Here is a 144,179-nt window from a genome sequence, read left to right as displayed (position 1 = left end):
TGTCCCCACGCGTTGGAACTCTATACTGCAGATGTTGGGAAGTATTTGCGAGCAGAAGAGGGCAGTTGTTGAGTACCAGCATCAACAAGGCCGTCGGTATTCAGTTCAGACTCCACACATAAGACCTCAGGAGTGGACATGGATGTCAGACATATGTACCATCCTCCAAAACTTTGAAGACTCCACCAAGATGGTGAGCGGCGATGACGCCATAATTAGCATCACCATCCCGCTTCTCTGTCTTCTGAAATGCTCTCTGCTCACAATTAAAGAGGATGCATTGCAGGCGGAGCACGATGAGATGGAGCAAGGAACCATACAGGGTGACTACACACAGCCTAGCCTCATCTCATCCCAACGTGGATTGGGTGAAAATGAGGAAGAAGAGGAGGAGGAAGAACAGGAGCTAGTTTCATGCACTATAGATGGTGCTACCTGCACAGCTGTCATACCGTCTGTTCAACGTGGATGGCCAGAGGACAGAGAGGAGGAGGAGGAGGAGAGCATGGTCAGTCATCCTCTTGGTGAGGACACGGAAGTTTTGCCTGTTAGTAGTCTGGCACGCATGGCTGAGTTTATGTTACGCTGCCTTTCCCATGACCCTCGCGTTCTCAAAATTTTGGGTGACAGTCATTACTGGTTGGTGACACTTCTAGACCCACGCTACAAGGAGAACTTTATATCTCTTATTCCTGAGGCGGACAGGTCTACAAAAATGGGGCTGTCCCTGAAGCCCCTTGTTGCGGAACTATTAAAAAGATTCCCATCTGAAAACGCTGGCAGCAGAGGGCACACTTCGTTGGACAACCAAGGAGTACAGGCGAGAGAGACACAACTTCAATCCAGCAGAGGCAGGGGAGCACTGTCAAAGTTCTGGGAGAGTTTTCTCAGCCCCTCCCATCGCACAGGCCCTGAGGCGCGGGGTACTCTCACAAGGAGAGCAAAGTTTGGGAAGATGCTGAGGGAGTAGCTTGCCGACCGTACCAACGTCCTCCGTGATTCCTCTGTGCCTTATTGGGTATCCAAGCTGGATAATAGAATGAGCTGGCTCTCTATGCCTTGGAGGTCCTGGCCTGCCCTGACTCCAGCGTTTTATCAGAGCGGGTTTTTAGTGCCGCTGGTGGAATTATAACTGATAAGCGTATCCGCCTGTCAACTGAAAATGCTGACAGGCTGACTCTTATAAAAATGAACAAGGGCTGGATTGGGCCAGACTTCTCAACACCACCGAATGATAGCAGCGTAACATAAACTCAAATCCAGTGTCTTTTCTTGGGAGGTGTATTCCCATGCACCTTTTCACACCCAGACATGGGTATACGCTTCCTGATTTTGGTTATTTGCTCTTGTCCTCCTCCTTCTCCTCATCCTCCACCATATCACCAGGATGACCGTGGTTCGTGATGCAACACCCACATAATTTTTTTAAAGGGTGTTTATGATGCCCGTAAAAAAAAAAATGTATACAGTATGTTCATGTATACCCCCCAGGGGTAAATGTTTGTCAGCCCATACACTTAGTGCATGGGCATTACAAGTATAGGAGGCCCGCTTCTTTCTAATGGGAACATTTTTTTATGAGGCCCTCCTCCACGTCTCTTCCAAGGGGCATTGGAGTGCCTCCAAATTTTTGGCAACCCTTGCATTCACTGCATAGGCCAGTACTATGGGAGACCCACTTCCTAATAATGGGAACATTATTTTGAGGAGGCCCTCTGACCTTCAATGTCTTTTCCAAGGGGCATTGAAGTGCCTACAAATTTTTGGCAACCCTTGCATTCACTGCATAGGTCAACACTATCGGAGACCCACTTCCTAATAATGGGAACATTGTTTTGAGGAGGCCTTCTGACCTCCATGTCTCTTCCAAGGAGCATTGGAGTGCCTCCAAATTTTTGGCAACCCTTGCATTCACTGCATAGGCAAACACAATGGGAGACATACTTCCTAATAATGGGAACATTGTTTTCAGGAGGCCCTCCTCTAAGTCTCTTCAAAGGGGTATTGGGGTGCATCCAAATTTTCAAAGTAGTATTGGGGTGTGTTCAAATTTTGGGCAGCCCTGGCACTCACTGCATACGCAATAACAGTATAGGAGACCCACTCTTTAGTAATGGGAACAATAAAACATAGCCGGCTGATGGCTCTCTAAGAATAGTGAGGGCTGACTGCTGGTCCTTTAAGAATAGTAAAGGCTGCCTGATGGCCCTATAAAAATAGGTTTTGTGACTTTCAGAGTCCCTCCTTCATAAATGAAACACGATGTGTCTGATGATATCTCACACAGCACATGGCCAGATAAGGTTGTAAAATGTTAATATGATATTTCCTGGTGAATGCATTTGTCACGGTTGAAAGCAACGCAAAAGTGAAAAAATGCATCAAAAACGCTACGTGTGAACATAGCCCAAGGTGTGGAGGAGCATTTTTGTTTTTGGTTATTTATTTTGCTTTATATACAAGTCATTACCCTGGAAAGGATGTTCCTTAACATATTTCCCAGGAAAATCCATTTTGGTTTCGTTTTGGTATGTTTTATTGTGAGTCCGTAAAAGTGGCGTAATACTCTGACAACGTTGTTGACAGAAGTGACCTGGGAGTCAGAAATGCTTCCAGGGGTCTTCCCCATGCTGTTCCCATGTCATTTGAGCACTGTTCCCATCGATTTGGGCAATTTTTAGGTCCTCTGCAGACCGCCGGGGGGAGCCGCCTGAAAAATGCTCGAGTTTCTCATAGACTTACATTGGACTCGTTGCTCGGGTCGAGCACCCGAGTATTCCGATATGCTCGACCTGAGCAACGAGCACCCGAGCATTTTAGTGCTCGCTCATCACTAATAATTTCCTGTTTGCAGACATCTTGCTGCAATGGCTCCCATGATACAACAAAACGCATGATGCTACAGTTGTTAATTATCATTCAAAGACTGAATATGCTACAAACAGTAAGTATACATTAACCCCTTCACCACCTTTTTGTTTTTAATTGTTTACATTTTCATTTTTTTTCTCCCCTTCTCCCCAGAGCCATAATTTTTAGTTATGTGCATACAGTCAGGAGCCACCTGTGGCCCCAACACCATGGAATAGCCGCACGGATTACGCAAATGAGCAGAGCCATTTTTATTTGCTTTTTTTTTTATTTGTTTTTTTTCACATGCGGACTTTCCTCATAGTGGTTAGATCTATAGCTAAAGTTCACATGCGGACCCGCAAGAGAAATTGTTGCTGGGGGTCTGAAAGACGCACCGCATGTCAGTTTCTGAGGGTGATCTGCAGGTGCCCAGATACGCATAGTGGACATGGGTACCAGATATATCCGTGTCCCGTGTGTGTAACCTGTGTGCCGCATCAGGATGACACGGACCGGCGCTTGTGAATCAGTGTACAGTGTGACGGATACTGAACACTGGAGCCAGTCAGCGTCACACAGATGACATCTGTGTGTCATCTGTGTGACGCTGACTGTGTGATGTCATCTGTGTGTGTAAGGTAAGGATAACAAACAGGAACTATTTCCAGTGTAGCTGCCTGAAAAAGAGGAGACAATCCATTTTGTCTTCTCAGGGTCCCCTATCAGCAGCTCTGCCTCCTGTGTGCTCCATTGTGGCTGCTTGTGCTTTCTGAGTCCATGTGTGCCTGCTTCTTCAGTGCTGTGGCTGCTGCAGGCACACCTCAGAAAGCAGCCACACAACTGAGCACACACGAGGCAGAGCTGAAATTACCTCAGTCCAGGAGCCCGAAAAAGAGGAGACAGAGGGGGCGTAGCCAAGCCTGATACAAGTGGGGGGGGGGCGGTCGGCTGCTTCTCACCGCCCTGCGAGAGAAGTAGGGTCCCGGCCGGGACTGCGGGACGAAGTCTCAAAATCAGGACTGTCCCGCACCATGCAGGATGGTTGGGTGCTATGCACCCACCATGAGCCCATACAGTCTAGCATCTAACGTTTGTACTGCGCATGACAGCTTCTTTAGCGCATGCGCAGTACAAACTGCTGGAAAATTTAAAGAAATCACGTACAGTGTTTTTTACGGACTGAGGCCCCTCCTCACAGGCCCCATAAGCCAGTAAGTGCAGTAATGCCCTGATGGCGGCCCTGGACAGAGTCACAGATGAAGACATACATTTGTTCTCACACTCATGGCTCAATAACTGGGTTATGTATAAGGAACCAAGCCATGCCCAAGACCACAGCCGCTGACAGGTTGTCAAGAACAAAAAAAAAACAAACAATACAGACGCAGAACGTAAAGCATTAATAAGCAAGGACACCTTCTTAGTGATCCACTTCACCACTCCATGGGTGAGAGGTGTATCATTAGTGATTTTCATAGGAAAACATAATATTAGCAAAGGTAAACCAAGATCTTTTGCCACTTTGGCATCAATAAAATTTGCGGCTGAACTGCTGTCAACAAAAGCCTTAAGCCACACAGATTTTTCAAGGAATGATAAGCAGTGAGCAATAATTTTGCAGAATCATAGGGGAATATTTATGCATCTAAATAGGTATCTCCAGAACTACCTAGGCGCTAGCACTTTTCTGACAGCAACATCCTTGGGCAGGCATCTGTCATCCAGACTCTCCACAGTAGCTACATAAATCCTGCTTGTGTCGCTTGATCACTTGTTGAATGGACAGAGTCACCCTAATCTCCATGGCCTTCTCAGTAAGTGTAGCAGGTCCAGAAGTCGTAAGTAAAGGTACAGAGACAACAGTGCATTCCTGACTGCTCTCACACAGCAGCCTATCAAGATGGATTGCCAAGAACATGGCTGCGTCAAGGGAAACTGTTCTAACATTTCCTCGAGTTGGTCAGAAAATCCAGTACGAAACCAATGCCAATAGGCCCAGTCACTCCACTGGGAATCTATGGCCCAGTTGCCGAAACTCAGTAAAGTATCAGCACTACTTTGCCCCGGCAAATGCTACTAAGTCAGGGTTGTTATACAGGAGCCTAAAGGTCTTAAAGAAAGAGCCAGCTTTGGAGAGTTCTGGAGCATCAGGTGGTGGAGAATAAGGCCCAAGCCTGGAGGTCACCATGCAGCAGTGAAATAGGGTCTCACATGCTGGCTCTCAGAAGCAAATTAATGTGGGAGAAGCCTGAAATACAGATGACAAGTTTAACCATCTTGAGTTTGGGAGGGAATGGTCTAGGAAAGTATTATGCCGGCCACTTACACGCTTTCTAAGGGCTCTTTCACACGTCAGTATCTCCAAATGAATGGGTCTGTGCACATCTCAGTGTGTTTTCACGGACCGTGTTTTCCACACGGAGACATGTCAGTTTTTGGACGACAGCACATATCACATGGACTCATTCAAGTCAATGGGTCCGTGTAAACACGTACCGCACACAGATGCCATCCGTGTGACACCTACCGGCGCCTGGAAATCAGTGTACAGTTAGCGCTGCCCTGGCCCCGGAGCTGCGCTCAGTTAGTGACAGGACACCGCTCCTAAGCTTAGCAGAGGTCAGGGGGCCGCTCGCTGCAGCGGCTCATTCTCCCCGGCTCCTCTGCTGATCGGTCGCATGGATTACAGCAGGGGACACTTAGGACAGGTGAGTATAAGGATTTTTTATTTTATTCTTATTTTTACACAGGTAGACACTGTGGGAGCAGACACTACTACCCTCATCATTGTCCCTGCTTGTGTTGATTGCAGCGCCGACAGGGAACCATGATGAGGACAGCATTCAGCACCCGGCGCTTTGGAACAGCGCTAACTGTTCACTGATTCCCAGGCGCCGGACCGTGTAATCTTGATGCGGCACATGGATATCTCCAGTACCGGAGATATACGGACGTGTGAAACCGGCCTAAGCGCCGCCCTACTCACCGTGTGTTTCGCTCTGCTCAATCCAATACATGACCATCGCTCCGAGATGTCTTGTGCTTGTTTTGAGTCATAGGGGGACGGGGCCAAACTCTGCAGGAATTTGTATCCACCCTGTCCTGCAAAGATTTACTTCCCCAACCTATCACCTGCTAGCAGGTGATATATCAGACGACCTCACCCTCCATTCCTTGCCTGAATGTTGGTTCCTAGCCCCTTGTTTATGCATGCCGCCATATTCTATCTCCCGTTACTGACCTGCTTGTTTACCTTACCTGTCTGACCTCTCTGATCCTGAACTTGGCTATGTGTATCAAACCTGTGCTGCCTGCCAGACCTTGGATTGTCTAACCACATCTTTGTCTTTGCCATCCTGTACCTCGTACCTGTGTTTCTTACCCTTTGGTCAGCGGCTGCAGACCTGGGGTCTGTCCTGGATTGGTACCTGGTGTCTACCAGCAGCCTAGCCTATCCGCACTATCAGAAGCACTAGTGAAGACCCAATAGACACTTAGTTATGCCCCTCCAGGGTAAGCACAGCCCATGGGGCAGTGGGTCCACACCCACCAGTGCTACCGAAAGTGCTTTTGTGTCTTGGGCTTGAGCAGTTTCATGATGCTGAATTAGCGCTGCAAGATCCTGGATCTACTTGGCCAGGTCTTGCGACTCGCCCCCTGGGCCGTGGGGCACCCGGAACTGGGCTTCGGTGCAATGTTGGGGGTAGTAGTGGCAACCCGATCCCGTGGCTCAGGGTGGTCAGACCAAATGCTGTGGCAGTCTATTTGTAGGGTTTTGAATGTCCGACTACGCCACCCGTGGATTGCGGTCAGGATGAACCGCCGCTGCAGGGCAGACCACTGAGGCCGGTGTTGGTGTGCAGCAGAGGGATAAACTCCCCACGGGAAGAGTATAGCCTCAGGGCAGTGTAATGGGATGCTGGGGGTGATGGTGCAGGCGTGGCATAAATCACACAGAGTCAGTGATGCAGTCCAGGGTCTTTTACTCACAGTTGTTATCCGAGTCACTTCTGCCGGCAATGACTGCCCAAGCCGTGCTGCGTCCACCAGGTGAGGGGCTCGGTCAACCCCCAGGCAATTCAGGAGTATGGCACAGGACCCCCTTCTGTCCTTTCTCTGGCCTCTCGTGCCCCACCAGTGACCAAACTTCTGTCCAGCTGCCGCGGATCTATGCGGGCAAACGTGGGCCCCGTTTCCCGCTATCCTATATGGTGCCTTCCTAGCAGGTTTGGCGGGGGGTCGCACCAATAGATGATCACGACCTCCGGTCTTTGGCTGAGGGATGATTTACCTCCACCAACTTGGGAATCCGGTACCCTTATTCTGCCTGACCCTTCACCCGATATCTCGTGGGTTCTTAGGGTACCTTCTGCCTTCTTGTTTCTGGAGCCTTTCTACTCCTCTGGCTCTCCTCTTTCCTTCCTTCTCCTTCTTCTCTTCTCCTCTCTGGCTCTGGCCTTCACCCTAGGCCTGCCTCGTGGAGCTGAGCTCAGGCTGAGCCACAGCTCCCTGTCAGCTCTCTCTGGCTAAACTACTTCTCTGACCACTGACTAAAGATGGCGCCCACCTTTTATCTGCTTCTCTGTGTGAGCCCAGGTGACCAGCACCCAATGAGCTCCTTCCTATGCTCCAGAAACCGTCCCCTTCTGCTCCTACATCACTGGGTTCTCTCCCCCCTCCCCACTCCAGCCAGGGATATGGTCAGTTGTGCCTGCATATATATAAATGGGAGCACCGTCGAGCTGTCCCCTGGAAATGGGGTGAGTGTGTGTATGCAGCTAACTGAGCCGTGGTCCACACTCCATCCTTACCTGGGAGTGGAATATCACACCTCTGGTTAAGGTGCAATACCCCTGTAGCAACCGAACCCTCGGGGCGCTACACTTGCATTTCATTACCCATCATTTGGAGTTCATATAAAATTTGGGCCAGTTATGTGGCACCCGTGAGGGTTCAGTCGCCACAGAGGTACTGCACCTCACCCAGAGGTGTGGTGTCTCCTTCTCTCAGGTAAGGAGGGAGTGCTGCCCGGAACCTCAACACCCACATTCAACACTACACTACTCCAGGCCGGCTGGAAGGGCAAGATGCGCTGTGTTTCCTGCTGAGCCCTGTCCCTGGCTGGAGTGGGGGGAACCCAGAGGTAGGGGGAACCAGTGGTGGGTGTGGGTGGAGGAAGCAGAGTAGGGGAGCACCATAGAAGGAGGTATATAAAGGGAAGCCATCTTAGGGTGGCAGAGCAGTTCAGTAGGTCAGTCAGTGAAGACAGTCTGGGAGCAGAGTCTCCTTAGGAGCTCTGCCCCACAAGTGGGGCCTAGTGCTAGAGGCCCAGGAGGGGAGCAGAGGAGGAAGCTCCATTCTATTGAAGCGATCCCAGGGGGTACGGCGAGTGCAGGACGGCACCCGTACGCCCCGAATCTGTCAGAAGTCAGAGGGATCAGGCCGCAAGAAGGGGACCGGCCCCTGGACCAGCCGTGTTACTCCAGGTCTCGGCTGGAAAAAACGGAGGCTTCTGGCTTTTATAGTTCAGTTGCCAAAGCCCCATTCTAATCTCTGTGAGGGTCAAGCAGGTCCGGGAACTCCAGTTTGACAGGAGGGACTTCAGAGCACCCGAGCGGGACTGTGAGTGGGGAAGCGCAGGGCAGGAGGGAGAAGACCCAGCGTGAAGTCGGTCTAGAGAGGAACATAAGAAAGCGGGGTTCCGTCAGGTGCTCCTAATCTACCTGATGAAGAGCTGAATCCCCGGTCTGGTGAACGCAGCGCGACGTGGGAGGCTGGCACCAGCGCAGTGTATCAGTGGAACGTACATGAGAATTGTGAGTAAAGACTCGGATGACTGCACCGCACTGCCTCCGTCCATTATTTCAGCTGCGCCATCTTTCCCCCTGCACTACAATGCCCAGCACAACCAACAATATCTACACTGCCCTGGAGCTAGCTCTTCCTGTGGAGAGCCACACCATTCCTGCTGCAGTAACATCAGCTTCAGAGGACTGCTCCGCAGCGGCGGCTCCCTTTGGCCGCATTCCACAGGTGGCGTCACGAACTTTATAAATCCCCTATAAATAGAAAAACCAATTCCCCTTTTTATTGACCGCCCTGGGTCACGGACCGGGCCAGCCACCGTGATATCCCCCTCCAGCGTCCATAGGCCCGGCTGCCGAGTAACCCCACGGCCCAGGGGGCGCGTCAGTTATACTGTCACGATAGCACTGTATATGGTAAACTGATAGTTCTTAATAGGGCTTCGACTGACTCAATCTAACAGATTGCAGGAGTTACCCTGGCCTTCAGCCTCAATAGGAAGGAACGACAATTTTTTTATATTTTGTATTTATGTAAAAATGTTTAGTTTTAACTGTTCAAGATTAAAGGAGCTGTCTGGTCAAAAGGGATAAGTCTCCAGTCACTCTGTGTGCCTGCAGAATCTCAAATTGCACACATTGTTTCAGGGCATTACCCATCATCAGCACAAAGTATGAGAACTGATTTGGCTAGATGAGAGGCTCTGGACTAGGTCTAAGGGGTAACGTTTCTCCTTGTGGAGATTGACATATCGGCCTTGGCATGCCAAGGTAAGGAGGCTTATTCGCAGTGCAATGCTCCTCTGGGAAATTAAATATGCAAATTGCCTCTTCAGAGAGGAAGAGGACTAGAACTCTATAGCGCCAGCTGTTGGAAGCAGCGATCCTACAAGTCACTATCGACCCTTTAATGAGCCTTGCAAATCAGATAAAAGCCAAATCAGAATCTCAATTTGCAAACACAGTGTTTCGTCAGTGCAAAGTATGAGATCTGATTGCAAAGTATGAGATCTGATTTGGCTAAGTGGCGCTATAGAGTTCTAGTCCTCTTCCTCTCTGAAGAAGCAATTTGCATATTCAATTTCCCAGAGGAACATTGCATGGCGAATAAGCCTTCTTACCTTGGCGTGCCAGAGCCGGTATGTCACTCTCCACAAGGAGAAACGTTACCCCTTAGACCTCAGTCCAGAGCCCCTCATCTAGCCCACCCAGATGTCATACTTTACCCTGATGAGGAGCAGTGCTATAAGTGTCTGCAAACTCAGATTCTAAGTTGGCTTTTATCCCAAATCATAGTAATGTAGAGTTCTAGTCCTCTTCTTCTCTGAAGAAGCAATTTGTATATTACACTTTCTTCTAGAAACTCCAGATCTTTTTATGTTTTTCTTTCAAACATTTATTAAAATGACAAATATCTGCAAAAACAAGTATTGCCCATAGCAACCGAATCCAAACAGAGTAAGTGCAGTCATCTGATTGAGTGCTAAGGGTAACCAGTGAGCTTTTCACGACTGAAGTCTCTAACAGCAGGAGGCGCCATCACAGCTGAGGTTTCTGAGACTTGCTGCTTTTTGCCTTGTCCTACTACGCGCACTTCCTTTACGGCTTGCGTACTGGCAGCTGCACACAACAAAGATGGCCGCTGGGCAATGCTGCGCATGCGTTCTGATCATATATAAGGGAAGGAGGCGAGTGAAAGTAGAAGCAGCTGCTGAGTCCAGGAGCGGAGACAGTTCGGCAGTGCGCGGGGTGAACTAGACCTGTTCGGTAAGTGCTGGTCCATGTGCTCCGGTGATGATATCACTGTTTATATGGCCGTATGTACTGTCAGTGTAAGCTTGATGTGTTTACACGGAGCTGGACACAAGAGCTTACCATCTACTTGTAGCCATGATGGTCCAACGCTCTCCCTGTCACTCACATGTATGGGACATGCAGGTCTATGTACTGTACACCCCACAGCCCCTTCATTAATGAGGGCATGACTCGGATCTACTATAACTGAAGGTCCCGGGTCATGGCTGTGGCATGTAGGTGACCCTGGTACCCTGCACCCCTGGCTGTGCCCCTCTATAACTAGGCTGAGCACTTGTGATGTGACTGTAGGTGAAGGCGCTATCATTGATCACCTACTTTTACTAACTGTAAACTTGTGATGACTTCTGGACCTGTAAGAATGTATAGAAGGTGAGGGTGTTCTTTTACAAGATGTGTTGAGTGACCTTAAAGGAGGCGTCTTCCCTTGTGAACTTTCTTGTTTCTTAAATTCATGCACTTGGGTCTAAATCCCTTTTACAATTGGATTTCATTAGACTGGGCACTGTTTCCTCCTAAAGCCTCTGGGGTCACTGTACTTCTGCTTTCTCAGATTGCTCAGTCCTCCTGCTGGTGGAGGAGCATGGGACCAGTCCATCAGATTGCTCAGCTCTCCAGTCCTCCTGCTGGTGGAGGGGCATGGGACCAGTCCATCAGATTGCTCAGCTCTCCAGTCCTCCTGCTGGTGGAGGGGCATGGGACCAGTCCATCAGATTGCTCAGCTCTCCAGTCCTCCTGCTGGTGGAGGGGCATGGGACCAGTCCATCAGATTGCTCAGCTCTCCAGTCCTCCTGCTGGTGGAGGGGCATGGGACCAGTCCATCAGTCTCCTTCAATAGAAAAGCAGCTTTCCCATGTGATGTCTAAGGCTGTGTGCCCACTATGCCTTTTTTAAGTGTTTCCGCAGCGGCAATTCTGTTGCAGAAATGCTTAAACGCTTTGTAGAATGGTCTGCCATGTTCCCCAATGATAATCTGCATGTGCTGTGGATTATCATTGCGGAAAAATCCGCAGCACTACCAATTATTTTGCGGAAGCACGGCTTCTTCGCCGCCATTGACTTGCATTGGACAGCATGACATCCGCATCACTGGATCTGTACATGCGGATTCCATGTGTTTCAATGTGCGGATGGTACCCGGGTTTGGAGAAGAGGAGACTCTCCTCCGGACCCAGGTACCATAGAACATAGAAGAAAAAAAAACAACAAAAAAAAAAACTTACCTTCTGATAGCCCCCGGTGTCTTTTGTCCTGGCTTTCCGGCAGCTCGCGGTAGACGAAAGGACCTGCGGTGACGTCATTTAGTCATGTGACGGGTCACGCGACCGCTGACATCGGCAGGCCCTTTAGTCTACTGCGAGCTGCCGGCAAGCCGAGACAAGGACGCCGGGGGACATCAGAAGGTAAGTATAATATTATTTTTTTTATTTTTTACCATTCTTTCGGTCACACTATATAAATCCATCCCGGTTGCATGGATTTATATAGTGTGACCAAGTTGTCAAGCACTTTCCAAGTGATGCTAAAATCGCTTGGAAAACGCTTGAGAACCCGCATGTGGAAATGCAAGTGAAGAACGCTTCACTTCCGCATGTCCCTGGCAGGAAAAACACATGTACAATCCGCATGTGTTTTTTCTGCCAGGGAGATGCTGAAACAATCAGAAAAATCTGGAGCATTTCTGCATCGTGGGCACATAGCCTTACAGTTGGAGACTGATGACCAGGTCTGGTCCCATGCTCCTCCATCTGTTTTGTGGATGGGAGCTCTGTGCAGGAGAACCAGTCATACCTATAAAGTAAGTGTAGACAAAATCATGTCCTCAGCATATCTGATAAAGATGATGTGGCTGACCCCGTTATCTCATTCTGTAGCCAGCAATACAGTATAGCAGAGGCTATAGAAGGTGAATGGTGCAACATTTTTAATGAAACCCAAATGCTAAATGATTTTTTGCCCAAATTGTATGTAGGTAACAAATTGTTCACAAAAGTGGATAATCCCTCTAAGATCAATGTCACTTTGTTTTTAATCTCCAGCATGTTGATGGTTGGATTGTTTGCAGTTGGACATGTCGTTGGCTTCACTGACTTGTCTCTAGATGAGTCCTTCTCACTGCAGCTTGAGACTCATTTTCGGTTGAGATGTTTCTGCGATGGAATAAAGAACCTTTTTTCTACCAACTTGGGTGCTGTGATGTATATTTTACGTATCTTGCAAGCTTGGGGCTTTTAGGCCTAAGGGTTCTTTCACATTGCGTTTCGGCACCCATTCGGTGGCCCCGTCAGGGCTTATGTCTGACCCCCACCCCCACCCCACCCCTGCAAAACAGGATTTGGACATATAAGCCGACGTGCATCATTTTTGAGCGTATACGCCTACTGGAGTCCGGCACCATTATGGGGCCACAGACTATCGGTGCATAGATCCAAATCCCGTTTTGCACGGTGGTTCAGACATACAGTGCCTACAAGTAGTATTCAACCCCCTGCAGATTTAGCTGGTTTGATAAGATGCAAATAAGTTAGAGCCTTCAAACTGCAAACGAGAGTAGGTTTTATGAACAGAAGCATAAATCTTACAAACCAAAAAGTTATGTTGCTCAGTTGAATTTTATTAAATTTTAAACATAAAAGTGTGGGTCAATTATTATACAACCCCTATGTTTAATATTTTGTGGAATAACCCTTGTTTGCAATTACAGCTAATAATCGTCTTTTATAAGACCTGATCAGGCCGGCACAGGTCTGTGGAGTTATCTTGGCCCACTCCTCCATGCAGATCTTCTCCAAGTTATCTAGGTTCTTTGGGTGTCTCATGTGGACTTTATTCTTGAGCTCCTTCCACAAGTTTTCAATTGGGTTAAGGTCAGGAGACTGACTAGGCCACTCCAACACCTTGACTTTTTCCCTCTTGAACCAGGCCTTGGTTTTCTTGGCTGTGTGCTTTGGGTCGTTGTCTTGTTGGAAGATGAAATTACGACCCATCTTAAGATCCTTGATGGAGGAGCGGAGGTTCTTGGCCAAAATCTCCAGGTAGGCCGTGCTATCCATCTTCCCATGGATGCGGACCAGATGGCCAGGCCCCTTGGCTGAGAAACACCATGCTTGACTGTAGGGATGGTATTCTTGGGGTCGTATGCAGTGCCATCCAGTCTCCAAAGTCATGTGTGTGGTTGGCACCAAAGATCTCGATCTTGGTCTCATCAAACCATAGAACCTTGAACCAGTCTGTCTCAGAGTCCTCCAAGTGATCATGAGCAAACTGTAGACGAGCCTTGACATGACGCTTTGATAGTAAAGGTACCTTACGGGCTCGTCTGGAACGGAGACCATTGCGGTGGAGTACGTTACTTATGGTATTGACTGAAACCAATGTCCCCACTGCCATGAGATCTTCCCGGAGCTCCTTCCTTGTTGTCCTTGGGTTAGCCTTGACTCTTCGGACAAGCCTGGCCTCGGCACGGTAGGACACTTTCAAAGGCTGTCCTGGCCGTGGAAGGCTAACAGTAGTTCCATAAGCGTTCCACTTACGGATGATGCTCCCAACAGTGGAGACAGGTAGGCCCAACTCCTTGGAAAGGGTTTTGTACCCCTTGCCAGCCTTGTGACCCTCCACGATCTTGTCTCTGATGGCCTTGGAATGCTCCTTTGTCTTTCCCATGTTGACCATGTCTGAGTGCTGTTCACAAGTTTGGGGAGGGTCTTAAATAGTCAGAAAAGGCTGGCAAAAGAGATCTTTAATCCACACATGTGAAGCTCATTATTCTTGGTGCCTGAACTACTTCTTAATACTTTAGGGGGACCAAACAGAATTCTTGTGGTTTGAGGGGTTGAATAATAAATGACACTCTGAATTAACTTTTAACGTTTTAAAAAAACAAACAAAAAAAAAAAAAAATTTGCTGCAGTGCATTTCCCACTTCCAGGCTGATCTACAGTACAAATGTCACAATGCCAAGTTAATTCCGCATGTGTCAACCAGCTAAATCTGCAGGGGGTTGAATACTACTTGTAGGCACTGTAAGTCCTGTTGGGGCCACCGAATGGGTGCTGGAACACAAATGTGAAAGCACCTTAAGCCTGACCATTGCAAGTCGCCATTTTGGATTTTTGACTACCTGACTTGTTGGTGAGAGCGATGCGGATTTTGGCGTAAGAAAAAAAAAGTGTGTGTGGGGGTGTCATCAGCCTTATAGACTTTACTGGGTTCATCTTCTTCTGAAGATCCAGGATAGAACAAGTACATGAATAACGGATTTCTGAATGAGGCCAGACCAATACTACGAGCATCTGCTGCTCTGGAGAGCTCCTGCCGCCTGTGCTGTACATGGATCCTGGTGTCTTCCATTGGTGCTGTGTATATTTTTTACTTCTGTTATCTACAACAGTATATGCATTAGACATGCAGCAGGGCTATCAGTAATGGCTGGAGTATCTCTTTAAGAGGCCTATAAGTCTTTACCCTAAAAACCACTTGTAAAGTTCAGTGCAGATATGGGATCTGCTCACAGCCTTATATCTCTGACCATGACGTACTATGTGTGGCAGCCGTGGTATGTCAGGAGTATGTGATTAGCATTGCTTATTATTGAGGGTAATTATACATTCACTAAGTGGGAGGCTCAAAGTTCACATTCGCACGTCAGTACCCGGCTTCTTACTGCGGGTTTCCATAGTTACTGGATAATTGTTCTCGTGCTATCATTTCAATAGCAAGAAGTTGGCAAGCGAGTTTTTCCTGTCTTCTGCAATTAGCCTGCTAGTGTTAGTTCTGTGCAATGACTACTGCTTGGATGAGCCACACTGTATAGTAGTTGAGTGCAGGTGGGAGAAGCACTTGGCTTCATACTATCTCTTGAAGGGGTTATCCTGATCCTTTCACTTCAGCATCGATGGTGAGAGGTGCTGTCTGGTTGTGGGACTTGTACATGTGCTCCTGTCCTGTGAATGGGATGTGTGGCCCATAGTTGCTGACCAGGCCAGTGGCCAGTGTCGCAATATTGATGGCCTCTCACATCTTGTTGCAGAAGTGAGGTGCTGGATAACTCCTTCAGGGTGGTCTTAGAGTTAAGAGAGATGTTGGTAGAACACTGGTTTCATAACTATCCCCCTTGGATATATGCATTTAAGGCTCGATGGTTGGGGACACTATACTGACACTTATCTATTTTGTTTGGCCAATTTAAAGGGGTTTTCCACAACTGAACTACTCTCTATTAATGTTCACAGGGGGGTGTACACCTAAGCACTCAGAGCAATGACCTTAGCTGGTCTTCTGGTGGCTGCAGTGCTCATTCTTCGTCTGACTGGTTGACATGGTCAAGTGATTCCTGTTGCCAAATATTGATGTCAGGACTAATTGCTCCTGATTTGGGGAACAGTGCTGAGGGGTAGTATCTCTTATATACTATATAGTGTTGTAGGGGTTTTGTTTTCTTTTTAACACCCTATGGCTTCTCGTCTATTCTTGGACAACAACCCCTGGATTTACATCTTTGCCCGAATTGAAGCTAGCTATTATATTGGTTCTGCTGGTAATAAGAATCCATATAAGATCTTGACCATTGGTGACCTTTTTAGAGGATCCATGCTTTAAAACAATACTGTAGTTTAGAAAATTCAGATGTATGTATGAAATTGCAGAGCTTTAAAGTTCTATACTATACTTTTAATTCTATTGACAGATCAAGATGACTGCTTTTTTTGGCCATATCCATTGATATGAAGTATTTGTGGTTTCCAAGAGTTTTGTACACTTCTGATGGCATCAGAATCCATGCTCCCTGGACAACCAAAGCAACCGCAGACGAAGGGGAAAAGGAAGCTCCACCAGGACAAGTCCTTCACGAGTGACAGTGAGGGAGATGGCTCCTTTGTCTTTGAAGCTGATGAGGCTTGGAAGGAGTTTCACAGCTCACTTCTCCATTTCTATGAAGTGGGTGAGCTGTGTGACATCACACTTAAGGTACTGTTTTGTTTTTTTTTTCAACATAGAAAGGTAGAGTTGGAAGGGACCTCCAAGGTCATCTGGTCCAACCCCCTGCTCAATGCAGGATTCACTAAACAATCTGACATTTTCTCTTGTCTCTCCCAACCCACATTAATTTTGTAATTGAAGCACTGCCCTTTGAACACAGTATGCTTGTCATTATTCTAGTATTAACCCATGAAAATAGATCTTTTGAAGAGGAAGACATGTTCACCATTCACACTTGCGTATTTGATAATTAGAGGGCCTTTAGTTAGTGACTTATGAGAAGTAGAAACCTTCTGTATCGCACATGCTCAAGGACCACTCCATTTGTGATGGGTAAAGGGGTTATTATGAGGGTGATGCTGCATTTATACTTCATGGGTACGGACCTTGTTACCTGTGTAACATTCCTGCTCAGTGAACTGGTAAACCTGTAATAAAACAACTTGTCCTAACTTTAATTTGTAGATTATGGAAGCTGCTGTGTTTTAAACACTTGAGCAATTATTGGCTTAAAGGGGTGTTCCCATCTCAAGGATCCTATCCCAATATGTAGTAGGTGTAATAATAATAATATTAGCAAATACCTCCAATTAGAAACGTAGCATAGTATCTTTGATTTGCTATGCCACTTGCCTCATGTGCAGGCATTGCAGGACCTTAGGTATCCACGGTTACGTCCACTGGTACAGTGACAGTTAGCTAGTGGTCGTAACCATGGATACCTAAGGTCCTGTATTGCCTGCACATGAAGAAAGAGACATAGCGAATCAAAAATACTATACTACATTTCTAATTGGAGGTATATGATGATGATGATGATGCTGCGCCTACTACATATTGGGATAGGATCTTGGAGATGGGAATACCCCTTTAACACCATGAGAACCCAATGAGAGGATCAGTACATGCTAAATCGTCTGTCATGGGTGTTATGTTTGTTTTTTTTCCTTTTCCCTATTACATTGATCCAGAGTTGAGCAGAGTCCATTTGTACTCACAGAAGAAATCTTCTACACTTTTACATGTATGTGTTTTTTTTAATTAGGTTGGCTGTAAGCTGATCCCATGCCACAAGCTTGTGTTGGCCTGCGTGATACCATATTTCCGTGCCATGTTCCTGTCTGATATGGCAGAAGCCAAACAGACTCTCATTGAGATCCGTGACTTTGATGGTGATGCCATTGAAGACTTGGTAAGGTTTGCCTATTCGTCACAAGTCACCCTGACTGTTGACAACGTTCAGCCTCTCCTGTATGCCGCCTGTATCCTTCAGGTGGAACTGGTTGCCAAGGCTTGTTGTGAATATATGAAGTTACATTTTCACCCCTCTAACTGCCTGGCTGTCCGGGCTTTTGCCGAAAGCCACAATCGTGTGGACTTGATGGACATGGCGGATCGCTATGCTTGTGACCATTTCGCAGAAGTGGTGGAGTGTGAGGATTTTGTCAGTATGTCCCCTCAGCACCTCTACAAATTACTGTCTTCTGGAGATCTAAACATCGAGGACGAGCAGCAGGTCTACAATGCAGCTATAAAGTGGCTCCGAGCTAATCCGCAGCACCATGAAGTGTGGCTGAATGAAATCCTGTCTCAGGTAATGCTTTTAACTGACTTGTGTTGCATTTTTAGCTCCTATTTTTGGTCCCTATGTATAAAAGTTTATTTTAATCTTTGAGCTTTAAAGGGGTTGATATTGATGACCTACATCGGATCTGACATGGCACCAAGTCAATCAGCTGTTCACAGGTTCCAGATGTGTACAGAGCCGGAATACCACAGCGCCATACACTGTAGTGGTCACTTTATGGTACTACAGCGGTGCTCCTATTAACACCTTAACCTATGGCCTACATTTTCATCATGCTTCAATAAGGACAGTATGAAGCATTCTCAGCTCAGACTGCTTAATGCTAAACCGATGCTAGCTGTGCTAAATATCTCTAGTAGCTGGAGTTCGACAGCGGCATTGAAGTGGTTGAACTACTGCGGTTGACAGCAGCATTTAAATGATGCCCACACAGCTTCTATTGACTCCCTGCGACACTCATGGACAAACCCCTGTAATTGAGATGTGAAGCTCTGCTCCATAGAGCTACTATTTACCATATTTACCTAGAATATAAGACATATTTTCAGTTGTTTCACACTTTTTTGTTAAGTATATAATTCCACATGTGTTAATTCATAGTTTTGATGCCTTCAGTGTGAATGTACAATATTCATAGTCATGAAAATACAGAAAAATCTTTAAATGAGAAGGTGTGTCCGAACTTTTGGTCTGTAATGTGTATGTATGTAATATATATATATATATATATTATGTGTGTGTGTCCCTCTGTCCGAAGCTTCTATAGACTGAGCATGCTCAGTGTGGAGCAATAACGACATTATGTCCAGAATGAGAGAGAGAGAGAGAGAATTTTGTGAGTACACCCCCATATTATCAGTAAACAATATATATACAGCGCTCAGCATAAGTGAGTACACCCCCTGTATTCTCAGTACATTATGTGTGTGTGCTCAAAAGTTTACATACCCCGGCAGAATTTTTCCTTTCTTGGCCTTGTTTCAGTGAATATGAATGATAACAAACCTTTTTCTCCACTCATGGTTATTGGTTGGGTGAAGCCATTTATTGTCAAACTACTGTGTCTTCTCTTTTTAAATCTTAATGACAACCAAAAACATCCAAATGACCCTGATCAAAAGTTCACATACAGTGCATTGCCTCCTTTAACATCAATGACAGCTTGAAGTCTTTTGTGGTAGTTGTGGATGAGGTTCTTTATTTTCTCAGATGGTAAAGCTGCCCATTCTTCTTGGCAAAAAGCCTCCAGTTCCTGTAAATTCCTGGGCTGTCTAGCATGAACTGCGCGCTTGAGATCTCCCCAGAGTGGCTCAATGATATTGAGGTCAGGAGACTGAGATGGCCACTGCAGAACCTTCACTTTGTTTTGCTGTAGCCAATGACAGGTCGACTTGGCCTTGTGTTTTGGAACGTCCAAGTATTTCCCATGCGCAGCTTCTGGGCTGATGAGTGCAAATCTGCCTCCAGTATTTGCTGATTAACGTGCTTCGGGATGCATAGAAAAACCCACAAATAACATCAGCTGAAATTCAGGACTCTCTGAAAACTAGCGTTGTGGCTGTTTCAAGATGCACAATAAGGAGGCACTTGAAGAAAAATGGGCTGCATGGTCGAGTCGCCAGAAGAAAGCCATTACTGCGCAAATGGAACAAAGAATCTCTCCTACAAGACGCCAAACAGCACAGAGACAAGCCTCAAAACTTCTGGAACAAGGTAACTAGGAGTTATGAGACCAAAATTGAACTTTTTGGCCACAACCATAAATGTTCCAATTGGAGAGAGGTCAACAAGGCCTATGATGAAAGGAACACCATTCCCACAGTAAAGCACGGAGGTGGATCGGTGATGTTTTGGGATATGTGAGCTACAAAGGCACAGGAAACTTGGTAAGATTAATTCAGCACGTTATCCGCAAATACTGGAGGCAAATTTGCACTCATCCCGGAAGCTGCGCATGGGATGTACTTGGACATTCCAACATGACGATGATCCAAAACACAAGGCCAAGTCGACCTGTCATTGGCAAATGACAGTAGCCTGTCATTGGCTACAGCAGAACAAAGTGAAGGTTCTGCAGTGGCCATCTCAGTCTCCTGACCTCAATATCATTGAGCCACTCTGGGGAGATCTCAAGCGCGCAGTTCATGCTAGACAGCCCAGGAATTTACAGGAACTGGAGGCTTTTTGCCAAGAAGAATGGGCAGCTTTACCATCTGAGAAAATAAAGAACCTCATCCACAACTACCACAAAAGACTTCAAGCTGTCATTGATGTTAGAGGAGGCAATGCACGGTATTAAGAACTGGGGTATGTGAACTTTTGATCAGGGTCATTTGGATGTTTTTGGTTGTCATTAAGATTTAAAAAGAGAAGACACAGTAGTTTGACAATAAATGGCTTCACCCAACCAATAACCATGAGTGGAGAAAAAGGTTTGTTATCATTCATATTCACTGAAACAAGGCCAAGAAAAGAAAAATTCTGCCGGGGTATGTAAACTTTTGAGCACAACTGTATATGAATAATATATAGATATTATGTGAAATTATAAAATCTCTGGCTGGAATGACAGAGCCAGTGTCTGCATCATACTGCCCCAGTTATAGGCGGCACAGTTTAATCTAATGGCAGGTTCCCTTGAAGGTAGGGATACAGGCCCTGAATCCAGCGATGTACCCCTTAGTTTACTGGGTGCAATAGTTATCAGTTTTCTCTGCTGCAGAGTGCAGTTGAGCTTTCTATAACCCCACCCACACCACTGACTGGCAGCTTTCTGTCAGTCTGCAATCAGTGGTGGGGGTGTTAGTTTAGGATACATTAGACAGCTAGTCCTCTATTGATTTCCTGCTGATTAAACACTGTATTTTTTTTTTATTGAAACGGCAAAATACAACTTGAGTAACGCATCGCTGTAGTCAGGGTGTCTTCCCTCTACATCACGGTGCTCCAGATTATAAGGCAAAAACCTTCTGGAGGATTCCCTTTAAGTAGAGTTCTCGCTTTCTTTTACTTTCTAACTTTTTCTACAAAACACTGTTTTAGGTTCGACTGCCTCTCCTGCCCATTGAATTCCTCATGTCCATTGTGGCCAAGGAAGACATCATCCGACAAGACTTGAAATGCAGAGATCTACTAGACGAAGCAAAGAATTATTACCTGCACTTGAGCAGCCAGGCTGTGCCTGACTTTGAGTATACTATTCGCACAACTCCCAGGAAACAGACTGCTGGTAACTAAAATATCAATGTTTTCTTACAATTTTAAAAAAAATAACAGTGGCTGGCAGCCATTGCATTGCCATTCCTCTTTTAAATGCCACTGGGCTTTCGCCAAATTAAACATCATTCAGATGTCAGAGTCACAAACATGTATCCATTATAGTCTATGGGGCTAATTATTTTTTAAAAAAAATGTTTTTTTTTTTTTTTAATAAAGTTCCAATTCAAGTCCTATGGAAAATGACTGACATTGATAAAATTTCCAAAACTGACAGTGATTTTATAAGTAAAAAAAAAAAAAAAAAAAAGAGCCAATGTCTGTCTGATGCCTTGTGTTGTCTTGTACTTTAAATATTTAGTATTGAAATATTGGAGTATAGGAATCTGAGCTGTCGATTGGACAGGTGCTAGTAAGGGTTGGTTCACATGACTGTATTTTCAGTTCAAGTGCTGTCCATGAGAAATAAACAGCCACGCTCAGACCAATGTTATTCAATGAGGCAGTGCAGATGAATGTTTAATTTCCTGCCCCTTCTCTTCAGTAATTTTATGGAAAAGGCACGTTTTGCCATGTGGCAGTCATATCTTCAATGTCAATGTAACCTGCTGCAGAAAATTTTTCAATATGAGCAAGTGAAAGTTAAAAACGTGTATCAGCCTGAAGAAGGATCCTTATGGTGCAACCATATATTGATGAAAGGATTATTTTAATAAGATGTCTATGGCATAATTTGTATACCTACATACACACTATATCCTTTGTTTGTTTGTTTTTTTTCTTTCCCCCACTGTGACAATGCTCATTACAAATGTAAAAATAGTTACTCTAATGTATATTTACTCCTGGTTGTGCTCCCATCAGGTGTTCTGTTTTGTGTGGGAGGACGTGGGGGCTCGGGTGACCCGTTTCGCAGTATTGAATGCTACTCTGTTAGCAAGAACAGCTGGTTCTTTGGCCCTGAAATGAACAGTCGCAGAAGACATGTGGGTGTAATTTCTGTGGGTGGTAAGTAGAACGTCTCCTGTCCTTCTTACTAGGTCACTGTATGTTACAAATGTTAAAGGGAACTTGCAAGCTTACAACTGCATCTCCTAGTTATATCAGGTGTATGAGAACTGTCATGTCAGACATTTATAGCCTTTTCTGGTGTAGTTGTCACACTGCCATCCTGCTGATAAAGAGGTTATTGTATAAAGAACAATGAACGTTTCTTGTGCTCTATTTTTACAGTAATATCCACCCAGTGCATTTACACTAAAAGATTACTGTGAACAGGCGTATTTAAGAACACTCGTTCATGATCTTTCATTGTAGACTGCCAATCACCCGATGAAGGAGCATAATGCTCATTCATGGATGAAGTGATCTTCTGTGCAGCACAAGATTATTGTTCTTGGCGGTGACTCGCGCTTCTGAGAACCATAGCAGCCTATACGCTACGAGCGATCTACTTTTAGTCTGTATTCCAAAGACTTATCTATAAATTTTTAATTTTTCTAGGAAAGGTGTATGCAGTCGGTGGGCATGACGGAAATGAACATTTAAGCAGCATGGAGGTATTTGACCCTTTAACAAATAAGTGGATGATGAAGGCCTCAATGAATACAAAAAGGTAAAGGCATCAGTGCAAGATGAGTAATGCAATGATATGACATGATAACCTTTATTACGGGCCATAGATGTTGACCAGTCAGAAAATGTGGGGACAGGTCCATTCCTTATAGTGAAGCTAAAATCCTGTGATGCAGTGAGATCTGAAAGCTAGTCTGTGGGATTAGTTAAATGCCTTAAAGGCGCAGCCAAGTCTCATTTTTGCATTTTTAAAATTGTTTATTTTTTTTTCTTTTGGCCTACACTTTCAGAAGATAGAAATGAATCTTTTGCTGTAATTTGCATTAAATCCTAAGCATGGCATGAATGTTAGGAGGGAGGACACCAATTGTGCACGTTGGCAGTGTGTTAGATGGCTGAACAAAGGCTCTTTTGACTGTGCCCTTCTGAGACCTCATAGGGACAGTTTGACAAGTGGCAGAGCACAAGGGTTCTTGCTTGGTTCACAATCTACAAAGCATGCTCAGCACTTTTTATGGGAATCTCTGCCCCTGGCATTCCTGCCCAGGGCTAACTGTTCATCAAAGTTCACAGGAACTAGGTTTATTGCTTACAGTAGGATTTTTGGATTGGCTGTATACTGTGCACATGTGGGGCCAGAGTAGATTATATGTATCTGGTTGGGATATACATTACAGTTTTACAATGACTTTTGGAGTAAAAATGTAATGTGCATATAGCCATTAATGAAGGGAAAGATGATCATAAAGCCTATTAAGAATATGGAGCAGGTTTTTTCCCATTGCATGTGCTACTTTACAGAGGGCATACAAGTAGTGATAAACAAGCATGCTTGGATAAGGGGTTATCCAAGCACACTCGGGTGCTAACCGAGTGTCTTCTGCATGCTCGAAAAATAGGCTTGAGGCTAGTCTATTTAACGGCCGCACCACATGCGGGGATTACCTGTTTGTTAGGCAATCCCTGCATGTGTTGCGACTGTCGAACAGACACACGACATGCAGCTGCAGTGACTCTAACCTATTTTTCAAGCATGCTGAAGATACTCAGCACCCGAGCATGCTTGGATAACCCCTTATCTGAGCTCGCACCTCACTACATTAAAGCAGTAATGGGCCACTTGGATTTCCAGAGCATAATGGACTATGACCTCTAGGGAAGATAATCTCCTGGACTGCAATGTTGCTTGGCTCATGTGTGATGTGCCCTAAATGGAATGGGTCAGAGGTGAAAACAGAAGTGTTACCATGTAAGCTACCTGCACTAATACCTGAGATTTAAAGGGACCCTGTCATTACTCGTGCTGGCTGAACCACAGGTAGCATAAATCGGACACTAGATGTGCAATGGCCTGCGTCTCAGCTGACCAGTCATTCTCTCCCTGCCCCCACCCATGGGTGATGGGGAGAGAACTCAATCAACTTTTATAGTGAGAAGCTGCCTGGGAACTTGCGTCAGACTAGTCAGTCAAAAACAGTTCCTGTCTGGATTTTCGATATCTTGGCTCACTAGTCCAAGGCATGTTTCCCAGCTGCTCAACAGTCTAGTTGATTGACAGTTCTTGCTGTCAGTCATTGGTGGGGGCTGGGAGGGACTGTCAGCTGAAACAAAGGCACTAGTTGGATTTTCAGTGTAAATTTTGTATTTTTCTTTCTGCCACAACATTTTGAAATAAAACATGCCTGGCTGCAGTTGCGCAGCTAATGTCTGATTCCTGCTGCCAGCGGTTCAGACAGCATGATTGTAGCAGGGCACCCTTTAAAGTTGGAAATGAACACTTCTGGATATCATGTCAGTGCTGTATTTGCTCTTGTCTAAGTGCTGTTCAAGGTTTGCAGCTTATGAATGATTTCCTGATCACCCATAAGCCCCCATGTAACAAAGTCCAGTATGTTTTAGGTTTCCTATTGTGACAAAAATAGCTGCTCCTTTGGCTTCAATAAGTGAATGGGCCCATGGATATTTTTTGTAGAAATACACTGAAGTGTGAACAAGCCCTATCATGGTCATCTTGCAAGTTGCACATGTCATACAGAAGTTTGCTTATTGTGGTCTGCTAGCAATATACCCACTTCCAGTTATTAATGACCTTTTAATATTTGGTTTTCATAGGAGAGGCATTGCCCTGTCATCCCTTGGTGGCCCTATATATGCTATTGGTGGACTGGATGACAGCACGTGCTTCAATCATGTGGAGAGATATGATGTGGAATCTGACCACTGGACTGCTGTGGCTTCAATGAACACCCCTCGCGGAGGCGTAGGATCTGTCGCTCTAATGGTATGCTGCTACACTAAAGAAGTGTTAACACAAAAGGGAAAAATATTCGAGGCCATATTTATTGATATAAATGGCTCCATAAAGGTTTTTCAAAACCAATGTTTTGTTTTACATTGAGGTTTTTTTAGGCTAGGCAATCATTAGAAGAATAGTCCTAGAATATCAATGTGTTTTACTCATCATAGGCAGGTAGTAAATGATTTATCTGTAGCCCTTCACCGAAGCTTCCTTCAGCATTTTGTCATTCAAAGTACAATATGTGTGTAATATATATTATATTATATTAGCCCTTTCCAGTCTGGGCATAAACGCACAGAACTGGAGAGGCCATTAGCTTTACCATCACTTGGGCATATCTTAAGCTTTCCAGAGAATTTGGCCAGTGACCCTTCCACAATCTTAACTTTTTAACCCACCACAATCCTAGACTGTACCTATAAGGATCAGTATCATCAACATGACATGGAGTGCTGTACCCATGTCAGTTAAAAAAACATTCCTATTAAGTAGTTTTATCCATTTAATCTTTGGAGGATCCTGCAAACCACAATAAAAAAAAAATTAAGCCTTTCAAGAATCCTCATTTGCACCCAGGACTGTGGCCAATGTGTGTGCAGTCGTATTCATCCTGCTGTATTCCTAATCTGTAATGTCTGTGTACCTGGGCACTGACCGGTATCGCAGCACTTGATCAAACTGCAATATCCTCAGAACCAAAGCCCTTTACTACAGATTCCCATTGGGCAATCCGTTCTCCGAATGGAGCTGCTGTGCAGATCCGCGAACTATTGATGTAGCTCTTGTAATGTCTATAGTCGTCCCCCACCCTACTTCCCCCTGCATTAGCAGGTAGTATCATGACCACTCAAGCTGCCAGAATAGAAGCCACTTCCTTGTAATGGCTCTCCACCTTGGAACACCCCTCCATGGTATCTATGAATGTCCATATACCCTAATAGTGTTTTATTTATATGGTGTCGGTACTTTTTGAACCTGTAACTTGCCTTTTATTATAAGTAATGGTATACCTTGTACATTTGTATTTAGAATCATGTCTATGCCGTGGGAGGAAATGACGGCGTCTCTTCCCTCTCAAGTATGGAAAGGTATGACCCACATCTAGACAAATGGGTGGATGTGAAGGAGATGGGCCAGCGACGAGCTGGTAACGGCGTTAGTGAGCTTCATGGCTGCTTGTATGTTGTAGGTAAGTGTCTTGTGGTCTTCTTACTATGGGTATCCTTGTAAATGACATGCTTGCACAGCCCCTGTGATGGCCTTTGCATTGTGCTTGTGATCAGGATTTAAAACCAGTGTAATGAAAGTAGGACACTATTTTATGGAGTGGATAACAAAGGTTAGTCCATTTAATCATACAAAACATTGTTCACAGCAAGACACCATTTTGAAAATTGCATTTAACTCAATGGGTACGTTTATTATTCCTGTTGTACAATGTGACCATGTACAGGTTTTTTATGCCAAGGCCATGAGTGGATAATGCTGGATATGTTTAAGGGAAGACTTTTTGTTTCTGAATCAACTCTTGGGTCTGGAGTTGAATGGAAGCAGTCACCAGGTTTTTGCCACCTAATCTGAGCAACATAATGTAGAGACAGACCCTGATTTCAGCGATGTATCACTTACAGGGCTGCTTGATGTAGTTTTGATAAAACAATGATTTATCAGCAGATTATCACTACAGGATTAGTAAACCTGCTGCCATGTTATCCTCCATATTTACAAGCTCTATTTGTGTGGTGGGCTTATACATAACTCATGAATATGGCAGACTTACCCTCTAGTGGTGGTGGTCTCATGCTGATTAAAACTTTTATCAAAACTATAGCAAGCAGCCAAGTAGGTGACAGTGCAGGATATTGTAGAGACACTGTTTCCAGCATTCACATTAGGTGGGAGGGGAACCTGATGACCATTTCTTTTAACAAAAAAATATGTTGGCACTAGATTTGTGTTCTCATTAACTCTCTTGTGATATCAATCACCAGAAAAAGAGGCAGATCGCTGAATCTATACTGGGGCTATAAGAATTCTTCTTTGGCACCAGAAACCTGACTTTTATTTGTCTTGTATCCAAGTACCAGTACTGGGGTGGATAGTCTGTTCCTGAAGGAGTCAATTTTTGTTGTAATTTTACTTTGATCCCAAATCTTCTGTTTTACCCTTACAGGTGGATTTGACGACAACTCGCCCCTCAGTTCAGTAGAAAGATATGACCCACGCAGCAACAAGTGGGAATATGTTGCGGAGCTAACTACCCCAAGGGGTGGAGTGGGCATCGCATCTTTAATGGGCAAAATATATGCAGTTGGTGGTCATAATGGAAATGCCTATTTGAATACTGTGGAGTCCTTTGACCCAATTAGCAACAGGTAATAGTATATCATGGCACACCTTGCTTGTTTTTCAGTCCCAGAGATCAGTATTCCATAGTATGCTCCTACTATTTTAAGTGAGAAGATGACACCTCTTCCTGATTGCTTTTCTTATCCTTCAGTGCATCTTGTATATTCTGGTTTATAACATTCTTGCCTTTTTCCATCTTGTACTACAGATGGGAGCATGTTGGAACCGTGGCTCACTGCCGGGCTGGAGCGGGCGTTTCTGTCTGTGCTTGTCTGACTAGCCAGATCCGGGATATTGGCCATGGCTCAAGCAATGTGGTAGACTGCATGTGACCAACAAAACTGTATTCTTAACTCCTAAGCAAACTTGTTGGCATTACCTCCTAACATTTGACTTGCTGTACTAGGAACCTTGTTTGTGTGTGTATATAGTTATATGAAGGCTTCATTCGTACAACCTCCTATGCTGTGATGTTTAAAGGGAAGTGATCATCCACAAATTAACTATTGTTTAAAATCAGGTTTTGTTTGTTTTAATATAATTAAAAATAAAATCTTGTAAATTTTCATACTGGCCACTGGAGCTTTAGACTGTTTCAGGAAATCCATGTGAACAGACATTATATACACATACACCTGCATCAATACAAAATCAGGGGTCAAAGCTTAATCTGTGAGGTGGAGCATAGTGAGGATTCACAGATGGTGAGCTCATTATTCACTAATCCTACCTCTGATAAGAAGCCTGCTGAAAGCTCTTCCTGAAAGAAATGGCTTGGGTGCTTTCACATTGCGTATAGACACCCATTTAGTGGCCCTGTTGGGGCTTGAGTCCGAACCACCCGCAAAACAGGATTTAGATGTAAGTGCTGAAAGAGCAAACGTGCGCTCTGCCATGCATCATTTTTGGGTATGTACGCCTGCTTGAGGCGGACACCCAGACGTAATAGCCAACTGCTTATACTCTGGGATCTTTAAGGCTTATAGAACATTCTCTTGCTACATCTCAGACTGCTTGCAGTGTCTCATTTATTGGCTCTTCCTCTTCTGCTCATTCACACGACTACATTTTTGGTTTGAGTGCGGTCCATGGAAAAAAAAAAAAACGAAAGCACTCCGAGGCAGTGCAGATGACTGTTCTCCCCACCCCCTTCCCTTGCATAGACAGCACTTCCACCCATAGAGCAGAATGGATGTATTCACATGCCCATTCACAGCATGGATCTGAGAGAGATCTGTTTGACTGCATGTCCTTTTCTGATTTTGCAGATCAGATTCTGCCATTAAAGTCTATAGAGACCCATAAAGCACACTGAAGCCATGCTTTGTACTTCAGAGGTTTTTTTTTTTTTAACTGATCCATTGCTAATGTAAAAAAAAAAAAAAAAAAGTTGACACTACCTGATTGCACTGAAAATAAAGTACCGTAACTTTAAAACTTTTTCCTTTCTGACCTTGAGGCTGAAAAAAACTACTGTTGCTCTTACTCATTCTCACTTGGATATCTGCAATTTGTTATGAAACTCTCCTCCTCTCTCCAATCAATCCTGAGTGCAGCAGCCAGGCTGATATTTCTGTCCTGCTCCTACACTGATGCCTCCACCCTGTGCCAGTCATTGCACTGGTTGCACATCCACTATACACTTAAAATATAAAACTTATCATACGGATCCACAAAGCTCTTCAATTCTACACCACCATTGATCTCCTCCAATATCTCAGGCTTAGAACATTAGCAGCATTGAGAGGACAGATCGGGTGATGGACAAATATTCTTTATAATCTGAACCACTCATTCAAGTCTGTCTATTCTCATGCATCTCCAGTTTTGTCTAAAGGCCCCGTCACACATAACGAGATCGCTAGCGAGATCGTTATTACGTCACAGTTTTGTGATCGCTGGGGAGCTGTCAAACATCCAGAACTTCCCAACGATTTTGGCCGCCCCAGCGATCTAACTAACGATATCGGCGGTCGTTGGGACGCTTTCACACAGCAGCTATTTCAACGATCCACACCTTGATGGGGACTGTACTGTGTCACAAAGGCGTGCATAAAATTATGCAAAATTAGGACTCAGTCGAATGAATGGATATCAACAGCCCGGAGAATTCTGCTAGGATCTGCAATCCAGCACGAGGTCAGAAACAAAGGATGGAATCGCTATTCTGTTGCCTTCTTTATGCACGGCGGAAAATGAGAACGCTGTAGCGACCACCAATCGGGGACAAGGGGCGCGGAAAAGTCCAATTTATGCACGCCTACGTGTCTCAGTTCTGAATCGCTAACGAGGTCGTTGATAAGGTGTCAAATACAGCGATGTACACTTCCCAGCGGGAGCGCAACGACCCAGGAATGGTCCAGGAAGCTTTGTAACGATCAGCGATCTCACAGCAGGGGCCTGATCGTTGCTACCTGTCAGACATAATGAGATCACTAGCAAGATCGCTATTGCGTCACAAAAACCGTGATGTATCATCGATTTCGCTATGTGTGACTGGGCATTAATGCACTGTCCTAGACAATTCCCAGTGTCCATAGTTTCAGTGTACCCTAATAACATGATAGGCCTAGTTACAAAGATATGTTAACGGTCTAGTTCTTCCTTCATGCACTTGATTTATCTTGATCTAGACAAATACTGACTGGTGCTCTGTTATTTAATGATGGCTGGACCATACACAACAAGCAATTGTTATTGTTTGTCTATTTCCTTACAGATTGTGAGTAGGGTCCTCACTCTTCTTAAATTGGTAAACTAAGTTATTTTGTAGTATCTGATATTTGTTCATGAGCCCCTAACTTGTAAAGTGCTGCAGAATATACTGGAGCTATATAAAGATTTGTAAAACTGTGTGAAGATTACTATGAAAAGTTTTTTGTTTGTTTTTTTTCCAAAAATTCTTGTGCTACAGAAGCCTGATTTAAACTAATAGGTCATTTTCTGATGCCACATTCCCTTAAACCACTGATCAATACTACAAAAGTCTGTTTTTTCTTTCACATTTTTGTCACGGGTTTATTTTTCCCCATAGAGGATTCACTGTTTCTGCTGTTCCTGTATATAGTCTGTCTTGTTTTTTGACCGTGTGTGTAAATACATAGAAGTATATTTATTGAAAGTGTTTTTTTTTGTGGATTAATGTATGTTATTAATTCTGCAAATTGACATTAAAAGTGTTTCCAGATTGTTTGTTTGTTTCTAAATGTACATTGCGGAAAATCTGTAGTACATGTAAACCCAAGCAGAGTATGGATACTTGGCTGGAGTTTACAAGCTCAGTGCAGAGATCAAAGAAATCCTCAACTCTAATACTGGATTAAGCTAAAAAGCCCTCACCCTGCGCACATACAGCATTATGTGGCCGAGATGTTAATGTGCAGCCTTGTCTGTAGAATTGGATCCCTGCGACAGTGCAAGACAGCATATTTACCACTAGGCAACACAGTCGGTGACCGGCCACGTCAGAACATCAATCTTGTTGGCCTGGAACCATGATGTTGCCTACTTGCTGGTATGTTTTGGGGTCATTGTCCTGCTGAAACACCCATTTCATGAGCATTTCTTCTTCAGCATAAGACAACATGACCTCTTCCAGTAGTTTGATATATTCAAACTGGTCCATGATCTTTGGTACGAGATAAATGGACCCAATTCCTTCGTATGAGAAATATCACCCACCCCACCCACATCCCCAAACCATTGCTTGCACCTCCATGGTTTACAGTGTACTGTGGCTTGAATTCAGTGTTCAGCTCACAAACTGTCTGCGGCCTTTACACCCAATAAGTACAATCTTACTCTCATCAGGCCATAAAATGTGGTCACTTCTCTTTAGGCTAGTCAATGTGGTCTTTGGCAACCTGTAATATTTTCAACAATGGTACTGTTATAAAAGTTTCTTACAAATAGTTTTGCTTCACATAGGCATCGTCTGATGGTTGCAGGATGCACAGGTAACTGAAGATATTTGATCTCCCTGGAGCTGATTATTGGATGATGCTTTGCCATTCTCGTGATTTTATGATCTAAGTCATAGGTGTCATCTCAAGGCCTATGGGCCGAATCCAGCAGGGCTGTGAAGTCGGTAAGCCAAACCTCTGACTCCCTCATACATGGCTCATGTTTAAGTGATAAATTTACTGCAGCACAGATTCATCTCATCTAAAAGTCTAGACCCTCTGATCAGGAATAGGACAGACATTTATAGGACATTTCATAACTTTCCCAAATTCTTATGAAACAATATTCCCCACAAACTGCATTGAACTACTGTACCCAATTTATATATTGTCGGAGTTTTATACCGACTCCACCGCCCTGGAATCCAACCTGCCCTGTCATTCTATGTGGCCTGTGAGATCAAGACACCAACACTGCTGTGATCGGTTCTTTCGTCCGGGGAAAGTGGAGACCCGGTCGGAGCAGTGATGAAGCGTGCGCTGGAGCTCAAAATCTAAGATGGCAGCCGCCCACTGTGCTACGTCTGTGTTGACGTAGAATGCGGCCATTACTTAGTACAGGGGGCGAAGTTGGCACAGCTGATACGATCTTTTAATCTGAGCCGAGCAGCCAATAGAGGGGGCAGCACCATTTTAAAGCATTGGAAATCTTTTTAGCTGAGCAGCCAATTATTTTCTGCACTTTGTTTTCCACTCTGATCAGTTTTTTTTTTTTATTTCCTCCTTCGGGACAATGTCTGGAATCACCCATTTTACTCACTGAGCAAGGACTAAAACCAGCAGGAATAACATTTACTGCCCCCCTTTAAATAAGGGCCCTAATTAACATCTGTGTCTTCACAGAATGAATGACCTCACTAATTGAATTTCACATTGCTGTTAATTAGAACACCCATGAGTCAATTACACCCAATTAGCAGCAGGCATGTCATGACTGTTTAGGTGTAGGCGAGTAATGGGCAACCAGTAGAGTCATGTCCCCCCCCCCCCCCCCATATTGTATGATCTTTTTCTGCCGAAAACAATAGTTAAACACATTAGCGATATTAGACTGCTATTATTCTGCGCATGACGCCGGAGGCAGGCACGCACACTAAAGTATGAGATCTACCGCGAGTAAAGCCGGTATTGTGGCAAGCCTGAGACGCGACATGATTTCCCAATGCAAGGACTGGAGTGGCTAAAAGAGGAAGAGATGTGGCATTGTGATTTTTTTGGAGGGACTTGAGCAGACTGCTGAATACAGCAAGTGGTGATGAGCTAATGTGTCAAATGCTCCACGGCTATTTTTGCCACATCCACACGCGGCTAGTAAGGGACTAGGTGCAACAGGCTAAGGCTATGTTCACATGTTGCATTTTTTTTCCGCAGGCAAAACCTGCCCTCTTGGCAGAAAAGAATCCGCTTCAAAAATGCAGGTTTTGCACATTTGTCTCATGTGCATGCTCAAAGTTTAGTGCCCACAAAATGCTGCAACTTCCAGTAGAACCGCCCATATTTTTTCCTCAGTGATTTGGAACATGGAGCCCGGCCATCCCTTGCGACTTATTACTACTAACAATTATAAGCTATTAATAACAACTCACAGCGGTTTGCTTTTCCTTTACTGGTTAATTTATGGGAGGACAACCCCCCCCCCCCCCAAAAAAAAAGACATAGGGTCCCCCTATAATTTCTAACCAGCAAAGGCTAAACAGACAGCTGTGGGCTGATTTTAATAGCCAGGGAGAGGCCATGGATATCGGGCCCCCTCTCCCAGGCTAAGAACATCAGCCCTCAGCTGCCCCAGAAATGCCGCTTAGCCTTCATTCTTCCTACTTGCTCTGGTGCGGTGGCAAGTGAGGTAATAGCTGTGGGGTTGATAAAATAAAAAATAATAAAAACACCATATTCCTCACTTGTCCACCGATAATACATTTGTCCCTCGACGAGCCCAACTCTGCTACATCTGCATGCATAGCTGAGCGATGGCATGATGCAACCGCTCAGCTGTGCATCCAGGAGACACTGAGCTGAGCTTGGGACGCAGTGTCAGTGACGAGCGGTAACATCATTGAGGTTACTGCAGGTAACAAAAGGCTGCGTTCTCAGGCTCAGCTCAGTGTATCCTGAGCTGAGCCGGAGAACGCGGCTTCATGTGACAGACGGTCAGCTGTGAGCGGTTACTAATAGCCTGGGAACCTTTAGGGCTATTGGCCCCTTTCCCAGATTATGAACATCAGCCCCCAGTGGTCGGCTTTCGCTCAGCTGGTTATGAAAATTACGGGGGATCTCATGCAGTTGTTTTTTTATTTATTTAGAACAAAAAGTACAGAAAAAAAACACATAGCACACTGACATATTTCTATCTATATATTTTAAAATCTTTAATACTTAACACTCTAATTTCTCTGCCTGTTTCCTTTTCATGTGAGGTCACATACTGCTGTCCCTGAGTTTATTGCACCAAAAACGCAGCAAAACGCGATATCTGCATTTTTGTACTTACCCATTGCTTTCTATGGGTGAAAAAATGCTGAAAGAAGTGAAACGTGCAGTTTGAAAAAAAAATGCAGCAGTTTTCCAAATCAGTCAGGAAAAAAAAACAATGAGTGTGAATGAGATTTCTGAAATCTCATAGCTTTTGCTTTTACTAGAACATTATCTTAGCGAATTAAAGCTCCAGATTCAAACGAGTATTTTGTCCTTAAAATTAATCTTTATTTAGAATCAAAGAATATATAAAATGCATAAAAAAGAACAGAGTGCAACTAATAAGGCAGGGTCATGTAACAATTATTAAACATAAGATTAGATATTAATATAGTTAGTGGCAAAATATTTGTATTCATTTATATTCCTCTATTAATAAATATATGCACCATTGAACTCCTGACTTATTCAAGCAGACCAAGTTTAACAATGTTAGTACATATCTGCGTCCAGTCAGTGTGTTAGGAAATGATCACCACATGAGAATATAATATACTGTAGATTGGAATGTCATAAATATTTCCACCACAAGATGATGCTAAAGTGCTTTGTGTGCCAAAGATACGTGGTGTATACAAAATCAATCAAAACTTCATGTAAATATATGAGGAGATAAAGATTTGCCACTTACAAGTGTAGTCAGTATTCCGTTACCCTGCAACCCCAACGCGCGTTTCGCCCATAATCTTCATTGCCCCAAGTTATTGTTAAACTTGGCCTGCTTGAATATGTCAGAAGTTCATTGGTGCATATATTAATTATTAGAGGACTATAAATGAATACAAATATATTTTGCCACTAACTGTATTAATATCTAATCTTATGTCCAATAATTGTTACATGACCCTGCCTTATTAATTGAACTTGGTTCTTTTTTATGCATTTTATATATTCTTTGATTCTAAATAAAGATTAGTTTTAAGGACAAAATACTCGTTTGAATCTGGGGCTTTAATTAGCTAAGATTATGTTGTTCTAGTATCATTAATGAGTTTCCTACTATATTTGTGTAATGACTCCATGGGGAATATACTTGTAATTACTTTTGCTGATACTATTAAATGCAGCTTAAAATTTGCATAAAATCCCCCAGCAAAAACACATGTGAACATAGCCTAACAAACTCAGTATCTGCCTCTATACAGACCACAGTCCAAGTGATTATAAATATCTACCATCTACAACCGCTTTATAATTATAGGCAAGTGTGAAGATGTTTCTGCTCTATTTGATCATCAATTTAAGTCCGGCAATACTCTGCTTCCAAACCAAAAAATTGAGCTGGTCTATACGCTGGTATAAGTTCAAAGTGTAAGTGTACGTTCACACTGTGGCCATTTCACAGACAAAACCCCAAAAAAAACAGAAATTAGCATATACCCTGTAGTAAGTAAATACTAATAGTACATGTAAATACCATAGGGTACTTAGTTAACGCCATTTTGATCATAAAAGCCATCCCACCATAACATAACATTGGGACGGTCCTAACCTGTCTCTAGTATTAAAACCTCTGCTGCAACCTATTGGTGCCTGTAATACAATTTGGCACCATGAAAAATCTTAAGGGGTTCTCCGAGAATGTGATAAACATGGCACCTGTGACATAATTCAATCTGCAAACATCCCAGTCACGGGTCTGGACTTCTGCACACGGAAGAGAAAACCTGAGATGTATCTCAACTGTCAGAGGAGCTGCTACCATAAGCACACATACCTCTCTCAGCCAAGGACCACACTGACATGAGCCACAATAATGAGGGGTTTCTCCAACTTCAGTGCTTTTAAATACTTCAACACTAGAAGAAGCTATCTATACCAGACTGCTTAGGCTATGTTCATTCATCATGGTTTTTTTCAGCGTTTTTTGAAGCAGATTTTTATGCAAATTTTCAGCTGCATTTTGCAGTACCAGCAAAGTCTATGAGAAACCAGAATTCTCTGTTCACACATCATGGTTTTTTTGTTGCTGCGTATTTTGTGCCTTGCATGCGTTTTTGGAAAAGAGAGCATGTCACTTCTTTCAGCGTTTTTTCACCCATAGGAAGTAATGGGTGGTGAAAAAAAACACTGAAAAAACGCACCAAAATTTGCATCAGCGTTTTTGATGGCAAAATGGAACGGGGTTCTTCTTTGTTCACAGAATTTTATGTACATGCATAAAAGAAAGAAGGACAGTGAAAAAAAAACTTGAAAAAACGCAACAAAAACTGCAAGAAAAATACTGAGCAAAATGCCCCTGAAGATAAAGTTGCAGATTTGTGACGAAAAGAAAAACATGATGTATGAACATAGCCTTAGAGTTCTAGTGATCCCCACAATCAATGTTTCCACTGGATACCCACTCTACTCTGCACTTAATCATAAGAGCTCAGGAACACTTCACTGATTTTTTTTTCTGGACCTTGTAACTTAGAAACTTTACATTTTTCTCTATTACCACTAACTGGAGGCACAGCTCCAATGTTTTTGGATCTTGCTATTAAAGAATAGGAAAAGGTACATGCACATGACTTGCAAATTGGAAGAAACCTAATGTGAGCTTTGTGACAGCTGCACCTTGTATTCATTGTCTCCATTATCCGGTTTCACAGCTCCTCTTCAGTGACACTTGATAGCTACTGAAGGGTCTATGCCCAAATTGCAGAAAAAAGATATACCGTAGTCTTAGAACATCTCAGACTATTTCAGAGTTCTTCCAAATACAAGTGCTTCTCACTAAATTAGAATATCATCAAAAAGTTAATTTATTTCAGTTCTTCAATACAAAACGTGAAACTCATTATATAGTCATTTCATTGACTAGTGTTGAGCGATACCTTCCGATATCTGGAAAAATAAACCCTTTCTTTCCTTGTAGGTTAATTCTACATGAAGGAAAACAACTAAGAATAATGTAGAATGTATTACACGAAAAGCCGGCAATTCAGGAGTGGCATACACCGGTACCCGACAATTTAGAACAGAAAGAATAGAACATCACACATAGATTAGATAGATAGAAACATGTCAGTCACATATATATGAAGTACAGTGATAGTGTTGCTTACTTTACTTGTCATTTAGTGTTAAAGGATTTATTAAAAAAAACATTAGTGTTTTCATGCACCCGTCTCTTTAAAAAAGCCGGCCGGCAATTCAGCATCTGTACCCGACAATTTAGAATAGAAAGAATAGAGCATCACACATAGATTAGATACATAGAAACATGTCAGTCACATATATAAGAAGTACAGTGATAGTGTTGATTACTGTACTTGTCATTTAGTGTTAAAATAAAGGATTTATTTAAAAAAAAAAAATTGGCGTGGGGTTCCCCGTAATTTTATAGTCTCTAGCGGAGGTTAAGCAGACGGCTGGGGCAGATGTTTGAAGCCTGGGAAGGGGGTATTACCCACGGAGCTTCCCAGGCTACTAATATCAGCCCCCAGCTGAATACCTAGCCTTTACTAGCTATTAAAATGGGGGACCCCCCCCAAAAAAAATGATGTGGGGTCCCCCCTATTTTAATAGCTAGCAAAGGCTAGGCAGACAGCTGGGGGCTGATATTAATAGCCCAGGAAGGGTGCCATGAATATTGGCCCCCTCCCAGGCTAGAAACACCAGCCGTCCTAGAAATGGCGCATCCATCGGATGCGCCAATTCTGGCACTTAGCCTCGCTCTTCCCTCTGCCCTGTAGCGGTGGCAGTGGGGTAATAGGGCTGGGGTTGATGTCAGCTTATAATGCCAGCTGACATCAAGCCCAGGTTAGTAATGGAGAGGCGTCTATAAGACACCCCCATTACTAACCCCATAGTCAAAGTTAAAAAAAAAAAACACAAACACCCAGAATAAAGTCCTTTAATTGAAATAAAGACAATTCTTTATTGTTCTAAATTAAACCATACTTACCATCACGCACATTCCATCTGAAGCCAACGATCTCCTGCAATAAAAGTAAAATAATAAAGCAACCTCATCCTTACCTTTCCATGGTTCCCACGACAGCTTCAGCTCTGCTACATTCACATGACAGGCTGGATCGCAGCCGAAAGCTACCATCCAGCTTGCCATGCCACAGAGACTGAGAAGCGCAGACATGCTTGCGCTCCTCGGTGTCTGGCTGTGACGGCATAAAGATGAGCAGAGGTCATGTCCAATGAACTCAGCTCACCTCATGCACGTCACTGACAGTGTGGGAAAATTCTCCTGACACTGAGGAGCGCAAGCATGTCTGCGCTTCTCAGTCTCTGTGGCATGGCAAGCTGGATGGAAGCTTTCGGCTGCGATCCAGCCTCTCATGTCAATGTAGCAGAGCTGAAGCTGTCGTGGGAACCATGGAAAGGTAAGGATGATGTTGCTTTATTATTTTACTTTTATTGCAGAAGACATTGACTTCAGCTGGAATGGGCGTGATGGTAAGTATGGTTTAATTAAGAACATTAAAAAATTGTGTTTATTTCAATTAAAGGACTTTATTCTGGGTGTTTGTGGTTTTTTTTTTAACTTTGACTATGGGGTTAGTAATGGGGGTGTCTTATTGACGCCTCTCCATTACTAACCTGGGCTTGATGTCAGCTGGCATTATAAGCTGACATCAACCCGAGCCCTATTACCCCACTGCCACCGCTACAGGGCAGTGGGAAGAGCGAGGCTAAGTGCCAGAATTGGCGCATCCTATGGATGCGCCATTTCTGGGGTGGCTGACGGCTGGTGTTTCTAGCCTGGGAGGGGGCCAATATTCATGGCACCCTTCCTGGGCTATTAATATCAGCCCCCAGCTGTCTGCCTAGCCTTTGCTAGCTATTAAAATAGGGGGGACCCCACATCATTTTTTTTGGGGGGGGGGGGGTCCCCCATTTTAATAGCTAGTAAATGCTAGGTATTCAGCTGGGGGCTGATATTAGTAGCCTGGGAAGCTCCATGGGTATTACCCCCTTCCCAGGCTTCAAACATCTGCCCCAGCTGTCTGCTTAACCTCCGCTGGAGACTAAAATTACGGGGAGCCCCACGCCAATTTTTTTTTTTAATAAATCCTTTATTTTAACACTAAATGACAAGTACAGTAATCAACACTGTCACTGTACTTCTTATATATGTGACTGACATGTTTCTATGTATCTAATCTATGTGTGATGCTCTATTCTTTCTATTCTAAATTGTCGGGTACCGCTGCTGAATTTCCGGCCGGCTTTTTTAAAGAGACGGTGCATGAAAACACTTATTTTTTTAAATAAATCCTTTAACACTAAATGACAAGTACAGTAAGCTGAGCCCTGCCATCCAGCTTGTCATCCTTCAGAGACACTGCAGAGCGCAGGCATTATGGGAACTTCCGATTCCGGTATTCGATATTCTAAAAGTATCGGAACTCCGTATCGGAACTCAGATACTGAAATATCGGGTATCGACAGATATTCGCGGTATCGGAATGCTCAACACTAATAGTCATTTCAAACAGAGTGATCTATTTCAAGTGTTTATTTCTGTTAATGTTGATGATTATGGCTTACAGCCAATGAAAACACAAAAGTCATTATCTCAGTAAATTAGAATACTTTATAACAACAGCTTGAAAAATGTTTTTAAAATGCAAAATGTTGGCCCACTGAAATGTATGTTCAGTAAATGCCCTCAATACTTGGTCGGGGCTCCTTTTGCATCTATTACTGCATCAATGCGGTGTGGCATGGAGGTGATCAGCCTGTGGCACTGCTGAGGTGTTATGGAAGCCCAGGTTGCTTTGATAGCAGCCTTCAGCTCGTCTGCATTGTTCGGTCTGGTGTCTCATCTTCCGCTTGACAATACCCCATAGATTCTCTATGGGGTTAAGGTCAGGCGAGTTTGCTGGCCAATCAAGCACAGAGATACTGTTGTTTGTAAACCAGTGATGGAGAGGTAGTTATCCAGCAACTCGTGAAAGCGACTTAAAAAATAGCCTTTATTTTGAAAAAATTAAAACCATGAGACCAAGGTGCAAATAGAAGCGTAAAGAGGCTTACGCGTTTCGGATACGTAGATCCTTATTCATAGCATAAACCCTCTGAGTAGAATCCTTCACAAATCAAATACCTGTGACTGTGAGGTTTGATTGCAAGCTAGAAATACGGCTAAGTCAAGAAAGTGGTCCAGAAAGTTGAGATCAATGCTTTGCACAAACAAGGAAAATGATACAAAAATATAGCAAAGGCACTGTATGTTCCTAGAGAAATTGTTGGAATCAAAGTTCTTAATTTCCAAAAAGGAATACTGTCTATACTCTGTGGACGTGGCAGAAAGAGGATGCTACCACCAGCTGTCTGAAGAAGCAGATAGTCAAAAACTGTCAAGTGGCTTCAAAAGTCACTGAGGCTTCTAAATGCCCCGTCTCATGCTGCACATAACACATCTGCATCTCTGGCTGTTATGGGCATAAAAGGGGACAAACTTATGGTGTGGCACCCATGCTCCCCTGACCTCAACCCCATTGAGAACCTCTGGAGCATCATCAAAAGGAGTGTCTATGATGGTGGGAGGCAGTTCACATCTAAGCAACAGCTCTGGGAGGGTATTCTGTTCTCATGCAAAACAATTAAGGCAGAAACCATCCAAAACCTGACAAATTCAATGGACGAGAGAGTTCAGAAGCTCCTTTCGAACAAGGGGTCCTATGTGCAAATGTAACATCACCTAGAATAAAGTTTTGAGTTGAAAACTGTTTGATTTCAGTTTGTAATAACCTGCTAATGCTTATAATTTCAAAAATGACCATTTTTTTGTTCTTTATTCAAATGAAAAGGTTGAAAACTCTGCTGTGCATAATAATTTGGAACATGCATTTTGAGTTTTTTATTTTTTTCAAAATATACTGTTATCATAGGCAGTTTGTACAAAAACCATTCAATTGTACTCTAATAGTTATTTGACTGGAAAATTACAATGACTGCAATTCATATAGGTAATTTGGGAAAATCTGAGAAAATATTATTTGCATAATAATTTGGAACAGTGTAAAGCATTACTCCAGCATTTTTTGTATTTTTTCACCATTGGAGAGGTGCAACTAATCAAAGTCCCCTGACCCTAGTATTATACTTACCAGTCGCCGTCTTCTGCTCTTCCCGAAGCAGCTCCAGTCCCGCGCTGCAATCTTGCAACTGCAACTTCTGACCACAAATTAGAGCTTGAGACAGTTACCTCTCAATTTAAGTCTACGAGAGCCTCAATCAGGCCTCTTTCTGGCTCTCATACACTTACATTGAGTTGTGACTTCTAGATCACCCAGAAAACCCTGGAGCAATCCAGCTGCTCACAAACTACTGGAGACCGACCGAAGAAGCGCTAAAAACATAAGAGCAATTTCTTCTTAAAGGTTTATTCCCACAATCATAATTTTTCACAAAGCACAGTAATTGCCTACTTACTGTAAATATACAGACTAAAGCCAATACAACGTTTCTTTCTTGTACCTTTGGGTATTTTTTCTTGTTTATTTTCACCTCTGTCCATCCAGCTTCACAAAGCTTAATGAGCAGTCCTACAACTAGTACTCAGTGCTGAAGACCCCTCCCCTCTATGGTCCCATCTCTGCGAGTTATCATAAAGCTAATCTAAATGTAGAATTCACCTAATGATTCTGTGCACTCTGCTCCTGTACAGTACCCTGTCTGACCAATTTAATCTTCCGTTATTGACATAAGTATAGCTGCAGTATGGTTTTACAGCATTACTATCTGGCTTCTCTCAGAGCTCAACACTCCTGCACTCCACCACAAATCAGTGATGTAGAACTGCAAATACATTGATGCATATGGTAGAAGTTTATCTTCTGCCATATCCATCAACAGAGCAACATTTTCAGTTTCGCATCACTGAGCCGTCAGCAGCAGATGAGAAAACAGCTCAACTCCGCACTGCCGAGTAATTCCAAGTTCCGCTGTGGAGAAACGGAGGAGAGTTGAGCTCAACTAGAAACTGGCGAACAATCATGTAACAACCACACAGACAGCTAAAGTCATGTAGATGGCAAAAGAAAAATTGGTCAAGTAGGGCACTGTACAGAAGAAGATAGTGTATAGAGGCAAAGAGTATACTTAAAGGTAGAATGCACTGCGTCATTGTTGGAGGCAGTGCTATGCTGGCAGAAAGCCAGTTAAGAGACTGCATTGTGAATATCACATTGTGATTTTGGGAATAACCTTTTAAAATTGGCCTTGTTCTGAACCTTGTTCACAATCCTTGTGCAGATATGTATGTGTTACTAAATATGTCAGCGCTCTCAATTAAAGAAAGGAAACCATTCATGAAAATGTATTTGATATTTTATTTACAGCTTAATTTCTGACATCTCTTTTGCCAAAAAGAAAGAATAAATCATTTTCCTCTGTTCTTTACATCAAATTATCCTTATCGTCAACAATATAATTAACAAAATAGGAGTGGCACAGCTTCTTTGGAAAGAGATTTCGCATAGACTTTCTTCTTTAAATAAAAGATAACATAATAAACAAAATCACAGATCTGTTCAGTCTCTCTTGCCTTAAGGAACTGTACAAGGCAGCTATAGAGTATTCACAGAAGCCCCAGTACGCAGATCTATTCCAGAAGTAGTTAAAATTCACCAATTACCTCTTATCAATTGTTCTTCGCACAACTTCTCATTGCACACAATTATTTGTAATTAGTGGCGGGTCTATTGTATTGGGAGCAATCACTTGACCAAAACATTGGGTTATTCCTGAAATGTAGTGTCTGGCATGGCACTATGGCTCTGGTAACACGACAGGCTTGCAGAAGAGAGATCACTACATGCAATTTTATGGGACCCTGCTGCGGCAACTTCAATAAAACTTTTTTTTTTTTTTATATATATTTTTTCATAATTTCCTTAGGAAATAAAGAAAGTTGCCAGACACAAATCATGTCATGTCATGGTTACGCTCAAGTCCATTATTTCCTAGTAGGAGGACTGGGCACCGCCACTGTTTTTGATGGGTGGCAGCAATGTCATAATAAATGCACACAATCTCAATTTAAAACAGTCAGTTAAAGCTACAGTCTGCCAGGTAGCATGAGCCAGTGCCTGTCACAATGTCACTACAGCATGGATATTTCTTGATTTGCATGTAGGCTGTAGTGTGAAAGACTGGATATGCATTAAGTGTTCAACTGAATAAAAAATTAGGAAATATTTCACAAAACTCATTAAAGGGAGCTAAAACAGTGTGACTGTGGTCCCAAACTTAAAAAAGAAGTTATTAGTAAATCCATATCAGTGTTTCAAATCTATCATTTCTGGGGTGCAGTATTTCTTTTAATCTGCAGGTGTCACTGTTGCTATTAATGTGCCAACAGCAAGGGAACAGTGCCACCTGCAGGAAACAAAATCTATTACACATGAGGACAAAATGAATGATGCATCACACAAGGGGCACGGCTTACATAAACCTTTTTCAATTATTTAAAAATCCAAACTATTTTAAGTCAAACATTCCAATTCACCAATAAAGTTTCTACACTTCATATGGGAAGCACAATTGTTTAGCATGTGTATTGTATGCAATGATTAGCCCCCCCAACTTGGAAATTGATGCAATAAATCAGCCTAGACAATTATTAATATCCCAGTACAGGAAATATTTTAACCAGAACTAGTATAGTTCATTAATAAGAGTATGAATATATAAGGAGACTGTGCAAATCACATGGCACCTGGATCAATAAAGAGATAATATTTCCATACTAACCCAGCAGAGGAAGCCTGTAATATACGGGATATGCTCACGTATACCAGCTTAACCCAGCAGAGGAAGCCTGTAATATATGGGATATGCTCACGTATACCAGCTTAACCCAGCAGTGGAAGCCTGTAATATACGGGATATGCTCACGTATACCAGCTTAACCCAGCAGAGGAAGCCTGTAATATACGGGATATGCTCACGTATACCAGCTTAACCCAGCAGAGGAAGCCTGTAATATACGGGATATGCTCACGTATACCAGCTTAACCCAGCAGAGGAAGCCTGTAATATACGGGATATGCTCACGTATACCAGCTTAACCCAGCAGAGGAAGCCTGTAATATACGGGATATGCTCACGTATACCAGCTTAACCCAGCAGAGGAAGCCTGTAATATACGGGATATGCTCACGTATACCAGCTTAACCCAGCAGAGGAAGCCTGTAATATACGTGAGCATATCCCGTATACCAGCTTAACCCAGCAGAGGAAGCCGGTAATATACGGGATATGCTCACATATACCAGCTTAATAACCTCCTATACAAACGTAGCCAGCAGAGTCATAGGATCGGTTTATACGGTTCCACAGGAACGCACTACCACACCTTAAATCCTTTGGAGAAGCTATAGAATTATATTGTTAGAATTATCCGATATTAATTAGCTTGCACGACGGTGAATACTTCAAACAAAGTATAGCATTTCAAGCTAAACTGAACAGTAGCTATCAAGTACAGATTGAAAACTATCCGGTGAACAAAAGGTTAATCTATTTTGCAGCATTCCCATAATGAAATGGCCTTGAATAATTTCATGTATTAAGTGTCTAATTAGGGTTTGCCCTGATAAACTTGAATGCAGCTTGGAAGCGTTTCAGATCATTATTTCCCTCTGCCAAAACGCAAGTCGTCTGTCTGCAGATCTTTAATAAGAATGTGGTTTTATTCCCAAGAGCAGCTCAGAGGAATAATTTATAGAGGCAGCTATTCAAGATGAGTGCAGTGGGCAGAGGCTTGCTTTTAATTGCAGGCCCATCATAATATAGGAGATTACTAGTGATGAGCGAGCATACTCATTACTCGAGATTAGCGTGCATGCTCGTGAGCTCGCCAAGTATCTTCAGCGTGCTCTGTGATATGTTTGAGTCACTGTGTGTGCATGATTTGTGACTGTTTGACAGCTTTAATATATATGAAGAATGCCTGTTTGTTAGGCATTCCTCACATGTATTAAAGCTGTCAAACAGTCACAAATCATGAGCACGGAGTGACTCAAACATAACACTGAGCACAGCTGAAGATACTCGGCGAGCACCCGAGCATGCTCGCTGAAAGGGTTAACAGAAAACGCTCGCTCATCACTAGAGATTACCCTTTAGGGTGAGAGATAAAAAGCTGGGGCCTGAGAAAATGCCCCCTGCAAATTAACCATGCAAGTGCTCTCTATGGGACCATCCCAATACTATGATGCCAAGCTGTCTCCCCAGTCAGTACTATTTTCAATACTTTATATTCCACCCTTAGGGCTCGTGCAGACTACCGTATTTTCGGTCCGAGTGCGAACCAACTAAACATCGGATTGCAATTCGACCAATGTTATTCTATGGGACCATTCACATGTCTGATTCTTTACTTGGACAGTGCCCGTCCCAGGAGAAAAAAAAAACCCAGGATGCCTGATTTGTATCTAATATTTGGATTGCACTCAGCCATGCAAGTCAATGAGTCCATGGAACAAAGTGTACCACAAGCAGATGACATCCAAAAGCAAGCGATTTTCAGACTGACGGGATGGAGATTTTTTTTTCTCATTCTTCTCATCTGAGAAAATCAGATCACATTATGATCAAACACTAGTGTTGTGCGAGCGTGCTTGGATAAGGTGTTATCTGAGCACGCTCGAGTCCTTGAAGAGGATCTTCGGCGTGCTCGCAAAATATGTTCTCCTTGCTGTGGCTGCATGTCTTGCGGCTGTTTGACAGCTGTGAGACATGCAGGGATTGCCTAACAAACAGGCAATCCCTGCATGTGTTGCACCTGTAACAGCCAGGAGACATGCAGCCGCAGCAACATGAACATATTTTGCGAGCACGCCGAAGATCCTCAGTTAGGACTCGAGCGTGCTCAGATAACACATTATCCAAGCAAGTTCGCGCAACACTATCAAACGCTAATCGGAGTCTGATCAGACTAGGATTACCATAATCTGCCTGATTTTCTTGGATCAGAGAAAATATGGTCGTGTGACCCTAGTTTAATGGTGCACTTGGAATGGCCAACTTCAGCCAGTCAGGCACAGATTGACTATATAACAAGTTGTTCGACACTCCTTTACCGGCCAACAAACAATGATGGGGACAGAAAGATCGCTAACGCATCGATTCTGTCCCCATGCCCGTACTAATTATTTGCTGGCATAAACAACCAGGTCACTTGATGAACGAGCATTTTGCCGGCATGTTTAAATTATCCACTTGTCCAATTCAGTTTTAAGAGACATTTCATTCTACATGTCATTACTTACCGCTTATCACACACTTCGGCTCTACCTCAAACGACATAGCCACAATGCATACAATCAATATATAGCAGTGTTCAGTCTATGACACTTTTAGCTTACGACTGGGCAATCCCTTTAAGCTATACAAGTCTGCAGTCACTCTATGTGACTGCAGACTTGTGAATCCTCATATTGCGCGCACAGCGTGCTGAAGATTCTCCAGTGGTGGTGCCAGGAGTGTGTGGTCATGTGACAGCGAGTATGTGATTATATGCATGCTCCTGGCCACAGTCCAACTAGACTGTATCCGGCCTCACTCAATACCTTTGCATTGAGCGATGCCGCATCCAACTACTTGGCATGTGACCTTATGTATGTAAATCACATACTTGCGGTCACACACTCGCCGCTCCCGGCACAGGAGAATCCTCACAGGATCACACAAATCTACAGTCCATGATCTACGCTAAAACCCATAAAAGGGGAAGCCCACTGGTCTCAACGACAAAACTTTATTGATGAAGTGGAAAGGCTGCCATTTAGGAAGATGCATCATTCATTTGCCAATATATTTAATGCAGTGCTGTACATGACTAAAACAGGACAAAGACACATGGAGGCAGATTTATCAAATCTGTCGAAAAGAAAAACTGCCCATAGAAACCAATCATAGTGCAGTTTTCATTTTAACACAGCAGTTTTAAAAATTAAAGCCAACCTCCCATTTCTGGTTTCCGTGGTCCACAAAGATAGTTTTTCCTTTTAGACAGTTTTGATAAATGGCGCCCAAGATGTTTAGTGAACCGTCCATGTGGACAGCTAGGTAGTGTTTGTATAGTGTGGATTCGGATTTGTCCGGTACTTGTTTTCTCTCTAATATAAGTGACAACAAACTAAGATTTCTCCCCAATTATAAGAATGATGGGAGGGTGTGAGCCACTTTAGGAATGAAGCAGAAACAAAAAACTGCCTCATTACAACCTGTTGCCCCACTGACTGTTGTGAAACTACAACTCTCAACATGCTAGGAGTTATAGTTTCACAATAGCTGGAGTGCCACAGAAGCACAGCAGAAATTATAGAATTGGTGGCAGTGTTAAAATATATCCCAACATTCCATCATTTCATTCATAGTCCTGATAACTGAGAACGGTGCCAGATCCAGCAGAGATAAATGGCAAAAGAATAATGTGCAAGAATGTGAAGTTTTGTTTTTAGCGTGAGAATAAGATATGACAGAACCAGGAGGACATTGGGAAGTTGGATTAAGGCACAAAGCTTTGAATTTAGAAATGCAGGCTATGCACGGTCACAAGTTATCCCCCGCTTTATAGCCATCCATTCTGTACAGATCAGGGTGCAACCACTTCCCTTGGCATCGGATTTTAGGGCAGTAAGGAGCCGGCTTGTTTGGCAAGTTCTAGTTGTCCTGCATAGGCCTGCTGCTGAGTTACACCACATCTTAAAAGGTAGAGGATGAAGATCTTCCAGAAGACATCTCTTCTCATGCTGATTTTCTTAAGAAATGTATAAAGACCACTGACTCTTCTGACCTTTTCAACAACACATTGCACTTTTTTTTTTTCCGTCATCAAAAATATAAAATGTATTATTTTCTCGTCGTCTTCTAGTCTTCACACATAACCTGATGCCGTGATTTCAGGCAATGTTCAGCAAGCTTCCAGTTATAGCAGAACCCAGGAACCATATAGAAATATAGATATATATATTATCTTTATATACCTAGAATTCATGAACCAATCGTAAACTCCAGGCTTTTCAAAGTGCAAAAAAGTTCAGAGGACAAGTGCCCTCCAGCCCAGTTTAAGTCATACTTAATTCCAGCCGCAGCCACTGTAAACCCTGTCTAGTGTAGTGTACCAGTTCCGTCATAGAGCTATTTAGCGCCAGGGGACAGACCATCGCACCAAGATCTGCAAAGAAATCTGGAGGAAAGAAGACAGCGTGAGAACCGGTCACAATGAAATACGTGCTTGCAGCATACACCATCTGATTAGATCTGGATTTTATGGGCGCGTGAGAAAGTAAATGTTTATTATGGATTTCAGTAAACTGGGAGCGTCACATGCTTCACTTACTATAGGCAAGATGTGTGACTTAGTCTAAGGCAAGTTTATCCTTTAAGCAGATAAGAAAGTAGATCATCAAGCAAATACAAGTTGTTTAGTGTGTTGACATACTTGGCTAAATTTACTCAAAAAAACAAAATCGTGTAGAAATATTGTCAGGACTGGAGCTATGGAAGATAGAGAAATGTTGGATTATCGGTCTACATGGAATGGAATGCGATCATACCTTTATTTTTCTTTGCGAGCACATCCGCTTGTTCCCATATGTCATAGGCATAGAGGATGTAAGAAGTGATATTGACGTAAGATGATGCTATCTGGTGTATCATCTGGGGGATGCTGACTGAAGAAGGATTCTGCCCTCCGCTGTTGCTGGCAATGGACCCTGGCTGAGATCCTCCAGAGCTGGCAGGTGACGGTGTGGGGGACATGGGGGACGGCGTACCAGTACTTCTACAAGCAAAGGTTATCCATTTTAGACATGAACCACATCATCTATTTTATTACAGACATCATATGTAGGCATTTAATTGGGCTTTGGGCATTAATGCTACACTGTATTGGTACAATTTTACAAGAAGTTATAAAAACCCTACCTGCTGCTCTATATTAATAAAGATTCTGAAAAAGGTCATTGAGCAATTCAAAGCAAGCATTTTCTATTTATTCTACATATAAAAACAGAAAAAAAAAAGTTGATTCCTACAAATAACATGGTAACTTTTTGTATAGGTTTTTTAGTCCTTCTGTTTAGTCAGGCATAGACCTCAGACAGTCCTCATTGAGCCTTCCTTAAAGGAGTCGTCCCCCCCCCCCCCTTTTTTTTTTTTTGAACGTGTTAAAAATCATAAAATCAGCAGGTACTCGACCCCCCTGTGTCCAACGCTGTGTTTCTGCCACTGCTCGATTGATTACTGGTTGTAACCAATAAGCCAAAAGCACTGCTGCCAGTCAATGGACTCAGCAGTAGATGCCACGAGCTGCAGAGCCCAATGATTGCTACAGTTATTGTGTACAAGCTGCTGACAATCTTTGGGTTCAGCGGCTCATGCTGTCTAAAGTCTAGCCCAGTGATTACCTGCAGTGGTATTAAAGTAGCATCTGCAGCTGTTAGACAATGACAGAAGTGGTGGAGACACAGTGATGGACCCGGGGAGGGAGAGTACCAGCTGACTTTATTAATTTTTAAAACACAGCCGTGATGAATTAAAGATGCTTAAAGGGAACCAATCATCTCCAAAAATAACGCTCTTTACCTGCAGATATAGCAGTAATCTTCAGGTAAATAGCATGTTATGCTGATTTACTGGTAAAGTAGCTACAGGGCGAAAATGACAAATTCTCCCTGCAGCCTCTTGCTGTCAGTCAGAGGTGGCGCAGGGGGCTGTAACAGTCAGTACTCTATACAGTGAGCATGCTGTAAGTACTCCTCAGCACATTGACTGAAAGCTTGCAGGTGCAGACAGAATGATCACAACGGGCTCACTGTGTACTCAGGGCTGAGTGATACTGGATGTGATGAAATAACTTAGAGAGGTTGTCCACTACTTTTACATTGATGGCCTATTCTTAAGGGTACATCATTAATGGTTGATCGGCCGGGGTCACACAAAGCTGATCAGCTGTTATCTGTGTCGGCAGCCTGAAGTACTCACTTGCCGAGCCGCTCCATATACTTTTAGTGACCGGGGCTTAGTACTACACATCTGTCCCCTATGCAAATCAATAGGAGGCAGATGTGTAGTACCCTGCAGCAGCCACTACAAGTAGATGGAGCAGCTCAGCAAGTGAGTAATTCCGGCCGACACAGATAAACAGCTGATCGGCAGGGGGGTGCGGGACCCAGGCCGATCAGACATTGATGACCCATCCTAAGGATTGGTCATTAATGATAAAGTAGTGGACAACCCCTTTAATTTCTCCGCAGCCGCTCTTAGAGGAAACCAGTCTAACATGATTTAAAAGATATTTACCTACAGATTACCACTAGATTTATGCAAATAGTGTTTTGTTTGTTTTATTCCTGTGGACATACTCTTTTGAGGAATTGTTCAGGCTTGATATTTTCTTTTCAGATAAGGGATGACTCTTTTGAGTACTCTCTATTTCAAGCCTAATCAATGCGTCTCCACTGTTTTCAGCAGACCAGGCAATCATTGACATTTGAGCTAAAGTTCCATTAGTTTACCAAGGGTTTTGGTAATCTAGAAGACAAGACTAGTTTAATAATAAAATTCAGCTTACCTAGCAACACATGGGGAAGGTGCCTGTGCAGCTCTGGATGAACTCTAGAATAAAAAAAAATGCTTTGAAACTCTATAAATGAAAAATGTATTGTACAATAACATTTTGCAAGTAATCAGGTATTTAACCATTTCACTTGGAAAATTAAAGTATTTTACCTTGAAGTGTTCCCCGAGAGTGCGGGAATACTTTAACGCAGTGTCTTTTTTGTAGCGAAACATTGCCATGTAGAGAACGGACTGGCAACGCATGCTGAATATCAAAGAGAAGAAAAAAAAATAAAAACACTAAATATTGGAATCATACAAGTGAATATAGCTCAACACTATGTAGGAACAAAAGATATGCATAGCATACATACGTACCACAAAGCGGCAAATGATTTTTCATGAGCAGGTGCTAAACTATCAGAGAAGTTCTTCAACTTCATGATAAACCTATGGGAAAGATGGAAAATTAAGCTTAAAAGGCAGTTCTAGTTATTTTTTGGCACAGTTACCATGTGAACATTTCATATCATAAAAGCTATTACAGTGAATTGCACAAATAAAATTAGGATTTGGTTAAAGGATATGGACACGTTGAAATTTTTATTTATTAAAATGCATGTATTTGTGCTAAAAATAATTTTTGCAATTTGGTTACATTACAAATTTTGCATGGTTTGGCTTTTACAGACTCGTTTTTCCCTACACACTGCTGGTTGCAGAATGAGTTAACTAAGAGTCCATGAGTGAGCTTGTTCTTGCGCTTTTCTTATCTGATGCTTTTCTTATCTGATTTATAATCGAAGTTCAGCTGACCATTCATGTGGTCATATATGAGGAAAAAAAACACAAATAAATGGGCTACATACTCATCAGAATTTCCCTAGCAGTAACAGCTAGTTTACACTGGTATCTTCCCTAAAGACGCTGTCACGCAGGACAGTCACTAACATATCAGTGTGAAATGTAGCAGCATACCCCACGTACATGTCAGATATAGCTACGGTTTACTAGTTCAAACCTGAGAACTCACTTTATGAGATCAACGGTTTCGGCAAACATGGTATAGGCAGACTTTGGCGCCTGTACATCTGCTTCCATTGCAATACCACACTCTATGAAAAACATGGCAGCATCCAGGTAGTTGAAGGATTTTCCAATCTTGTCCGACTAGAATGAGATTTGGAAACAAAGCCAATACATAAATCTGACAAAAATGACTCAAGTAACTTTCACATCACAATAATAATAAAAAAAAAAAAAAAAAATACTCTCTATGTCTAAAAGGTAAAAGGTTTTCAATCCGCCACCGAGAAAATGCAAATTATCATTCTGGATTATCAAATGGGGAACGGAAGTTGTGCTGTCTGACAGTGACCAGTATAGTGTGGCTGGCAGCTAGGATCAGGATCTGTGGGTTTCTTGGGTAATCCCACTGCTGAAATGAGATCAAGCTATAAACGTATTTACTTGGAAAGATTTTTTGAGGTTATTAGGAGCTTGCAGCCCAAGGAGACGTCTGAAAAATGAATTGGCAATACAAAGAGTAAGTGCCAAACACATCTAGGCACGAGCCCACGCAGTCCTGCATGCACTGGTACATCATCTGTATCAATGCTATGCATTTGGGAAGAAAAGATTGACAGTAAAAGTTGGTCTGCAGGTAAAATATACTTCTACTGACAGATTTCCTTGTTCCATAGGTGGGCTTCATTCTGGGTCCTGTGGTCATGCTATGGTTCCCAGCACACGTCTCTGAAGAAGTTAATAGGACTTGGGCGCTGCACTGGAACAGCAGAGGCCACTGGCTAATCTTCCTACAGGAATGTAAACCATGAAGTGGGCAGCCTGCCAGGAAACATATGGCAGACAGTGCCTATATCACACAGGCAGGGAGGGGGCATTCTCACTGGATTAACACTTAAAAATCAGACTACACGCAACCCCTTAGGAAATGTATATGTAGGTAGATTACACAGGGTGTTATTGGACTCATTCAGACGTCAGTAAAGAACACGGGTTGCTGGATCAGTTTCACCAGCGTTCGGTCAGTGTTTCATTAGTGATTTTTTTTTTCACCTTTATTTATTTTTTTTTGGGGGGGGGGTGCTGATTTTTCACATATGAAAATATAAATGAATGACAAAGCTTCTCCTACTCATTACAATGTTAATCACAGACAACATGGGTTGCGCACTGTTCTGTGATTTTCACTGATCCATAGACTTCTATGAGTCATTTTGATCCTTTACGCCGATCAAAGATTGACACGTCTTCGCGATTTTTTTTGCAGACACACTAAAAAACGGACATGTGAACAGCCTAGAGAGTATAATAGGTATGTCTTCTATCTGCTAAAAACACGTACGTAATTCAGAGGCATCTGAATGAGCCCTTAGATGGGGTACATAGAGTGATCAAATAGGTAGACACATCAAGCTTTCTGCCAAATATAGTCCTATTGACATCCTTGACATGAGCGGAGTAAGGTGCCCTTACACCCTTCTGATATTGGGTATGATTTTACCATTAATGCCCTTTTCTTTTCCTCCTCACTCTAGTGTTTGGGTCTGTGGTTATCCTTACCTGTCTACAGGGTGTTGCACAGGTTCAGATGTTAGCAACACAGTTCTTAGCGAATGCCAAAGCTCTTTTTTTTTTTTTTTTTTGTTTCATTGTTGCCCTTTAGGGCAAGTGAAGGGAGTGAACCCTAAATGCTGCAGTCTTCCAAAATAGGGATGTCAGGCAGGGTGCCCAAAGCAAGCAGTCTGTCCTAGATTGACATTCACAAAGGTTAAAAGTTACCTGAACCCAGCTATAATGACAAGATTGACTGACTAGGTCATGTATGTGTGTGCTGCCAGGGATCAGGAGTAGTGATGAGCGAGCGAGTGTCAAACAGGCTATCCCAGCATGTGTCACAGCTGTCTAGCAGATGTGACACATGCAGCCACGGCGGCTGTTACAGAAAAACCGAGCACGCCAAAACTACTCTGCGAGTACCCTAGCGTGCTCTTTTAAAGGGTTAAACGAGCACACTTGCTCATCACTAATCAGGAGTATTACAATTTAAATAGATTGTACTATGCAGATCATTTATCCCCTATCCACAGGTTAAGTGATGAATGTATGACTGCTAGGGGCTCAAATGCCAAAGCCTCCAGAGATCAGGAGAATGGGGTTTCAAGTTCTCCTATGTAGAAGCAGCAGTAGTGTGCATGCCTAACAGTTGTTCCATTCACAGTCTATGAAAGGCTGGACACCCATCTGCACTACTACTTCCATATACCAGGTATGGAGCCCATTACCGTTCCATTTGTAGCACCCTGAGTATTCGGCTGCTACAGGGGTATTGCACCTCAATCCAGAGGTGTGATATTCCACTCCCGGGTAAGGATGGAGTGTGGAACTGAGCTCGGTAGGCTGCATGCACTACATACATCCCATTTCCGAGGAACAGGCCGACGGTACTCCCACTTAGAAATGTGCAGGTACGACCGAGTCTGTTCCTGGCTGGAGTGGGAGGGGGGTGGTACATCCCATGTAGTGTAGGGGCAGATAGGGGGAGCAGCCTGGGTAAAGTTAGGAGCTCATTGGGTGCTGGTCACCTGAGCTCACACATAGAGGGTGTATATAAGGTGGGCACCAACGAAGATCAGGGTCAGACGCAGAGAGTCAGTCAGCTGCAGAGAAGGAAACAGCAGCCCTGGAGAGAGAGAGAGTGGAGCAGAGAAAGACCCAGAGGGGGAAGACTGAAGGGACCCAAGAACCCAAATTAGAGCACCGGGTGAGGAGTCAGCATCAGGGTACCGGAACCCAAGCTGGTGGGGGCAAAAACAATCCCTAGCCAGAGACCGGAGATCGTGGGCAGCGTTTGCCACGGTCACCCATCACATTCACCCCGAAGGCACACCACATGAAGGGTCAGGGAACCCAGGGCCAAGGGTGTCCCAACAGAAGGCCCGAGGGAGCTGGACCTAGGTGGATCACTGGTGGGGACGGCTGAAGAAAGGACAGAGGGAGAGCTCAGGGCCACGCTCCGGACTTGTTTGGGGGTTGGCTGGATCCAGGACCTGGTGGACGCAGCACGGCTCGGGTGGTCACTAGCAGCTGGAGTGACCAGTACAACATCTGCAGTAAGTAAACACCCTTAACTGCACAACCCGAGTCTGTCTTCATTGCCGGCTGCACCGCACCACCACAACCCCCATCCTCTGCGCCTGTCCCCTCTGAGGCTATACCCCTCCCGTTGGGGGTGATCCCACCAAGCTGCGCATCCACCATCAGCCTCAGCGGACCCTGCTGCAGCGGCGGCCACAGTGACCGCATCACAACGGGTGGCGTAGTCGACACAAAAGAACTTTAGTAACATCTGTAAAGCTGCCACATAACACTGAGCTTGACGCCCTGGGCACGGGGCCGGGTCACAGCCGCTCGGAGACTACAACCCCCCCCATCTGATCCGGTGCCGGGTATTCCCCTCAAAAAGGAATATGTCCCAGGGGGCGCGTCACATTCACATAGGGAATTTTAATATCGTAATAGGTAACAAATAAATAATAATAAAAAAAATGTAGAAATGGATGGGACATGAATCTTGTTTATTGGACAACACCTTTAATGGTGCCTTGGAGCACAAATTCACACAGTTTTGGCGGCATTAATAGTGGTGCATCTTGCTTACATTGTTACTGGACTGGATAGACGTTCAGGACAACGAGCTTTGAATTAATGCAAGCGTTTTCAGAAAATAGATTTTGTGCAAAGCTCACTACTTTGAGTTAAAGGGGTTGTCCCACAAACAAAAGCTCATTTTAATCAATGGCTGTGTCTGACCGTGCAGGAACATGGTCTGATCATACAACAGGTCCTGGGCAGGGGAGGAAGCAAAAGAGTATACAGACAGGACAGCATGAGATCACAGCTGATTCTTTCTGTGAGGTAAAACATTTCATTGCCTGTTTTTAAACAATATTTTGTTTGTGGGAAAACCCCTTTAAGTACCGCCCCAGTGCAACTACGTGGCCTTTGCTCTTAAGATCAAATTAGTGGCACCATATGAAGCTCCACACACCACCATGGCATGAAATGAAGCACTAGTCTAAATGGATCTGTGACAAACTCACCATGGCATCAGCTTTATGCTTCAGCTTCTTGGCCTCCTTCATATAATATTCGGGTGAATGTAACCTGAAGAAAAGTTACAGACGAGATTAGAAGCACACAAGTCACAATTCAGCCTCCAGGACACAGCAATACTCTCAGGGATGTGTAACCAAGTAAGAATACAACACACATACTTCTCTTCAAACTTCAGCTGAGGTCTTGTTGGCTTGGCATTACCATTTGGCAAAGAAGGCACTGGGAAAGGATTTGTGTTATTTTCTGCAGAACCCTGGAAATTTTTATAAGAGGTTTAGTCCATAACTGTTGAATTAAAAGTACTAGCACTATAAGGTATATAACACTTTTTCACTATGAGAGCAAATACCGGACTTCAAACATACAAGATTCTGTGAAAGTTTTAAGGTGCAACCAAGTAAAAAAAGCGTTAAGTCACCCAATATACTACTTAAACCTTGCTTAATGCTCCAGTCAACTTACTATCTTATCCTTCCCCATTTCGCGCATTATTCTCATCTCCTAATATTAGAAGATAACTCCAGTGCTGGTGGTCACGAACAATAGCAGGAGAGCAGACGTTATGTATATTTGGGAAGACTGTCTGACAATATTAGCCTCTACACAAAATGAGATTGACAGGTGGGGCCTTCAGCATCTCATAGTTGCCTACACATCCATACATCCTGCTCCATCATCATAACTTTTAAAGGGAACCTGTCATCTGATTCCTGCTGCCCAAAGCAAAGGCAGCATGAATCAGTTTGGCTGCACAGTTGCAGCCAGGTATATATTTCTCTGAAACGTCTCTGGAGTTTTAGAGGAAATAAACTTGTTAGATCCAGCAGGAATCGAACAGACTAGTTTGAAGGGGCCCTTGCCTGGCTTTTAATAGTGCTGCTCCAGATGATTGACAGGTCTCTTGCTATAGGAGAGACCGGTCAATCACTTAAAACAAAACCAGGGATTAGCTGTCCAGGTGCAAAGTCGGACCAGTCTGCTCTCCGGCTATGTGCCCAGGCAGGATTTTTAAAAAATATTTTCTCTGGTATGCTGGAGCATTTCAGTGAATAATATACCTGGCTGCAATTGTGCAGCCAGGCTCGGATTCATGCTGCCCATGATGTGGGCAGCAAGAATCAGGCGATTGGTTACCTTTAAGAAGTTTAAGACCAGGCCATTATGCCCCGCCATTCATGACCAGGTCCATTTCCAAAGTTTGTTTTTTTGTATATCTGGTTTTAAGAGATCTAAAATGTTTCTCGTTAAGTTGTAATCATTTTTTTTAAATGTTCTTTTGTAATAGGTGGGATTTAATTTTATGCAATTCTTGTATTCAGTTTTGGGGGGGGGGGGGGAGGGTTTGCTGCTATGTGGGAAAAATGTAAAAAAAAAAAAAAAAAGTATTCATTTTGCTCTCCCTTTTTTAAAAAACTAAATATTTCTTCTTGATGTCCGTGGGGGTCTGGTTTCCAAGAAGTGCACAGATCAGCAGTCAGGTGCGCCAGCATGTTTCCGAGCATACATTACTCGGTAGAAAGCATTGGCTCTGGTCTCTGTTTGTTCCTGTATGCCACTATATGAGGGTCTAAGAACCCAGACCCCACCAATCTGTAAGCAAATCAAGTGTCTGCTAAATATGAAACATTAAGAGGAATGTTTCGTTTTTTCTTCTTTTTTAGAAATGAATTACTTTTATATCTTGGATAATTTGACTTTTTTTCTCATAAGACTATTAATGGCTTGTTCTTTTTTAGTTTTTTTTTTTTTTACTTATGTTTTATGACTTTATAGGGGCACAATTTTGTCACAAAAACATCTTCCATGCCTACTTCATGTTAACATTGCTCTTTTTCCGAGTTTAATTGGTGACATCCACCAGGAGAAATTGTCACAATCATGCCACAATTACTAATTTTTATGGTCAATCTGTCAACGATCTATTTGTACAAATATAAAATGAGTATGTTTGATTAAAACAATAGCAATTGAAAACTGTAGAAACACAATAAATGTATAGATACGAAATGCCCCTTACGTACTGCACAGTCATGGGAAAGGGAGTGAAGACGGGCAGTTTGAGAAGCAGTGCGGACCACATACTTGGCAGTCAAGATTACAGAGGACCAGTCACCAGCTTTATTCTCAATGGAATTATTTTTCACCAAGGGGGTGTGACTCTCGATTCTCAGGGTTGATGGGGGTTTATACTGAACAATCAGAGGCACCAGAGCGATGCCGCAATTCTCATGCCTATATACATGAACACTTGCCAACATCAGCGTCATTTACCAGACAGTACTTGCTGCTGCTAAGTCCTACAGTGGCAGTGATTGGAGCCATTAGGCATACCTTGTTGCTTTTTGAGATTTCCATATTCTTTTCCTCCACCTTCCTTTGTTTGGGACTTGAAGGCTTTTTAGTACTTTTACCGCTGCTTGTGGTGGACTGCTGGCTGCAAGAGCTGCTCTCGCTGGGTCGCCTTTTCTGTGCCACTTTCTCAGGTTTCTTGTGTGTGTGACGTGTGGGAGATGAGGTTTTCTGCTGCCGATGTTCCTTATGGATCTCCTCAGAAGAGGTTTTAGGCACCCTGTGGAAGTAACAGACTGCAAATGATCTTGATCTTGTTTCTTTTCAAATTACAGAAGAAAGTTATTTTAGATAAATAGGCTACCATTTCCATTACTATGCTTCTGGGATAACAGATGTATTTATTTTTACTCACTTATATTGAGCCATTAATTCCACAGCGCATTACAGGCATCATAATCACTGTCCCCATTGGAGCTCACAATCTACATTCCCTATCAGTATGTCTTTGGAGTGTAGAAGGAAACACAGGGAGAACATACAAACTCCTTGCAGATGTCTTCCTTGGTGGGATTTTAACACAGGACCACTGAGCCACAGTCTTCACCATGTATGCATGGTAATTTTTGTGGTTAGCATTAAAAAAAAAAAAAAAAAAAAAAGCAGGAAAGAACAACCCCATATCTACTCTACCTTCCATTTTATCAAGAGATTAGTATTTGTTCACACTAATCTACTATGCAGGGAGAAAGCAAATCTAGAGATTGTGTCAATGTGACAGCTCCTACAATCCTTTAGACGGTTACTAGCGTGAAAATTCTACATGGAAATAAAAGCAGACATCTTCCCTTTATAGGTTTCGGTTCTTTATGAACCAGTCAGTACAAAAATATGAATAGATTTTAGAAACGCATAATTTAGGATTATGTAAAATGCTCTAGAAGTAGCACTGAAAAGGCAGATTCTTGGGGTAGTTTTCACTCACACTTCAAATTTTAATAAAAAAAAAAAAAAATCTGCTGTTAAATCTCCTAGCGTCTTCTCATTTATTAGCGTAAACGGAAAAGTTAATGTTGGTGCAGTGAAGGAGGCCCTACAGTACTACTCACCTTTTCATGGACGATTCCTTGTGGGCAGTGGAAGGCTTGGCATCATTTGACAGCTTCATTTTTTTGTGTGTTCCATTCTTCTCACTTGTTTCCACCTGGAAACAAAAAAAATTGTACAACCTTGTGAGCTAAAACAATACTATTAAGAAATACAACATCAAATCAATGCACGTTACGGAGTAGTCTAACTTGGTGGCACACCAGGCTGGGGCTACATGGCGACTTTGGCAGAACGGTGAAAAGTTACTGCCTAGAGGTGCTGCATCGCTCCACAATGCAGGTGAATGCGGTTGCAGGGCGAATCGGAAGGTACTATGACCGTAAGAAATAAGTGGCAAAATGCAGAACATTCTTCAGGGAAAGGAGAATTTATAACTCATCTTCCTTCTTCTGAGCGCTTCTCAGCTGATTTATGGCCACAAAGTTGTCAGGTCAATGTGGTTCTAAATCAGCAAAGAGCAGCTCAGAGGAAGGAAGAGTAGAGTTCTAAAACTGTGCCAGAAAAATGCTCACTGACTGATTGTCCGTTAACTCATTTCTGCAGCCAGTGATACACAGAAGCTATAGATTGCAAACGTTGCAAAATGCTTATCCAGACCAAAGTGCAAAAAAATAATTTTTAGCCCTAAATTGCCGAGAGACCCCAACTGATCCAATTTTGATGTCCAATCTTAAGAATACACTTTATTACAAGAAAAAAAACATAGATAAAGCTTTTTAATACTAGACATAAATGAGTTCTACTTAAAAGGAACTGGATCATAGTATTACCTTTTTTATGCTGTATTAAAATTGCAGAAGACTTTTTATAGTATAGTGGGTGGGTAACAAAAAAGTGTGGCATAGTGTTTTGTTTTTTTTTTTACATTGTATTCATGAGTGACATGACGCTGGATGGATATAGCATATATTAGTGCCTTTCATCAGAGGTGAATGTTGGAGAATACTCCTACTAATATCTCCACCATAAAGAAATATGCAGGCTCTGTTCCTATGACAGAAGAAACGTGTTCTGGAAAGTGACACATTTAGGACGCTGCATGTCACAACTCTCCCCTCCCTTGGGCCACACTGGAGCTCTCTGCAGGCTTCACCCGCAGTGACTGAACTCACTTCCATAATGGGCCTGCTATGCAGCACATTCCTATCAATTAACACTGAATTTCCATCATTTCCAAAAGAAGGATGTTAGATTGCCCTCCATTTCCTCTCACCCTGTCCATCTTGGATTACAAGCAGGATGGCACACTATTTTGTAAAGAATAGTATTTTTTTTATTTTAATTTTGAAATCCAAAAAGTTCTGTATCTAAATTCACTCCAAAATATTATGTATGCAGAGGTATTCTGCAATAAACAGAACATTAACCTATTCTGAAAGAAACCGTGAGTCTCTTAAAAAGGTTGGGATCTGCAGCCATAACGCAAGTGAACGCTCCCTATAAACAGTCAGTCTTCATAAATCCCCCCCCATAGCTATAGGTGAATTTCAGCGAAAAAAAGAACAGTGCTACATCCGTTACATGGACATATATATTTTTTCCCCTTGCATAAACAGCTACTTTTTTGCTTACATATACTTGGGGATGTATATCCCCCAAGTAGGTCAACAAAAAAGTAGCCGTTTATGCAAAGGTTCACTGGAATAACGAAAAAAAATATATAAATCCATGTAATGAATGTAACCGTTCTCTTTTTCGCATAACGACAATGTCCTGTGCTCCAATCCAAGAAACCATTCATTTTAGAAACAGACTGAAGTTCCGTTTTCGTTTTTTTTTAACTGTAATTAAATCAGAAGCAATTCTCAGTATATGGTCTTATATCTGGAAGTGGTTGGACTGCCATTTTCAGTATTCAGATGTAGTGTGGGGTATGTCACCTGTTGGATGAAGCAGCACAGGGCCCCTCTTCATATTACTGAGCTTTTATATTAAGCCACAACCCAAACCAGGTAAAAGAAATGGAAGGAAATCACAAAAGCAAGCAGTAACATGTTAATGTGTTGGCCGGATGGTACACAAGCCTAGAATGAATGAAGATTTCACCAAACTTGGGAAATTCAGGCTTCTCATAAGTTACTAGATCTAAAACTTCCCAGGTCCTAAACCTTTTAGGGTGAGGGCACATGTTACACATTTGCTGCAGCTATTTCTGCATCAAAACGGTGTCTCTTAGCAAGAAAAACGCTGCATAAATATTGCAGCTCTTCTGATGCATTTTCTACCATTCACTAGAAGGGGAGAAAAATGTTGAAAGAATTGACACGCTGCTGATTAGAAACTGCTTCAAATCTGCAAGGAAAAAGAAAGCAACATGTGCATGAGACTTCAGAAACCTCACTTTGCTGGGGACCGTAAAATGCTGCATTTTTCACAACAAAAACGCGACATGTGAACATACCCCGACACTCCCTCCCACTTAAAGGGAATCTGTCAGCAGGTTTTTGCTATGAAATTGGAGATCAGCATGACATAGGGACAGAGAGCCTGATTCCAGCGATGTATCAGTTACCGGACTGCTTGATGCAGTTTTGATAGAGTCTGTTTTCTCTGCTGTAGATATAGCAGTGCTCACAATGCTGAGCTGTGTATAACCCCGCCCACACCCCTGATTGGCAGCTTCCTGTGAACACTGAACCTAGCAAGCTGCCAATCAGTGGAGAGGGTGGGGTTACACAGGTTAGCTGGACTGACTTGCACACAAAACCTAGTCTAGCAGTGATAATCTCTTGCTGATAAAACACTGATTGTATTTAAACAGCAAGCTGCTGAACAAGTGACAATTTCCTGGAATCAGGCTCTCTGCCCCTACATTAAGCAGCTCTCACATTAAATAACAAAAACTTGCTGACAGATTCCCTTTGAAATGTGGTAAAAGGAAACAATGCCCATATCCCCGAACAAGAAAAAGAATATGAACCAAATGCATCCATTTCAGGTAGCACAAGGTAAAACAGAGTCATCCCCATACATTAGCTTCAGTAGGCACTGTGGAACATGACTTCACCTTTCTCTTGGTATGTTCTTTGCTGTGACTGTGGGTCTTCTCAGGCCTCTCCTTGTGGTGAGCTTGGTGACTGCTCACCTTCTTACTCTTGGACTCACTTAATTTACTTGCTGCTCCTGGGATCTTAGAAAGCATTGACAATTCTATTTTGACAAGAAGCGCTAGAGGTTTATGAGTGCTCTTCTTCGGTGGCAGCAATCTGTTCTCCCCTATGGGTAATAACACTTTGTCCCTGTAGCAGTCCTCACGCACAACAACAGCAGGATGAGAGGTGTTAGTCCTGTGGTTGGTTTTGCTCTCAATGTGCACCTTTTGACTAGGAGGAGATTGTAGGTGGGAAAGGGCACTTTGATGTTTTTCTGCTTGGGTACTTGGACACTTTTTGGTGCTACTACTGTGGTGGGAACTCCTGTGCTTTTTCTCCTCATTTGGATGTGCAATGATTTTATTTGGTTCCTTGTGTTCCTTTGATTTGGTTTTCATTTTCGTTTTCACAGTTGGCTTTTCTTTGGAGGGCTGGTCTCTTGGCCTGTATGGAGCAGGTTCACTTTCCACAGTAAGACCACCCTTTGGCTCCTCTTGAAATGAAGACTTCACAGGCCTTCTGGGATGTTTTATGCCAACAGTCTGCCTAGGAGGAACAGTTTCATTGGTTACATTGGAATTTGGAAAGCTGGGTTTGTTCTGGATGTCTTCCTGAGAAGTCCAAAGGGCAGCTTTGGGTTGAGGCTCAATCTTTGGAGATTCATGGGGAGGAGGTGAAAGACAGTCATGTTCTTTACTCTCCCAATGGCTTTCTTGTTCTTCATCATCTGCAACATTATTATGGTTCTCAGCTAGAGGTGCAGGTTTCACCAAAAAGTTCCCCAACTGCCAAATGCCAGTAGATGAAGTGTCGTGCTGCAATTGAGCAACAACAAATTAGTATCACTTTAAAAAAAAAAATAAAATGTAACCTACGTAATCTCGAGAAAGCTATTTTAGACCTTAAGGACCAAAAAAAAAATCAAAAAAAAAAATCACTAACTTTTTTTTTTTTTTAACATTACCATATCATTTTAACTTAGTCTGCGAACCCAAATGTATGAGGGCTTCTCGAACCTTTTTTTTGTCAATCGTCTCATGTGCATAATTTATCAATCTTCAGTTAAAAGTCCGCAGTCACTAGGACTGCAGATTAATGAATTCTTACTGTGCATGCTGTCCGTATTCTCCGGTGTTGCTGGCGAGAACAGGCAATCTATGCGATTTGCATACATGCGATCATGGGCCAACTACAACGTGCTCGACCTAACTCAATGCAAAGGAACTGATTGAGGCCAAGCCAAGTCTGAATGTAGCCCTAAGTATGCAAATCGCATTGCGTTCACACACTGAAAGGATTCATTAGTCTGCAGTCACAGAGTAAGCAGGCTTACCAGTTACTGGATACCTGAAAGTTAAAGAAATGCAGCAATCTTTTAAAAAGAGTTTGTCTTCATCTGACAATAGCTTTAACGAGAAGTACATTAGTTGGCAAAAAAAAAAAAGATTACCACTGGACTAGGGGATCTCCGCACTGGTGGCGGCGGTGGCACTTCACTGTCACTTGAGCCGCTGTCGCTCTCCGAGTCTGAAGAGCTGTCAGTCTCACTTCCCTCTGTTTCCATGCTGCTGGAACGTGCTGATGCCACACTGTCCACGTGAGATTGCACAACACTGATGAAGAAATTACAAAGTTATCACATTAGTATCAGGTGGCATGTAAAGAAGTATTCTCATAAAAGTATTTTTTTTTTTTTTGCATAAAAATCACTTGAGATCCTATGGTTACAAAGACCTTTACTGACACCATCCCGGCAAAAATGGAAGCACCTCATGAAAGTCAATGTCATGAAATGCGTTCAAGTATGTCACCCCAACGAACAATCAAAGTAGCATTAACAATATTCAATATACATTTTTTCCCTGTTTTCATTACTAAAATTATGCATATTCTCAATATCTTTAACCCCCAACCATCGTTCACGCACGCTTGATGGTAAGTAAAATATAAAGAAAAGTTACGTTCTCATTCATACTAGCAACCAATCTGAACATCTGCTAGAACTGTACATTCCATATTAGAACAGCTACCCCCAGCAACTGCGCCAATCTCAGACACATGAGTCACTGTCTGGTACAGCATGTTAAAACATATCTAATCTCCATTCTGCCAAGGAGCCAAAAAGAAACATGACAAGGTCGATTACATTTCCATACTGATACACACACAGTTACCAATAAATGCACAAATAATTCATACTTATGCACTTAGACTGAAACGTAATACAATAAGGCTATGTTCACACGTTGCGTTTTTGCATGCAAATTAAAAGCTGCTTTTTACAGTACCAGTAAAAGCTATGAGATTTCAGAAATGTCATGCACACGTTTTTTTTTTCCTGACTGAATTGGAAAATTGCAACATGTCAAGTCTTTCAGAGTTTTTGCAGCGTTTTTTCACCCATAGAAGCAATGAGTAAGTGCAAAAAAGCAGCAAAAAAACGCAGCAATCAATGTGAAACCCATTATTTTTGTGATTTTCTCAAGTTTAAACCATGAGAATGGATGTTAGGATTAGTACAGTTTAATTACATTAGTGATATGTGTTAAAGTAAACAAAGCCTGAGCATGTCAATGCCCTAACAAAGTGTCAAGTAAACAATGTACCCATGTGTGAAATTTAACAATGTGTGAACAATGTCTACCAACTTTTGTTCAGAATAGTCACTATTTTTTCAGACTTCAAATTATTTAGTGGAAAAAGCTTTTTATCAAATTGCCCTTTTTTCCAAAAAGGTTTTATGGTTTCACACATGTCTTGCATTGGTGGCCTAAGACCTTGTATTGTTAATGCTTGTATGGTGGAAGCATAACTGAACTTTGGGATCCTGAAAAACGCAGCAAAAACATAGCAAGAATAGCAGCAAAAAAAGCTGGCAGGTTTTTTGTCTGCAGCTTCTTTACTGCCAAGAGATCAAGTTTTGGCTGCAGAAAAAAAAGCAGCAAAAAAAATGTGTGAACATAACCTAAGGAGCTTGGCCATTTCACATGAATACATTTCTTTTATGAAGAACCTAAAGCAAGTAGAAAAAAAACATGCATGATATACTCAATGATCATGTTTCAGAATAAAATGATGCCTTCATATCTGTGATCAAATGTCTTATTTTGGAGAAATCCATGTTTGTTTTTTTAATATGTAAATGATTTAATATCTACAGGCGGGACATAGAGCTCCCTGAAACTGCCTACCAAGCCCATTTTAAAAGAAATGGGGTGTTACCAGTGTAAGACATGTAGATCAGAGGAGCAGGCTGTCAGTCATTACATGTCTCACACTAGTATCGCCCCCTTTCATTTAAAATGAGCTCTGGAGGCAAATTCTCAGGGAGATCTATGTCTGGCCCATAAATCTTAACAGCTCATTTACTTATTAAGCAAAATGTGGATTTCTCTGGAAAAAAAAACATTGGATTGCAGATATTGAGTTATTTTATTCAGCTTCCTATGACCTACATCCCATACAGACTGCTTAGGAGGGTTGATCCTACTGACAGATTACCTTTAAAAGCAATAGTAAAATTTGATTTCTTTAGACATCCATATGGGAGACGTCGTAGCCCAAACTCATGTAGTGCTCTATAATCAGATAACACAATGTGCCCCATTTCATATATTTGCACAATGCTATCCCTGAGAAAGACACATGGGATTTTCAAAAGTTGCAGATTTGTTGCAAAAAATTTCACAAATAAAATCATTACCATTCATACAAATGGGGTGGTTTATTCAGCAAACAGATGGGTTTCTGCAAGCCCCATTAAGCCAAGACAGTTGCAGAAATGTCTACAACAAATTTGCTCCATGTAAGTAAATCCAGAGGACATCCAACAGGATCAACATCCAACAAAGCACCTGCATGGATAACCTTCCATACCAACTAGTTTTCTTAATGCCATTATAATCTAAAAGGTAATTCCGAAAATATTCATGAAGAACATGTATAAGACATTTATAGAAAGAATTAAAAATGACAAGAAATAGCTCAACCACCCTTCAATCTAAAATATGAGAACATATACCATACGTTATGAACTTGGCTCAACAGAGTTGTCCTCAAAGTTAAAAGTTTTACTTGGCACTTTTAGGAATCTAAGCAATATAAAAAGCCAATGATCCATCCAGCAACAGTAGACCAATGACCGCTAAATAGGTGATACATGTAATCGCTGCAGGTCTGAATGGTGGTACCCACAACAACAGAGAAGGGATGTAATGGGGTACCCTGCACAGGCTTGCCCACTGCACCTTTCACTACTATTAGGCTGACAAAGATAGAACTGCTATCAGTGCCATAAGGGTGAATAGATTATTGAACACACATGCACGCTACGGCTTTACCCACCCAGTGGACTTTGTGACGCACACCCATTATCAGGATCACCAGTGGAAGCAAACCTAGGGATCCCCGACAACAGGGATCACCAAGTCCCCTGTGTGAATGCAGTCGTTTGCATGCATGACAAACTTATCACCTGTTCTGAGGATAAATGGTGGAACAGAATGACCATATATCCAGCATTATACCCTTTGATATATTTCCTCACAGTCGGATCTCTGAAGGAACGGATCAGAGACATTGTACCCCCAACTAAACTATCATTTTAAGAAATAACATAATGAAGAAAGGTATCAACATTTGAAGAAATCTTAAATGCATGAAAAAGTCCATAAATGTCAGATAGATAACATGCATTACCTGGATGGAGCAGAAGAAAGGGGTTTTTCAGTGATCTGCAAAGAAAAAAAATAATAAGTATATTTAATGGTACATTAACAACAAATAGAATAGTTTCCTAAATTTATTTTACAAGAATACAGTACATTCAAATCTCATCTTCAAACTAGGCTGTGGAGTAGGAGTCCATTTTGGTGGAGTCGGTATAAAGTGGACCAACTCCTAAAATATATAATAAATTGGTACAGTAGTACAATGCAAGATGTCCTGTAAATGTTTTCATAAGAATTTGGGAAAGTTATGAAATGTCCTATAAATGTCTGTTCTGTTCCTGATCCAAGGATCTCGGCTTTTAGTTGAGATGAATCTGTGCTGCACTTTATGTACACGCTCAGTAGTGAGGCAGTGCTGTGGAGTCGGGAGTCAGGGAAATTGAGGAGTCGGAGGTTTGGCTTACCGACTCCACAGCCTTGGCTACGGTCAAATGTATGGAGCCTATCCTGGTAAACTTGAAGTGGACGCATCTCTCACTTGGGCACCGCAGCTGATTATGTGACAGAATTAGACCCCTACTAGTCTCATATTGTACATGCTCAGTAGTGAGACCGTGCTGTGGAGTCGGGAGTCAGGGAAATTGAGGAGTCGGAGGTTTGGCTTACCGACTGCACAACCCTGCTTCAAACAAATATCTTGAAAATACTGAATTGAAACAGAAAGCGCACGTTACTTTCAATCAAACGTCAGGTTGAGTAAGATGAGCCAAATTCATGAAGAGGCATTCACTTCTTAATTAATTTGGCCCATCTGTGTGCTGTTTACGTGCCGCCACCACCAGACATTTACTCCAGTTATTAGCTGGTGTAGATTTCCGTTATATTTATGCCAATTTTTTTCATAAATTATAGCAAAATACAGCTTTTGGTCAATTCTCCCAAAGTATTTGTGAAAGTTCTAAAGCATCATTTACATAGAATTTTTTTTAGCCCTGTCCAGGATTAGAAAACATGTCCACACTTTCTTTCAAATTAAGCACAAGTGCAATGAAAATATTTTTTTCTGCATTTAAATTGTCCCAACATATTCTAAATCATAACTTTGTTCATGGAGCTGTATGAGATTTTGTTTTTTTTGTGTGGGATGAGCTGTAATTTTAAGACTATGTTCACACGTTGCTTATTTGATGCTTTTTTTTCTGCAGCCAAAACCTGATCTCTTGGCAGTAAAGAAGCTGCAGCCAAAACACAAGTTTTGTTGCTACTTTTCTTGCTACGCTTTTTATGCGATTTTCAGTATCACAAAGTTCAGCTTTGCTTCCACCTTGCAAGCATGAAGAATACAAGGTGTTAGGCCACCGATGCAAGACGTATGCGACACCATAAAACATTTTTTTGGAAAAAAAGGACAATTGATCAAATTATTTAGGGGAAACAGTGTATTTAGGTCTAAAAAAATAACAACTATCCTGAACCCAAGAAAAAAAAAAAAAAAAAGCTGGATTCATGTATGAAGCGAAGCCATGAACTAATGTTATATGACTTCATGAAAAAATACAAATGTAAAAACAGCAGAGAAGTTGAATTGGTAGGGCACCATTTACCTAACACATTGGTAGGGCATAGTTTACTTTCACACATATTACTAATTTAATTAAACTGTACTAATACTAACATCCATTCTCATGTGAGGATACCAAAACTAAATGGTTTAAACTTGGGGGGGTTGCAGTTGTTCAATTCAGTCAGGAAAAAAAAAACGTGTGCCTGAGACTTATGAAATCTCAGCTTTTGCTGGTAGTGTAAAAAGTAGCTTTTAATTTGCATAAAACACAGCAAAAAAAAAACAAAAACGCAGCAATAATAATTTTTATTTCATATCGCGCAAACATATTCTGCAGCACTTTACATTTTAGAGGGTACTTGAACAGACAAAGACAATAACAGAGTAAACATATTCACTAAATACAAAGAGGAGGGCCTTGTTCGCAAGCTTACAATCTGTGGAAAAACGCAGTCTGTAAACATAGCCTAAAAGTTTCATATCCCATTTATAGGAGGCCAGTGTGGGGTGGGTGGAAGATAGATAATGGTGTTCTGCCTTGATTGTAATACAGTGCAATATCATGCCAACTAAACCTGCTTGGTTAGACATATCATCTGACAACCTAATTGAAAATACTAAGGGGTCAGTCACTGCAACCTGACTGCGACTCAGATAATCGCTCAAAGTTGCATCAGCTCTGTGCAGGATGGCAGTAGTAATGACATTTTCCATTTCAGTCGTCTTATAAAATATAAAAGTAGATGAAAATTCTCCTTAAAATTTGTATTTGGTGACTTACCTCCTCCTCATCATTATCATTACTGTCCTCACTGTCGCTGATCTGCAGGTCATCTTCCAACATGCTAAATCCAAAAATAAGTTTTTATGTAGATTAGTATGTAGATTCGTAAACCCCTCTAATTTACATATTTTGTTAGTAAGCAGAATTTGAATGAAGCCATCGAAACAAAAATGCACAGCTGATGCAAGCGCATCCTACAGGATGTAGTACTTTGTATTGCGTGGCAATTGTCTGACATCTTGATTAGGTGGCTACAATACAAGTAGACACTGAAAACACTGCGTCGCTATCCAATATCATGATTAGGTAATTTAATAATTTTTTTTATACAGCGCCAACATATTCCGCAGCAGTTGAGAGCAACATTACCTCCTTGCAGTTTTTGGGTTCTTTCTACATTGCAGCTATTTTTCTATTTTAGCAATTTGCTGTTGAGAAATCTTCCTTTCCCGTTATGTCACTTAGAGTTACATAATGGTGTCCTGTTCTGGACAGGCGGTGGGACTGATTAAGTCATTCACACCTTGTTTCTTCCTGAAGATCTCCTCAGTCTGGGGGTATGATATTTACATTGGATTTTACTGTGTTAATCTGATTTGGATATTTATTCTATTCTCATGCAGTTTGTTTTCGAGCCAAGAATGGGAATCATTGCCTCTTTGCTCTCAAAAATTGGAGGAGTTTTATGAACATTACTAAGGCATTTTATAAATGTATATGACGTCCTTTTTTACCATCAGTGTCACATTTTGGTAAACTCATGTGAATCAAAATTGTAAGGAACGCAAAGAGATTTGGAGTCATTGCATACACTGTATGGGTATGTCTATTAATAGTGTTGTCCAAGGGCTCTCTGCAGTAAACCTATAACCTAATTTCTGTGTTTTACCAAAACTTAAGAAAACTTATTGCAAAAGAAAAAATAAATTACTCAGAATGACTTACGAAGATGATCCCTTATGTGGGCTTGGAAAAACTTTTGAAAAGTTGTCATAGTGTCCTGTAAGAAAAATAAAGGAGTCATTTCCTCTGTAGGAGACTGAACTCACAAGAGAAAGAAAACAGCCAAAACCTTTCAAATTCTACAAAGCTACATGTGAAAAAAATTGCCAAGAAATAAGGATATGAAAGGCTTGATCGTAAAATAATGGAAAAAAAATGAAAACTAGCCATAACAAGCAGTAAAATACCACCATAAAGATACTTTACATTAAAGGGAATCTGTAAATGAGGCTGAAGATCTATTTGTAGATCTGAACTTCAGATCTATTCCCCGCCTCCTTCTGCTTGATTGACCGCTCCTTTGCCTGAAGTCACTCAGGATAGAAGCAGTCAGTGCTGGATGGGGAATAGAGCCAGAGTGACAGAGGCTTTAGATCTACAAATAGCTCTTCAGCCTCCTTAGCATATTAATTCACGCGCTGATTTCTCAGTAATGAAGGAACAGACTGGCCATGTAACAGTATTATTGGACTTTTCTTTGAAAGCGCTACATGCATATATAAATAGTTTGTGAGGTGACATCCAGCTGACAGATTCCCCTTAAAAGAAATGTCACAATATTGACCCTGAAAAACTGTCCCAAAACTGGACCCTTCTTGTGCATTTCCCCGGCTTTCTGCACTGAAAGATCCCTTGCCTCTTGGGTGTTGATTTTAATAATCTCTTGAATGGACACTACGGCTACCACCCAAGAGCAATGGGATTGTCAATGAGCACAACTAGGTGTTACCATTCCCCTACATAGTGTGACACCTGTAACACTGACAGCGTAGGGATGTACCCCCAACTGGTAACATTCTTATATTTCTAGAAGGAATCATAGAGGAACCGGGTAACACCGTTCCAAAAAAAGATGCTCCAGAATTGTTATTTTATGGGAAATGCAAATATTTTCTAAAATCACAAAGTCATGAAAGCTGACTGGTTCTCTTTAATATCTCCATCTCATATGCCCAGCGCTTTGAAGGTTAATAGTTTCATGTACTTTTAAAATGCTAAGAGTTCCAGGCTTATATTACCTCTAAGCCTACAAAAACAACAGCTCATATTCACATTCACGTCATACACAGATATGAATGTAAATGCTTTCAATGGTCATCAGTGGTGGAAATATAGAAGATAGGACAAACAACTAACAAAAAAAACAAAAACTATAAAATCATTCACAATGTTAACACGACTACTTTAAAGGGGTTGTCCGGTCTAAAGCTCCAAGTCTGAAGTCACATAGTGAATCCTCCCATCATGCGCACTGGAAGGATTCTCCGGTGCAGATGCTGGGAGCGGCGGTTATGTGATCGCAAGTATGTGATATGCATATTCCCAGCCACATTCAGACTAGATGGGCACATAGGCAAACAGCATTTAATATCCACACAATCAGGAATGGATCATTCTAATAGGCTGCCTTTGTTCTTCGAACACTTGTCCTGTTTATATAGGACAATGCACTGCCGAGAACAATGAATGTTTGAAATGCTAAAAGATTGTTTTGATCACCAAATGAGCATTTTCCTAGACTATGAGGTGATCGGCAGATTGTTTACACTGCATGATTATCGCGAAAAGATAATAGTGTAGCATAAAGGGACCTTGAAGGGAATCGGTTAACAGAATTTCACCCCAGAAAATATTTACCTGTGCATGTAGCCCTTTAAAGGACAAGTCCAGCATTACCTTTACATGCCCAGTCTTTTACTCCATTACTGAAAAATTAGTGTTTGAATTTAAATGCAAATGAAGCTGAAGATCTGAAGCCTCTGTCGCTCCAGCTCTAATCCTGCCCAGCGCAGCTTCCTCTGCTATTAAGCGTGGCTTGGCCTCTCACAGGTTGCAACTTGAAACCACTGAACAACAACTTGTGGTAATCTGTATGGAGTTACTCAGCCTCAAACATAGCCCTTTAAATTCTGCGCACAAGTGATCTACATGTGACTAGTTATGTTGAAATTTCACTTTTAGTGGCATGTCCATATACATCAGCAGGACACAATCTGAAAATTAAGCATCAGTGGCTAATTTCTAGGTACATTCCTTAACTGACATTTGACCAATCAAAAAGGCAATTCATATTTAAGTTAAAGGCAAACCTATTAAGCACCATTAAATTTGCCCCATAACTAAAATCCTCAGAGTGCCACTATGAACATCTGCCGTTTCTCACCCACTGGTATTCATATACATCTAAATGCATCACTTACTTTGGTTCACTTTGACCGACGGAACGTGCTGACTATCCTGAAGGTAAAAAAAAGAAAAAATGTTATATTAATCATAGCACAACTCTCAATCATCATGTGCCCGATGTCACTGAAGGCTAAACATACTCTGTACTTTGGAATTGTAAAGAAGAGTCACCATAACTTATTTTTTGTATCCTAGAGATACATCAGCAGCTTTTATTACTTGTAGGGAGATTATTTGAGAATATATTGATACATATACCAATGTATCGATAGAGATAGGAAATATATAAATATCTCTATAGCAAAGCCGGTATCACACGGTCTGAGTAGGGGCAGTCCACCGGTCTCTTGATCTGAACTCCGCAGCCCCATTTATGTGAATTGGAGTTGGGAAACCAATGGCTGGTCAGTGCATTGCGGTCCATACTCCGGCCGTGAAACATGGATGGGTGAATCCGGCCTTAAAGACATTTAATTCTATGTAAAATGAGCTTTTTCTGTAGGAGTAATATCTGATAACATCTGACAGATGAACATAGAAGGGGACATGAGAATTTCCTATAGCATCATCGTATCCTATCCACAGCATTGTATCACGTCCATCTACAATAAGTAGAAAAAGCAATGTGGCTGCAGACCAAAGATTCTGCACTTATAGTCTGAACGCTATAAACTAAAATGCGTGAAAACTGAGCACATCTTTTTCCATATTCCCTGCATCGTGTATGGCTAGCCTTCCAGTCACCCCTAAAACAGCAGCATGCAGCCAATAAGTGCCCGACAAGTCTATTAAATGAGAAAAGCATACACAGATATGATTGCTTGTCAGACAGTCATCTCCACCGAAGCATTCCAGTGTTCTTTATACGTGGACCACCACTGCAAAACTCTTCTCCCCACCAAACAAAAAGATCGGCCATTGAAATTACAACAGCAACAAGAGTCTGGCAGTATTTACATTGCTAACCATGCAGATTGTGTCATTTTCTGAAGTTAATGGCTTCTTCTAAGGTTGCTTTATACTTGCTTTCTGGCTGCACCCTGCTAACAATATTGCAGATCCAGCATTCCAATCCAGACAGATATAAAGAGGACCGTGTATAAAAACAAAAAAAAATAGACCAACCTTATTCGGAAATGCAGCGGTGCTTGGAGTATGGATACCTGTTAATGGTGGAGGCCATGAATGGGTCATTTCCTAAAGGACATAAAAGGAATGTCGGCATCCATATAAAGTTGAACATTTACAAAAAAATATATATATAAGATTGCTGCATACCAGATAAAAATAACATGCGATCAATCAAACAGCCAACATGTGATCGAGGATCCTAACGCATGAATTTCACATTTCACCTGGCACACAATACCTGCTGAATTGGCATCCACTGACAATCCACCAGTCTGGAAATCCCAAAAATGTAAAAAACAGTACTAGTAACAGTAATATAGGTCATGTGCGACAGTAATGGAGGAACGAGTCAACCAATTTAATATTGCCAGACAATGTCTTGCACATTATCTCTTAATACCTCTTCAATGGACTCCTTAAAATTTGGTTTATATACTATGCTGCACTACAATTACTAATGACAGAACTCAAGCTCTTAAAGGGGTTATTAATGATTAGTATAACATAGCTGTTTTCTCCCAGATAGCCATCTACAGGCGAGTTGAAGTTCAGCCCTATTTGCTTCCATGCAGTGAAGCTGGGATGTCAGACATAACACATGGATGATGAGGCTGTCGCCGTATGCTGCTGCCACATGGTGTAAATGAATGGGTTAGCATCAAGACTCACAAGGTAGTGTTTGCTGCAAGCCAGTCACAATAAATCCAACTAGATCGGATTTTTTTTGCAACTTGCTTGTTGCAGTTCATTGTGGGCAACAACGTGACCTTATTCACTTTTATTATGCCGCAATGTAGCAAGCACAAAATCTTTGGTCACCAAATTGGTTATGTAGTCCAAGTCATCGGGATTTCCAGTCTTCGTCCACGTGCACGAGTTCAGTATTTTACATCAGTATTTGTAAGCCAAAACCAGGGGTGGAACAATCAGAGGAAAAGTGTAATAGAAACACGTCACCACTTCTGTATTTATCACCCACTCCTGGTTTAGGCTTACACATACTGGGGTAAAAAACTGACCAAATACTGAGTGTGTGAATGTGGCCTAAAGGTTATAAATCTGTCAGAAAGTCTTTAAAGAAAAAAATAACGTGCAGTGCTGCTAAAACTTAGACATCAACTAACCACTATAAAGTAGTAATTTGGGAACTGCATAAAATTGTGTCAATTTTCTATAGAGCTTCTGTTGAAATTTCTGAAAAGCCACACATGTGTAATGGTATATTAAATGCTAAGGTAGCTCATGGTTACTATAGCATGCCCCTAGAAGTCCCCTGCTGCCCACGGGTACAGAGATTGTACAAATCTCTCCATCCACATCTCCCAAGATGACGACAGTAACATGTCCTCTACTGTACAGGAGCTGAAAACATTTTGCGTAGGTGCAGAAACATTTGGTTCTGCTGCCTGTATCTGCAAGACAGAGGGTAGGTGGTCATATGGGTAAATTACACGACTGCCATGATCTTAGGCCAGTCTCTACCCATGAACAGCAGGGTGCAGCAGTAAACAAGGTGCTAGAAACTGGACTCCTTTTCCCAACATCCCACAGATGCTCAAGCGGCTTACGATCTGAGCATTTGGAAGCCAAGCCAGCACTAAACTCTTTGTCAAGTCCTTCAGTTTGCAGTGTTGCAACACATTTTCTGGTTGAAAGAGACCACAGCCAGAAGGAATATAGGCAATTCCATTGCGATGAAGGGGTAGGAAGAGGTCAAAGTAACATATGCCAGGGCCCAAAGCTTTCCCAGCAGAACCTTACACAGAGCATCACATTGCTTCTGCAGACTTCCCTTAAAGGGAATCTGTCAGTAGGACCAACTCTCCTAGGCCGTGTATATGGGCATGTAGGTCACAGGAAGCTGAATAAAATGTTACCTTGATATCTGTGACCAAATGTTTTATACAGGGCGGCAGCACCAACACAGGGCGACAGCGAAGTTGGCCTCATTTTAAAAATATCTGTAGCTGCAGTCCTTTCAAAGCTTCAGCTGCCATTTCATAGGCAGCCAGTGTTGGGGGAAGGACAGTACAGCATAGCTGACTGCACTTAGCAGACAACTGCAAATGTACTTGTTGCAATTTAGACAAAATTTAACTCTGCGGTACAGTGTTATAGTCAGCGTTGCAGCAGACCTGACAGCGCTATGAGAGGACAAGCACTACTGCAAATGTTTGTAATGAGACCCAGTTCCGCTCTGCTGTACTGCATTAGCTCTGATTTCACTGCAGAGCTGTGTGTGATTATGAGAGCAAAGTGTCTGACATTACATGCCTCATACTGGTAACACCACCTTTCATTAAAATAAGCTCCGGAGGCAGATTCTCATGCAGAACAGTGTCCGACCCATAGATCTTAATAGCTCATTTACATTTAAGAAAAATGTGTATTTCTCTGGAATAAAACATCAGATTGAAGTTATCATTTTATTCAGCTTCCTATAACCTTCATACCCATATAGACTGTTTAGGGTTGATCCAACTGACAGATTCCCTTTAATCCCATAGTGCATCTTACTGTCCTCACTTCCCCAAGCGACTAGTCAGACATAAGATGGACAAAAAGAAAAACTATTTGCTGTGATGCATTGTGTGCTCTTAATCTTCTCTCTTAGCCAGTAGTAACTATTTCAGCAATTTGCACTACAGCAACTTTTCTGTGGGATCAGGCGAAATGGGCTAGCCAACTCTCCCCATGAACTTCAACAAGATGTGGGCACTTATGTTTAACCTGTGGTTACCTAGCTTTTGTAGGTACAGATCACTGAAAATGCTGAGCACGCCACAAGACCTGCCTTTTTGGAGACGACTGGGTCAGTACGTGTACCCATCACAATTTGGTCTATTCCAAACTCCCTGCTCCTTACAGTAGCCAATTTTCCCCATTCTCAACATATCCTCTTTTAAGAACTGACTATTCATTTGCAGCTTGATGTATCTCAACTCTTCGCATTCTCACGAGAGAATCAATCGTATTCATCACTGGTATTAATGATGTCGCTGAGCCATATATTCGTTGTATTCTGCATTCACTATGAATATTGCTATATTTCTAGCATTCATGTTCTTTCTACTTGATCAATTCCCTCAGAATATTGCTTGATGATAGCACGAAGACCATAGCGGCATGGCGATCAAGTATATAAATCCTACAAACCTTCAAAATGTCTTCAACACATTGGGCTTCATTAGTGAAGGTCTGAAAAAGAAAAAAAAAAACACATTAGGAAACTATTTGCATAATAAGACTGTAGCATCTACATTAAAGGAAAAGTAAAGATCTAGATTTGGTCATTAGAAATGAAATTTTCTTTCCTTCAAAATAAAATTGGAAATGGATGTGAAGTAGTAAGCAGCAGCAATATGTCCCTGGCCATACAAAGGTTGGTGTTGTGAAAGGTGCCATCTGCACTAAATGGCACCCAAAGTAACTTCTTTTCAACTCAAAAATGGCCGATTGTGCCAGTATTCAGTATTAGGACGGCGCTCGGAAGCAATGTGACACATAGGATCACATCAAAACCTTACACTAATGTCCCAAAGATGAAAGATACTGGAGGAAAAAAAGGAGTGCCACCACATTCACATCGACTGTAGAGATATATACCCATAATCTGCCATGTACCCAGACCGATCCTATATTCCCTAGGGATATAGGAATTAGAGCGCCATGGCTTTTACAGAAATAGGTAATGAGGTTGGCTAACAGCTGATGTCCCCTTTCATACACAGGTCACATGGGAAAGGGAACCTGAGATTTACAAGCCATAACACCGACTCGTATGTCAGAGACACCCGTAAATTCTCATTATATGGAAACCTAAGACTATAGTAAACCACTGACACGTGAAGAGGACATGATATGTTCACTTCTTCTGGCAGCTTCTGACAATGAGACTTACTAACAAATGAAAATGACAGAAGGTTTGACTGTTTTGAGGCCTTAAAGGAATTTCCCAGCATATCTTATATTGATCACCTATGCTGGGGCAACAATATTAAAAAGGGTGGTCCGATACCCAGCAGAGCCAGTGATCAACTGTTAACTTCTGACAGCGGGAGGACTTGTACAGTGTACAGAGCCAGAACACCGCTGCTCCATCACTGTTTAGTGACTGCTGCCGGGCGCTGCAGCTCAGCTTCTATGCTTTTCAACAGGGTTCCACCACAAGAGCACCCATGTATCAAAGGATAGGTCATCAATATTAAAGTACTGGAAAATCCCTTTAAGCAGGAAAAGACCAAAGTCATTTTTTATCAGCACATTTAAGGAGCCATAACTATTTTTCCTACTTTTGATGTAGCTCATATGGCAAACTCATCAAAATCTGGCCATTATCCTGCATGGAGCACTATGTGGGGCCCATTATCCTGCATGGAGGACTATGTGGGGCCCATTATCCTGCATGGAGGACTATGTGGGGCCCATTATCCTGCATGGAGGACTATGTGGGGCCCATTATCCTGCATGGAGGACTATGTGGGGCCCATTATCCTGCATGGAGGACTATGTGGGGCCCATTATCCTGCATGGAGGACTATGTGGGGCCCATTATCCTGCATGGAGGACTATGTGGGGCCCATTATCCTGCATGGAGGACTATGTGGGGCCCATTATCCTGCATGGAGGACTATGTGGGGCCCATTATCCTGCATGGAGGACTATGTGGGGCCCATTATCCTGCATGGAGGACTATGTGGGGCCCATTATCCTGCATGGAGGACTATGTGGGGCCCATTATCCTGCATGGAGGACTATGTGGGGCCCATTATCCTGCATGGAGGACTATGTGGGGCCCATTATCCTGCATGGAGGACTATGTGGGGCCCATTATCCTGCATGGAGGACTATGTGGGGCCCATTATCCTGCATGGAGGACTATGTGGGGCCCATTATCCTGCATGGAGGACTATGTGGGGCCCATTATCCTGCATGGAGGACTATGTGGGGCCCATTATCCTGCATGGAGGACTATGTGGGGCCCATTATCCTGCATGGAGGACTATGTGGGGCCCATTATCCTGCATGGAGGACTATGTGGGGCCCATTATCCTGCATGGAGGACTATGTGGGGCCCATTATCCTGCATGGAGGACTATGTGGGGCCCATTATACTGCATGGAGGACTATGAGGGGCCCATTATACTGCATGGAGCACTTTTTGTGGGGCCCATTATACTGTATGGAGAACTTTTTGTGGGGCCCATTATACTGTATGGAGCACTTTTTGTGGGGTTCATTATACTGTATGGAGCACTTTTTGTGGGGCCCATTATGTGTAGAGGGTAGTAATGTGGAGGAATTCACTGGGGTATCATACTGTGCTTGGGGGCACATGTTTGCATCATACTTTATTATCTATTATTCAAGTTTTTTTTTATCTTTTATTACATACACTACCATTCAAAAGCTTGGGGTCGTTTAGAAATTTCATTATTTTTGAAAGAAAAGCACATTTTTTTTTCAATGAAGCTTAACATTAAATGAATCAGAAATACACTCTATACATTGTTAATGTGGTAAATGACTATTCTAGCTGCAAATGTCTTGTTTTTATTGCAATATCCACATAGGTGTATAGAGGCCCATTTCCAACAACCACCACTCCAGTGTTTTAATAGTACATTGTGTTTGCTAACTGTGTAAGAAGGCTAATGGATGTTTAGAAAACCCTTCCACAAGTATGTTAGCCCAGCTGAAAATGGTTTGGCTGATTTGAGAAGCTATAAAATTGACCTTCCTTTGAGCTAGTTGAGAATCTGGAGCATTACATTTGTTTGTTCTATTAAACTCTCAAAATGGCCAGAAAAAGAGAACTTTCATGTGAATCTCGACAGTCTATTCTTGTTCTTAGAAATGAAGGCTATTCCATGCGAGAAATTGCCAAGAAACTGAAGATTTCCTACAACGGTGTGTACTGCTCCCTTCAGAGGAGAGTACAAACAGGCTCTAACCAGAGTAGAAAGAGAAGTGGGAGGCCCCGCTGCACAACTGAGCAACAAGAGAAGTACATTTAGAGTCTCTAATGTGAGAAATCGACGTCTCACAGCTCCTCAACTGGCAGCTTCATTAAATAGTACACGCAAAATTGCAGTGTCAACGACTACAGTTAAGAGGAGACTCCGGGATGCTGGCCTTCAGGGCAAAGTGGCAAAGAAAAAGCCATATCTGAGACTGGCTAATAAAAGGAAAAGATTAATATGGGCAAAAGAACACAGACATTGGACAGAGGAAGATTGGAAAAAAGTTTTATGGACAGACGAATCAAAGTTTGATGTTTTGGATCACACAGAAGAACATTTGTGAGACACAGAACAACTGAAAAGATGCTGGAAGAGTGCCTGACGCCATCTGTCAAGCATGGTGGAGGTAATGTGATGGTCTGGGGTTGCTTTGGTGCTGGTAAAGTGGGAGATTTGTACAAGGTAAATAGGATTTTGAACAAGGAAGGCTATCACTCCATTTTGCAATGCCATGCCATACCCTGTGGACAGCGCTTGATTGGAGCCAATTTCAACCTACAACAGGACAATGTCCCAAAGCACACCTCCAAATTATGCATGAACTATTTAGGGAAGAAGCAGGCAGCTGGTATTCTATCTGTAATGGAGTGACCAGCGCAGTCACCAGATCTCAACCCCATTGAGCTGTTGTGGGAGCAGCTTGACCGTATGGTGCGCAAAAAGTGCCCATCAAGCCAATCCAACCTGTGGGAGGGGCTTCAGGAAGCATGGGGGGAAATGTCTCAAGATTACCTCAGCAAATTAACAGCTAGAATGCCAAAGGTCTGCAATGCTGGAATTGCTGCAAAGTGAGCATTCTTTGATGAAAGCAAAGTTTGAAGGAGAAAATTATTCTTTCAAATAAAAATCATTATTTCTAACCTTGTCAATGTCTGGACTATATTTTCTATTCATTTTGCAACTCATTTGATAAATAAAAGTATGAGTTTTCATGGAAGACACAAAATTGTATGGGTGACCCCAAACTTTTGAACGGTAGTGTATATAAATTAGTCCATTGGGCGATATGCTTTTTACTGCTCGTACATAACATATTCCAATATTTTATTCTAAGACCTATTAAAATGTACTTTGTTTGTGGGACAACCCCTTTAAGTTTTTTTTCCTTATGAAAAAGTTCATTGTTGTATATGATAAGGAAAAACTTCCTCAATTGTAGACATTTTTTTAAATTAATATCAAGGTTGGCCTTCGACTTTCTCTGGGCTTTTAATTTTGGCGCTCTGTATTGTAGCTTGACATCCCACATGTAGCTAAATCAGGGCATGTTTTCAATGAGAAGAATTACTATTATGCAATGGCATCATTTTGAAAGCAAACAAACAGCATTTCGCCCTTATTCACTGCATATTTACACAATTACACATGTAATTCTATGGGTGGGTACAAATGCTGTAATAATTAGGTATAGGCATCTTATCCTTTTTTTTTTTCATAGCACAATTTAAAAAAAATAAAGTGTGTGTGGGGTGGAGTTGTGGGATGGGTATTTTGTTTCCCTGAATTTTAAGAGCCATAACATATTGTGTACACCACATAAAAAAAATATGTTAGGTAATAAAGCACCACTCCAGTGTTTTTTTTTAGTGTAGCGCTGGAGTGGTGCTTCTAATCCAAGGTCCCTGACCAAAGTATTATGCTCACCTACCGCGGTCTTCACCTTCTATCGGCACTGCTCAGGTCCCGCAGCGCCATCTTGTGACTGCAACTTCAGACTGGCCGGAAGTCAAAAGTTACATCACAAGCTCTCAATTAAGGTCTATGAGTGCCAGAACGAGGTTCTCAGACTTGCTTTGAAAAGTGATCTCTGGCTTGCTCCAGCAAACACTGGAGTGATATGGCATGTCACAAACTGCCAGAGACTGACGGAAGCAGGGGTGATAGAAGGTGCAGATGGTCGTGGGTGAATATAATCAGGTCAAGGACCTTAGATTAGAAGCACCACTCCAGCACTGCAATAAAAAAAAAAATAATAGAAAACAAAAAAAATGCTTGAGTGGTGCTAGAGTAACCGTTAATATTAAGGCTGTGTGCCCACTATGCGTTTAAGCAGCGGCAATTCTGCTGCAGAAACGCTTAAAAAATGCTTGTTAGAAGGTCTGCCATGTTTCCCAATGATAATCCGCATGTGCTGTGCACATGCTGCGAAAATTTCCGCTACGGATTATCATTGCGGAAAAATACGCAGCACTACCAATTATTTTGCGAAAGCGCGGCGCCGCCATTGACTTGCATTGAAACGTATGGAATCCGCATCACTGCATCTGATGCACATGCGGACTCCATGCGTTTCAATGTGCGGTTGGCACCCGGGTTTGCAGACCCAGGTTTACATAGTACCTGTAAAAAAAAAAAAAAAAGAATAAAATAAAAAATAAATATTATACTTCCCTTCTGATTGCCCCTGGTGTCCTTGTCTCGGCTTGCCGGCAGCTCGCGGTAGACTAAAAGGACCTGCGGTGACGTCATTTAGTCATGTGACGGGTCACGCGACCGCTGACATCGGCAGGTCCTTTAGTCTACCGCGAGCTGCCGGCAAGCCGAGACAAGGACACCGGGGGCCATCAGAAGGTAAGTGTAATATTTATTTTTTTTACCATTCTTTCGGTCACACTATATAAATCCATGCCGTTTGCATGGATTTATATAGTGTGACCAAGTTGTCAAGCACTTTCCAAGTGATGCTAAAATCGCTTGGAAAGCGCTTGACAACCCGCATGCGGAAATGCATGTGAAGAACGCTTCACTTCCGCTTCTACCTGGCAGAAAAAAAGCACGTACAATCCACATGCGTTTTTTCTGCCAGGGGAGATGCAGAAACTCTGAGGAAGAAATCCGGAGAATTTCTTCATCGTGGGCACATAGCCTTATAGTATCAATACTACGTTGGAAAATAAGCAACTTTGTAATACATCTTTTCAGAGAAATCCGCTTCTTTCTCCTCCTGGATTGATCAGTAATCCTCAAAATTCTCAATTCCTTGGTAAAATTTGTATTCAATCAAGACACATTTTAACATTAATGAGATAGGAGATGACAGTTGGTACCAATAAGATTCTATGGAGAGGGGAGAGAGTTAGAGGCAGAGCTCCTCCCCATCTACATAGAGTCTTATAAAAACCAACTGCCATCTCAGTAATGTGAAAATCTGTTCTCACTGAATAGAGATTTTAACTGGATTGGCGCATGATCAGTTCAAATATTATAAAGTTGCTTGTTTTCATGTAAACTATTGATTGAACCATTGTTAAAAAAAAAAAAAAATGATGGTTACTCTTTAGAGACTTCCAACATGTCTGCTAATGAAAAAATAAGTTTGGAAAATTTCTGAATATATTGCATAAAATAACACAAGACCATCTCTAGAAAATTTGAAATATTTTAACATACACAGTGTCTGAACTGACTTTTTTGCCACCTTTGTATACCAGCAATACCATGCATTTCTGAGGCTGCTCTCCTCCCCAATAGCAGCTACAACATTGCTTCAGCCTTCAGATTTTTTTCCAATCATTATTTTGGCAAATATTAGAAGGCCAATCTCTGCAGTGACCAGTAAAGGCACAATGCAGTTGTCATATCTCACATTTATTCTGCTATGGTCAGGATGAGCCCATATTTTTGCAAGTCAATGTTTTCAACCTGAAAAGCCCCATTGGGATACAGTGAACATCTGCAGATAATTGCATGTAATTACTGAAGGTTTACTCCATTTTTTCTCCCAATCCATTCAAACAGGTGTGAATTGATTAAGGGTGCAAAAGCATATACAGGAGCGGAAAACATGGTGCAAGACTGGTTCATTAGTGGCAAGTGATGTGGAGAGGAAAAGGCCCATTATGCCACAGTCACTGCATCCTTCCATTTAATCACTGGTGTTCCCCAGGTAGTCATTCACTTGAAGAAATATTAATAGTCTAGATTACTTTTTGGCAATTGAAACAGATTATCCAAAAATATGTATTACTATTTTCTGATTGTAGATTTGTTTTGTGCATAATTCTGTACATGATTATGGGGGCAGCCATCCTGTCCAAGCAGCATTTAGAGGTATGCTCATTCACTTCTATAAGAAGAAAATCCAGATGAAAAACCCACAGTATCCATGTGCGAATATACCCCGATACCTCTTACAGTTGAGGAAAATGATTCGCCTTGCCGGCAACCAGAACAGTTTTCCATGGCTGCAGGACCTGGGTGGTCTAAACTACCAAGGCTGGCATACTCAGCCCAGCATCCTGAGCGTCATAACATAGCATGAGCTTAGTGACTAGGCCTCACTTAATGTTATGAAGCCTGATAAGCACTCAGGATGATGGCTGCAGGAATGAAGAGTACCCTGGTCTGACTGCCATGGAGGACCGGACTAAAGACTGGATCAACTCAACTCTTACTAGAAATGTGATCAACGATGTGGTCAACGTCTGTTCAGCACATCCATATAAAAGCCTATCAGTGATCACAAGATAGTGCCCTATTTAAAGGGGGTATACTAGAACTATTTAATAAATTATCAAGTGGTGGATGTTTTGAGAGGGTATCAAAGAACACTAGTGGGTGCCATAACAAGTATACATACATATATATGGGGGAGTACCCAAAAAATGAGAATTACTTATTTACGTGTTTTTTTTTTCCAAGATAACATCTTGAAAACATTAATCCCCTTCAAGATACAGTCCAGTAGATATGCGCTTGTCCCAATGGTTTTTCCACTGTTCAAAACATTTTTTCTAATCTTCTGAACTAATGTTGTGATGTACCTCCAGCTATTTTTACATAATCTCTTCCACATCCTGAAAAACACTTTCCCTTTAAAGCTTTTCTTAATTCTTGGGAATAAGAAGTCGTCGCAGGGGGCTAGGGCGAGCGAGTAAGGGGGGGGGGGGGGGGGGGGGCGGGATTGACCCTGATTTTTGTAAAAAGTCATCACAGGGGATGAATCTCAGTGTTACACCTATGAACCTGAAACAAAAAAAGCAGTCCAGCCAGTGGAAGACCGCTTTAGCGCCCAGTGTTATAAAAGAAAAAAAAAAGCACGCCAAGTGAAATCAAATTTCAAGCCCATGATGGTTTATTTTTTCCACATCAAAGGAGACGTTCACCTTGAATTTGTTCCTTGAGGCACCACAGTGAACCAACATTATTATCTGCAAGTGCTGAAGTGATTGAGGCAGTGTAAAAAAAAAAACGACCTGAACTGTGGCGATCAGGGGACTGGCTGCTTCATCATGACAACGCGCCTGCCCACACAGCACTGAAAACCAAACAGTTTTTGGCAAAAAACCGGTATGACAACAGTTTCTCACCCCCTTACTCGCCTGCCCAAGCCCCCTGCGATTACTTCTTATTCCCAAGAATGAAGAAAAACCTAAAGAAAAAGCATTTTCAGGATGTAGAGGTTAAGAAAAAATAGCTGGAGGCACCAAATAGCATTAGTACAGAGAATTAGAGAAAATTGCTTCGAACAGTGGAAAAACCGTTGGGACAAGTGCATGTCATCTAATGGATAGGATTTTCAAGGGGATTAATGTTTTCAAGATGCTATCTTGAATAAAATATTTTTAAATAAGTAATGCTCATTTTTTTCGGATATATGGAGAGATATATGGAGATATATATATATATATATACACACATACCTCTATCTCAGCTGTATCAAAGCAGCATTTATTATTAAATCTAAACAATCGTTACAGTTTACATTATCTACGAAAATGAAAAGAAAAAAATTATAGTTTGTTGGACAACCGCACCATTTCACAGCTCCAATTTACACACAGTATAGATTGCAATGCAAATTCTTTGTGTGTTGTATGTACACTTTGCAACTTACATCTTGTATATTTCTCCATTCAAAATGTCTTATTTAAAGGGGTTGTCCATTTTTGGTGACTTTTTTTTTAAACCTGTATGCAATTGGGGCTAAAAAAAAAAATAAAAAAAATTTGCAGTTGGGCTACATTAAAAAATTTGAACCATTTGCCTTCTATAATCGCTGTATCACACAGTCTATTGCTGGCTGCAGAATGGGTTAACAGGCTTGGACACATTATCTTTATTTTAACAGATGAGTTGGAGACATGATTTTGTGGCAGATACTATTAAGGTATATAGGTATGATAGGTTCTCCTCCTGCTCTTGTTATTACAGCTCTCCAGTCCATACAATGGCTGCTGGCGGAGGAGTGTGTGACCAGACCTGTCCACCTCAAGCTTCAATGCAATTAAAGTTAAATACGAGCAGAGTTACAGAATACATTGATTTATTCGCTCCATGAAAACCTATTAGATCATGAGATGCACGGATCCAGATGAATTGGCCTTAAAAGGGTTTTCCCACAAACGAAAGTTAATTTTAATCAATAGATCTTGGAATAATAATAATTTCCACAATTGGATGCGTTTAAAAATAATGTTCCTGTGCGGAGATAATCTTATACATGTGCCCCTGCTGTGTACTGTGTAATGGCTGTGTCTGACTGTACAGGGACATGGTCTGATCATACCACATCTCCTGGGCAGGGGAGAAAGCAAAAGAGTATACAGACATTACAGCATGGGATCACAGCTGATTCTTTCTGTGAGGTAAAACGTTTCACTGTCCGTCTGTTTTTAAACAATGTTTCACTTCAAAGAAAGAATCAGCTGCAATCTTGTGCTGAAATGTCAGTATATTCTTTTCGTCCTACCCTGCCCAGGAGATGTGGTATGATCAGACCATGTTCCTGTACGGTCAGACACAGCCATTACACAGTACACAGCAGGGGCACATTTATAAGATTATCTCAGCACAGGAACATTTTATTTAATCACATCCAATTGTGTAAATTATCATCATTCCGAGATCTATTGATTAAAATTAACTTTTGTTTGTGGGAAAACCCCATTAAGTCCTACATACTGCCACATCTGATGTTTTTAACTGTCTGGCCCTTTAAGATGGTGGACAATGCAACAGGGGTGAGAAACAGGTTTGTTTTCTTTCAAGTTCTGTTGATTCACCTTCAGGGCAAAGTGCAAAATGATCTTTTTTGGGCTGTTTCCATGATACACAAGGTTGTGTTTACATTTCCATTCTGAAAAAAACCTGGAGACCTTCACATGGAGCTTGCATTTTATTTGGTCGTCAATGCCTATCAGTAGGCTGCCCTACAAAGTGTTAAAAAGCAAGTGTGACTGCCAGCTTTGCAAATGGAAAGGGATTAAAACTGCCAAATAATAAAAAAAAAGCATTAGTGGCTTTACTTTTTATGTTGAAGCAAAGACTATCAAGTTCCTATCACCGACACACAATCCTATCGGTACATAGATCTGCCTTTGACCAGCATGACTCCACTCCATAAAGGGCACAAACACAAGCTCTTTACTCACTGGGTGCTGTGTTGGGGGTCTTCTGCCCTTATTTTGGATTAGTCCTTTTTCTTCATGACCTACATTAAAAAAGCACAGAGCTGATCTAGCAGTTGACAACCTGGAGACACGTGGGAGCTCGCTCGCAGTGGTTCTCTCCTATTTTCCTCAGACTTCTGAATGTAAAATGTTGCCAAGTCACGCAGCAACGCATCCTTATTCCCATACGATCACATAACTAGGCGGACTTGCCACTCAGGGCTCCAGAAATCTAGAGAACCCTTGTTAAACCTGTCAGATCAACAGCTTTGACTGGCGTGTCTAAGAGACATGGCTTACATCCTTTGCACACTATTTTTTTCTTATGTTTGGAAAATGTTATTTTTGCTTAGCTAATTTGTCTCACAAAGCTGACATACTTGCTATGCCAAGATCTGTGCGTTTTAGGCACTTTTTACGACGTACTGTATAGACTTCAAGTGTCTAAACAAAGGGGCCTACATGGAGAACCAAAATGCACCAAAATGATTATATTTATTAACTATGTAGAACACAATTGTGGAGTAAAATTCTCGTAGATTGTGAGCCCTCGTGAGCAGGGTCCTCGCTCCTCCTGTACCAGTCGCTGTCACATTGTGTTCAAAATTATTGTAATTGTTCTTGTATTATACTCCTTTTTCACATGTAAAGCGCCATGGAATAAATGGCGCTATAATAATAAATAATAATAAGTTTATTGGATAGCAGCCAAGATTTGCTTTATGGAAGGCGTAGTAGTTAACATGTCTAACAAGTCTGTTGTACAACATAGGAAACTTTTTTCTTTACTACATATTGCAGCAAGGGACGTGAAATATTATGATCTGAAGGCGGACGTCACCAGCAGCCCAGTCTGCTAAAGACTGCACTTAGCCTCCATGCACATTACAGAGGTGGAAAGTGTCTAACACGTCTAGCAAGCTGTGCCAAGTCTGTTATACAGCACGCACCACTGGTCTATATATAATCTGTCTAAATAAGAGTTCATTGCCCCAAATGTCCAAAAAAGTATTCAAATGTATATGTAAAAGTATCTCATTGTTTTCTATGGAACCTACCAATCCTATACACGCCTTAAGTCACTCTGGGACCCTCTTATCAGAAGTGTAGGGGTGCTGTAACCACATTCCCTAATCTATATAGAACTATTTGGATGGAGGACCTCTTTAACCAATTCCTTAATGTAAACAATGAAGCGACAACATTTCATCCAAACAAAATGTGAAGTGTGTAGCTGATCAGCAGCGGCTGACTGGCTGCAGCAGTCACATGGTGCCCCTAGTCAGATGCTGACATCAAAAGATAGGCGCAGTGCCGAATGCAGAAAATCTGTGCAGTCCGGAAGGCAATATTAAGCCTCCCCTTTACGCATACAAATTAATGCTCTTACTTTAAAAGGATTTTTTACCCCCTCCAAAAAAAAATGTCCAAAAGTAGAATTAAAGTATCCAATCATTTCCAGCTTACAATGCAACATACAGTGTTTACTGTGGCCACCATCAGGGCAGTAGAATACTACTGCATGGGGCCCCCGACATAAACAAAGTATTATATGACAGACCCCACCAGTAATCAGGCTGTGAGCAGGGCTGGAGGAGGGAACCGGGGTGGTCTCACAGGGTCAGTATACAGGCTGCCGGCTGGAAATGTGGAGGGAGAGGCAGCCTGGTGGCAGACAGGGGACTGCATCATGGCTGTCGTCCTTTTATATACATGGGGTCACAGTATTGTCCTGAGACCCTCCATACTGTTTTTAGTGTACAGCCTTAACCCCTTCTTCTCACCCTCCTGAGGCAGCTAATTAGTGATCTTATAAGCGCAGCTCTTCAGTGTCATATGCTTAACCCCTTCCTATCCTGCCCAGCAAAATCACTTTTTAACCCACTATTGTCTTTTCCCATTACACACTTCTAGCGCCCGCACCCATCCTTCCTAGATGTGTAAATTGGTGAGAGTGACATTACACATAGCTTTGTCTTAGGTTTAGTGTCCCATCATATCCCTGCACTAATATAAGAACAGTGTTTTGTGTGGTAAGTTGTGGAACTTAGAATGTAAAGGTGCTTATAAAAAGCCAATACAAATGAATAAGAAGCCCAGCAGGAGGTTATGTATAAGAGCAGCAGTGCACAGCCGGTGAGACACACTGACAAGTGGCTGCAGTCCACCACAGTTTGATGCTGTTGTCCCCCATAGTGTTCACCACATGTAGTGCGTGTCCAAGGAGCAACGACTAAATGTCTGCTTCCTAAGGGTCGCAGCGGCTTTCCGCTGCATCAATAGAAATGAGCTGTGAATGGCTTGCTTCTTGTTAGTAGCAACAAGGTTTCTGCAAAATAGTATGGGCCCTAATGATAGTAAAGTAATCTTACAGGAAGCTGCACATCAGAGTCGAATGCTACATGGGGTCCCAGCCTCAAACTTGTGAGTTAAAGGGGTTATCCTGGTAGTGGACGACCCCATTTTTAAACTACGTACTTCCCTTTGTGAAATAGATACCCATGTCCCGCACTGGTGCCATTCCACTGATGATGGTGCTTGGTCTGCAGATTTCCGTGTGACATAGTTATGCCAAGTGAGCCCTGCTACCCCGTTTAGACAAATGTAGGACAAGTGGTAGTACAGAGCCCAATAGTAGCTGCTGATTGTTATGCCACGTGAGGAACAGCGCGGGTGCAGGAGGGGAGTATTTGTTATTTTTATTTCACGATGTGTGGAGGGGAGGGATTTGAGTACTTAATTTAAAAGTGGGTGGTCTAGGTGGTAGACAATCCCTTTAAAGCCTCTGAAATGTTTTGCTGTGGCACAGGCATAATCATCAGAGTAATGGCGCATTAGCATCAGACACTGTAAACTGCATTTTTAGAACTTCAAATGACATCAGAAAGGTAATCCCCCGTTTAGCCAATCGTTGGGTGTAAGACCCCAGAGCAAGCCAATCGCCACTTTAGATTGATTAGTTCACTATAAGAGCCGGCACAGATATTTCTGATTGAGGTCCTTGTGGCAAATGTCAGGTATACTTCTTTTTTTTTAAGCATTTTAGCAACAGTATAAGGCTTTATGCTATGGTTTACAAAAAAAAACAAAAAATGAATGAGAAGGCCATGGCATATGTAATTAAACATAATGGGTTACTTTTAGAGTGATTGGGGGCAGGCTCGCTCTACTATAGTCCAAAATAATCTAAAATGCTGTGCCATTTTACTAATAGCAGCTAACAAAGCGTACAGTGGACAAAGTGATGAGTCTGTTGTATTCATTAGGGGAGCACCCCTCACCCTCCTCGTCAGTGATCGACAGCTGGCATGTATCTGTGTGTAGGCATGTAGCCCATCATTCCCTGATGAAGTGGTCAGGGGAAACCGGAGTAGATTTTAAAATGTCCTGTGAAACTAATCTGACAGCAACTATATTGCCATCTTGTATATTTGGCAATTATAACCCAACAATAAGAATATCAGTTCAAAAAGATTATGGTACAATTCTCTGTAAAATGTAGGTTCTGTTGATTTTAGCATTACGGCTTTTATTGATCCTGAAGGGACGTGGCCTAGATGAGAACCCTTAGCCTATGTACACAGTGTCTTTTTGCAGAGTTTTCAGAGCAGAGATATTTGAGAACTTTTGAGATTTGGAGAGTTTCCGTGCAGTTTCGGCTCTGAAAACTCACCAAAAAGTGATTGCGCATAGCCTTAAAGGGGTTATCCAGGAATACTCCAAATTGAGTGAAAACAACAGTGCTTCGAACCACTTCTGGTCTATTTACAGGCTGCAGCACTGAAATCACATCAGAGGTGAAGCCAATCACTTGGCGGTGACAAATGGACACAGGAGCAGGGGCCAGGTAAGATCAGCTCGGTTTGTTATTTTCACCTATTGTGAGCCTATGAAGTATAATAAAAAATTCCGGAAAACCTTTTTAAAGAGGACTTTTCACCAAATTTTTCATGTTGAACTGGACACAGACTAATAGTGGCTGTAGAGCGGATTACCACATTTTATTTTGCCTTTTCAATAAATCTTGTATTTTATTCCTTGGAATCTTTGGAGGGCGGTCCTATTCAGCGATTGTCCGCTATCTGCATGTATAGACACCCACCGGACTCCTAAGCATACAACCACCAAGGATTTCAATTAAAGGGGTTGTCCACTACTTTATATGATTATGATCCCCCAATGTATTCCCCCAGGGCCCATAAATGTTTCTCTAAATACCTTGTGGTGCCTTTTCTGCCTGTGAGCAGAGCTATCACTGGCCGCTCACAGGCATCACGTGACCCTCGGCTGCAGCCGGCTCTAACATCCGCTGATGTCATGTCAAGTTCCAGCTGCAGCCGAGGGTCCCTCTTCTGCGTTCCACGGTGGATGCTGGGTTGTGGGCAGAGTTACCCGGCACATCACACCCGGCATCCACCGTGCGCTCTCCCTCTCCTCATTCACTGGGAAAGAACGGGGTGGATGCTGGGTGTGACGTGCGGGGTAACCCCGCCCATAGCCCAGCGTCGGGACCGCGTCACTGATGTCACGCCTCACTTGACATGACATCAGTGACGGGTCACCTGATGCCGCTGAGCAGCCAGTGATAGCGCCGCTCAGAGGCAGAAAAGGCACAGCAAGGTAATTACAAAAACCCTTCTGGGCCCCGGAGGGGATACATTGGGGGGGGTTCATATAAAGTAGTGGACAGCTTCTTTAATAAAAGCTATGCATCATTCTGCTCAGCTTCTTCTCCATCATGCGTTGTCTAAGATATTACAAGAATTGGTCTAGCAGGACAGTAGATTAAAAAAAACAATGCACACAATACTCAAATAGGGACTATCTGCTATTGGCATCATTTAATTAAGACAATATAAACCATCTACAAGGAAGGACTCAGTTTCGACAGAATAGTTCTACATTACACTGTTGTCCGTACATGTCCGCTTTCACATAGCGGTCTCAGAGGTTTACCGAGAAGTCACTTGGGTAACACTCTCCCATGGAAACAAATATATGTTATGCCTCTGTTATACTGTGTGATAAATGGAGGTGCGGTCTAGCACCATGCGTTTCACAGGCAGACGTGGCGGCTTCATTTATCCTCCCAAAATCTACCACCCTGTATTTACCAACAGGCAAACAAGACATGCAGGCATGGCGTCACCACACCACACACCGCACAGCAGAAACCCTTCTGTGGGATTAGTTTTTGCCATCTCACAAAAAGCTATTTTTATTTGACAGTTTAATGGTTACAGGTTTTTATCATAGTTCTTGTGTGAATACTTCTTTCAGGTTGAAGATATGGGAAATGTTAGCATCCGTTAGGTAAAAACGTCACGTACCACTAAAGGGATCGAGCAACTACCTTAACTGCAGAAGGAAAACATTTGAGCAGAGAATACGTCATAGCAATTATATGTAGGAAAGTCATATACAATCTGAGAAAGTGCAAAAGACGACAGGTTGTGCCATTTGGTGTATGTACAAGCTGTATACGCAAATAAAAGGTGTATGATTTCCAGCTTATTTATACGTCAATAAAACAACTGACATGTACAAAAGGTGCCGAGTACTAACATTGGGATAGTATACAAGAAATACAATCCTCCCCTCACAAAAAAAGTCACCTGCAGACTATCAATCAAATAAAATAATTAGTGTGCACTTTTTTCCAAAGTGAAACATGATTTAAGTCAGCAGGACAAGAATCTGAAGTGCCACAAAACCGAATGGGCACCAAGCCAAATAAGCACACCTTCCAGAGGGGGATGGGTAAAGAAGATCCCACACGTTCTGCAGCAGATTGTGGTTTCCTCAATGAGAGGTGGAAAATGTACAATCTGATTATTTTGATTTTTTTCCCCAGTACTCTCCATTTGGCCTGGACCTCATTTTACAAAACATCCACCACTTACTTTTCAGTGTTGGCGTGCATGGCCAACAATTACCACTGCTGGTAATACACCATCCTTGCCATACAAGTCAGCAATCACTATTACCCAATAACACCCATGTGCATTGTGCAGGTATAGTGTGTACTATTCTATAAAAAATACAAATGTGACATGAAGTCAGAGATACTACAAGCCAGGGCTCTGCTGTACAACAGCCAGCGATAACCATTGTGAAGCACATTTCTAATTGCCCTCAGCACTACCCTGGAGATTACTATAACAGGGACTTTGTGTATTCCCTAGAGGATTTTCTTACAAAACGCAGAGATGTCATATGAGATATAAATATACATAAATGCAGACACAGTGCGACAACTCCATACATGCACAAGTAACTTCATCTAACCAGCTATGCATCTACAAGGGGCAGCGGGAACCCAATACAGACAGAAGTCCCAGTCCCCACCTCTGACCTTCTTAAACTCACCCACCACATGTAGTAAAGCACCCAATGAGTTTCTTACCAGTAAGCCCAGTGCATGGGGGGGGGGGGGTGACAGCTAAAGCGCTGACACTACTTGCTTCTAAACCTGCCTTTTGGGCCTTTTCATTACCATATGCTTAAGCCACAAGACCAAAGCAAAAGCAACAGGCGTCTCAATTTACAGGAACTGGGAAGAGATCCTTGTGCTGAAACGCAAGCACCTTGTGTACCATTGTAGCAGCTGATCAGCCAGAAAGACGAGCTTACCTCTGTGAACATGTCTCACTTCCCTCCTACATGGCCAAAAGCTTTGTGTGTCTCCACAGCAGCCCACTTGTCAGTCCTAATCGGTGACAACGGGTTAGCCTTTCTCCTGGCGGCTCCACGGTAGCTTTCACAGGAAAGAACTTTTAATCTCTTCGCTCGCACAGGCAGGGCCATGAGAAGGCTCGCTGAGCTCCCAGGCATAACTCCCTTGGCTGCGCTCCTAAAAATGCTCTCTCAAGTAAATGGTTGCTTAGCAATATTTGCCTTCCCAGCTGTATATTTGAAATTGGCAACATCTGTCCCTCTGGCAGCACGCGGACTAGAATGAAGACGACATGGCGAGAGTGCAGAATGCACACCTCAACACACCCATTTTTCTGAAATGCCCCCAAGGTCAGCTCGGAAGCTAGCTTCTTCACATTTTATTGAGCAAGCTGTCGTTCAGCCGGGGAGGGGCAGGAGCTGATGAAAGCTGCAATGCCCACGGGAGCTCCTTAGTAACTGCACAGTGCAGTAAGAAAACACCTGCTTGCTTCCAGCCAGGAGCCAAACAATGCAGCAAGGTAATGAGTCAATAATAGTGTAGGCTTAGAGAGGGCAGGACTATAGCTGGCGCAAGGGTTGCTGCCGCACAAGACCTGGAAGCCCAAAAGGTCCATTTGGCCTATATGCAAATAGCCATACTGTTAATGGGGGGCCAGGATTTTCAAATTATACCTCTATAAATATCATTAAAATCCTACACTAGTAACTGACTCCCCCCTATTGAAGTACGGAAAATCACAAAATCACCATACCGGGCCACAGACATGATGGCGTGTATAAGTAGCACAAGTCAGAACTTTTTCCCTCCTTTTTTATCATAAACATGTGTTTGTGAGTTGAAGAGGACCTTTAACCAAATTTTTTACACTGAACTGGACACACAATGTGATTGAGGCTGCAGAAGTGGATTTTTTTTTTCTGCCTCTCCATTGCAGAGATTTTAGAAAAGTATTTGGCACCTTATGAGTTAACTTTTGTTGTTATGTCCAATTGGGTGTTATAAGATTTCCCCCCCCCATTATGGGTGTGCACTTCTTCACCCTGTATAAACCTGACCAATTATAAGCAGGATATAAACACAGAAGAAAGAACACACCCCAACCATAGCTTAGAGCAGGTATCTCATGTGTGACACTTGATAAAAGTGTGATTTATGACATCTCTAGATAGACAGTAGACAGTGTGGGGGAGGAGCCGTACACCAGAGGTGACCTGAGAGGAAGAGGGCTCATAGAAGGGTTTGTAATGTGACACAGCTAAACTCAGCTGTGCTGCACCTCCCCCTAATGGACTCATGCAGGAGGTTAGACCAGGAGATTAAAGCCGTATCATTACATCACAGGCACACTGAAAAATTTAATTTAAGCTATGGCAAGATATTTTTCTGCAGTGTTGTGGCCTGCTTATTTGATTGATCAGCATCATACAGGGAAAAGTACACACCCCCAGTGAAAAGTGATAAAAAAAAAAAGTTAAGTCCAAGTGAGTGTTAAGTCATTGGGTGCCAAATAGTTTGATTGCTAATATCTCTATAATGGAGAGGCAAACCGCCCTCTGTTTCCCTCCCCCATGATTTATTCCACTCAGAAGCCACTATTAGGCCGGTTTCACACGTCTGAATATTTCCTGTACCGGAAAAACTGGTACCGGAGATATCCGTGTCCCGTGTGTCACATGTGTGGCATCCGTGTGCCGCATCAGGCTCACATGGACCAGGCGCCTGGGAATCAGCGTTACAGTTCGTGCTGTTCCCAAGTGCCAGGTGCTGAACACTGCCCTCTTCATGGTTCCCTGCCAGTGCTGTGATCAGTACCAGCAAGGACAATTGATGAGTGTAGTGGTAGTCTGCTCCAGCTGTGTTCCCACATGTAAAAATAAGAATAAAATAATAAACTCCATATACTCACCTCTCCTAGGTGTCCCCTGCCGTAATCCATGTGACCGCTGCTGCTGAGGAGAATGAGCCGCTCCGGAGCTGCGCTCAGTGAGAGACAGGACACTGCTCCTGAGCTGCAGCTCTGGAGCGGCTCATTCTCCCCGGCAGCAGCAGCCTTCTCATGAATTACGGCGGGGGATACCTAGGAGAGGTGAATATATGGGTTTTATTATTTTATTCTTACTCTTGCAGGTGGGGACACTGCAGGAGCAGACTACCACTACCCTCATCATTATCCATGCTGTTGCCGATCACAACGCAGGCAGGGAACCATGATGAGGGCAACGTTCAGCACCCTGTGCTTGAGGACAGCACTAACTGTAGCACTGATTCCCAGGCGCCAGTCCATGTCACGCTGATGACACACGGATGTCATCCGTGTGTGTTCAGCGTGAGGTACTTTTGCGGACCGTGTATCCGCAAAAAAACAAGTCAGCGTGTTGAGCACACGGACACACGGTTCGTGGAAACACACTGACGTGTGCAGACCCATAGATTTTAATAAGTCTGCGTGTGTCAGCGTCTCCGGTACATGGGGAAACGGTCACCACTCGTACCAAAGATACTGACGTGTGAAAGAGCCCTTACATTGTATGTCCAGTTTAACATTAAAAATTTGGTGAAAGGTCCTCTTTAAGAACACAATACACAAAATATTCCAATAGTCATCAGTGGCCGAAATGCAGAAGATAGTTTTTATGTTGGCTGCTTTGCTGCCTATCAAATCATTCACAATGTAAATACTGCCCTTTCCACAGCAAAAAACACCCCCATACACCTTTGAAAACTGTTGGCCAAATGTTCAGTTGGCAGCTATCTCAGACAGGAGTGCTCCTGTGTTCTCTATGAGAGCGCTGCAGCAAGACATGCCTGGCGACAGATTCTCTCTAGAATAACAAATTCATGCTGGATCAATATCTCCTCAGAAAATAAATTGTCTAGGGCTCCCATACATATCGATAAACCCGTCAATATCAGTGGGTCTGGCCTACATTAGTCTAATGTGTATGGGGGCCTTTATAAAGGTTTGGGGGATCTCCGCATTATATTATAGTAAAATTCATTCCATTTACTGCGGCCTGTAAAATGATAAATTATAATAACCTGCACAAGTGCTTCCAGCTTTAAAGAAAACTAATCAAGGACACTGCAATACCAGGTACTGGGGAAAAGGAGAGCTTTTAAAACAGTTTTTCTTTTTCTGAAATGCTGCATGTCACAGTAAGGCCAATTTCACACGTCCGCATATCTCCGGTACTGGAAAAAAACGGTACCGGAGATATCCGTGTCTGAGTGTGTCACCCGTGTGCCACATCAGGATCACACGGACCGGCACCTGGGAATCAGTGTACAGTTAGCGCTGTTTCCAAGCACCGGGTGCTGAACACTGCCCTCAGCACCAGCAGGGACAGTGATGAGGGCAGTGGTAGTCTTCTCCTGCAGTATCCCCACCTGTAAAAATAATAAAATCCATGTACTCCCAACTCTCCTAGGTATCCCCCGCTGTAATCCATGCGACTGCTGCTGCCAAGGAGCCGAGGAGAATGAGCAGCTCTGGAGCCGAGCTCAGGAGCGGTGACCTGTCACTCACTGAGCGCAGCTCCGGCTCATTCTCCCCGGCTCCTCGGCAGAAGCGGTCGCATGGATTACAGCGGGGGAAATCTAGGAGTGGTGAGTATATGGATATTATTTTCTTATTTTTACCGGTGGGGACACTGCAGGAGCAGACTACCACCATCATCACTGTCCCTGCTGGTGCTGGCGCCGGCAGGAACTATAATGAGGGCAGTGTTCAGCACCCGGTGCTTGGGAACAACGCTAACTGTAGCACTGATTCCCAGGCGCCGGTACGTGTCACACGGATGTCATTCATGTGGAACGTTTTGCGGACTGTGTATCCGCAAAAAAACGGACTTGTCTCCATGTGGAACACAATGACACACGGTCCGTGAAAACACTGGGATGTGAGCAGACCCATTCATTTCAATGGGTCTGCGTGTGTCGGTGTCTCCGGTACGCGTGGAAACTGTCACCACACGTACCGGAGATACTGAGGTGTAAAAGAGCTCTAGAACATAGCCTGACTCTGATTCATGTTGCCTGCAGTTTGGGCAGCATGAATTCGATGACCAAATCCCTTTGTAAGGGAACTTTCAACTTTGCATGAAGGACACAGACCGGTCAGAAGAAGTCATTTTGAATGTCTCTTTATAAAAGTTTTCCATTGACAGCTATATACCTAATAAGTATACCATGGTAGCAAGCAGAGTAAGGCTATGTTCACATGTCCAGCAGCAATCCGTTGGCAAAAAAGTTGTGCAGTCACAATTTTAGTCCGTTTTTAAAGAAGTGATCTCTGCTGGATCGTTTTTTGTTTTTTTTTTGTTTTTTTAACATTGAAGTCTATGGAGAATGGCTCCGTTAATCAGCCATCTGGTTTTCTTTAATTTGTAATGGATCTATTTTTTGTTTACTGGATTCCGTAAGCAACAAAAACAGATCTGTTACAAATGAAAGAAAAATGGATGGCTATGGATCAGTTTTCCATAGATGTCAATGTTTAAAAAAAAAAAAAAAATCCAGCAGAGATCCGTTATTTAAAAATGAGCTAAAGTGGTGTCTGCACAACTTTTTTGCCAACGGATTGCTGCTGAATCCGTTCTAACTGAGCACTACTGGACATGTGAACATAGCCTTACCCAAGATTCCCCTTCGCTCACTGCCTGTGTATTATTAGCATACACTAATGTGTTATCAGTCAGTGGCACTGAAGGAGCACAAGCAGTCCTAGTGCTGATGTACAGATAGGGCGCCATGTATCAGCTGTTGTGTACTAAAGGTGCAGGATACACACACTGCCACTTAGAAACTACGGTAAGTGGAAAACCAAACAGGCAGGCCAGTGTATGATCAAGACAATAGTGCTATTGTGCAAACACAGGATGGTCAATAGTCAAGCAAGTCATTTTCTTAAATACAAGGAGCTTTCATATCTGTTATGTTACAGGATTCTTATCGGTCCTGAATCATCTGTCAGGGGAGTGTCAGGAGGCCCTAAAGGTCCACACACGGACTAATAGCAGCTGAGGGAGTGGTCCTGTGTATGGGAGACAGCAGAGATGGCTGTTCAGCCGAAAGCCATCTTATGTGTATGGCCAGCGGAAGGCACAGCGGGTTCAGCTAACTTTTTTCAAATGGAGCCATCATGTATATTTTTTAATAATTTTCAGATTTATTTTTTTTTTCCATATCAAGATCTTTCTTAAAAAAAAAAAACAAAAAAAAAAACACAAAACACAACACTAAATTTGTGGCATTGCAATTTTCACACTTGTCCATTTAAGCTTTTTTGAACTCCTAATTCCTGTCCTTTTTGGAAAAGTCTATAGAAGTTTCCTTACCAAATTCTGGTCTACTATGATGGGTAACACATATACACACAGCTGATAACACAGGATCCACAGCACAATAGGCGGTCACAGCTCACCTTGCCCCCTCCCTTTACAATGAACTATGCTACAATATAAAAAGATATTCAGAGTCTGCTCATTGTGGCTAATGACTAGTGTTGAGCCACCCCCGTAGTGTTCGGGTTCGGTTCGGTTCGGTTCGTCGAACACCGGGATGTTCGAGGAACTGTTCGTCGAACACCTTAGAACACCGTCGAACACCGTTAAAACCAATGGCAGGCAAACAAAAACACATAGAAACACATAGAAAACACCTGCAAAGGTGTCCAAAAGCTGACAAACTGCTCAGAAGACACTCTGTTTAAAAAAGCCGGCCGGCAAATTCAGCAGCGGCATACACCGGTACCCGACAATTTAGACAAGAAGGAATAGAGCATCACACATAGATTAGATAGATAGAAACATGTCAGTCACACATATAAGAAGCACAGTGACAGTGTTGGTTACTGTACTTGTCATTTAGTGTAAAGGATTTATTAAAAAAAATATTAGTGTTTTCATGCACCGTCTCTTTAAAAAAGCCGGCCGGCAATTCAGCATCTGTACCCGACAATTTAGAACAGAAAGAATAGAGCTTCACACATAGATTAGATAGATAGAAACATGTCAGTCACATATATATGAAGTACAGTGATAGTGTTGGTTACTGTACTTGTCATTTAGTATTAAAATAAAGGATTTATTATTAAAAAAATTGGCGTGGGGTTCCCCTTAATTTTAGGCTCTAGCGGAGGTTAAGCAGACGGCTGGGGCAGATGTTTGAAGCCTGGGAAGGGGGTAATACCCACGGAGCTTCCCAGGCTACTAATATCAGCCCCCAGCTGAATACCTAGCCTTTACTAGCTATTAAAATGGGGGACCCCCCAAAAAAAATGACGTGGGGTCCCCCCTAATTTAATAGCTAGCAAAGGCTAGGCAGACAGCTGGGGGCTGATATTAATAGCCCAGGAAGGGAGCCATGAATATTGGCCCCCTCCCAGGCTAGAAACACCAGCCGTCAGCCGCCCCAGAAATGGCGCATTCATAGGATGCGCCAATTCTGGCACTTAGCCTCGCTCTTCCACGCTGCCCTGTAGCGGTGGCAGTGGGGTAATAGGGCTGGGGTTGATGTCAGCTTATAATGCCAGCTGACATCAAGCCCAGGTTAGTAATGGAGAGGCGTCTATAAGACACCCCCATTACTAACCCCATAGTCAAAGTTAAAAAAAAACACAAACACCCAGAAAAAAGTCCTTTAATTGAAATAAAGACACAATCCTTTATTGTTCTAAATTAAACCATACCTACCATCACGCCCATTCCAGCTGAAGCCAACGATCTCCTGAAATAAGAGAAAAATAATAAAGCAACCTCATCCTTACCTTTCCATGGTTCCCACGACAGCTTCAGCTCTGCTACATCGAGATGACAGGCTGGACCGCAGCAGAACGCTGCCATCCAGCCTGTCATCCCGCAGACACTGAGAAGCGCAGGCTTGCTTGCGCTGCTCAGCGTCTCTCTGTGACGACATCCAGATGAGCCGAGTTCATGTCCAATGAACTCGGCTCACCTCATGCACGTCACTGACAGCGTGGGAAAATTCTCATGCTGAAGCGCTGATTGCAGGAGAATTTTCCCACGCTGTCAGTGACGTGCAGGAGGTGAGCTGAGTTCATTGGACATGAGCTCACCTCATGCACATCACTGACAGCGTGGGAGAATTCTCCTGCACTCAGCACTTCAGCGTGAGAATTTTCGGACGCTGTCAGTAACGTGCATGAGGTGAGCCGAGTTCATTGGACATGACCTCGGCTCATCTGGATGCCGTCACAGCGAGACAGTGAGGAGCGCAAGCATGCCTGCGCTTCTCAGTGTCTGCGGGATGACAGACTGGATGGCAGCGTTCTGCTGCGGTCCAGCCAGTCATCTCGATGTAGCAGAGCTGAAGCTGTCGTGGGAACCATGGAAAGGTAAGGATGAGGTTGGTTTATTATTTTTCTTTTATTGCAGGAGATCGTTGGCTTCAGCTGGAATGGGTGTGATGGTAAGTATGGTTTAATTTAGAACAATAAAGAATTGTGTCTTTATTTCAATTAAAGGACTTTATTCTGGGTGTTGTGTTTTTTTTAAATACTTTACTAGAAATTCATGGCGGTCATGTCTAATACTGGCGTGACCCCATGAATTTTGGGCTTGGGGCCAGCTGATAATACCAAGCTGGCCCTAACCCCTTTATTACCCAGTGAGCCACCGCACCAGGGCCCTGGATGAGTTGGGTACAGCGCCAGAAGATGGCGCTTCTATGAACGCGCCATTTTCCGGGGTGGCTGCGGACTGCAGTTTGTAGCGGGGGGGGGCCCAGAAAGCTTGGGCCTCCCTGCGCTGCAGATTCCAGCCCCCAGCTGCCCAGTTGTACCTGGCTGGACACAAAAATAGGGCGAAGCCCCACGTACTTTTTTTTTAATTATTTCATGAATTTCATGAAATAATTAAGAAAAAAAGGCCTTCCCTATATTGTTGTGTCCGGCCAGGTACAAATAGGCAGCTGGTGGTTGGGGGCAGCCCGTTCCTGCCTGCTGTACCTGGCTGGACACAAATATAGTGCGAAGCTCCACTTCAATTTTTTTTAATTATTTCATGAAATTCATGAAATAATTAAGAAAAAAAGGGCTTCCCTATATTGTTGTGTCCGGCCAGGTACAAATAGGCAGCTGGTGGATGGGGGCAGCCCGTTCCTGCCTGCTGTACCTGGCTGGACACAAATATAGTGCGAAGCCCCACTTCAATTTTTTTAAATTATTTCAGGAAATTCATGAAATAATTTAAAAAAAATTGACGTGGGGCTTCGCACTATATTTGTGTCCAGCCAGGTACAGCAGGCAGGAACGGGCTGCCCCCAACCACCAGCTGCCTATTTGTACCTGGCCGGACACAACAATATAGGGAAGGCCTTTTTTTCTTAATTATTTCATGAAATTCATGAAATAATTAAAAAAAAAGTACGTGGGGCTTCGCCCTATTTTTGTGTCCAGCCAGGTACAACTAGGCAGCTGGGGGCTGGAATCTGCAGCGCAGGGAGGCCCAAGCTTTCTGGGCCCCCCCCCGCTACAAATTGCAGTCCGCAGCCACCCCGGAAAATGGCGCGTTCATAGAAGCGCCATCTTCTGGCGCTGTACCCAACTCATCCAGGGCCCTGGTGCGGTGGCTCACTGGGTAATAAAGGGGTTAGGGCCAGCTTGGCATTATCAGCTGGCCCTAAGCCCAAAATTCATGGGGTCACGCCAATATTAGACATGACCACCATGAATTTCTAGTAAAGTATTTAAAAAAAACACAACACCCAGAAAAAAGTCCTTTAATTGAAATAAACACACAATTCTTTATTGTTCTAAATTAAACCATACTTACCATCACGCCCATTCCAGCTGAAGCCAACGATCTCCTGAAATAAAAGAAAAATAATAAAGCAACCTCATCCTTACCTTTCCATGGTTCCCAGGACAGCTTCAGCTCTGCTACATCGAGATGACAGGCTGGACCGCAGCAGAACGCTGCCATCCAGCCTCTCATCCCGCAGACACTGAGAAGCGCAGGCTTGCTTGCGCTCCACAGTGTCTCTCTGTGACGGCATCCAGATGAGCCGAGTTAATGTCCAATGAACTCGGCTCACCTCATGCACGTCACTGACAGCGTGGGAAAATTCTCCTGCACTCAGCGCTTCAGCGTGGGAGAATTCTCACACTGAAGCGCTGAGTGCAGGAGAATTCTCCCACGCTGTCAGTGACGTGCAGGAGGTGAGCTGAGTTCATTGGACATGAACTCGGCTCATCTGGATGTCGTCACAGAGAGACGCTGAGCAGCGCAAGCAAGCCTGCGCTTCTCAGTGTCTGCGGGATGAGAGGCTGGATGGCAGCGTTCTGCTGCGGTCCAGCCTGTCATCTCGATGTAGCAGAGCTGAAGCTGTCGTGGGAACCATGGAAAGGTAAGGATGAGGTTGCTTTATTATTTTTCTTTTATTGCAGGAGATCGTTGGCTTCAGCTGGAATGGGCGTGACAGTAAGTATGGTTTAATTTAGAACAATAAAGGATTGTGTCTTTATTTCAATTAAAGGACTTTATTCTGGGTGTTTGTGTTTTTTTTTAACTTTGACTATGGGGTTAGTAATGGGGGTGTCTTATAGACGCCTCTCCATTACTAACCTGGGCTTGATGTCAGCTGGCATTATAAGCTGACATCAACCCCAACCCTATTACCCCCTGCCACCGCACCAGGGCAGCGTGGAAGAGCGAGGCTAAGTGCCAGAATTGGCGCATCCTATGAATGCGCCATTTCTGGGGCGGCTGACGGCTGGTGTTTCTAGCCTGGGAGGGGGCCAATATTCATGGCTCCCTTCCTGGGCTATTAATATCAGCCCCCAGCTGTCTGCCTAGCCTTTGCTAGCTATTAAATTAGGGGGGACCCCACGTCATTTTTTTGGGGGGGTCCCCCATTTTAATAGCTAGTAAAGGCTATGTATTCAGCTGGGGGCTGATATTAGTAGCCTGGGAAGCTCCGTGGGTATTACCCCCTTCCCAGGCTTCAAACATCTGCCCCAGCCGTCTGCTTAACCTCCGCTAGAGCCTAAAATTAAGGGGAACCCCACGCCAATTTTTTTAATAATAAATCCTTTATTTTAATACTAAATGACAAGTACAGTAACCAACACTATCACTGTACTTCATATATATGTGACTGACATGTTTCTATCTATCTAATCTATGTGTGAAGCTCTATTCTGTCTGTTATAAATTGTCGGGTACCGCTGCTGAATTGCCGGCCGGCTTTTTTAAAGAGACAGTGCATGAAAACACTATTATTTTTTTTGATAAATCCTTTACGCTAAATGACAAGTACAGTAAGCAACACTTTCACTGTACTTCGTATATATGTGGCTGACATGTTTCTATCTATCTAATCTATGTGTGAAGCTCTATTCTTTCGGTTCTAAATTGTCGGGTACAGGTGTATGCCGCTGCTGAATTGCCGGCTTTTCATGTTTCACTGTTGGCACTGTTCCCATCGATTTGGGCAACCACTGTAATGCCACAACCACCATGGCTGTGGCATTACAGTGAGTGGCAGACAATCCCTGCATGATTGGTGCTCTAAATAGCGCCAGACATGCAGGACACGCTTTTGGTGCACGAACAGTTATCGAACATAACCTCGAACAGCCGAATTTTTTGCAAATCGTTCGGGTTCGTGGAACAACTCGAACACCGCCCAAAACAGCTCGAATTTGAGATTGGCGAACAGTTCTAGTCGAACACCGCTCATCTCTACTAATGACCATCAAACAACAGGAAGTACAAGTCTAAAAAAGCCCCAGTGGCCAGAGTGCAAATTGCAAGAATTCTAATTTTACATTTTCAATACAGATTGTGATATGTAAAAAATCCATAGCCAAAAAATAGATTTAAACAATAGGTAATTTTCTGAGATCTTCCCTTTAGGTCGCAGTAAGATGCTATATAAATCAGACAGAGGTTGGGGCGCCACGCTCGGACTGGCCAGAAGCTCTCGCAACCAGAGTGTGACAGCTGCACAGAAATACATGACGCTGTCATGCCCTGGCCGGAGAGCCATCAGCCAGTCCATGCATTGTGGTCCGATTTATACAACCATCTGATTGTGCCATTAAGGCGATGTGCAAAGCATCTAAAAAGAAAGAAATATAACAGCATTTATTTTTCTGTAGTAAAATATGCAGAGTGAGTCACCCATTACGCCAAGCTAATTATCATACAGTAAGGCTCAAACAAAAGGAGCTCCGCGGTTTCTGCCAGCAACAACAGCAGAGCCACTGAGCTGAGTGATTGGCTGCAGCGGTGATTTGCACAGTCTAATGACGCCACTGCTGCAGGGATGCGGAGCAGGGAGGGTGAATATTGCATTATTTTACATTACAGGAATCGTTTGGGGTCTACTTTTGTGGGAAACTTAGGAGAAAAATATTTTCAAAAGAAAAGAACAAAACATAACTAATTCAGCAGCGATATACTTCGCACTGTGGGATATTTGAGGTTTTGTAACCTCATACACCCGTACAGTGTGTTCAGCACCTTTTATACTCTTTTTGCAGCCTCCTGCCCTGACAGCACAATTAATTGGTTTAGCAACGACCTGACATTGACCTGCAGGAAGCCATGGGAACAGCACACTTAACAGCCAGAGATGTCAGTAAAAACTGGCACATCTTGTGTCTGTGCCCATCTCCAGCAAGCGGAATGACCTGGGTAAGCGACCTGGAATATACTGTGCACAACCAGCAGCTTCACCAGGACGCCACTACTCATCACATCACACACCTAGACAATACTATCAGACTTCTGCCACAACATAAGCAGCTTAAAAGGAAGCTGTCAGTAGGATCAACCCTACTAAGCCGTCTATATGGGCATGCAGGTCATAGGGAGCTGAATACAATGATACCCTGATATCTGCCATCTGATGTCCAATTCCAGAGAAGTCCATGTTGTTCTTAATATGTAAATGAGCTGTTAAGATCTAAGGATGGGACACTGTTTTGCATGAGAATCTGCCTCCAGAGCTTATTTTATATGAAAGCGGGCATTACCAGTGTGAGACATGTAGATCAGGAGAGCAGACTGTCAGTCATTACAAGTCTCACACTGGTAAAACTACTCTTATTTAAAATGGGCACTGGAGGCAGATTCTCAGGAAGATCTATGTCAAGCCCATAGATCTCAACAGCTCATTTATATATTAACAAAAACATGTGTTTCTCTGAAATAGAATGAGAGAGTGACAGAGAGAGACCAAAGTTAGGGTAAAGTTCTGGTATCCAAACCAAACTTTGGACTAAAGTTCAGTTGAACCTGAACTTCGACGGGTCCACTCATCCTTAATAGTGTATGGGTAAGATGTGGGGAAAATGAGAATCTTTCAAAGAAAATATTCTCTGGATGGAGGATTGGCGGGTTTACTCTTGTGAGATTTCACAGTACAAAAATGTTACATGGACATGAGAATTTGCCATCAAACTGGGTCCTTGTACACTGTATGAATGGTCTAACTCATCTCACTTTGTAGGTAATTTCTCTGTCTTACAAGTTTTCAACATACAAGTACCCCATCACACCTTCCACAGCCATCCCACCCCTCCCCCCAAACAAAGTGTCAGACAGAATGTCAGAGTATCCAAGCACCCATCAGAGTCCCATACACATTTACGCAAAAAAAAAAAAAAAAAAACACGTTAAAATCATATAATATCTATATATACTGCTCAAAAAAATAAAGGGAACACTTAAACAACAGACAGGCCAGTACACCAGGAGATGTGGAGGGGGCTGTAGGAGGGCAACAACCCAGCAGCAGGACCGCTACCTCCGCCTTTGTGCAAGGAGGAACAGGAGGAGCACTGCCAGAGCCCTGCAAAATGACCTCCAGCAGGCCACAAATGTGCATGTGTCTGCACAAACGGTTAGAAACCGACTCAATGAGGGCCCGACGTCCACAGATGGGGGTTGTGCTCACAGCCCAACACCGTGCAGGACGCTTGGCATTTTCCACAGAACACCAGGATTGGCAAAGTCGCCACTGGCGCCCTGTGCTGTTCACAGATGAAAGCAGGTTCACACTGAGCACATGTGACAGACGTGACAGAGTCTGGAGATGCTGTGGAGAGCGATCTGCTGCCTGCAACATCCTTCAGCATGACCGGTTTGGCAGTGGGTCAGTAATGGTGTGGGGTGGCATTTCTTTGGAGGGCCGTACAGCCCTCCATGTGCTCGCCAGAGGTAGCCTGACTGCTATTAGGTACCTAGATGAGATCCTCAGACCCCTTGTGAGACCATATCCTGGTGCGGTTGGCCCTGGGTTCCTCCTAATGCAGGACAATGCCAGACCTCACGTGGCTGGAGTGTGTCAGCAGTTCCTGCAAGATGAAGGCATTGAAGCTATGGACTGGCCCGCCCGTTCCCCAGATCTGAATCCGATTGAGCACATCTGGGACATCATGTCTCGCTCCATCCACCAACGTCATGTTGCACCACAGACTGTCCAGGAGTTGGCGGATGCTTTAGTCCAGGTCTGGGAAGAGATCCCACAGGAGACCATCCGCAACCTCATCAGGAGCATTCCCAGGCGTTGTAGGGAGGTCATACAGGCACGTGGAGGCCACACACAATACTGAGCCTCATTTTGACTTGTTTTAAGGACATTACATCAAAGTTGGATCAGCCTGTAGTGTGTTTTTCCACTTTAATTTTGGGTGTGACTCCAAATCCAGGCCTCCATTGGTTAATAAACTTGATTTCCGTTGATGATTTTTGTGTGATTTTGTTGTCAGCACATTCAACTTTGGACAGAACAAAGTATTCAATGAGAATATTATTTGAGTGTTCCCTTTATTTTTTGAGCAGTGTATACACACATACACACAGTACATGTCAATAGGAAGGAGAGAAAAGAAAAAAAAGGGGTTGCAGGGAGCCAAACAGATGAAATGACACGGTCCCTCACCCTCCTGAAATTAATGAGGTTGCTTAATTGGACCACCTCTTAATCTTGCTCATTATTTAATATAAATATTAAAGGGGGAGATATATTATCCTAAATGAGCCAGAATTCAGGCACAGTCTCTTACTTACACACTTATGAACCTTGAATCACATGTATTCTGTGTTTGAGAGACTGGCTTATCCAAAAAAAGATGTAGGTTCTTGGGAAAGATGTGACTACAGGGAAACCGTGCTCCAAAAACAGGCACCATAAGATTACATTTCTGGCACAAAGTAAGCTAATAGGTGATGTAAACTTAAATGGTTGTTCCACTACTTTTATACTGATGACCTACACCATTGATAGGGCATTAGTATAAGGTGGGTGGGGGGCACCCCTAATAATCAGCTATTCCCAGTGGTAGACAGGTGTTAGGGGTTGCAAAGCTGAACAATTGTGTAGTGGCTGCTGCCGAATACACCGAATACAGCAGATATACTTCTACGCATTCAAGTGGACCTGCAGAATAATTTTAAAGGAGTTGTCAGGGACTTTTTTTCCCTCAGGATAGGTCATCAATATCTGATCAGTTGAGGGGCAACACCCAGCACCCCCGCTGATTAGCTGTTCCTGGTGCCAGAAACTGCACAGTACAGTTCTGTCAACTGCATAGTGGCCGCGGCCAGGTACTGCAATCTGTCCTCTTATTGACTTGAATAGGGGGAAGTTCTAGAGTAGCTGGCCACAGCAGCCACTACACAATTGACCGAGCTGTGCAGTTCAGCTCTGCAACTGCTAACATCTGTCTGGCATGAGAACAGCTGATTATTAGGGGTGCTAGGTGCCGGACCCCCACTGATATGATATTGATGACATAGCCATAGATAAGTAGTGGAGCAACTCTAAACTAGACTGCTTATAAAATTGGAAAAATTTATCAAACCAGATAAGCCTCTTTATTAAATCTGTTACATTTTAAGAGTGTCTATTCTAAGCTCACATATTGTCCAACAATTGCAGAAGTTTTAGTAAATCTGGATCAAAGTCTTTCTACGTAATATTGTCACCTCTGTAAAAACACCATTTATACCAGTTCCCTGGTGGGCAATCAAGTCCAAGCTACTGAAAAGTAGAGTGCTTTGTGTTCCTTGTTAAAGTCCATGAGGAACAAGAGATACCTTTCTGATCAAACATTACAGCAAGGTAACATGTGATCACCGATGTGTCTTTGCTTAAATTGCCTAATAAGTATTTACTACGTCATGGGACATGACTTTTGTAGCAGTCAGGTCATTAAATATCTACTCCACTACTGGAGCTCCGTGGTACTATTCACAAGAACAGGAACCACTAAGGTGGTTTTACCCCGGATCTGTGGGCTCCAGAAGAGAAGCAGCAGGGGTCACTAGTGGAGTGGCAAACCCCTCTGACTGCCCATTTTTTTTTATAGCAATGCTGCCACTTAAATGGGTACTTGGTCCAACCAGAAACAGGTTTACAACCAGAATAAGTTCATAATGAGTTAAGTGGTATTAGGACATCAGAGCCCTACCAGACTATATAGCTCTGAAGCTTGATGCTGGCGTGAACCGGCTTGAGGCAATAATCTGCTAGGTAAGATCTAAGAGAGTCTATAAAGCGGGGCTCTGCCTGCACAGTACTGTCCTCGTGAGTCACTGCGCAGCCATCCATTGAGGAGGACTCCATTCTGCTGCTGGCCAATTCAGGAGACAAGGCTCAGCTAGAGACTGGTGCCAAGCATGGGAGCCGCCAACAATGGAAATAGCAGCTGCAGGTGACATATAGGCCCTGGAAATGTAATTAGTGTAGAGCTATGGGGAAGAGGAAATCTCTCTAGCTTGATGTCATTATAGTCTTGGGTGTTAAAGGGGGATGGACATTGTGTAAGGAATGAGGACAAGGAGCTAAAAAATATCACAGAGGGGGAATGCACAAGTGATGAAAGAGCAGATTATGACTCGCTCACACTGTATATACGTGGCGTCCAGCACCACGGCAGATGAATAGTTACATAGTCAGACTCGGGGTGAAACATTCCACAATTCATCTGCCTGCACTTGGGGCTTCTTCCACAATCTGTATGTACGTGAACTACCGCCCGTGCAGCCGGTTCATTGAACGGGGGCCCCGAGGGAGAGGGGGCCCCTTCAGCCTCCAGCAGGGCCGCCATCAGGGCATGACTGCCCTGACTCCAGTATGGGGCCCAGCCGGTAGGGGCCCCCTTGGGGGCCCCCCTCTTGTGCGTCTCTCTCCTCATGGGGCCCCCGGCCCCATGCTAAGCGCCGGGGCCGGAACATCTCAGCGCTGCGCTGCTGCGGCAGCGCTTTCATGATTCCCCTGACTTCCGGTCATGTGACGGCACCGTCACATGACCGGAAGTCAGGAGAACCTGGTGTCATCGATTTGGACGAGCGCCAGGATTCTGCAGGGATCGCATGGGGGTAAGTATAACAAGTTTTTTTTTTTTTTTAAATACAATTTACTAGGAGTGGGGGGAATGGGAGGTGCACATGTGGGGGAGGGGAATGAGAGAGGTGCACATGTGGGGGAGGGGGATGAGAGAGGTGCACATGTGGGGGAGGGGGATGAGAGGTGTGCACATGTGGGGGAGGGGAATGAGAGAGGTGCACATGTGGGGGAGGGGGATGAGAGATGTGCACATGTGGGGGAGGGGGATGAGAGATGTGCACATGTGGGGGAGGGGGATGAGAGATGTGCACATGGGGGGGAGGGGGATGAGAGATGTGCACATGGGGGGGAGGGGGATGAGAGAGGTGCACATGTGGGGGAGGGGGATGAGAGAGGTGCACATGTGGGGGAGGGGGATGAGAGAGGTGCACATGTGGGGGAGGGGGAATGAGAGAGGTGCACATGTGGGGGAGGGGGATGAGAGAGGTGCACATGTGGGGGAGGGGGATGAGAGAGGTGCACATGTGGGGGAGGGGGATGAGAGAGGTGCACATGTGGGGGAGGGGGATGAGAGAGGTGCACATGTGGGGGAGGGGGATGAGAGAGGGGCACATGTGGGGGAGGGGGATGAGAGATGTGCACATGGGGGGGTGAGAGCTGCACATGGGGGAATTGGGAGTAGGGGGATAATGAGCTGCACATAATGAATGTGGGGTGGGGGACAGTAAATGATAAATGATGATGGGGTGGGGAGAGCAGGACATGATATAATGAATTGGGGCAGGGGGTGCATGTAAATAATGAATGCGGGGAGCAGGAAGTATAGAGTAGGGGGCGTTGCGGATGCAGGAGTGTAACTGGTAACAAATTGGCGGAAAGAGTAGAGGTTCTAATTAAATTATATATTAAGTGCCTATTTACAGTTAATGGGGGCACCGTGGTGGATTACAATTTATATTTGGAATGGTAGGTTGTATAATAACTAACCATATATTGATGGTGGATACACGTCTGTATTCAGCTGCGTAATGTAGAAGTTGGGGAATGTGCTCTAGATAACTGTGTTATTTTATGCAGAGACGAGTCCTGGCTGGAAGACGTAATGGCGGTCTGTGCTGGATGAAGGAGAAAAGCGTAGCTGAAGGACTTCACCTAGAGACGTCACCAGTGAGTCAGTGTATTACATGTACACTTACACTATATACTATGTACCGGGCTCCTGTGTATAATGTCACTGGTGATCACTGTATTACCTGTACACTGACACTATATACAGAGCTCCTGTGTATAATGTCACTGGTGATCACTAGATTACCTGGACACTTACATTATACATACCATGTATAGAGCTCCCGTGCATAATGACACTTATGGTAATATTAGTAATGTGGTGGTAATATTAGTAATGTGGTGGTAATATGTGGTCTGGTCATGGTGTGGCAGTTTTTCCCCCTTCTGTGTGGTATTATTCGGTCACTATGTTGTGGTAATATGTGGTCTGGTCATGGTGTGGCAGTATTCCCTGTATGTGGTATTATTGGTCATTTTTAAAAAAAAATGTATATGACACATTCCCTTAAAGAAAACTAAATAAAAATATATCTAAAAAGAGTATTGGATATTTTAAGAAAATTTTAATAGGTTAGAGTAGGGCCCGGCCAGAAGAGTCTACCTTATCGTGGTGGCGGCTTTAAAAATCTTTTGGCCAAAACAAAAGCTGATGGCTATGCATGTGGCACCGTCTGGTGGCAGCGACGTGGACGAGCGCCAGGATTCTGCAGGGATCGCATGGGGGTAAGTATAACAAGTTTTATTTGTTTTAAATACAAGTAGTTAACTAGGAGTGGGGGGGATGAGAGATGCACATGGGGGGGGATGAGAGATGCACATGGGGGGGGTTGAGAGATGCACATGGGGGGGGTTGAGAGATGCACATGGGGGGGATGGGAGATGCACATGGGGGGGATGAGAGCTGCACATGGGGGGGATGAGAGCTGCACATGGGGGGGATGAGAGCTGCACATGGGGGGGATGAGAGCTGCACATGGGGGGGATGAGAGCTGCACATGGGGGGGATGAGAGCTGCACATGGGGGGGGGTTATGTTTAGATAACTTTGTTGCCTTATGAAGCGCAGGGGGGGGGGGGGGCCCAAAAAATTTCTTGCACAGGGGCCCACTACAGTCTGTGTCCGCCCCTGTACGTGTGGATATACAATGGGATACATTTATAACTAAAGGTCAGTGAGTCAGCAGCTAATATGTCACAATTTGTTTCTGACATGTAACATGTCAGAAGGGATGACAGGCGCTCTCTGAGCGGTCATAAAACGTGCGGCCCTTCCCAAAGCAGGACAGCAGAGCTACTCTATCAAAGGGCATGCAACTATTGGGGAGATTTTGGGGAACAGTAATAAGATCAGACAAAAAACCGGTCTATGCCTCCCTCTTTAAATGCACCTTCTTAGTGTATGTGAACATGGGTAACTTTCAGGCAGAAACAAGAGGAATATGCTTCAGGAAAGAGCGTTTTGTAACCCAGTAGTCCTATTTTTATACTGGTTGTTGGCCGTTTCCCTGTCATTTTTGCGACATTTGTGACTGCTGTTTTTTCGGGTTTTTTTTTTTTTTTTTGCACTTTTGGGGCGTCTTTACATTGCATTTTCCGCACGTTTCTTAAACTCCCTTCATGAAGCAAGGATTTAAAGTAAAAACGCTCAAAAAGATAACCGGGAATCTTCTGGGCATCTTCTGAACTTTCTCATTGACTTGTATAGTAAATTATAGGTTGTCAGGAGTAAAAAACGCCTGGAGAATGGTCCGCTCACTTCTTTTAACTGCTTGTTGTCTTTAGAAAACATAAGCTTAAGACGCAGAAAAGCCTGAACATGTCAACAGAAAAGTGGGTTTCAGGGCAGACCTGACTGTCATCTGTTTTTCAATGACCCATTGTTAAAAGTCAATGGATAAGTAAAAGTTCAGACAATCTAACAGCTTCAGTTTTCAAAAACTGATGAGAAAAGTTCACACCAGTCTTGATAGATGTGTTGTGGAGCCCACGGCGTCCGATTCATTAAGAGGCGCGCGGCTTTCCAGAGTTTTACCGAAACACTTTGCCAAATATAGGTCTGTGTCCATTTCAGCATACAGACGTGTACAACGGATGTGTGAATGCAGCCTTATCCTGATCACTCTCAGATGCTGATTCTTGGATCAGCTTTCAAGTTTGCTGGACAGCCAAACAGATTTGAAGACATCAGAGAATAATCCAGACTATTTTATTCAGGAGATCCAGTGGTGTTTAGAAACTCTGGTTCATCAATAGGACGAGATATAAAGATCGTGTGATCTCATGACAATCTCACACTTCTTAGGTAACTGCATACATTGGCAGCTTTTTAGCTAACCAGATAGAAAGTGTCACAGGTTGTATCTACTCCTATAATTTTACAGACTGCGCTGATAACATAATACCTGACAATTTGGGATATAAAGCCTCTATACCATTCTCTTATCCCACCTACTTAAAGCCAAGGAGCACTTTTGGAGCTCATTTTTTTTCTCCCATTACACTAGATTTTTTACACCTGCAATAGCTAATGGTCTTAAAGGGAGTGTGTCACCCCAAAACACTTATTAATCCACATATATATATATATATATCTCTCTCTATCTATCCATATATATATATCTATCTATCCATATATATATATATATATATATATATCTATCCATATATATATATATATATATATCTATCCATATATATATATATATATATATATATATATATATATATATATATATATATATATATATATATATATATATATATATATATATATATCTATCTATATCTATATAAAAAAAGTATGTAGAGGACTTGGCTCCTATAAATATCATACTTGTAGTATAGATTTTAGTGGTTTAGTTGCAAGAAAAAAAATAAAGATTATGCAAATGATGGGGTTTCAGTGAACCACTACACCACCCCAATTTGCATCCTAACCACTATCATCATATCTTGTTTAACTGAGCTCAAGAGGGTGCCGCCTGAACTCCGCACGGACACAAGCAGTGCAACCGCGGTCACACAGCTGAATTGTAGGCAGATCCGGCAATCATACTATGCAAGCGTGGCTGGGCTCTGTGGAGATGCAGAGCTGCTGAGTTCAGGAAGCGCTCGCTTGACAGCTGTCAATCAAGATATGACAAAGTATTCAGTGTGCAAATTTAAGGTGCAGCACAGTGCGCGGAGCACTTGGCCATGCCAGGAGTGCAAGAAACCCCCTCATTTGCATACCAAGTAGTTTTGTTTGGCAACCAAAATCTACACTCCAGGTATGATGACACTGAATGATTTAAAAAAAAAAAAAAAAAAAAATTGCATCACGGTTAGCTTGTGATTGTGGTGGGGAGACAAAGTTGTTCATAGCAGTGGTATACACACAATTGTAGCATTCTTAATGAAGGCAATTGAGAAAATTGCTTACTTTTTTTTTTTATAGAAGCATAATTAAGACATTGAAAATGGTTGCCAAAAGCACAGAGTCTTTACTTCCAGCATTGTTACAGTAGGAACTGCGGTCATTAATACAACAATGGAATCAGTGACTTCCTTCACTTGCGCTCCATAACATTCTCTACCTACACAAATTCCGGCAGCCGTGGAGCTAAAAGCTAAATCGCACAAGAGCCACACGTGTGCAATATCCAGGCCACAAGTTCTTCCTTTTTCCTCTCCACTCATATTTATGTTGAAATTTCACAACCCAGTAATGGAAATCAAGTGAAGAAGACTAGTCTCCGGAAAACTCACATGAAGGAAAATAAAACTGAGCAATAACATCTTGAACGGAATGAAACAGCACGTGGGAACTTTTATTATGTTTATGATGTCTTGCCAAATTAAACCCCCACCCCTCACTTATAACATCTAAACAAGAACTGCAGTGTTTCTATAATGCTACCTACAATGGAGGGTAGTATGAGGATAGCCAATCCTATTGAGGCTATGACTTGCATATTACCACATAGGGCACAGGGTTGGCAAACACCTGCGCCCTAAAGATACCCATATAGACACTGGACTTTCTCAACTTTCCCATAACACATGAACTCTTGGCTGAGTGTCCTGTGTAAAACTGCTTAGAACAATGGCAGCCTCTGCTCACAGAATGATCAATTACTGATCATTCTTTGTGACATGTGGTGTGCCTGTCTAAATGACTGCCGATCAGGAAACATGTGGCAGCTGATCAGCGGTTGTTTAGTGCCACAAGTCACGTGTTCTATCCTGAACAAGTTGCCGAAAATCAGTATTTTGGATCCGATTTAACAGCAATCTAATGTTTTTGCGTACAAGAGAAAAATCACGGGTGCTAAGGGTAAACTTGGGATTTACTGTACGGATTTTTTCCACACTGCAAATCTGGAGAAAATGAAAGTACAAAACACATGGGGCATTAACAATGCCAAGTACAGTGCTGCGGACTTTAACATGTGCATTCCATTGGGGAAATGCGGGCTTCAGTGAAGAGGGGTGAAGTTCACAGTGAATCAGTACTGTGTAACACTTGTAGATTTTGCTGCTGAATTTCAACAAATTTGCATTGAACAACGAGACAGTATTACCCAAAAGGAATTTTTCTATAGAGTGACTTCACTGTAAATTTCAACCCCTTTTCCCTTAATTGACAATTTTAATTTTTTGGGCTTTAGTCCGCATCCCCCTTCTTCTAACAGCCATAACTTTTATTTTCCGTCAACATAGCCATGAGGGTTTACGTTTTGCATGACGATTTGTAGTTTTGAATTACACCATTCACTTCATTATATAATGTATTAAAGAGGGGAAAAAAATCCAAAGTGCAGCAAGATGAAAAAAAACTAACAAACAAACAAAAAAAAACACAATTGATATTTTAATTTTGTTCTGTTTTTATAGCGTTCATCGTGCAATAAAAAACGACCTAACTTGAATCACCAGGTCAGTACAATTATGGAAAGGCCTTGCATATTTTTTTTGTTATTCAAGCTGTGAAAAAGACTTTGGAAATTTGCATTAAAAAAATAAATAAAAAAAAATCTAAAAGTGTATTTGGCTCACCATTTTGTTTTATTTTCCGATCGATGGAGCTGTGTGAGGGCTTGTTTTTAGTGTGGTGTGCTGATTTTATCAAATTATACATCTTTGGAGTCCATACAATGCTCTGGTTGTTTTGTTTTTTTAAGAGGTGTGGCAACAAAAAAAAAAAACAACATGCAATTCTTGCGTTTTGGTTTATTTAGTTTACTGCACAGGTAATTCATCTTTTATTGATCAGACTTTCACAGATGAGGCAATGGACAAAAATGTTTTTTCCATTTATTTTTAATGGGGAAAAAAGAGGGGCGATTTGAATTTTTATATATTTTAAATTTAAGAGAAAAAATATATAAAATTGTATTTTTCAGTCCCCTAAGGGATGTGGAACCAGTGATTGTTTGATTGCTTGTTTTATATACTGGAATACTAAACGTATTGCGTATATACAGAAAATGACTGACCTATGAAGCACAGCCACAGGCTGGATTCGCAGATAGACTGAGATGGCAGCCATGGGACTGTTCAGCTAGCCCCACAGCTGCCATAATAACCTATTGACACACCATGATCGCACTGCCATGATGGTCAGCAGCATTAAAATAGTTAGTTAAACAGCAGCAACTGGAATAAGATAGTCGCTGCTGTTGAAGGAAGAGGTCAGCTGTGTAACCAGCATGCCGGGTATGGTGCGTGCTCAGTTAGAGCTCGCACTATACATGGGTATCCCATGAAGGATGTTATATTACATCCTATTATGGGAAGGTGTTAAGTGACATAACTATATGAGGTATAGGGGGATGCGGCTGCCTGATGTGACCCAACATAAGAAGGTGCCAAAAAGGGGTAACATGGTGTATAAGTTACATGTAAAATTGGAGGTCTATTCATCTATTCTATGAATGTTTGGATACATGTTTTCACTGCACTGGGAAAGTCTTCACCTGTAATATTTCCATCTCACAGATGTGACAAATGTGTTTACTTGATAATAGAGTGAATATTACATCGAGCCGTTAAATATATATTTTAATCACCCTGGCATATGTTTCTACTGACAGATTCGCACACTTTCCAAGAACAACTATACTTGCAAGCAACAGGACATACAACAATTACTTTCTATGTCAAACATGTATCTTGTACCTGTCAAACTTGTTAAAACCTGTAGCCACCTACCTCGAAATGTTCAGAAGTCATTTCCACTCTCGAAAGCTTGTTTTTGGCATTAGGTTTAAGATCTCCATGACCTTCATAAGACTCCTCATGATAGCCTTCTTGCATTAGCTTCAGATCTGGAGACAGAGTAGGAGCCTGATCTTGTCCATCCATAGGACGCACATAGGCTGTGGGCTTTGGTGGCAACGTATGTGTTTTTGAAGTCAAATAGGTTGGGAAGGTTTGTGACGAAGGCACTAAGTTGGCAACAGTGGTAGAACCTTCCCTGTTAGCGGAGTCTGATAGATTTGGGGACTTGGAGGCGCGCTTGTAAGATTTTTCATGGCTTTGACCACTGTGCGGCTTGGAATCACTTTCATGGCTGGAATGTAATGGGGACAATGGCTCAATAGGAGAGGACAAGGACGACAGCAATGGGGAAAGGGCCAAGACTGATTCTGGTGAGGATTGACCCATGGAGCGTTTATCTTGACCTTGCTTTCCACTTTTTTCCACAGACGCGATTCCAGAACGCTGCTCCTGTGTCCTCTTACTCTGAAGGCTAGGATTTTGGATGTGAGTTTTTATAAGCTCACCAGAGGACAGTTCAGGAGCTGTTCGAGGCCTATTCCTATGACCCGTAGACATACTTGATGGTTTTAGAGGATCGATGGACCGAATGGCGTTGCTGCGGATTGGGTGCAGTTTATCAGATCGTCCCTGTGAAGTAACTGGGATGCCAATAAGGTCCTCGTGTGATTTTGCACCAATGAGCTCCTTTACTTCTTCATAGTTACCAAGCATGCTCTGTATACGACTAGATAACTCGTCTCCTTTGCTTGTCTGAGAAAACAAAAAATATGATGTTGCTCAATTATAACGCTTTTAAAACATTGGAAAAATATATTTTTCAACCACAATGATTTATAATAGTAACATTTCTTGGGGGGCACAATCAAAAAGTACATTCTGCACTGTACCCTACACTCGTGGCACCAACAAAGTGGCACTGCCATAGCAATCTTACAGACGTTTAAGGCTATGTTACCATGTTGCGTTTTTGCATCGTTTTTCACCCAGAGAAAGCCATAGGTAGTGCAAAAACACAGCAAAAAACGCAGGTATCAGGTTTTGCTGCATTTTTGGTGCAAAAACCGGATGAAGTTGAATTACGTTTTTTTTCTGCACTAAACTTATCAGCATGCACAAGAGACAAATGAACAATGACAAAAACGCAGCAAAAACTCAGCAGAACCTGCTTTTTTGACGCTGCTTCTTTACTGCCAAGAGAGCAGGTTTTGCTTGCGAAAAAAACCCCACAAAAGACGCAAAGTGTGAACATAGCCTAAATGTGATTACTATAATACAAAGTGGCAGTATTCAATGTATGCTCTACAGCCGAAAGGACAGAAAACGAAAAGCCCTGTAACTAACTCTCCAGAAAGGAAGCAAACACTGGACAGAAATTGCCTCAAGACTTGGTGTGATCTTTCCCATTATTTACCTGCCCTCTGGAGGCTTCTCACTACACAAGGGAACAGCCAAACCTTTTATCTTGCAACTCAAAAAGGCTAAACCGCAGCTGCTCTTTTAACAGACTATGGGGTAATTTTTTGGGTGCATTCTAGAAAGTAAGCATCTGTAGAAAGTCAAGTCCACACTATTTTGGGTGAAATTGGTTAATTCGTTATGCTGTAGGTAAATATACCTTGTACGGCTCTGGAAAAAGTGGAGCATTGTCAATGAAAGGGTCTTTTTCTTGAAGAGCTTCCTGATTTCGTCTCTCCCGTTCTCTGATGCGGAGTAAATTCCTCTCTTCATTGTATAAGCTGCTGAGAAAATAAAAAATATATAATGTAACCTATTATATAACTGAAAATATTCAATATAAATATAAATATATATATATATATATATATATTTTATATATATATACACATACATACACACATTCAACAATATACACACACAATATATTGTATACACAAATATTTGTGATCTCTCTTAAAACCTTACATACATATTTTCCATTCTCCACCTCCATACAAAAAAAAACACTCAGAAGACCCAAAGAAAAGCATTCTCTCTACACTATAGAGTGTCAGTAGTAAAGCTACAGAAGCGTCTGTCACACTATTTTTCACAAGTCCATCTGTTAATCCATGGTAGGGAGGTCTTCCTGCTTTACAGTCAGCATGGCCAGTTATGTGAGGAGGTGTGAGGATTAGGGAATCCCTCTTGGAGTACAGGCTTGCCTCCATGATCTTTTCTTTATTGAAATACAAAAAGGAGCTGGGAAAAAAGTGTAGCTCACTTCAAAAACAATAAAGCCATGTCTTTGGTGAGCTTTGGATTTTGCAGGCTTTCTGCAGCATTTATTAGCTAATGGCTGCAGAGCAGAATAAGACTTTTTTATTTTTCCGCCTGTGTTGCAGCAAAGCATTTGGCACCTAAAGAGTTAACTTTAGGTAACTCAAGTGGGTGTTATTAGATACTTTTCACTGGAAGCATGTACTTCTCCCTGTACTAGTTGCTATCTAATAACACTCGCTTGGACTTGACCCCTTAATGACCAGACCATTTTCCATATTTGAGTTTTCATTTTTTGCTCCCCTTGTTCCCAGAGCCATAACATTTTTATTTTTCGGTCAATATGGCCGTGTGAGGGTTTATTTTTTGCAGGACAAGTTGTACTTTTGAACATCATCACTGGTTTTACCATATCGTATACTGGAAAACGGGAAAAATTCCAACTGCGGTGAAATTGCAAAAAAAGTGCAATTCCACAGTTGTTTTTTTTTACCACGTTCACTGAATGCAAAAACTGACCTGCCACTATGATTCCCCAGGTCATTACAAGTTTGGAGATACCAATCGTGTATAGGCTGTTTTTTATTTAATTGGTGAAAAAAAAAATCTAAAATTTGTTGTCCCCATCCCCCCCCCCCCCAAAAAAAATGGCACCATTTTCCAAGACCTGTAGTGTCTCCATTTTTCGGGATCTGGGGCTGGGTGAGGGCTTATTTTTTGCGCACTGAGCTGATGTTTTTATTGATACCATTTTGGGGTAGATCCGATGTTTTGATCACCCGTTATTGCAATGTTGCGGCGACCAAAAAAAACAAAATTCTGGCGTTTGTAATTTTTTTCTCGTTACACCATTTAGTGATCAGATAAATTCTTTTTATATATTGATAGATCGGGCGATTCTGAACGCAACGATACCAATTATATGTATGTGTGATTTTTTTTTAATTGTTTTATTTTGAATGGGGCGAAAGGGGGGTGATTAAAACTTTTTTTTTTATACTTTTTGCATGCTTCAATAGTCTCCACATGTCGCTATCAGAGATTGACGGCCTTGGGTGCATCGCGATTCCACCTGCGGCTGTTGCGGGCGCATACCAGCTGTATAGATCAGCTGACATGTGCCTGGAAAGGTGTGGGCTCAGTGCCGGAGCCCGCACCAAACAGGGGGATATGAAGTGTGTCGTACTATTGCAGCACACATCATAAAGCGGTTAAAGTCTACAATGAAAGTTCAGTTACTCTGTGTGATTACAGACTTGTGAATCCTCCTAGCGCACGCACTGATGTACGACCCCTTAAAGACCGGAGCATTTTCAGTTTTTTGCATTTTCGGTTTTTGCTCCCCTTGTTCCCAGAGCCATAACTTCTTTATTTTTCAGTCAATATGGCCATGTGAGGGCTTATTTTTTGCGGGACGAGTTGTACTTTTGAACGACATCACTGGTTTTACCAAATCATGTACTGGAAAATGGGAAAAAAAATCCAAGTTTGGTGAAATTGCAAAAAAAAGTGCAATTTCACAGTTTTTTTTTGTTTTTTTTTTACCATGTTTACTGATTGCTAAAACTGACCTGCCATTATTATACTCCAGGTCATTACAAGTTCGTAGATACCAAACATGTATAGGTTCTTTTTTATTTAAGTGGTTAAAACAAATCCAAAGGGGGGGGGGGGCGCCGCCATTTTCTGAGACCTGTAAAGTCTCCATTTTTCGGGATCTGGGGCTGGGTGAGGGCTTGTTTTTTGCACACCGAGCTGTCGTTTTTATTGATACCATTTTGGGGTAGATCCGATGTTTTGATCACCCGTTATTGCAATGTTGCAGTGACCAAAAACAAAACAAAAACATTCTGGCGTTTACAATTTTTTTCTTGTTACGCAGTTTACCGATCGGATTAATTCTTTTTTTTTATATATTGATAGATCAGGCGATTCTGAACACAGCAGTACCAAATATGTGTATGTGGTTATTTTATGGTTTTATTTTGAATGGGGCGAAGGGGGGGGGGGGGGGGATTTAAACTTTTATATATTTTTTATTTTTTTAATATTTGAAGCAGCAATTACCTGATGGGCTCTGCTACATACAGGCGATGAGCAGATCGCCTGCATGTAGCAGATTTGCTCACTTGCTACGAGTGCCGACCACTAGGCGGCGCTCATAGAAATCTGTACATGACAACCACATGGGTCTCCTGCAGCCCCCGGGTTGTCATGCCAACCCATCGGTGAGCCGCGATCATGTGTCGGGGTTACCGATGGGCGGGGTAAGTGACGCGCTTCCGGCGCGGAGCTGTTAAATGCCGCTGTCAGAGATTGACAGCGGCATTTAACTAGTTAACAGCTGTGGGTGGATCTACCCGCGGCTGTTGCAAGCACGTCAGCTGTATAAATCAGCTGACATGTGCCCGGTTTAGTGCAGCCTCAGTGCCAGAGCCTGAGCTGAACCGGGGGTTACGACGTGGTGCGTACTATTACGTACCACGTCGTAAAGGGGTTAAACAGGTCTGTCGAGAACAATGATTTTTAAGCAACTAGTGGTGCCTAAAACTCAGTCTAGTTCCAAACTTCCCAAAAATGGCTAATGATTGATAAAGTACAAAACAGGACTTAAATTAATCAATCATAATTCCCTGTGCCTTAAAAGGAGTTTTCCCATGAACAAAGTTTATTTTAATCAATAGATCTTGGAAAAATAATTTCCACAATTGGATGTGCTTAAATAAAATGTTCCTGTGCTGAGATAATCTTATAAATGTGCCCCTGTGTAATGACTGTCTGACCGTGCAGGAACATGGTCTGATTATACCACAGCTCCTGGGCAGGGGAGGAAGCAAAAGAATATACAGACAGGACAGCAGTGGATCACAGCTAATTCTTTCTGTGAGAGTAAGCATTTCCCCTAAACAGAAAGCAACAACTGTGATCCACTGCTGTAATGTCTGTATACACTTTTTCTTCCTCCCCTGCCCAGGAGATGTGGTATGATCAGACCATGTTCCTGCATGGTGAAATACAGACATGACACAGTAGACAGCAGGGGCACATTTATAAGATTTCAGCACAGGAACATTCTATTTATAAAACACATCCAATTGTGGAAGTTATTATTATTCCAAGATCTATTGATTAAAATGAACTTTGTTCATGGGAAAACCCATTTAACTCCTAGTGACCTTGTTTTCCACACGACATACTATCTCAGTACACACAGCATGACTCTATGAGATGTATGTTAAAAGAAAAATATACAAAATCCTCAAAAAAAAAAAAATGGACACCAGGACAGTAACAAGTATAACCAGGCTCATAATGTTCCTCAAGTACTGCATCATCAGCTAATGCAGTATCATCAAAACCTGCTGCTCATTTAATACTATCAGAAAAACAGCAGCTGGGTACAGTTAATCTGCAGGGGTTAGATAAGAATATGAGAGAGTTTTAACTAAAATATGTATATTCTCATAGAGGAAAAATCATAGGCAGCTGTAGTCCTACAGCAAACAGACTAATGTCAGCGGTCTCAGCCAATGGTGTATGGAGCAATCCAGACTCTACCCCAACAGAAGGTCAATGGGTTCAATCTCGGACTGCAGACCCTATTGCTCTTGGTGAGATTAGCGCCAGAGGATATTGAGAACACAAGAACCCTCAGCTCCGCTGTGCATGGAGGTGTCAGGAAAGATAGCCGTCGGCCAAAAGATCAGCAGAACCATCATTCACGGGACAGCTATCTGTTGTGTATGGGGTCCTTTAGAAACTGCAATCAAGGTTTTAAAGGTCAATAAAGTCCCATCAAAGGAAATCTGCTATCAGCGTGATGGACAAGGTGCCCATGCTCCTACACTAGCTGAACAGGTCTGCTCGGTATGGCCGAATGTTTATGTGCTTTGAATAGGGAGAGTGAAGTAAACTGCTGTACAACACCTCTGATGGCATAATTTCCCTGAGAGAGCCAAAGGATGGGTCTTGTCAATCAATAAGCCAAATCCTTCTTTCACCCTGACCGGTAACTCATAAAATAGTCGGCTAGAAATCGGTGGGCTCTGCTGGCTATTTTAGGGTGTATAAGCACCTTTACATTCTGTTTCTTGTATGTACAGATAAAACAAAAATAAGGCCTATGTAACCCAGCCTTATGCGTGTGACCATATTAGATTCTTGTCGTATAGAATAGAAAAGCAGTAACCACACTATATCCCAGTCTCCAATTTAATACAAACAACCTTATTATAAGGATAAAAGATTAATGACATACACCAATGCATATTATTCTATGGATATATTCTCTACTTTTGTTGGATTTCAGATTTGATGTGCTTATAGCTTTCCCCCATTTATACAGTACTTTAGAATTTGTTGGTACCATACTATACAAACTTGCATACTTCCCAAAGTACAGGTAATTAGTGATAACTAAATAGAGAAATCAACACAATAATATTCCCAAACGAGAGGAAAAGGCTACTTCCACTCGTGTTATTCACTCCGGCACCACATCTGCACCTCAAAAAGCCTGCAAGACAAGTACAGTACATGTGAAGAAAGGGTGGGGGGCCGAAAACCCTACTCACACGGGCGAAGAATGCTCCTGGCACGCATTTATTCCATATTTACACACCACTACAGTGACTGGTCGAATCTGCAGTAACCAATACATGCAGATTTTGGCTTTACGGGTATGGGTTTCAATGTCAAGATTCCATTAGCCATTTTATTTATTTATTTTTGTAAATGCCTAGAGTATGTAGCCATCGATTTTTGTAACTCTAGTACAAAACTCACTAAACATAAAAACGCCTCTATGAACATATTGCAAAAAAAAAAAAATGCTTCATGATTATGAGTTTCTGAAACTCTTACTTTACTTTTTTTTTTTTAATGGAATATGGGGGGAAAAAACTTGCATACCGCAGAATATGTTAGAACAAGTCTGTCGCCCCCAATACTGGAACTGAAAAATGTAGACATATTTAATTTTACTTCTTAATTCCACAGCGCTTTCATATAGGCCACTTAGCTCCTACACTATTCATATTTGCACTATAGATTTTACTAAAAAAAACTTTAAGTATATATGAAGATGAGGAGGTTTTGATGCACCCTTGGCATGGCAAGGTGCTCATGCACGGGTCTGCACCCTCAATTATCATCCTCCACACCTCTCCTTATGGTAAGTGACAGCGCCCCCTTTGGAGTGCTGCCTTCTCTAAATTCCCAGCCCTGCAGGCACTGACACTGCTGGAGTCTAGATCACATGCTGTGTTATTGTGCCCAGGTGTGTGCTCATCCCTCTCCTGTGTAGAGGTGGCTCACTGCACACAGGATCACAAAGCAGGGGGGCAGCAAAAGCAGACATTAGTAGAACAAGGGGCCGCTACACACAGGAGAGGGATGACAACACACCTGTACACACTGACACCGATGGGAATTTAGATTAGGCAGTACTCCAAAGAGATCAAGTTAAAAGGGGATATAGGGGACTTGGGGGGGGGAATCTGCTTAAGTCCTAGTAGGCAGGTAGTTGCTACCTACCTGCCTGTTGTGCCCGGCGCCGTTCTCTGCCGACACAGACGACCCATCAGAGCTGCAGTTTGTTTTCCTGATGACAGGGAAGGTCATGCTGATCGACAGCCGGATCTCCGCTGCCTAATTGGGGGAAACTAGCTATTAATCAGTATGACGCCATTAGTCCCACCCTGTCAATAGGAAGACAAACTGCTGCTCTGTTGACAGGGAGCAGCTAAATCTCTGTCAGGAGCTGTCAATGACCGGCGCCAGGTACAACAGACACGTAGTTGCCTCTGATAGCAACTACATACATTTTTTTTTTTTTTTAGTCCCGGATATCCCCTTTAAGGGGAGATCCAGAGAATGGTAATTGAGAAGGCGAAACAGCGCACAACCATCTAGTCACGCCAAGCATGCGCCAAAACCCCCTCATTTACAAATCTAAAAACCTTTCATCAATAAATGAAATTCGTAAAATCTACTGTATAAGTGATATTTATAGGGGCGCTAAGCCCCTTTTATGAATGACCAATAGCTCAATTTGCGTTGGGAGAGGTGGAAGAGAAAGACTCCCTTTAACCACAAGTAGAGTGAAATTTGTATTCACTGTTTGCAAACCAAAAATTAGATACTACAAGCAATCTGAAGGGTTTGGATCCTGCCTTCTCCTATTCCCCTCTCCATTTTCACAGGAGGCCCTGCAGGTTACCTTCTCTGCCCCCATACCAGACACCAGCTTGCTGACGTGCATGGATGAAGCAGTCTGTAGTTAGTCATGCCTCAGAGTTCCATGCAGCTCGGTATTGCCATGGTAACCACTTGGACAGGCTTACATGGACTACAGATGACTCGTCATTAATCACACAGACTGGTCAAATGGCACAGAGGCTTGTCAAATCCCAGCCGAGAGAACAGATCAGACTTCCAATATGGACATTTCTTCACTTACATTCTGCAGCATGCCCATGGATGACGCAGACACTCATTCATTTCAATAGGCACTACGCAATGCTTGATTTTTCCTGTGGAGGTGTCAGCAACTGCATACCCTGTCATCAACTTCTCATTATGGGGACAACCCCTTGTTTGGTAATCATAATATGTTTAGACGTTACGCTATATCTACCCAGGTCATGGTGAAGGCCCACAATACGATGGAAAAATCAGTAAGCTCTTACCAGCACATTTTGGATTGTACAATATTCTCGTTTCTTAAAGAACCGTCTCATCTTCATTAGTGGATAAAAGTGCATGTAAAAACAAGTAACTAATTTCCTTTTATCAAAAACCCTCCCCATTCTCTAGAACTGAGAGATTTTTAAATCTATTGTGTACAGCTCGTTGCCTAGGTTACCGGCCAACCTGCAATCTCAAGAGTGGCTGATCACCTTGGCAAGCTTAGTGCTTGATTCGGCCAGCTTCCGCACCCTAGGACTTCTCCCTCATTGCAGAGGCAAAGCGCTCAGATTGGACCACGTGGTTGATCCAAACTGCCGATCTTCAGAAGCACACCTTCTTTCAGTAAAAAGGACGCAGAGGAGAGGTCCTATGGGAAAAAACAGTTTCCTGTAGCAACCAATCACAATGAAGCTTTAGTTTTTAGGCAATTTTCATAAATTGTCCCACACTGCTCAGTCACATTTGGGAAATAATTCTAGTATTTTCAAAGTCGTTAGAGTTTACAGTGGTTTCCAAAGTATGGCTGTATTACTAGAAACTCCCCGAATATAGACTTCCATATACCAAAGAGAAAAGCCAACCATACCTATTGATTTTGGCATGATAGGCTAACTATGTGTATGGGGTCTTCCGACTCGCCCAAGAACAAATGTTCAGGAAAAGAAGAATCGGACTAGCTGGATTTCAGCAAGTTAAGCTCCCACCAAAGGAGACATTCACCTCTCCACCCATTAAAAATACTTGTATGCTCATCCAAAAGCCATTGAAAATGTATAGGCACCTTAACTTATGAAAATTCAGCAACTAGATGTCTGTTATTCCATCTACATTTACTTAAATATTTATTGTGATATTACCATTACAAATTTGTGACAAAAATATAAATGTTTCTAACCGCTCAATCCAGATACTTGTAGAGTACTAAAGACTCCAAAAACACATAAGACTAATATCAGCTAAAACCAATGATAGTCTAATGTGGATGGTGGTCCCCTGACCTTCCACCCGACAGAAGAGAAGGATCCGGATTTCAAATGGCCGATCCCTTTACTCTTCGGGAGATAATCTACTTCCATAGGAGTCTGGTGGCGTCTCTTTCATTGAGAACATAGGAGCATTCAGGCAACCGTGTGTCCCTGCCATATGGTTGACTCAGGAGAGATAGCCGTCAGCCGAACAATCAGCTGAATAATTGATCAACGAACAGCTACATTGTATGGAAGGCTTAATACAAGGCAGTTAGCAAGCACAGATGCTCCAAACACGGCAATAAGTGGTTAAATAATCATGAAAACATAGTGAAATCACATTATGATCACATACATACATACATACATACATACATACATACATACATGTTAACCAAGAAATCTAATCGAAATACACAGACCAATGAAATGCTCAAAACATAAGCTCCTAGCACAGAAAACAAGCACAATTTACAAGGATATGCTTCCCTTCCCTCAAGGACAGGTCTTAATTTAGTAGTTCTGAAATGTAAGCAACAGATGTTACAAAACACATTCCCAAGAGGGTGTGTGTGGGGGAAATCTGCAATTACAACAAAGATTGTAACTAAAAAAACCCATAGAACCAACAGAGTGGTAAAAAGGCAAGCAAATACACCCATTACAAACGTGGAGAACCAACACTGGTCCTAATGCAGATGTGGACTTTTTAATCCTCCAAATCTGACATTTTAATAAAAATGAAAAGTAACTTTTCCTATAATGGACTTTTTGCATTTGTCAAAACAGAGGTTTTCAGTATTTAGGATCAATGGTGCAGTATTTCTCCAGCAATGGACATAACTGAGCAGGTACACAACTCTATGCATGTGGCTAGACAGAATTGTCCTTTGGCAGGTCATACACATACATTACATTCTTGTTAGAGCTAAAAATATAATGCAGGAGGACTAGGGGTGCAGGCAAATGGCCTAGATTATTTTAGGCTAGCTAATATCTGATTGGGGATCCCAGATTCATACTAAACAAAAATCAAAAAATCAAACTTGTTTTAACAATTAGCACCTGTCAATTCGTAGAAAACTGGATGACTAGGCTGTACTTCAGTCTGTATAAAGACTGCAATGTCTGGACCCACCATGCGTCTCCTGACCTGAATTTACAGTCTAATGTGTATCTATAAGGTTGTCCGTTAGAGCCAGGAGACCCGCGGTCAGTCAGGCATTGCAGTCTGTATATGGACCATGAAACATGCCAATCTGAACAGTATGGTATGAGGGTGTCCTCACCATTTTCTGATGTCTGATGCTGAATAATAGAAGAGTCCACCATGTTGAGTTTCCAGAAAAATCAATCCTGTTGTTCTTAAAAAGGGGTTGCCCATCTTTGTGGACAATTTTTTTCCTCTTACTTTAATGCACAAAATTGGGGCAGAAAAAAAACACAACACATTTTGCAGTTGGGTTTCATTAAAAATGTTGCACCATTTGCAACTGTAGCCGCTGTATAACACAGTCTATTGCTGGCTGCACAATGAGGTAAATTATCTTTATTTTACCAGATGTGTTGGGGACATGGTTTTGTGGCACTTACTAGCATACAAGCATGAGCGGTCCTTCTCCTGCTCGTTAGGCTATGTGCCCACGATGCAGAAAATTTCCGCAGCATTTCTGCATGTTCTTGGCAGTCAAAAACGCTTGCGGATTTTGCACGCGTTTTTACATGCGGATTTGACTTGCGTTTTTCAAATGCATTGTGACCTCAAATCCGCATGCGGAAACGCACAAATAATGGACATGCTGCGGATTTTTCTGCAAGGAAAATCCACTGCGGAAAATTCCGCAGCATGTGCACAGAACATGCGGATTTTCATTGGGGATCATGGGGCACGGATTACCAAGCATTTTTCAAGCGTTTACGCTGCGGAAATCCCGCATCAAAACGCATAGTGGGCATGCAGCCTTAGGACAGGTTCCGCACTGACGCCACTAAAGAGCAGTGAACCTGTCATACCTATATAACAGTAAGTGCCACAAAATCACATCCCCAACACATCTAATAAAATAAAGATAATTAGGCCAACCTCGATAACACAATCTGTAGCCAGCAATAGACCGTGCGATGCAGCGGCTACAGGGGGCAAAAGGTGCAAAAGTCATTTTTAGCTGCAAATTGCATGCATTTACGAAAAATAAATGTTCCCAAAAGGTGGAAAAATCCTTTAAAGAGTAACCGTTGTTTTAATTTTTATTTCATAAATCAATAGTACACAAGAAAATAAGCAACTGTGTATTATATCTTATCAGAGAAATCTGCTTCTTTTTCTGTCAGAATTGATCAGTCATTATCAAAATTCTCAATTCTGAAGTAAAATGTGTATTCAGTGACGACAGACTTGCCCATTACTAAGATAGGAGATGAGAGCTGCTACTGAAAAGACTATCTAGATAGGAGGGGGAGGAGCTCAGCCTCTAGCTCCTCCCATCCACATAAAATTGTATCCATAGCAACGGTCATCTCTCTAAGTAACGGGAAAGTCTCGTCTTCACTGAATGATGAATTTTGTCAGCGAAAGATGCAGATTTCTCTGATAAGATATATTATGCAGTTGCTTGTTTTCATATGTACTATTGCTTTATGAAATAAACATTAAAATGGGGGTTAGGCTTGAAGGTAAATAAAGTTTCTGGCAGGGATATATTTCCCCTCTCCCTATTGAGAAAATATTGGCATGTTTGGGGGGAGGATCTAATGGCCAAACACCTACTAAAGGAGGCAGTGATTAAAGAGAACCTGATGTCAGAAAATGGCCAATTAAGCTAATCCCATGCTCTTGAGGGCAATTATGTGATAAGAACTACAATGATGTTTGTGGCTAAATTAAGTGTATTAGTTTTGCTATAGTTATAATGTAAAAAGGTGCCTAAGTGAGTGGAAAACAGTTACCCCGAGTCAACGGAGCAATCTGGTATACTGGCCGATGTAACCGAGTCATGGTTGGAAAAAGCGTCCTTTGCCTCTGATGACTCCAGGTAAGGTCAGCGCCGATGTCTTGAAATCCACAGTATACAATTGCATGACCCGGGCTCAGGCGCCGTGAGCTTGGTGGGGCGGAGGTGTATACACCTCGGTTCCCTCTGCACGACAGAGGCGTTCTGAGCTCCCGGCTTGAGAGATCAAAAGGAAACGTTGCTTTTTCAAACCCCAACTTGGTGGCTCGGCCAGTATACTGTACTGCCCCAATAACTCGGGGTAATGGTTTTCCACTCATGGAACCAAGCTTTTACTTTATAACTATAGCAAAAAACACTACAGATAGTAGAACTACAAACATCATTGTAATTATCACATAATGCCTGCTGGAGCCTGGGATTTTTTGAGGTCAGGTTCCCTTTAAATCAGACAGACAAAATGTGATAATAGTTCACATGATGAACGTAACTCACGACCAGCAAATGATGTCGGACAAGTGTTTATGTAGGCCGAGAATCGTGAATGGTGGTCACACAGTTATAACCTGAAGTGTAGGCGAGTTCAACCTTCAAATCCTACAAGTAATAGGATATATTTTCAACACATGAATTCATAACGTTTTCTACAAACCTTTCCATTGATACTGTCGGTTTTATATGAACAGCAGCATTTTTAATGATATGTACTCGTTCCAACGCTCCAGCTGCTTCTGAACAATTGCATCGAAACACGATCGACCAATCACGGAAAGCCATGCCTATTTAGGACTTTTGCCGGTCCAATCATGGAACGAGAGAACTATTACACAATTTTCAAAAAATGAATGAGAATATTTTGCTTGCTTGATTTGATGCATGATGAAGGAGCGATTTTGGACACATTCAGCCACTCAACCCTGTCACATTACACAATTATCATGAATGATGGGTCGTTACATTAGCACCTGAAAAATTATCGAAAAGTATAAATAAAGCACCACTCCAGCAGAAGGGTTTTATTTCACCGCTGGAGTGGTGTCCCTAATCTAAGGTCACTGAACCTAGCATTATACTCACCAGCTGCTGTCTTCAGCTCTTCCCGGCAACCCTCTGGTCTTGTGACGCCATCTTGTGACCGCAACCTTTTGACTGACCTGAACTCTGAGAGCTGGTGACCATTATCTCTATGTAAGTCTATGGGATCCTGGTTCTGGCTCTCGTAAACTTTCATTGAGTTGTGACTTCCAGCACTAAGCAAACACTGGAGTGATCCAACAAGTCAAACTGCTGGAGACCAACCGAAGCAGCAGCTATAAAAGATGAAGACAGCGGCAGGTAAGCATCATACTAGGGGCAGGGACCTTAGATTAGTGGCACCACTCCAGTGCTGCAATAAAAAAAAAATCTGAAGTGGTGCTTTAAGCATACATTGCCGACCTGGCCAGTACTCAAGACAGTACAGTTTAAGCCTTTCAAAAAGATGTTGTTACACATTGACCACCAAATGTCTAAATGAGGCAATAAACTCTAGGCTTTGAGCAGTAGGATTTGATACAGATGTTTGCTTATACTTTATCCACACTGAACAATGAACCATTATGTGCGGCTATTGGTTTGTGTATTTAGTCCAATAAAGACTTCTCTCCTGAACCAACAACCTGCAATAATTTGGCAGTGACTCAACATAACATAACCCAGGCTTTGCGTCAAAGCCTGAGAGAACATCGTGATGGACCATGTACAGCAGCTGATAATGTCCCAAAGTCACGAGATGCTAACAAGTATGCAAAGTACAATAAATTTAGGGGATTTTTTATGTACCGCATTTTATTTTAGTCAGGTCTGCTTGCATCAGCAGTTTTCAACTTGTAGAGAATTGTAATTTTCCACGTCGTGGCTAAATTCATTCACAGTTTCAGTGAAAAGTGTTGTATACAAAATCAGACTTATGTCTACTGTACAGTGGGATCTACCTCTAACAAAAAGCCCAAATAGCCATTGTGTATGGAGCACTGGACCAGCAGGCATGGTAATGCTCCATTCACGGTCTATGAGACAGCTCTGATGTCTCCAGCAGTCACAGTGAATGGAGCACATGTTCGACCAGTGCGCTTTTCTGTTCATTGTTCTGATGATCGGTAGGGTCCCAGTGGTCGACCCACATCACGGTTTGTGAACAATGGTGTTGAATAAAACAACTTTTCATTGTGAGCCGTTATCAAATTTGTTTCTGATCTACGCAAATATTAGATTAGCCGTTAGCGGATTCTCATAAGGAAGCATCGTGTACAGCTATCATTAAAAAAAAAAAAAAAAAAATACCAGTGCTCCATGCTGGATGATATATTTGGCGCAACTTTAGAAACATCTATTTGCTTTCAAACTATTTTCCATACCAAAATGGTGGCACAAGTTGGAGTATCTTAAGCCAAACCCTTTCTACAGATCCACACCCGTTTGTCTGATAAGCCATACCCCTTTTGTGAGACCCACAATGTTTTTCACATATGTACTTCTACAACTTTATGCAATACTGTACAACAAATTTTGACATTTTATGACAATGTCTAGACTATATCACTTTTTCCTACATGCCTTCACATGGCTAGCTGCTTGCACGTCTTTTCCGGATCTATGAGTTATTAGGCTGGTCACCAAAAACGCTAAACATTAGACCCTGTAATAAACTAAAGCCGCAAACTAAATCATAGCTATAAACGCAAGGACGTCTGCCAAGGTTTTGCAACAGGAAGTCCATGTGGTTTGCAGTTTGGATACAAAATTGACAAATTTGGCTACCATATTTCGGACCACAGGCAGAAGTTGAAAATAGAGAAACTCCTATATATAGAAAAATGTATCCTTTTACATTTTTCAATTGTGTTTAACCCTTTGATGTCAGATTTAGACTTTTTGTTGTTGCTGTTATTGTGGCGCTCCTGGAGCTAGAATTATTTTAGCATCAGTCATAATGAGGGATTGTTTCTTTTTTCCCCCCCGAGATGAGTTGTATTTTTAGGGGTACACAAACTTAACTCCATTTTTCTATTTTTCTGTGGGTCAATGCGATCAGTTTTCTTTAGGCTTTGCTACTTTTTGGGGAAGGGGGAAGGAGGGGTAAGCCATAACATTCTGAATACCTATACTTATTTTTGAGCTATACAAGAGATTGTTTTTGCAGAACAAGCTGTACTTTTTGATGGCATCATTTCTGGTTACATACAACTTTTTGATCACTTAGTTTTTTTTGTAGCTGGCATGAACAAAAAAAAAAAAAAGTGGAAGTGTTTTCTTTCATTTAAATTTTAAAGAGTTCACAATGCAGTATAATTGACTCTTGCCTTTTTTCCTATCAACCAGCACAATAAAGTTATCACAGTTCTGATCTAGGAGCAGTTTTTCAATGCCATGCTAAATGTGGCTTGTCCTACTGTGAGCAGCCTGTGTGACCTAAACATGCTACCATGGCCTCCAGCGTCTCTGGACTTGTCTCCCATCAAGCACATCTGGAACATTGTTGATCGGCAGTTGCAAAGGGAGCTGCCAGCAGCGGATTTTGAGGATGTGTGTGCCCAAGTTTCAGACCCCAAACAATTTATATGCACATGTATCTCTTTCAAAGACAAGTCCAGCAATACCTTTACCTAGACAGTTCGTTCCTCCATTACTGAGAAATCAGCGTTTCAATGAATATGCAAATGTCACGCTGAAGCCTCTGTCACTCCGGCTCTATTCCCCACCCAGCACCGCCACCTCTTGCTTGATTGAAGGCTCCAGTGACTGAAGTCACACAGTATAAGGCTATATGCCCACGATGTAGAAATGCTCTGGATTTTTCCTGAGCGTTTCTGCATCTCCCTGGCAGAAAAAAAATGCAACGTCAGCGGTCGTGTGACCTGTCATATGACCGCTGACTTCATGGAAGGTCCTTTTACATTACCGGTACCCGCCACAGACCCAGCAGCGACGCCAGGAGCAGAGATGGGGCCATCAGAAGGTGAGTATAACGTTATTTTTTTATTTTAAATTCTTTTTTTACTATGGTACCCGGGGTCTGGAGGAGAGTATCCTCTTCTCCAGACCCGGGTACCATCCGCGCATTAATCGCATAAGATACGCATGACTACATGTAGTCATGCGGATCTTATGCGATCCAATGCAAGTCAATGGCGGCGATTTTGCAGCGAAATCACACTAGAATTGGTCTTGCTGCGGGTTTTACCGCAATGAAAATTCGCAGCGGATTGCACAGCACATGCAGATTTGCATTGCAGTAAATGGCAGACCTATTACAAGCGATTTTAATGTGTTTCCACAGCGAAAAATAAGCCACAAAAACGCATTAAAATCCCTTTGTGTGCACATAGCCTAAAAGATGTCAGTCAAGCAGGAGTCACTGGGCAGGGAATATAAATTCCAAAGCAGATTTCTCAGTAATGAAGGAACAGACTGGCCATGTAATGGTATTGCTGGACTTGTTTTTGAAAGCGCTACATGCATATATAATTTGGGGTGAAATCCTATTAATTCCCTTTATTGAGAGTATGCCAAAGTGTGTAAGTACATATATTTCTGCATGTGGTGCTGATACTCAATAGTGAGTAAATAGAGTTTTGTTCTTCATTTTTCATCATTTGCATCGCATTACCATTTCTATCGATCCTGTGATTCCCATAATGCCATGACTTGTATTGAAGTGCAGATGGCTGTGGAAAGTGACTGGCTTTTAAGTTAACTTCAAACGGTGCGATCATGTGCCACAGCACCACGGCCCACCACACTGGTGGGCCGGTCAATACAACCAAGGATTCTAGTGCTTCCAAATTCTACAACCAGGTTGTCCAGTATACAATCATCTAATCTGCTAAAAATAGTGAGTTAAAGAGTACAAGCATTATATCTCTGTGGCTGGCAATAGACATCAGACTGTAATTTAGAAGTTTTGTTGTTAATTAAGATGCCGATTCTCAAATGAAACCGTATGTCCTTTATATGGAGCTGGGCGAGACATGAGTAGCTGTTTGTCCCACATGCCTCACCTATCTTTGGCTAAACTTTGGAAGCAAACACCTAAATTACTATTTTCCTGCCGATATCAGGCATCAGTTGAGGGTCCCAAAACTTCTATAGACATTAGCTTGTCAAAGGATCCTAACAGTGATCAACAGGATCTAAGGGCAAATAAAGGGTCAATGGGAAAGCTTAAAAGGGGTGTTCCCATCTCCAAGATCCTATCCCAATATGTAGTAGGTATAATAATATTAACAAATACCTCCAATTAGAAATGTAGTATAGTTATTCACTCTGTTGCCTTCCCCATGGAGGGCACTGCAGTGGCTTAGGTATCCATGGTTACGACCACTCATATTGACAGTAAGTTAGCTAGTGGTCATAACCATGGATACCTAAGCTACGGCAAGGCCCTTCACATGGGGTAAGTGACAGATCAAATATGAAAAACTATACTACATTTCTAATTGGAGGCATTTTCTAATATTATTACTATACCTACTACATATTGGGATAGGATCTTGAACATGGGAATACCCCTTTAAAATAGACATATATGGTGGAGGCAGTCATTTGGTAGGTAAGAAAAGATTTGTAAGACTGCAACCTATATATAGCAGAAGGTATGTCATCTCTCTGTAACTCATCATATAAGGAGCTCTACACCAACAGCAGGGAAAAAAATGTTCTTAGTTCACCGCAATCATTTTGCTAAAGGATATTATGGTGTTTGCATACAGGAAACTAAAGGTGGGTTTACACTTGTCAACTTGCAGACGTTAAACTACCACCAATTAGCTATATGCAATCCGATCGGCGATCACTTAATAGCCAGGTTTTGTGTGAGGCTGACCACACTGTAATGCACGCAGACCATCGCTGTTCTCGGCAGCACATCCTGTTTACACAGGATGATGTGCCGCCGAAATCAAAGCTTAAAAATCAATTCGCCTAAACAAAAGGTTTTATTGTTTGTCAGGCAACTCTCAACCTGTTTAGAGTAGTTAATTGAGAAATGAGTATGTCTAGGAACGCTCGTTCCCAATAACCAGATAGTGTAAATGTACGCTTGCACTTCAGCCATGCTTTATGATAATAGATCTCAGAAATATTAAGAAAACTCACTCAGCCCTCATTCAGGTGTCAGATTTTCATGCACAAGGTCTATCCTTCTTTCTCACAGATAGAACTCATACCTATTAGGGTATGTGCACATGGTCAAGAAACGCTGCAACGTGGATGCAGCGCAGCGTTCCACATTACAAGCAAAGTGGATGGGATTTCAAGAAATCCCATGCCCACTATGCGTCTCCGTGTACCTGCGGATCACCCGCAGACACAGACATGCGGTGCGTCTTTACAGACCGTAGCATGTCAATCTCTCTTGCGGAGTCGCTAGTCTCCACAAGAGAAATTATATCCGTGCAATGTATAGGATGCGGTGAATCCGCATGCTTCAATGAACACGTGTGGATTCACCTGCGTGCAGCACTTTGGATGCAGCATAAAGTATACTGCATTCAAAGCGTCGATAGTACTGACTGTGTGCACATACCCTTATAGTCTATGGGGCTTTTCAGATGTCCATGTATTTTAGCAGAGCGAGTGCTCTGCATCAAATTTGCACTGGTTTTGGTCAGTCAAAATCGGCAAATTAAGTCTATGGGTCCATATAATTAAAAACTAAAATAAATAGGACAGCACTTGGATGCTATGTGCTGTTTTTCGCTGACGATTTTCTAAAGATTATTGTCATTATATTATAGACAAGATAAGAAAGTTTAGGGTTTTTGTTTTGTTTTCAGAAAATCTGTTTTTTTGCATACCAGAAAAACTGATGAAACTTTAATGGTAAAAGCCGACATACGTACCAAGCACTGATGAAAATCTGATCAAAAACTACGATGAAACTCAGTTTTTTGCATACAAGAAAAAAATACTGATGTCTAATTAAGCCCTAAAAAAGAGGATCCTACCCTTTCATCTACACCAATCAGCCGTAACATTAAAGCGAATTTGTCAGCAGTTTCATCCTGTCCTAACCACTAAAAACTGCTGAGTAAAAAAATAGCTCACTACAACTAATAAAGGTAGGAGGCACATGTCAAAGTAACATCCACATGAATGCCAGGACCTAAAGCTTCCAGGCAGAACATTGCCGGAGCATGGCGCCATCTCCACCAGCCTGCCTTCTTCTGATAGTGCTATCTTTTCACCAGGTAAGCAGCACATGCACTGGGGTTCTCACAAGATGGATGTAAAACATCAGACAAGTCCACCTTCTTCCAATGACTCACAGGCCCATTTTAGGCAACTTTTGCAGTATACAGGGCACCATGAGTGATCTGCATCTACATAGCAAGCTGCAATGCACTGAGTATCCTGGTACCTTTCTACCATAGCCAGGATAATAAACACACATTGCTAAAAAGGTTATTTAGTATCGGACCAAATAGACTAGCAGGGCTGTGGAGTCTGTAAGCCAAATCCTCCGACTCCTCAATTTCCATGACACCGACTCCATGACTCATGTTTAAGTGATGAATTTACTGCAGCACAGATTCATCTCAGCTAAAAGTCTAGACCCTTAGATCAGGAATAGGACAGACATTTATAGGACATTTCATAACTTTCCCAAATTCATATGAAAAAAATATTCCCCACAAACTGCACTGAATTACTGTACCCAATTTATTATATATTTTAGGAGCTGGAGTCGGTCCATTTTATACCAACTCCGACTCCAAAGCCCTGTAGGCTAGGCTTCCCTCCTCTCACACATCAATAACCCTGGACAGCCATGACCCTGCCCTGGTTACCAGCTGTCCTTACTTTTGGTAGGGATTATCCTCTGCATTCTGGGAACACCCTGCTCTTCTAGAGATGCTCCGACCTAGTCACCCAGCCATAACAATTTGGGCCTTGTCAAAGTCACTCCGAGCCATACACTTGCCCTTTTTTCTTGCTTCTAATGCATCAATAATAAGAATAGCCTATTTACCTGCTAAGTGCCACTGTGAAGATATATTTAATGATATTTACTTCAATTAGCAGTGGTTACCATAATAGTCCTGAAAGGGGATCCTAGCATGGGCAGATAAGTCACCAAGTGTTTATGGATTATAGACTTACATACAAGCTCATGCCTTTTCTCAACACAGCCGGACATATTAAGCAGCTCAGACATTTAAAATGCATTAGCAGAATATAAGCAACTAAAGAAATATTGCTGACCGACCCTGTACACATTAGCTATAACCTTTTATTAGGAAAGCATGCGGAAATATATAATAAAGTAACTATTTCTAAATAGACCACAGCCACAAAACAAGAACATGAAGACAGGACAGGATTGCATTTCATAGAAATATTTTAACGCTTGTCCCCTTAAGGCAATATCTGTCTATATGCCTATACACAATATATGGCCCCTAGAGAGGGGGCTATTCCCCTGCTCTGGACCGACATCTATTAGCTAGAACAGGGGGAGAACACAGCGCAACTCCTCGTTTGGGTCTCAGTGCGACCATGAAGTAGGTTCAGCTCTGATGGAATACTGAGAGCCTGCAGCCGATCAGAACTCACCGACTGGCTGCAGCGGTCATGTAATTGCCGGGAGAGCAGTGGTATTACAGGAGCCAAGTAAGCATTTTTTTTTATTATTTCATTATGCAGAGTGCTGCTTTGAAGGATGAGTTGTCCAGTAGTAGACAAATGCCCAGAATAAGTATGTGAGGTTTTAAAAAAAAAAAAAAAAAAAAAATCTGAAAATTACCTATGTAAGCTAGGTTTTCGTATAAAACGTTTAAAAATAATATTTTGGCTTTTTACAAATCAACATCTACATTAAAAATATAAAATAGTACTCTTGCAATTTTCACACTGGCCACTGGAGTTTTTTTTTTTTTTGTTTGTTTTGTTTTTTTGACTGTAACCTACAGTTTCAGGAAACAATACATGTACATAGCTACAATGGTCAGATTCCAAACCCCACTTTTGTATTGAAGTACCTAGTAAGCTTATACAAAGGCAATTGTGATTGGAGTGGAAGCAGGGTCAGCTGGGATGTCACATAAGATGATTGGGAAATACTATGAATAGAAGTGTTACCTGTCATTGTAATCCTGCCTCTGATGTCGAGGAGCCTGCTGAAAACTCTTCCTGAAAGGACAAAGTATGAGTCTAAAATACCCCCAGTAGCCACTGTGAAATTTGCTCAATTTTTTTTTTTTTCATGTCAAGATCTTTATTAAGAGAAAAAAAAACAAACGCCAAAAACGCTTTAAAAAATACATGTAAAAAAAAAACTTTTATACAATAAGTCATTTTCTGACTATAGCTTCCCTTTAAAGAGGATTTTACTCCCCAAACTAATGGTATCTCTAGAAAAGGTGCTTTACAGGGAATGTGCCACTAGATTTTTGCCACCTAATTTGAGAGCAGCAAAGGGTAGGGACAGAGACACTGATTCCAGTGCTTTGTTACATACTGGGCTGCATAGTGTTGTTTCATTTTATCAGGAGGAAATGACTAGAGGACTAGTAAGCCTTCTGTCAGGTAGTCAAGTACATTCATGAGCTCTGTTACACAGATCAATATTTAGAGAACTGAAGCAGATAAAACAGATTTTATCAAAATGGCAGCAAGCAGCCCAGTAAGTGATACATTATGTTGCTCTCATATAAGAAAGCAAAAATATGGGGACAGACTCTCCAATGCTGATTAAATCCTTACCTTGAAAAAACAGTTTTGCTCTTTTAGGCCAAGTTCACACTATCAGTATTCGATCAGAATTTTACATCAGTATTTGTGAGCCAAAACCAGGAGTGGGTGATAAATACAGAAGTGGTGACGTGTTTCTATTATACTTTTCCTCTGATTGTCCCAATCTTAGCTTACAAATACTGATGTAAAATACTGAACATGTGAATGTGGCCTTAACGAAAACCATAGTTGAAATTGTATGCTAATGAGTTGCAAGTGTGGTGGGCTCTACACTTACAGCCCCCCTGCCTCTCACCTCTTGTCTAACAGGTCCCTGAAACATAACTGACCTGTCAGTCACAGACTGGAGGCGGGGAAGGGGCGGCAATAGGCTGAGGCAAGAGAGCTGGAAATGTACAGCCCACCCCATTAGCATACAACTTCTGGCATTCTGTCACTGAACCAGGAGGAGCAGGCTGAACAGTTGAAAGGCTCTGACCATGACAAGGTCTCTTCTGCAATATACCCCCATTATACACGCCCTATATATCAGTGCAATCTATGCAGAGTCTGACATTTTTAAGCCAGAATTTCAAAGGCTATGCCCTGTAGTATAAATGCTGCATTTGTCCCACTGTGTCGCAGAAAATCTGCTGCATTTAACAATCTAAGCAAATTAGATGTGATCTTATGACAATTCATACCGAATGTGAGACTAAGAGGCTGTTGAACTTTTGTTTTTGTTTTTTTTACTCTAAAGACTTCCATGGGGATGCATGTAAACATGTTAAATAAAAAAACAAGGAAAAAAAAAACAGCTGCATTTTTAAACGCAGCATCTAAGCTTTTCTGTACTTTAAAAAAAAAAAAATGCTGCTTCAAATCTGCACCAAAAAATGCAATAATCAGAAGATTGTAATTGCTTATTTTGATGCTGACACCTTCAGGAAGCATGTGGATAAAAAGCAGCGGAAAATACTGCAGAATTTAAGCTACATGTGAACACAGCCTAATAATCTTCGTCCATGAAGGATGGGCCCAAGCTAGGTACATCGACCAGGGTAATATGCCATCTGTCTAACTTTTCTGGTAGCCTCAAGTGGCCATTAAAGTTTCTAGGTCACTGGATGGGGGGAGGGGAGGTCACCAGTGACACTAGAAAAAGGCTGAGAGCTGCTAGCTCTATAAAAGGCAGCAAAATAGGTAACTGCTGGGTCAGCAAAGCTCCACTGCCCACAGCCTGGAAATAGGGAGCTCAGGAGCCAGGGAATGACTGCCCAGCTGTCAGGATGCCTTTAACTGCATCGCCATTCATTTACAAATAGAGAAAAGATAAAGGGGAAAGTTACATTGGAAAAGTGTGTAAAGCCCATGGAAGCCCCTCCGCCTGGATCCCTGTGTATTCCTCTATAGCTACACTGGCTCTCCCCTGCAGCGATCTGCCTGCCTGCCCCTGCTATGGTGCAGCAATATGGCAGCCACATCGGATGGTGAAGAGGGGGAGGGCTGGTGTAAAGTTTACCCCGAAACAAAGAGTTAAACGGCTGCCACCAGCAGTGCACCGGTGCTGCAGATCCGGCCCTCTACTGTTTACCGATAGAGGGAAGAAGCCGCCCCCCCCCCGGGGCGCAGAGGGTTAATTGTCCTAATAATTAACCCCTCAGAGACCCACCTGTTGCCGCACAGGCATACACTTGTCATACGTCACATCTACAGTATTACACACAAGGAATAATGACGCTCCCTGGTAGAAGGTGCACATATAATGGCCCAGCTGGTAATAAAGGCTCCATATTACAGTCTAACCGTGACGTAGGCGCATAATGAGCCCCATACCTGGACTGGGCAGCCATAGCGACGTGTCTCACAGCCGGCGTCCCGTGTCCATGAGGTGTCGTCTGTCCCCGGCGCTGAGTACAAGTGCAGTAGTGCCGCCCGCACTGCTCCTACGGTCAGTCACATTATTGGAGCGGTATCTGCGCGACCAGCGCTGCCTCAGCCTCGGTAGACTTGCTCGTCTTTCCCTGCGGCAGCACTCGTCCCCCCTGAGCCACGCCCACCAAACGCTGTCCGGCACGCCTACACGCGGAGGGGCGTGGTTACAAGGCAATGGAGGCGTCTGCTCTGCATTCCAGGCCCTGAGGTCTGGGCTAAACCACTTGTTTCGTTCGCAGGGTGACTGACAGAGGATGAGCGTGAGGAATGAAGCGTGACACTGCGGATAGGAACGTGGAGGTTTCTTTAATTGAGAAGTAGTGACGGCTGAGTAGCAGCCTCTTCATGTCTAGTGAAGGGTCGTCAATGGAGCCGTGCGGCGATTGGATAGGTTGGATGAGGAGGGGCGGATGCAAAACGCGAATCTGACCAATGACGCGGAAGCTTTGTTCACAGCTGGAGTGAGAGGGCGTAGCCTTATGGGTTGGTGACTATCAGAGTCAGAAGAACGTTGAGGCTGCCAACAAGCTGGCGGTGTGTCCTGTGGGCGTGCTCACTGCTGCACTGTGTAACCTGTCCTACACTGGCGGTGTGTCCTGTGGGCGTGCTCACTGCTGCACTGTGTAACCTGTCCTACACTGGCGGTGTGTCCTGTGGGCGTGCTCACTGCTGCACGGTGTAACCTGCCCTACACTGGCGGTGTGTCCTGTGGGCGTGCTCACTGCTGCACGGTGTAACCTGTCCTACACTGACGGTGTGTCCTGTGGGCGTGCTCACTGCTGCACGGTGTAACCTGTCCTACACTGGCGGTGTGTCCTGTGGGCGTGCTCACTGCTGCACGGTGTAACCTGTCCTACACTGACGGTGTGTCCTGTGGGCGTGCTCACTGCTGCACGGTGTAACCTGTCCTACACTGGCGGTGTGTCCTGTGGGCGTGCTCACTGCTGCACGGTGTAACCTGCCCTACACTGGCGGTGTGTCCTGTGGGCGTGCTCACTGCTGCACGGTGTAACCTGTCCTACACTGACGGTGTGTCCTGTGGGCGTGCTCACTGCTGCACGGTGTAACCTGTCCTACACTGGCGGTGTGTCCTGTGGGCGTGCTCACTGCTGCACGGTGTAACCTGTCCTACACTGACGGTGTGTCCTGTGGGCGTGCTCACTGCTGCACGGTGTAACCTGTCCTACACTGGCGGTGTGTCCTGTGGGCGTGCTCACTGCTGCACGGTGTAACCTGTCCTACACTGGCGGTGTGTCCTGTGGGCGTGCTCACTGCTGCACGGTGTAACCTGTCCTACACTGACGGTGTGTCCTGTGGGCGTGCTCACTGCTGCACGGTGTAACCTGTCCCACACTGGCGGTGTGTCCTGTGGGCGTGCTCACTGCTGCACTGTGTAACCTGTCCTACACTGGCGGTGTGTCCTGTGGGCGTGCTCACTGCTGCACGGTGTAACCTGTCCTACACTGGCGGTGTGTCCTGTGGGCGTGCTCACTGCTGCACTGTGTAACCTGTCCTACACTGGCGGTGTGTCCTGTGGGCGTGCTCACTGCTGCACGGTGTAACCTGCCCTACACTGGCGGTGTGTCCTGTGGGCGTGCTCACTGCTGCACGGTGTAACCTGTCCTACACTGACGGTGTGTCCTGTGGGCGTGCTCACTGCTGCACGGTGTAACCTGTCCTACACTGGCGGTGTGTCCTGTGGGCGTGCTCACTGCTGCACGGTGTAACCTGTCCTACACTGGCGGTGTGTCCTGTGGGCGTGCTCACTGCTGCACGGTGTAACCTGTCCTACACTGACGGTGTGTCCTGTGGGCGTGCTCACTGCTGCACGGTGTAACCTGTCCCACACTGGCGGTGTGTCCTGTGGGCGTGCTCACTGCTGCACTGTGTAACCTGTCCTACACTGGCGGTGTGTCCTGTGGGCGTGCTCACTGCTGCACGGTGTAACCTGTCCTACACTGGCGGTGTGTCCTGTGGGCGTGCTCACTGCTGCACTGTGTAACCTGTCCTACACTGGCGGTGTGTCCTGTGGGCGTGCTCACTGCTGCACGGTGTAACCTGTCCCACACTGGCGGTGTGTCCTGTGGGCGTGCTCACTGTCGCACGGTGTAACCTGTCCTACACTGGCGGTGTGTCCTGTGGGCGTGCTCACTGCTGCACGGTGTAACCTGTCCTACACTGGCGGTGTGTCCTGTGGGCGTGCTCACTGCTGCACTGTGTAACCTGTCCTACACTGGCGGTGTGTCCTGTGGGCGTGCTCACTGCTGCACGGTGTAACCTGTCCTACACTGGCGGTGTGTCCTGTGGGCGTGCTCACTGCTGCACGGTGTAACCTGTCCCACACTGGCGGTGTGTCCTGTGGGCGTGCTCACTGTCGCACGGTGTAACCTGTCCTACACTGGCGGTGTGTCCTGTGGGCGTGCTCACTGCTGCACTGTGTAACCTGCCCTACACTGGCGGTGTGTCCTGTGGGCGTGCTCACTGCTGCACTGTGTAACCTGTCCTACACTGGCGGTGTGTCCTGTGGGCGTGCTCACTGCTGCACGGTGT

General features: G+C 42.9%; 2 protein-coding genes across 6 annotated transcripts; one reads left to right on the top strand and one right to left on the bottom strand.

The window, feature by feature from the left end:
• The first annotated feature begins 10,271 nt into the window (after positions 1 to 10,271).
• KLHL8 (kelch like family member 8) lies at positions 10,272 to 30,666 on the top strand. The gene is made up of 10 exons (XM_073637153.1): positions 10,272 to 10,424; positions 16,159 to 16,439; positions 17,497 to 18,045; positions 21,082 to 21,268; positions 22,120 to 22,263; positions 22,759 to 22,870; positions 24,943 to 25,111; positions 26,159 to 26,318; positions 27,303 to 27,504; positions 27,687 to 30,666. Exons 2-10 carry the CDS (start codon positions 16,236 to 16,238, stop codon positions 27,808 to 27,810), a joined length of 1,851 nt encoding a protein of 616 aa, XP_073493254.1. The 5' UTR covers positions 10,272 to 10,424; positions 16,159 to 16,235; the 3' UTR covers positions 27,811 to 30,666.
• Positions 30,667 to 42,180: 11,514 nt separating this feature from the next.
• AFF1 (ALF transcription elongation factor 1) lies at positions 42,181 to 141,795 on the bottom strand. 5 transcript variants are annotated; one of them, XM_073637143.1, is made up of 22 exons: positions 141,531 to 141,795; positions 139,101 to 139,151; positions 118,770 to 118,893; positions 117,083 to 117,904; positions 76,564 to 76,605; positions 73,402 to 73,473; positions 72,291 to 72,327; positions 70,033 to 70,087; positions 69,085 to 69,148; positions 66,768 to 66,802; positions 63,520 to 63,682; positions 61,985 to 62,884; positions 58,977 to 59,071; positions 57,910 to 58,147; positions 55,737 to 55,831; positions 55,563 to 55,626; positions 51,470 to 51,606; positions 50,815 to 50,886; positions 50,608 to 50,701; positions 50,450 to 50,493; positions 48,432 to 48,658; positions 42,181 to 48,061 (listed from the first exon to the last, which is right to left on the bottom strand). In XM_073637143.1, the coding sequence occupies exons 1-22, from the start codon at positions 141,545 to 141,547 to the stop codon at positions 47,940 to 47,942; spliced, it is 3,570 nt and encodes a 1,189-aa protein (XP_073493244.1). In that variant the 5' UTR covers positions 141,548 to 141,795; the 3' UTR covers positions 42,181 to 47,939. The 5 variants fall into 5 exon arrangements, with proteins under 5 accessions (XP_073493244.1, XP_073493245.1, XP_073493246.1 ...); XM_073637144.1 differs by having other exon boundaries at positions 118,770 to 118,890; XM_073637145.1 differs by lacking the exon at positions 139,101 to 139,151 and having other exon boundaries at positions 141,531 to 141,794.
• Between the last annotated feature and the right edge of the window lie 2,384 nt (positions 141,796 to 144,179).

Source organism: Phyllobates terribilis, unplaced genomic scaffold, assembly GCF_046119375.1.
Source record: "Phyllobates terribilis strain yellow unplaced genomic scaffold, ASM4611937v1 Scaffold_1__5_contigs__length_1240528914, whole genome shotgun sequence".
NCBI lineage: Eukaryota > Metazoa > Chordata > Amphibia > Anura > Dendrobatidae > Phyllobates > Phyllobates terribilis.
The sequence above is the reverse complement of the archived record's forward strand: the minus strand, read 5'-3'. Positions and strand labels throughout refer to the sequence as shown.

Excerpts from the sequence above, each read along its gene's own strand:
- KLHL8 (XM_073637153.1), top strand. The coding sequence starts at position 16,236 with ATGGCATCAGAATCCATGCTCCCTGGACAACCAAAGCAACCGCAGACG. Across the intron at positions 21,269-22,119 it reads TCCCAGGAAACAGACTGCTG|GTGTTCTGTTTTGTGTGGGA; the intron begins GTAACTAAAATA and ends TGCTCCCATCAG. Across the intron at positions 22,871-24,942 it reads GCCTCAATGAATACAAAAAG|GAGAGGCATTGCCCTGTCAT; the intron begins GTAAAGGCATCA and ends TGGTTTTCATAG.
- AFF1 (XM_073637143.1), bottom strand. Across the intron at positions 59,072-61,984 it reads AAGAACATACCAAGAGAAAG|GTGGAAACAAGTGAGAAGAA; the intron begins GTGAAGTCATGT and ends TTTTGTTTCCAG. Across the intron at positions 51,607-55,562 it reads AGCATAAAGCTGATGCCATG|TCGGACAAGATTGGAAAATC; the intron begins GTGAGTTTGTCA and ends ATCTCATTCTAG.